Source organism: Rhipicephalus microplus, chromosome 1, assembly GCF_043290135.1.
Source record: "Rhipicephalus microplus isolate Deutch F79 chromosome 1, USDA_Rmic, whole genome shotgun sequence".
NCBI classification, from domain to species: domain Eukaryota; kingdom Metazoa; phylum Arthropoda; class Arachnida; order Ixodida; family Ixodidae; genus Rhipicephalus; species Rhipicephalus microplus.
Window position 1 is genome coordinate 234,038,417 of NC_134700.1, and position 144,179 is coordinate 234,182,595.

General features: G+C 47.3%; 2 protein-coding genes across 2 annotated transcripts; both read left to right on the forward strand.

Annotated features, from left to right (window-relative positions):
* The first annotated feature begins 3,025 nt into the window (after window positions 1-3,025).
* Window positions 3,026-65,453, forward strand: LOC119159521 (ADAMTS-like protein 4). Its single transcript, XM_037412314.2, has 15 exons — window positions 3,026-3,370; window positions 30,168-30,234; window positions 38,133-38,335; window positions 40,985-41,063; window positions 43,070-43,172; window positions 46,097-46,230; window positions 52,136-52,331; window positions 52,910-53,076; window positions 54,387-54,585; window positions 55,157-55,304; window positions 57,221-57,461; window positions 60,048-60,206; window positions 61,824-61,973; window positions 64,050-64,229; window positions 64,795-65,453. Exons 1-15 carry the CDS (start codon window positions 3,348-3,350, stop codon window positions 65,098-65,100), a joined length of 2,355 nt encoding a protein of 784 aa, XP_037268211.2. The 5' UTR covers window positions 3,026-3,347; the 3' UTR covers window positions 65,101-65,453.
* A 34,246-nt stretch (window positions 65,454-99,699) lies between these two features.
* Window positions 99,700-135,428, forward strand: LOC119166365 (BMP and activin membrane-bound inhibitor homolog). Its single transcript, XM_037417939.2, has 3 exons — window positions 99,700-99,939; window positions 132,975-133,292; window positions 134,656-135,428. The coding sequence occupies exons 1-3, from the start codon at window positions 99,834-99,836 to the stop codon at window positions 134,964-134,966; spliced, it is 735 nt and encodes a 244-aa protein (XP_037273836.2). The 5' UTR covers window positions 99,700-99,833; the 3' UTR covers window positions 134,967-135,428.
* Window positions 135,429-144,179: the final 8,751 nt, after the last annotated feature.

Here is a 144,179-nt window from a genome sequence, read left to right on the forward strand (position 1 = left end):
TCCGCAGATGGTTCTCAGTCGTTTGGCTCCGTAGCACTCCGACGAAGAGACGTATGATTAACACCCCTTTTAAGCCGTTTCGACTGTAAATAACCTTTCATAGGTCGCCAGTCGGTCGGGTAAGTTCAAAGGTTTCTACGAGGAAAGACGACTGCACCGCCAAATTCCAAGTACGGCTTCTGTGACGTTGTCGCTTGTGGTTCACCTCTGGAGGCGCTGTCGCGCAACCATCTCACGTCCAAGCGGTGCCATATCAGGGGAGCTGAATCATAACAATGCCTCATGAACGTCGTGTCTGCCAAAGCGTTGGCAGCGTTGTTGAAGGATCGCGTAGAAAAAAAAAAGGCTGTACGGTGAAGCACAAACCACAGTAGCGTAGATTGTAATACTAAAATTGTGTGTTAGGTTTCGAATATTGAGAAGTCGTGGGGTGAGTGGATATTAGATTAAAGACGCCCTATAACAAAATAAAGAATAACGAGACAACTAACTTGGGACAACACTGACGCATGTGCGGCTGCATGTCAGAATATGGCAGCGCTAACACTACCTTGAGACATAGAGAGCACGTTTTTCGCTTCATCACATGCCACATAACCCAATTGAATTAGCCAACCATCAATCACTCACTATAACAGAAAAACACATTGTAAGAGAAAAGGCGTTGACTTCTGCGCAAAAAGGAGGTCCATCATATGCAACGGGAAGGATTGCCTGATGTTCTTGGTATGTTCAATGAGTTCCTTCGATAATGTGTCGCTGCATAGGTTTCCCTTTCAATCAAAATTCTGTCGACAGTCAACGCTTGTGCTTCGTACATTTGTTCTTCCCACTGTCCGCGTTTGATTTTGCGTTGTTTGGATTTAAATCATGTCACCATCGGTTGTCAATTAATTACCCTTCGGGCTGTGACCTGCCCGCTCACTAGTGCAGTCCTTTTCCGGCAATAACCGTAGCGCCTAAGCGAGTAAAACCAGTCTGAAGTCATTATAATTGCGTTTACTAGAATTTGTTACCTTGGTTGATTTCTTGTTTGCGAATTTATGTGTCTCTCCCATCTCTCATGCTCGTCTATTCATAATAGCCTCCGGGGAAGATGCCAGCTCCGCGCTTGAAGAAGAGATATGGCCCGAGAAGCAGTGAAGAGACTTTGGTCTTTCTGTTCAAACAATGCAGCGGCCAGCAACATGTTGGAGCGCGTTCCGAGACCATAATAAGGCGTTTCCATCTTTGAGCTGTATAAAGCGCTGCGGCAGTGCCTTACTGTCTCGTCGTGGGAGTGGCCCGCTCTGTACTAGGAAATACGCCTCAAGACTTTTGTTAACAAAGTTTTTCCAAACCAAACCAATCTACCCATGCAACCGAGGAGCATCGCACACACGGTATAGACACTGTATATCTTCAATTACGAAAAAAATTCGCTTACAATGTCACGCCTATACTATGGCGTCTGCCGACCTCTGCTGCAGGACGCGTTCGTTATCGCCTCGATTCTGCGACGCGGAAGCCGGAGGAGCGCATGACACTCAAGCTATATAGCATCACGTAAGCTATACAAATGGAAAACAAGAGATGTGCTCGGCCTGCTCACAAACGACGACAGCCGCGCTCAGACGCCGATGCATCTAAGAAACGTCGCGAACGCACACAGCAAATATATACACACACACACACGTGTGTGTGTGTGTGTGTCACCGAAAGAGCATTGGACGAGGAAGGGGTTGCTCGAGAAGAAACGGAGAGAGAGCGCGGGCAAGGAGTCCTTTCATGCACTCCCCTTCCCCGCTACTCCTCCCCCCCCCCCCTTGACACGATGTACTTGGGGGAAGCCTTGGCGTCCCCAGCGTGGCAGTGAAGCGCTCGGCGTTTTCTTCTCGAGAGCAGCGGGAGCAAGGCGGAGGAGCGACGGACCCTTGGCGCCCCTCTCTCGGCGAGGTTTGTGAAAGCGAGCTGGTGGTTCTCGCTAGGCACGCAAACGTCGTCGACGACGTCGCAAGCGCCCTCCCGCGATCGCCGCGAAGGGTGCACGCATCTGCCCCGGCAGCCAGCAGCCCTTTCTGTTTGTAAGTCGTGCGCCTCCACAGGTGGCCCGGTGCGTGTGAGTGAGCAGCGCAGCGCGCGCGCCCAGGCACGCCGCCGCTACCGCTGCTGTTTGGCCGATGGATTCGTCAGCGGCCGCACGGAAGAAAAAAGGTTGGCGCGGCGCCTGCCGGACCACGGCGACTACTACGACCGCGGCGACGACTACTAAGCGCTTAGCGCCGTGGGAGGGCACGCACCGACCCGACGGAGAATAGGCTCGGCCCCCGTGCGGCGTCCGCTGGGTGGTCCGTGACGAACGGTGTTGCTTGCGCCTGCTGCGTTAAGACACCTCCGACGTACAACTTGGCTCGCTTACCCTTCTTTCGCCATCGCCTCCCCCACACCCGACTGACTCGCCGCCCCCTAGCTAGACAGCGGCGATCGACACGTCTTGCGAATCGTTCCGCGCACCGCCTTCTTCAGACTCCTCCCGTGGATTGTGCCTTTATTCGGTTGTTCGCTTCTGTTTTCCACTGGCACCCGAGCTCTTATAGCTTATACATCCGTATCCCTCCTCCAAAGCTTCTTCTTTCGCGACCACAGAGAAGCGGTGTGCACACTTGAGCGCAGGTCGCGCCACGAGTTCGGCACGGTGGCTCACGGGAGCGGATGCTCAGTAAGACCGCTACACGATACCCGAGGAGCGTCACTCTCTCTTCTTTTCCTCTCCTGCTCATTTTCATTGACGACATCGGCCGCGACGCATTGCCTCGTCGTCTTGCTTTTTTTTTCCCACACGAAGCGATCACGGACTGTTTCCTAAACGTCGCGTTGGAGTGTAGAGTTCCTGCACCACCACACAGTCCCTCCAGCGTCACCATTAACGATACCCCCCTCCCCCCACCCCCCTGTTCGTTCTTCATTTCGCGTGCCTGCGTGCTACGTGCTCGATGCCCGAGCGGGGCATTATTTTTCGTCCCAGCTTTTGTCTTCGCGCGAGAGGATGGCACCGCTCCGCGTCGTGAGTTGTGAGCGGCGGCAAATTTAGCGTCGACCACAAAAACGTCCGCCCGCCCGTCCGTTGACGACGTCGTCTTCTGTCGCCCGGGACTCGGACGCGCTCTGAACAGGAAGCGGTGGTTGCGCGGCGCCTCGACAGACCGACCGACTGTCGTAAAAAGCGACGCAAGTGGTGGACCGCGGCGAGCTTCTGCGAGCTAGTGTACGTTGCGAAAGGACTTGTCGCCGGCTGACGTCATCGAACGCTCGAAGAGCTCCTCCGGGCTCTCCCCATCATAGCGGCGCGAACTTGAAGAACGGGAGCCATGGGCGGAGCCACGTGTTTGAGGTAGGACGAGTTTCTCTTATCTTTCTTTTCTTTTTCGGGGCGTGAATATCATATTCATTTTCATCGAATTACGTTTGCACGTGAGGACTTCGTTTTCTGATTTTTAATAACTAGATCATGACTTTTCGATTTGGAGACGGGCTGAGTTCACAAAAATTTCCTTTAGTAAGTGCATTTTTCCCGTCGGTAAGCCAGCTTCGCTAATGATGTGTCCCGCATCTTGATTGGCTGAAGTATGCTAATACGAAAAAAATTTGGCGTAAGGCATTTTTGTGAATACGGGCGCAGATCGCTTCCCATGGACAGTGCACATATTTTGTTCAGTAACCACAACGTTTTCCTAAGTGCCACTTTACGTTCGAACTTGCCATTTCACAGACGCACGGAATATGCTTTATAATGCGAACAGCTAAAGTGAGACAGAATGACACCCGTAATGATAAATTTTTCTTGTAATCATTTTTTTTTTGCAACCACCGATGTCATTCAAGTTTGGGGCCACATTCAAGAAATAACTGTTAGTACGTGAATACTTTTTGCCATTGGCGGGTTGCCGTCGTCGATGATCTAAAGCTATAGAGTTACCTAAAAGCTTATGCGCTCGTAAAAAAAAAAGGAACTCTTGCGTAAGAGACAATTATGAACCCGGGCCCCGACAGTGAAACCAACCGGCCTAAAAACAGCAGCGTCTGTATGAACGAAGATGTTGGTGAACTCGGCTCCTGTTATAGATATGAAAGCTGACTTAAAACTTCGTGCTCTTGCCACTTGTTAACGCATATTTCACATTTGTGTTCAAGTGCGTGTGCGGCTGTGCTGTGTGTTCGGTTCCTGTCACATTCATGATCTACTTTTTTTGTCTTTGACAGACGAGCAGATGAGGAAAAATGGTGTTGTACGTAACGCGAGCTAGGTGGTATATAGTGCGCTTATATCTTACTATAATATTTACGAGCGGGTACTGTGGCGTTGCGATCGTTTATCCATCATGAGAATTATGGGCAATACATTGATGGTTAATGATCGATAATATTGAGAGCTGAATCAGTTGGTGACTGATCATTATACAATATACTTCACAATACGGCGTAATAATGGGTAATGATCCCTTCCCATCTCCTCACGTTCTTCCTACTTAGTCGTAGTGCTTGCGCAGCTTGGAACGCTTTTGCGCCTTTGTCTGCTGTTGTGTTTTAGATGATTCGGATCGTTGTGAAACTCTCTTGTGAAACTCGCAACAGCTAGTTGTGAAACTCGCGAGCCAATTTGAATTGGTGACACCACATGGGTGAATGTGGCGTCGTGGAACCGTTGAGCTTTAGATGTATACTGCTTCTTGCTACAAAGTGATTGCAGGCCGCACAGGGCCGAAAGAGCAGCTTAGGCAGTTTCATACACTACCCATAATTCTGATCCTGGCTGAAGCATCAGGCGATGCAGATCCCATAGACACTAGCGCCACATTTCTCTCAGGGGTACCATTATGAAACTGTTGATTGATTGATTGATTGATTTGTGGGGTTTAACGTCCCGAAACCACCATATGATTATGAGAGACGCCGTAGTGGAGGGCTCCGGAACCATTATGAAACTGTAATGTAGGGCGCATACTTTTGGGTTACGCGATGAACGCGCGAGACTAAGAAGGAAGGTGTTGACAAGACGAACGGGAAAGTTATTTTGCCGGCTAAGCGATGTCGTCATTTACTACTCGTGTAGGTTATGAAAAAAACTCAAATATCAGTTGGTGTTGTCACGTCAACATCCCAACGTCGAAGATCGCGGTAGAACCGTTTTGATAGCGCTGCACTTCCAATTTTCTTTTGCAACTCGTTGAGTACATTATCACCAACAGTTTTCCATCGGTCTTCAAGAAGGTTTGCGCTTCCTCAAATATTTAGCAATTAAGCCCAATCTGTTCTTTAAACAGTTAATATAGTGCTTAAACACCTAATAGCCGAAGAAGAGACCTGATTGCACAGCTAGTAGTTGCATTGTCTGTTTGTTGTTTTTTATTTTGTTTTCTATCAGCTATTTGTTCTAGTCACCCATTTTCTGAATATTTTCTCGACTTGGCTCCCATTCGTCGTTTTTAATTGATGAGGTCCGCTTTTTATTTCATGTTCACTCAGTGGCATTTGAAACTTCGACATGCACAGTGGTGAGGCCTCCTTTTTAGAATAGATACATTGTACCGAAATCAATGGAAATGCTCAACGCGAACAGCCCTCCATGTATTACCCAGTATGTAATCACTGAAACAAGGACACTGCACATTCCTGGAACACTGTTTTCTATTCCCGATCCACAAACCGCGCGTGTAACGCATTCGCTTAATCGTAACGAAACGTTCAGGAATTCGGTGGAGCGAAACAAACAGAAATGTGGGTAATTATTCAATATGAATTTTTTTTCACCGCTTAAACTGATGGATAATGGCAATGATGGCATTACGCTTGCAGCCTGCCGAACCTGTACGCCTCGCCGCGAACAGCATATACCAAGGAGGTGGTATTTCCTGCTAGTAAATGTGTTTCACGTCACAGTTGGTGAATCAATCCGACACGTCCGCGCGAGTAGAAGCGTTTTCATTTTCGCGGCTACAGCACGTGCACATTTTTCGCTGCGTGTGGTTTGGTTGCACAATGTCCTATAAAGCACTGAAAGCCTACGTGTGCACTTAGGCTAGCTTACTACTTCTTTAGTTTTCGTGACCGTCCAAGAACTATGTTGCTCTTGTTTCTTTCTCATCTTCCTTCTCTTGTATTCGCAGGGCGGGGAGCAATTAGTCAGGGTCATGAATTACGGTTAATAACGGCTATTTATCCGGACTTAAACGCCGTGCGAGGGGGCGTGGGCGAAACCGGTCCGCGACGCGATCAAGCTCGTTTCGTGAGCGCCGTTACACAAGACGATTTATGCAGATTACACCAGCATCGTCACTGCTGCTTTGGGTTGTTTCTTTCTTTTCTTTCTTAAGGACTGCGGAGTCTTAGGTAGTCCACGCAAGCATGTACCGCGCTTTAAGACACAGCGCAGCATGACAAAAGAGAGAGAAAAAAATAATTCTTGGTATGCTACGAGCTGCCCTCAATGTGCCTAAACAATGACATTCAATAGATCAAGGAATCGCGTCTTGGACATGTTGATAACGAATAGTACCACCCGATGAAAGGAAAGCTGCTATGAACTAGAACAGTTGTGAATTCACAGCGCATACGCCACTCCCGCCAAATTGCCTACGTCGAAACTGCAGTGTGTCAAAGAACACATTTAAGCTAATAGCGAAGCTCTACTTATTATTAGGGAAGCCGGTGGACCAACAGAAAACACCATTAACGAACGAATAGCTTCTAAAGTGGTTGCTTGGGCGTGTTGGTACGACATAATGAAAAAGAAACAGCGCGAAAAACGAGAGAACAGACAAAAGAATAGCTCCATTGTCGGGCCACGAATATAAAGCTTAACTAAATGTAGCCGGCGTAATTCAAGGAACATTTCACTGACATAAAATAAGATATTAAGGCCGAAGTATGAACGTATACGTTCAGATGTAAAGACGTGCACTTGTAGACGCGGAAGTAACAAAGAAGTGGCGTCGTCCGACGAAAACCAGTGGAAGGTATTTGTTGCATTCTAACCAAACTACTGCCAAGTGAAGCCATGTGTGCTTAGGCGTCCGAACCTATATCCCAGTTTCCTAATATTACGCGTGTGTAGTACGAGTCCATGGATATATGATTTATTTTGTAGGCAAACAATTACTACTGCGTAGATTTGTCATTCCTCCTTTCTCAACCTCCCGTGGTGCAGACCTCCGGAAAAAGAACGCCGCTATTTACACCATGGTGTACGTGCTCTAAGAAAAAAAAAACAATAATTTTGGTGGGTATTGAGGAGTCAGGGCTGCCGCTAGTCTCGACACTGCCACTCCCTTTGCATCGGTGACCTAGTTACCTGCGGCCAGAACTGCTCTATTAACCTTGAAAATAAATGGGCTTCGGAACGCAAAGCTGATGGAGCTGAAAACGTACGGCACGGAATAATAACGACCTTTACCCGTAGCATGCTTAAACGAATTCCGGTTTCCCAGAAATGGCTAAGATCGCTCAATAATGACGTATGTGATGCCGTCATTGGTATCAGCAGTATACATGTATGCTGACAAGTGGAAAAGAGGGCGTATTTCTGGGCAGCAGCCGAGCAGCGCAACTGTTGCCACGTACGGCTGAGGCACTGCGGCGGCTACGACGAATATTTTAGATGCGGAAGCATCTTATACTCGCGCCTTGTAGTGCGCCGTCCGCGCCGTCCGCACCGCTTCTCGAACATTCGACAGCTGACGCGCGCGCATGCGCCGTCGCGCCGTCGCCCACCATCTGTGCCGCGCGCGCTTCTCCTTCGAGAACATTCGACAGCTGACAGCGCATGCGCCGTCGCGCTGTATATATACTCAAGGTCGGCGCTCGCTCGCTCAGTTGCCGCTCGTCGGTTGGTTTGTACGGCGCGTCGACGTCCAAGGTCGCGGTGAAATGAATTCTAACGAATCCACAAACACAATGATCGACGTCCCTTCGACCAGCGCCGTCCTTTCGCATACGTGTGTACGTGTTCACTCATTTAACACCCCCTCCTACAACCACGTTAACCAATTTAGCCATCGACCCAAGTAAGTCGCAATTTAACACCCCATTTCACAACCACGTTAACCAATTTAGCCATCGACCCAAGTAAGTCGCACTTTAACACCCCGTTAACCAATTATATGCTCCGCATCCTCCTCAGTGTTCCCCCGAGGGAAGCTGCGGGCAATTTTTTTTATGTGTGGGGTTTAACGTCCCAAAACCACCATATCTACATGAGAAACGCCGTAGTGGAGGCCTTCGGAAATTTCGACCACCTGGAGTTCTTTAACGTGCACCCAAATCTGAGCACACGGACCTACAACATTTCCGCCTCCATCGGAAACACCGCCGGCCGCCGCAGACGGGATTCGATCCCGCGACCTGCGAGTCAGCAGCCGAGTATCTTAGCCACGGTGGAGCGACGAAGATTTTGGTCTGGATGGCCTAACACTGCCACGCGAAACACCTGTCAAAACGTCTAAGCATGAAAGAAAAGATATACATGACCGCGCTACATGCCGCCTATGTTCCAAACTGTCAGGCAACTAAGTACCGCATTTACTCATATTTGAGCTTTCTTCATTTGTTCGCGCAAAAGTTGGGTGTACCCTCTGCGTCATCTTTTGCGTGAAATCAGCTTTGTAATAGATTGGGATATGAGCTTTGCTTATGCTTCGCCCTGCACCAATGAGTCCTCATATTCCCTCCCAAGAATACATAGGTATAGATAGAGGCTTGAATCTATGAGAAGTCATTGAACAAGGAATGTAGCTGGAGCCGTCATGTGGACAAAAGGTACTTATGTGGACTTCTATAATCCAGACCACAGCCTCCTAGATTTCCCTTGCCTGCCGGATCATCAGCGGTCACTTGGGAAGCGGCCGTCGTCGGAACTGCGGTGGTGGCGCCACTTAAGTAAGGTTGTCTTCAAATAAGTTTTTACGTTTTTGGAGCTTATATGCTGCAAAAATAACGTGAGAAAGTTTTAAAAAGGCGTAGACGTATTTATAATTAACCATACGTAAGTGAAGTGATAGATGACGGGTGTTTTGCGTTCATTCAGCAGGCAACCCCTTCAATACAAGGCATAGCCTGTGAAATTAGCAAACGTCAAAGTTGCTGATCTCAAAGGCTAAGTACAAAGACACTTAGCCCTACGTAGGTGGCGCCGCCATGAATGACGGGCGTTTCGCGCTCATACGCCAGGCAAAAAAAATAGACAGACAGACAGACAGACAGACAGACAGACAGACAGACAGACAGACAGACAGACAGACAGACAGACAGATAGACAGATAGACAGATAGACAGATAGATAGATAGATAGATAGATAGATAGATAGATAGATAGATAGATAGATAGATAGATAGATAGATAGATAGATAGATAGATAGATAGATAGATAGATACTGTGCCGCTCTCCTTTCTCTTTAGAGAACTGTGTAGCGTCCGGGCCGTCTAGCCGCACGTCTTCAAGCGGCACGCGCTCTGCACGCGCTGCGACGCTTCCCCGTACTCTCCAGGGCCACTTGGAGGGTCGATAATGAGGCGCTTCCCTGCTTCGCCGCCATCGCCGAGTCGTGAGAGAAGCGTGTCCCAAAGGCCGAGCGTGCGTTGCAGCTCGTCGCATGCGTGCACAGCGCGCTTCTGCGTGCGGCGACGTGCAGCTTCCGCAGAACGAGCTCACTCGCGGCTGTCACTCAATTAGCTCGCGCATTCATCAGCGAGGACTTGGCTGCAGTTCGCCCGCTCCAGAGCGCGCACGGCTCTCGATTGTCGGGCCAACTGAAAAAGGGGCAAGGGGAAGAGGAGGGGGTAACCTATCTGTCATCGCCGCCGGCCCCGGGCGCGGAGATTTACGGCCGACCACACGTGGAGATCCGTGCACGACGATCGTGCTCACCACTTTAATATTCTCTTCTCTTACTCTCCCTTACTCGCTCTCGAGTTTCTTGCCTTCTTATTTCCATGTGATTCTATATTCATTCTACATACCGCATTTGTGCTGCTACTACCAGAATCACTTACACACATATCAGTGATCAAGTTTATACGAAAATAGTCGCTTTTATTTTCGTACCGAACGCACGAAATGGTTATGAGAGACGCCTTTGTAGAGTGCTTCGAAAATTCCCACACCTTCACGTGCACCCATGCAAATCTATAGGCACGCAGGTCTCTAGGCTTTTGCCTCCTTTGAAACGCCGTGGCCGCGGGAGGCATTCGACCTCGTGACCTTCGTGTCAGCATTGAAACACCATATAACCATTGGACCAGCGCTCCAGATGAGAACGCTTAAATGTTCGCTCATGGAACCATCCTCGTGGTGACATTTTTCTTTCTTTTTTTATGTCACTATTCGCTGTCGTAACTGCGTCTGAATATATTGTTAGTGGGCCCCATGCAAAAGCCAGGGAATTCGAATCGTCAGGCGTACAAAATAATGCAAACGTACAAAAGAAAGTCTTCCTACATAATATAATTGTTGTGGTTGTACGTCCTAGAAACCATGATATCATTACGAAGAACACCGTATGGTAGGACTGTGAAAATTTAGACCACCTGCTGTTTTTCTTTAACGCGCACCTAACTCTAAACACATGGACCTCCATATTTTGCCTCGCCTCCATAGATCACGGTCACCGATGCCGGGATTCGAACTCGTGACCTTCGAGGCAGCAATTCCAGTACGATAAACCACAACATATGCACCATGGTGACGGGTGCGAAATCATCTTACAGCTATTTGAATCTCGTAACTTGGGCTTAAATGAGCAGTACTAGAATGTCGTAGTGTTTACCGAGTGCTTGCTTTGCATACTGCGGAATTCCAGAGTATGCAAACTGAAGTTATTTTACGAAAATGTTTTTATCTCAATAATTATAGGAAACTAACTGTATATGTAAAAAGTTTATGTAATGTATGTGTTTTCATCGAGTTTGTTTCTTCTCATATACCTTACAATTACTTATAAAAACGTCCCCTATACTTTCTCTGGCATTATTGTCTGTTATTGCATTGCTATTATTACATGAGTTGTACTTAGACCGAACGCAGATATACACTGATGGGTCCGTCTCATCCAGCAGCTCATCAGGTGCCGCTGTAATTCCGGCTGCAGAAATGACAATCAAGTTTAAGTTGTCGCATATGACTACATCTACGGCATCAGAGCTTGCTGCTATAAGGGCTGCTTTACAATATCTCGTTCAAGAACGTCCAGGAAAATGGGTCATATTCTGTGATTCGAAGGCAGCGCTTCAGAGTTTGCAGTCTGCCATGCGTAGGAGGAGTCATGACCAACTGGTACAAGAAATAAGACATTGCCATCATGAAGCTCTAGCACGAGGGCATGATATTATATATCAATGGCTGCCTGGACATATGGGTATTACTGGAAATCAATTAGCCGATGATGCAGCCCGCTTAGCCCATGAAGGAACCCGTGTAGTCCCGATTCCTATATCAAGGAATGATGCAGCAAGACAACTTTACCTGCTGGCTCGAGATCTCACATGCACGTTCTGGTCGTCTACCAGCTTTAAAAGGTGTCAATTTTATTGTCTGATTAACCTCCCTGCCTTTCCTTGCATCTTTATCTCTCTCTCTCTCTCTCTATTGTCTGTTATTCCTCAATAATGTTGTGTCTGACAGAGAAAGCGAGGCCTTAAATTTCCGTCATTCATAGGGAGGGTCTCGTTCTGGCAGATTTGATGCCTTCAGGTGGTACGCGAGGGATTATTGGTCAATTTCCATCTCATAACAAGATCACGTTCTGTGCATGACGTCAAACAGGCAAGAAAAGCGTTCCACACTTGTCTCCATGCCATCAGGTGGGGCTGATTGACGCTCTAACGTTTAAATGCACATATTGTGTAAACTGAATGTGGGGATAACCGACGCCGTGCACATGGCTTTCAGGTAGAACATCGAACGCGTTATTCGGCAGGTTAGCATCCTGACAGTTGCAAATTATCTCTTCATCGACTTGGTTTCTTTTTATATACGTTAACATCCTCTGTACTTTCTCTGGCGTTATGGTCTGGTAGTTCTCAATAAATATTGTGTCTAACAAATACAAAGAGCCTTTATATTTACAGTTTCCTTCATCTCTGTAAGTAACCCGGTGGTATGTACTTAAAGTGAATTATTCGTTGTGGCTCCTCTTCCTCGATGATTCTGCTTCGTTTCCTTTGCGGAGACGGTCAACGTGCGAAAAGATACGGCACTTCCACTTGCATGGCGACGCCTTTCGCGCCGTCTCTTTTTCATGGAAAGCAGCGCGTGTTCGTTTTATGCACGCGTGCAAGTGCTACCACGTGATCGCTTTCCCGTTTATGGCCCTGCGTTCGAGCGTGGAAACAACCGCGCCGCATTTACGAATTTCGAGACGTTCGGCACAGCGCATATACCCCCCTTGTGGCGTACACACACGCGCGTACACAAATTATATATATATATATATATATATATATATATATATATATATATATGCACACGCGGGGTTCACGCCACGCGCAAAAAAATAGTTGTGGTGTTCGTGACTATTTTTTCTTGTGTGTAAAGAAAAGGGCAACAGATGGCAAGGAGCTTAAATATTCTTTTCATATGTTAAAACCTCCCGGGGGCTGGTTTTCCGGCTTCGTATATTTTGCTTGTGCTTTATTTTTTTCTTATTTGAAGTCGCCTTCAATCCGAAGGTGTGCAGCGCACCTCATTCGTTATGTACTCCGGCACTCTCTCTGAGGTATATAGAGAAGAAGTTGTGTGGTCGGAACAACCTGTTGGCGGTATAATCTATACCCGCCTCTTTAAAAAGCTTCAAAATGCGCTACAAGGGCGTGCACAATATTTCACGCGAAAGTGCGCTTGTAGCTATCCTAAAAGTGGGTGCAAACATTATAAGAACTCTCTGGAGATATTTTTGCCATATATACGTCCAAAAAAAAAAGGATAGAAAGAACTAAAGGATGGGGATGGCTGAAAGCACCTTATTTGCGCCAGCTGAATACTAACCTCTATAAATAGATGCGCCGAACGCGTGTTGCGTTAAATCACACCATCATGAAGGAGTTATGCGTTGTCGTGGAGGGGTATTTCGCACGCACAGGCCACCGCTTAACGTTCTGCGCTTGCTTCGTAAGTAAACAAGTGCATCCAAAAAGAAGGCGAGATGACTTTGGGAAGAAGTGTTTCTTTGTTCGGGTAAGAATAAACAGAATAGTTTTTTAATGAAGTGCAAGTGAAGCAAATAAGGCCGCGTGTGTGCTAAAGCATGCTGGTCATCAAACGGGGAAGACTTTCGCGCCGGCTCTGCATATGTCATTATCATCATCATCATCATCATCATCCTGACTGCGTCCACTGCAGGACAAAGGCCTCTCCCATATTCTGCCAGTCAACTCGGTCCTGTGCTTGCTGCGGCCAATTTATACCCGCAGACTTCTAAATCTCATCTGCACACCTAACCTTCTGTCTCCCCCTAACCAGTTACTGGGAATCCAGTAACTGGGTATCCAGTTAGTTACCCTTAATGACCAGCGATTATCCTGTCTACGCGCTACATGCCCGGTCCATGTCCATTTCCTCTTCTCGATTTCAACTATATATGTTATCCTTAACCCCCAGTTTGTTCCCTAATCCACTCTGCTGTCTTCTTGTCTCTTAAGGTTACACCTACCATTTTTCTTTCCATTGCTCGCTGCGTCGTCCTCAATTTAAGCTGAACCAACTTTGTAAGTCTCCAGGTTTCTGCTCCGTAGCTAAGTGCCGGCAAGGTACAGCTGTTACATATCTTCCTCTTGAGGGATAGTGGCAATCTACATGTCATGATTTGAGAGTGCTTGCTAAATGTGCTCCACCCCATTCTCATTCTTCTAGTTACTTCAATCTCGTGATTCAGCTCCGCGGTTATTACCTGCCCTAAGTAATCTGCATATATACTTCCTTGCAATCATGTAAGAGTGCCTGGCGATATCGTTGTATAAACAACAACGATACTGCGAAGTATTAATGTTAGTAGTCGATTGAAGAAAGCCGCATAGTTTGACGATAAATTTGTTTTTCTGTACACGTAAGATGGTGTCTATACGAGTAAAGGTGAGCGAATTTGTGAGCCTCGGTCACCCCAAAAAGGCTAAGAAAAAAGGAACACCCTGATTAAAAAAGGGCACTTGTCATGTCACAGAAGTGCTAACCTGAGTGATATGAAGTGTCACACTGAAATTGCCTTCGAAAGGCTATAGTGGCTAAACGTGCTTGGCCAAGCACAAAGATGATCGACGAGCGATGGGTTCAAGCGGGAGAGTATACCACTTGCTAATCGATACGTCAGATAACTATCCGCACAGCGTGCATGATCATCGCCTAAACACGAACTCGGGGTTCTTTTTCGTCTCACCGACTAATGTATACTTACGCGTCTTGGGTATCTAGCGAAATATTATTTCGTGCACGGTTACTGTGCAAAACATCACACATGCGGGAATATCTGGCAGAAATAGGCGTTCCTTTTGACAGGAATCAATGGGCGAAATGCAGAATACCGAAAGTAGAGAGATAGAGAGAAGAAAAAATATCAGAAAGGTAGGGAGGTTAACTGCAATAAGTTCACTTTGCTACCCTACGCGGGGGAGAGGGTAATGAAGGTGAAGAGAGAAAGAGAAAAACAATACACATTGCACATAACACGCACAACGCACACACAATTCAGGTTTCACAGGCGGTCGCACGGTGACGTTGCGCTCAAGAATTTTAGAAGGGCTGGTTTGGCTTTCTGGGCTGAAGTGCATGAAGGCCACGCTCCCAAGATCTTCTCCAGAGTAAAAGGTCGATCATCCAGCCTCCTTAAGGCACACTGGAGAGTCCAGCCAGCAGGCTTTACAGCATCGTTATGGGCTGCTCTACGAAATTTCACATGGCCACCGGTACATACATACATACATACATACATACATACATACATACATACATACATACATACATACATACATACATACATACATACATACATACATACATACATACATACATACATACATACATGCATACATACATACATACATACATACATACATACATACATACATACATACATACATACATACATACATACATACATACATACATACATACATACATACATACATACATACATACATACATACATACATACATACATACATACATGCATGCATGCATGCATGCATGCATTAGCGTGTGCTTGTTGCCTCGGAGCTTCGCGTCAAGGTGAAAAGTGTCTCGCTGACAAGTGTGCAAAATGCGTCCGGCTTGTGGCCTCAGTCAGCTACAAAAGGGTGGCAGTCAGCAGCTTCGCGTCAAGCCCGCGTGGCGTGTGGCGGGGGGGGGGGGATAAAGAATGACTGGTGGGGCCCTCTCGGACACGTATCGTGGGCTGCCGCCATTGAGCCGGCAGCAGCGCCGACCACAGCGGATCGAGCCTTCCGAAAGGGGCTGGGTCACGCGCCTGACGTGCTGTAATTGCCTCACGACGCCCACGTAAATAGCGTGACGGTATTGGCCCCCTTGTTCCGGCTCGGGGAAGTGAGCCGCCGCTAGCGCAGCTGCGCCGTGGGCTTTTTGGAGTTTGCCGAGCGTTGGCGTCTTCATTCTCGATATCGCATTGCCCGCGCGAGCACTTCGACGTGGCGCGTATTTGGCCAAAAGCCTCGAGCCGTAGTCGTGCGAACACGGCGGGGGCCACGCCGGATCACTTTTTGGGCGCGAAGGACTTCCGTTATTGAACAAAAAGCCGCGGGGAGGTTCGGACACGCTGACAGAACTGCCAAATCCTGCAGTCGGCGCATTAGTCTCGTCCATGAAAGCCGCGTTTCTCCAGGAGACAGCGACTGACGACTCCTTGGGACTATACCGAATGCCTGTATACGGTTCTATCTTTCTTAGAGAACTGCCAAACGGCACTGTGCCTGCGTCATTTTATTAGCAAAATATTGCCTCCAAGGGAGCGCGACCTTTGCACTGTCCGCCCGAGGATCATGCATGGGAGCGGGATCGTCTGGCGTGTACCGCGGAGATGCAGGCTTCATCATCCACTCGAAGTGTGGTTAAACGCAACACGAAAAATAAAACAATGACAAAGGGTATTTTATCTATCGGAGAATCGAGAGAGCAGGAAGGAGGGTTCATTGAACAGGAAAGTTTTTTTTATTTATTATGTTTGAGCGTCGACAGCCTGATTTAGTTCGACTTCCTTGTGGGAGGAAATTATTATACTTTTTTGTATCATCATAATCATTTTCACACCACAACCATGCACCATTACAATCATCACCATTTTCATAGACAAGTGCGTTTGGGAGGTCTAGCGCTGGCCCTCAGTGGTTGTCATATATTCTTTCAAACAAACTGCTTCGCGATTATAGCCCTGTGACTTGAAAACTTTCTTTTCAGTAATGCAGATGACACACATTATATTCAAACATGTTGATTGGTCAACACTGCATGCATTCTACCAACTCTCAGGCAAGGAGATGATTGGAAGATTGGTTGTCACTTAGGCGTCATGTGACTTGTTACATATGTGTGTTTCATTGATGCACATATATATCGCAGTAAATTGGGGTTTCTGGAGCTGTCAGCCCCAATTGACTAATATTTTTATATTGTTACGGGGAATAAAGTATACACTGGCGAGCAAATGCGTACTGGCGAATATACTGGCGAGCTAATGCGTACAACGATGCTGCAGTCCGAGCACGTTCACGCTCAGCACTTCGTCGTCGTCATCTCAGGCATCTACTCAGCCCGCGACATTACCCGCCGGTGGCAGAAGCACCGTCCCGGTGCGATCAATTCTCGGGGCGTGAGTAGTATGGTTTAAGCCGCGAGACGTGCACTATATCGGTCGGGACTGAAGCTTGTACTGACGTGGTATGGAGTGGAGCTATCTCATAGGTCACGCTGGTGACCTTGCGTATGACGCGGTAGGGGCCAACGTAACGGGACATTAGTTTTTCGCAGAGACCAACACGACGTGATGGTAACCACAGCAAGACGAGTGACCCCGGAGAGTACTGTACGTCGCGGCGCCGGCGATCGTAAGCACTCTTTTGGTTAAGCTGCGAGGCACATAAACGATCCCGGGCGACTTGGCGGGCGATGTCAGCTCGGGCCAGGGCATCACGAGCATAAGCAGTAGATGAGGGGGCGTCAGATTGGAGCATGGTGTCCATGGGCAAAGGCGGGTCATAACCAAACAGTAGGTAAAAAAGAGAAAATTCGGCTGTATCATGGCGTGAACTGTTGTATGCGAAGGTAACGAAGGGTAAGTAGATGTCCCAATCTTTGTGATCCTTGAAGACGTACATCGCTAACATATTCGTCAGGGTACGGTTGAGGCGTTCCGTGAGGCCGTTGGTTTGCGGATGGTACGCTGTAGTGAACTTGTGGTGGGTAGAGCAGGATCGCAGGAGCTCGTCGACTACTTTAGATAGAAAACAGCGGCCGCGGTCGGTGATCAACTGACGAGGAGCGCCATGACGCAGAATGATGTCATGAAGAAGGAAATCGGCTACATCAGTAGCGCAGCTGGTGGGGAGGGCGCATGTAACGGCATACCGCGTTGCGTAGTCGGTAGCAATAGCAATCCACTTATTACCGGTGGCCGACACGGGAAAAGGTCCTAGAAGATCGAGGCCGACTCGGAAAAATGGCTCATCTGGTACTTCAATAAGCTGGAGGGTACCAGCAGGTCTCAGAGCAGGTGTCTTGCGGCGCTGGCAGAGGTCACACGCCGCAACGTACTGTCGCACAGAACGGTAAAGGCCAGGCTAAAAGAATCGGCGGCGAATGCGGTCATACGTGCGTGACACCCCTAGGTGTCCAGCGGAGGAGCATCATGCAGCTGGGCCAAAACGTCTGAGCGAAGATGCACAGGAACAACCAGTAAAAGCTCAGCACCATCAGGGCGGGCGTTGTAGCGGTGCAAGATGTCGTTGTGAAGAACGAACAGTTGTGAGGAGTTGTCAGGGTGGGGAGAGTGCAGACCATTGATAATAGCACGCAAAGATGGGTCGCGGCGTTGTTCAGCAGCTATGTCGTTGAAGTCGGTAATTGAAAGAACGAGGACCTCTTGCTCATCTTCCCTCGTGTCAGGGGGATCGACTGGGTAACGGGACAAGCAGGCGGCATCCTTGTGAAGTTGTCCAGATTTATAGGATACGGAAAAAGTGTACTCATGTAAGCGCAGCGCCCAGCGACCAAGGCGTCCCGTAGGGTCCTTCAGTGAGGAGAGCCAGCAAAGCGCATGGTGGTCCGTAATAACTGAGAATGGTCGGCCATACAGGTACGGTCGGAATTTCGCAATGGCGAGAGCTAAGCACTCGTGTTCTGTGATGGAATAATTTTGTTCCGAGCGCGACAACAGTCGGCTTGCATACGCGACGACGCGCTGCATGCCTTGTTGCCGCTGCGCCAGCACTGCGCCTATGCCGTGGCCACTGGCGTCAGTACGAAGCTCCGGGGCGGCAGATGGGTCGAAGTGTGCTAGGACTGGTGGATTGGTGAGAATGTCAACGAGCGACGAGAAGGCGTTTGCTTGCTGTTGGCCCCAGGTGAATGCGACATCCGTTTTGAGGAGGCAGGTTAGAGGACGGGCTACTTCAGCAAACTTCTCGACAAAACGACGGAAATAGGAGCACAGTCCCAGAAAACTTCGGACGTCCTTGGCTGAGCGGGGTGTGGGGAAGTCACGAACAGCTCAGACTTTCGCAGGGTCTGGTTGAACGCCCGCAGCGTTAACAAGATGGCCGAGTACGCAGATTTGGCGTTGCCCAAAGCGGCATTTGGACTAGTTAAGTTGCAAGTTGGCACGTCGGAAAATATCAAGCACTGTGGACAGACGGGTAAGATGGCCGTCGAAAGTAGTCGAAAAAAATAACGTCGTCAAGATAGCAGAGGCAGATGGTCCACTTTATTCCTCGAAGGAGAGAGTCCATCATGCGCTCAAATGTCGCGGGGGCATTGCATAATCCAAAAGGCATCATCTTGAACTGATAAAGTCCATCAGGAGTCACGAAGGCCGTCTTCTCTCTGTCTTTGTCGTCCACAGCGATCTGCCAGTAGCCTGAGCGAAGGTCTATTGAAGAGAAATATTTGGCACCGTGCAAGCAATCGAGTGCATCATCTATGCGCGGTAGGGAATAGACATCTTTCTTGGTAATATGGTTGAGATGGCGGTAATCAACACAGAGTCTCCAGCTATTGTCCTTCTTTTTAACAAGTACAACGGGTGAGGACCAGGGACTAGATGAGGGTTCGATTATGCCCTTATCAAGCATTTTATCGACTTCTCGCTGTATAATAGCACGCTCCGGGGCTGACACACGGTAGGGTCGTCGGCGAATGGGTCGAGCGTCACCGGTGTCGATGCGATGGGTTACCACGGATGTCTGGCCCAAATTACGGTCGCCGAAGTCAAAGATGTCCTGATAAGAAGCAAGCACGCGGCAGAAAGCAGAGACTTGTTCAGAGGTGAGCTTGTCAGATAGTATTGGCTTAAAAAGGTCGGAACAGGAACGTGACGAGAATGACGTTGATGAAAAATCGGGTGGCAAATCGGTGGTTAGGGCGGAAACTGTGTGGTCGACCAGTGGTGTCAGAAGCGCAAGTGACATGCCGCGAGGAATAACTTGCGCTGAGAGGCCGAAATTGAGGACGAGAAATGAAGTTCGGTTGTCCTTAACGGTAACCACCGTGTTGGGGAGTGCAACATTGCGTGTCATGGCGACGTCAGAAATTGGGGCAGCAACATAATCACTATCGGGTACTGCAGGATATGGCGAGAGTTGGACTTGGACTGCGGCTTGCGGCGGAAGTCTGAGGAAATCGACAGAGCGTAGACGAGGTGGGCTGGTAGAGGCGGTCTCCGAAAAGGATGGTAGTTCGAGCCGAAGAAGACCTTTGGAACAGTCAATGAGCGCAGCGTGTGAAGTCAGAAAGTCGAGTCCAAGGATGAGGTCATGAGGGCAATTTTCCAGTACAGCGAACAGAACTGAAGTTTGATGCTCAGAAATTGTTAATCGCGCAGTGCACATTCCAAGAACAGCAGGAGTACTCCCATCCGCTGTACGAACGGTAGGTGCAATCGCAGGCGTCAGAACTTTTTGGAGGCGGCGGTGGAGGTCTGAGCTCATCACAGATATTTGTGCACCGGTATCAATAAGAGCAGTTATAGGTAAACCGTTAACGAGAATCGTAAGAAGGTTGCACCGCTGGTCGGGAGTAATCAGAGGATTTGCCGTCCGAGTCGTGTATGCAGCGTCACCTCCGGGAGCTGCACCGGCTATTTTTCCGAGCGACGGTCGTAGGGAGACCGAGAACGGCGGGGTTGGGGCGAGCGGGACTGACGACGCACGGGCGATGGCGAGCGGCTGGTCCGACGTTCTGGATTATGCTCTGCACCTGTCTCAGCACGGTAGGACGGGACATAAGGTGCACGTTCTGAGCGAGGCCGCCAATCATAGAAGCTTTGTCGAGGTGATGAGGTCCAACGGCTGCGGCAATGGCGAGCGATGTGTCCTATCCGATGGCACGTGAAAGATATGGGCCGATCATCATCAGTGCGCCATTCAGCTGGGTTTCATCTTGGCGCGAACGTGTGGTTCGGAGTGGCAGCCGCAACGACTGGAGCCGAGCTGGAAGTAGCAGGGACATTTTGATGAGGTGGCGAAATGCCCATATTTGCGATCTCTTGGTGAACCACGGCCTGTATCATTGAAACAGCATCGGGGTTGTGTCCTGGCGCGCTGACGCTAGACATAGCGGGAGCCATAGCCTCGAGTTCCCGACGGACTATTCTGATGACGTTTTCTGGCGCTGGTGGTTGGTGTAGTGCGGGCAAATCTTCGCAAGAGGACGTAGCCGCCGTGTTGGGAAGGCGGTCAAATCGGTGAACTATGCGCCTACTTTTTGCCTGTTCGAAGCGACGACATGCTTCGATGACCGACTCCACCGTCGAGCAGTGCTTGCACAGGAGAAAATTGAAGGCGTCATCCGCAATTCCTTTCAGGATGTGTCCGACTTTGTTCTCGTCGAGCATGTCCTTGTCGACCTTGCGGCACAAAGCCAACACGTCCTGGATGTACGCGATGTACGGCTCTGTGGATGTCTGAGCACGAGTCGCAAGCTCTTTCTTTGCGGCCACTTGACGTCCGATGGGTTTCCCAAATAGATAGCGCAATTTCTGCTTACAGACGTCCCAGCTAGTCAACTCTTCTTGATGTGTTTCGTACCAAAGTTTTGCCGTGCCATGCAAGTAGAAGATGATGTTCGCCAACATAAGCGTCAGATCCCAATGGTTGCTGCTGCTGACGCGCTCATATTGAACCAGTCAGTCATCGACGTCTATGCCACTTGTGCCGTTGAATGGGCCTGGGTCACGAGGTTACACCACAACGATCGGCTGCGGGGCTGACGGATCTTGTTGACATTGAGTAGCCTGGTCAGTCATCGTGGTAGCTGTAATGCGCCGTCCGCTGCGAAGATCCAGCTCGTTGGGCTGTATAGCGAGTGGTACCCCGCACCTTCCACCAATGATGTTACGGGGAATGAAGTATACACTGGCGTGCAAATGCGTACTGGCGAATATACTGGCGAGCTAATGCGTACAACGATGCTGCAGTCCGAGCACGTTCACGCTCAGCACTTCGTCGTCGTCATCTCAGGCATCTACTTAAACCGTGACAATATTATCCTCTTCAAGGGCGAATTATGCCAGCCTGGTTGTAACTCTGTCAACATAAACTTTATCCCGTGGCAATCAATATTCTCTTGAAAAAAATGGAAAGGAGCGGGGAGGGGGAGGAGAAATAACGTATTGCTTTCGGCATTTTTCAAGGATCAAGCGTAACGTAATTAGAACAATATACATTTACTTATGCAAAAGTCGTGTTTTACTTTTGCGCCAAGGGTATAAAATCTCGGGCTTTGAACAGATGTACAGCTTGCAATCGTTAATTATAGCATTCATTGTGCGCATTCACGAGCCGCTAGATGTGCGCGGCACATCGAGTGGCTCGTCCAACGAGGTAGTACTTTCAGAAGTGTGATCGTCTACGTGATGGCGCAACACATCAAAGTCAAATGAAGGCGCATAGAATATGCACGAGGATCTATTTGTGCGAAACCCGATGCATCTTTCTTGGCCACTAGTAGAGGCAACTGGCAAACAGAAGTCGCGTCAACGAATGTGGGCACAGCGTCTGAAAAGGCTGCGAGAGGTTTAAGTATTGCCAAGGTCACTCAGTGCAGAAAACTGCCAGCATTCTACACATGATTGGCATCCAAATGTCGTGGCATTCGCCCTGGTGCACGTTTAGTTCTGCTTAGTCTGCTATTCTAATTATATCAATAGTGACCCTGTGTTTAACCCCCTCTATCGTACCCAGCAGTCAGCTATATGAACACACTCGGAAACTCTTTCTGAAGCGCCTCCCCACCGACCTATCACAAAACAATATTGCGCTACGCAGCTCAGCCGCTATATTTTGGAGATAGGCTTTTTGACAAACGCTACGATGGTGCTCCAGCAGCTTCCGAGCTGGAGGTCACGTCTAACTCCTTGTAAAGATGTCATCAATTCCGACATAATAAAATACAAAGAAACGACTGCTTGTTAGATTACCGGCGCCTGGTTACACGGCTGCGATTGGTTTGGGATATTTTCCTTTAACTCTATAGCTTTGCACGCTGCTTATATTAAAAAGTAATTTCCTATTTCCTTAAGGTTGTCCCTACCTTCCTACACCAAAGAACAAAGATCATGTAAGTTTACGCTCATTTATATGGTCTACTGCACATCGGTTTTCTCTTCAACAACATCGTTACGCGTCCTTAAGAAAATGAAGAAAAACTTGTACCATCCTTCCTACGTTAGTTCTCTTTCCAAACGCCCGCCGGTTCTTTCTTTCTCTTGAATGGATCAGTCTTGTCTCGTAACCCGTTGGAGGTTGAAGCAGCAGGCAAGCGCTGCGCTTGACTCTCATCCAAGGCAATGCATGCAGAGTCGTCGACAAGGTGACAGTGTAACCATCGCGAGTCGCCTAGCTGGCTGTGCTCGGTCGAGCGTGAGCGGTTGAGACGCGGCGCGTGCCTTAACGACGTGACAGGCATGTAGTTATCGGTGGCTCGAAGCGCCTGTCGAAACGGCCAGTGCTTAACGAAAAGTTGCTCCTCGGAACACGCTGGTTTAAAGTGAGCCTTCCTATGATTGCTGGGCCTTTTTCTTAGATTGGGTTCACGTTAAAGAACCCCAGGTGCTCAAAATTTCCGGATCCATACACTGCGGCGTCTCTCATAATCATGTGGTGGTTTTGGGACGTGAAACCCCAACAATCAATCATCAACCTTCTTCTTCTTCATCGTCTTTTTTCTTGCACCACTTGTTGCTGTATGACTGTTGTATGATGTCCTTTCCCTTCTGTGGGAAAGGACATCATTGCAGCAGCTCTATTAATCGCTGCTATCGCACTCCAAGCGGTAGACGGCGGAGAAACACCGTTGGTGCATGTGGAAGCTGAACTATTTTGGCGACGATACGGACACGACGCGCAAAGACAGAGCACGACTCTGCGCCATCCCCGAACCGTACCAATACGCACGCCGCATTGTTCTGAACATATAGACTTGCCTGCAATATTCCGCAGAAAGTCTCTACTGCTATCAAACTACCAAAGGGCTTCCTTTCGGCGCTCGTTAGTGCCGTGATGGAGTGCTTTACTTTACCGCTGCCAGATGGCGACACCACGCCGCCAATTAGGAGCACTGTGAGAGGTAGAATATGTGTAATATAAGGCGCGCATGCGAAGTATTTGCATAGGTAGTGTATTGGGTAGAGCGCCCGGCACATTTCGTCAGTAGTTGCGGCCCTTCCACATCGACGGAATTTTTTTTTCTGCCAGTTCTTCTTTGTCGCCTGTTAACTGCTTCAGCTACCACAATAGTTAAATCATGATCGTGGATGTTAGCCATCAGTATGGAGATGTACAACGAGGCGTCAACGTGGGCGCATCCATGTACAATATGTGCTATTGCTACCAAACATCAATAGAGATTGTGCAACCTATCATACACATTATTGACGTCATGCGCGTGGCGGAAATGACGTAAGTGGACTTTTCGTGGTCCCGGGCTTTTAACACACGTGTTAAAGACTTGCGTGGCCGTAACCCTGCTTATTTAACAATGATGTGACAGGCCCGGATGAATAAAGGTATGGGGCAAAATTGGCGCCTCCTCTTAGTTGACTGACTAGGGGCGGCCACCCCCTCTCGTGTGGGCTCGCCACTGATTCAGCATACTGCATGATGTGAATCCGTGTTGAAGAACAGCAGATTGTTGAAACCACTCATTATATATGTTGGTCTTTTTGCTTCTGTGTGCGTATGACTGCATGCGAAGTTGAAAATTTTTATTAGTGACCGAGGGAGGAGGGATGGAAGCTTACACCCACTCTTAGGTTCCGCCAATGCCTCCTTGGCCTACATTCTTAGAAGAAAGGTGGTAGTACTTGCTAACTTTGGGGTAGTAATGGTTTGTCACATATGTTACAACGCTGTTAGTAAGTGCCGTCAGTATCGGCGAGGATGGTAACAGTTACTACTTTGCTTCTACTACCAGCATGTAGTAACTGTTACTATACCTAGCCGTTATCACCCATGGGTAGTAAGTTTTAAAGGTTTCAAGAAAAAAACAGTAACCGAAACTACCTTGTTCATTCATTTTGGCTTACCACTCATGGGTAGTAACTTTTAAAGGTTTCAAGAAAAAAGCAGTACCCGAAACTACCTTGTTCATTCATTTCGGCGTATTATTTCTCCACTGATAATCAGGGTCAGTTAATATCTTTTACTAGACAATTTCGGATAACGAAGCATGGTGTGCCGTGAACGCGAATAATGCATTTGTTTAGAAAAAGTAATTAACGATTTAGAGCACTAGGTGCTCTACTATGGGAGGGCTGTGTGCCGTCTCTGCAATAGTTAGGGGGGGGGGTAGAAAAAGGGGGTAACGATTTAGAACACAGGGTACTCTACTATGTGAGAGCTGAAAGCCGTCCCTTGTGCGTTGTGCACTCTATGACAAGAGAGTAATCTATGGGTTTAGAAAAATTGTTTAACGATTTAGAGTACTTAGTACTCTACTATAGGAGAGCAGAAAGTCGTCCCGCGGACCAGTTCACGGCCCTTGAACGCCACGGTAAGAGTAATCTATGGAAGCAACCCGAAGTGAACATTGGTACTTTACGCATAGATGGAGTATGGAGTGAAGATCTAGTATGCTCCTACTTTGCAGGGACATGTCTGGCACAAGGAAACGCTTGTGTTTCAGAATGAGTTATAACAAATTCGAATCTATAGCACTATATTTTAGTACCTGGTTACGTGTGTTTTGGGGCATAGCACAAGACTTTTAAGTAGCCTTACTTATAAAAAATTATATATCATATTGATTTCTTTTAAAACGGCCACAAAGAAGCATTATATACAGCTGCCAAAACAAGATACTAATCTCATTCTCAGTGCATTTGAATGCTTCAAAGGGCTAATATATCAGCGTTTAAAAGGTAATAATCGTTTTTGGGCTTTTGACGTTCCGAAACAATGATAATATTTGGAGACCCACCGCAGCGGATTAATTGTGACCATCCTTGAGGGTAATTGTGACCGTCTGGTTATTTTGATCTGCCGGTATTGTTAATATGTGCTGTTTTTACTAAGTTTGTCGTGATTGTCTATTACAAAGCATGTAGCACTTGCTTATGGTTCGTTAACTTGTAATTCTCTACTTCGACAATATGAAAATGACGTTTACATATCTCGGTGGCGTAATTTAAAACAAAAAGAAATTTTCTTGATCTATGTATATCTTCTGCGTCATTTTTCCGTTTAATGATAATACGTCGAGATGATTCCTCTCATAAATTGTCAGAATCGAAATTCCACACCATTTTGGATTAGTCAACAGCCCGGGTAGTAAAAAGGTAATAACAGGGCATTAAAGGTTGTAACGGCTGCAGTTACTACCGCTTTCATTCCAGTTACTATCTGTTCACTAACGTAGGTAGTAAACAGGTCGCAAAAAGTTAGTAACGGTTGAAAGTAGTAACTGTTTACTGACGTAGGTAAAAAAGGTAGCAAAAGGGTAGTGACGATCCAAGAAAAGTAGTAACTACTGCAGTTACTACCTATTTGCTTGCAGTTGCTACCTTTTTACTGACTTTTCTTAAGAGTGTTGCAGGTACTGTAATGGCGTGTAGAAAAGAAGGAGTTCTTGCATTACACAGTGAGGAGGAGGATATATAATGTTTGTGAGGCGTTGCCATTACTAAAGTGTAGGCTCTCTTCGCGAACAATAAGAGGATTAAAGCCCCTCGGTCCGCTACGCTTACTATACATATACTGAACTCGATTTACTTGTGATGCAGTCTTCATCTTGCTTCTTCTAGCGAGCACATGACGTACAAAGAAGCGTCACTAAGCGGGGTAAAAAGCAGACGAGAAAAGGTTCCCAAATGCGTCGGTGGCCTGATGCTCCGGCGTGGCTTGTTAAAGGAGGCAGCCGAAGTGGTTCAGCTGATGGATGGACGGACAGGCGCAAAAACACGGCGCCTTCATGCAACGCGGCCGCACAACCAGCCAACAGGCCTTCGGGAGCGCGCACCTTTCGCCTCCTCGTGCGGAGCTATGCGGTGGCGTGTGTAGACACACAAACACGCCGTGTTTGATACGGACCCAGGGTGCACGGGGGCGCCTACGTGGTTCCCGAAATAGAACGACGCCTCAATGAGGCTCACACATCTGTAGGTACACGCCCACCATCCTTTATCACTTTTTTATTACATCGTTAAAACACTGCGGCATGATTAATGTTTTAAGCTGATCCTTATGGCTAACTATCCCCTTCAAGGCCAGCTTCACGCAATAGACGCTAAAACTAAAAGCGGGATTTTTTTTTTTTACCGCGAAACTGTTATGAGATCACAACCAGGGTCACGTGAAGTTGTCCACCACCAGTGTCCATAACGACATCGCGCGATATTAGAAAAAAAAAATCTAGCACCCAAAACACAGTGGGCATTGAAACTTGGGTCTGCTGGATGCCAGCCCAGTATTCAACCACTGAGCTACACTGCAGTGCTTGTGACTTGTTGGCAAACGGGCCTAAGGTAGGCTTGATGTCGGGAAAGCAATCGCGTTAATACAACTTATAAAGCGTTTTTAAACAGCGAAAGAACAACCAGTCGTCGCACAATGCGAATAGCGTAACTAGTGGGCCGTCCAGTGCTCCAATCCATTACAAAAGCTTGTTCTTGTTCCCCTTTCAACTGTGGCGCATACCCACTTCAGTTATAATTCCTCATCGTCGTGAGCCACTACATAAACAATTGGCATGAAATTCCTTGCAAGTGTTTGGTGGATATCATGCTTCTACGAAGAATGACGAAAAATAGCATAGCGAATGTGGTCCTACAACCCAATAGTTTACTATTAATGCCCTGGGTATCAAGCAAGTGTGCTTACAGTAGTTAACCAATGATTGTTTTGAAAAAGCTCTGAAACGCCACTGTTCTGGCTTTCGCTATGACTGTGCTGCGCCTTCCGCGCAGGCCTGGCGTTTTTTTACAGCTGAGCTAAATGAAGTAGATGCCATCGAACATCTTTCGAAGCCCTGCCAACATTCACATATAGCCAAGCGAGGGTTCAACTGCCCCCTCCCGAAGTTTTCAATTATGCATGTATATATACACGCACACATACAAACGGGTGCGTTCAGGATAACGAGGTGCTCTGCGAAAACTTGCTCGTCGGGTGTCTCAGAAACCCTCACATTTTGTGTTGCTTCGCAGCGACGCCAGCTGTGTGGTTTCGTCCTTATTTATAGCGACATGGGGAGCCAGTGTCTATAGGAAAGAAAAATAGGCGCGCTTATGCACCATCTGCCCTGTGGGTCGTGTCTCTCGAGAGCGCCAGCATGCGATGTCCTTCGGAATTTCCGCTCCTTCGTCAGCTCGGACGGGAGTTGCTGTTTTTGATGCGGCGTGCTGCTCACGCCGCCGCGCTGTATACGATGACGGGCACCGATATAGAGCGGCCCGTCATCTACAGATAGGGACCACGTCTAGCGAGTCCGAGGCGCAGCAATTCGCGCGGGGGCGCCACCGACGGAGGGTACTGCTCACGGAGCTCATTAAAAAGGCTTTCACTGCGACGAACGCACGCTAGACCTTTAGAAAAATCTATGGAAAAAGAAAGGAAAAGGTTCACGCGGATGTTCTCAAAATAAGCGGCTTCTTTCACACTGTCCGTAAACACGCGGCCGATATACCACGCCACCCGTTTCGAAGTTGCCAGCGATGAGTGCGTGCGTCGGGCGGCCTTGCTCGTTCGAACCGACCACGTTCGGACTAAAGGAGAAGGCGCCGCGCAGTATCGGCTGCCGAACGCAAGCCAAACCCGAAAATCGCCCACGCAACATTTAAGGGTTGTCCCCGTAACTTCCAGACCGTGGTTATCAACAAGACCCAATGGGTGGCAGGCCTATCGACCAGTACAACTTATAGAACTCGCCGATGGGAATTCAGTGTACACTCCTTCTCCGTTGAAGACAAATGCAGATCTCCTGTGAGTCGACGAGTTGCAAGGCGCGCCAGGCCAGACCACCCGAATCTGTAGCTGCAACTACTATAGCTCTAGACACACGGAGACTCGAACGACGCGAGGCATCGCTTTTATGTTGTCTGTGTAGATATAATATTTATAGGACTTTCTAAAAGTGGTCAAGTGACATGCGGGTATCTACAATTCTCAGTGACCCACAGGTTGCAACAGCGTAAACGCAGCATAACATAATGTAATGGACTTAAGTAAAAAAAAACGGTGCTGAAAAAGAAAAAAGGAGAAGAAGATTAGGGGAGCGTATGCGAAGAATAACTCTTAATCACAGCCACAACGGCAAAGTTTTACTGTTCGAAACACAAGAAGAGATCAGCACATGTGACTACCATCTGACCTGACCTTTGAATACTGCTGAATACAGCGGGCACCTCTGTCTGCGTGGAAACCGAAAGTTTCGACTCAACGCCTTCTTCTTCGCTGCAAGACTAGGCGACACATAGCTTTCGAAATATCTTGAACGTAAACGTAGGTCGACCTGAAAAATCGTAGCTTCTCACGCGGTTGAATGCTACGGAGCAGCTGCTTGCAGTTTTTGCTTGAGTTTTTTTGTAGGCCAAGGACCAGCTCCTTCACCGCCGTTTGTGGGAAGCATGCACCGACGACCCCACAATGTTTTTTTTTTCTTCCTTATCTTAATATATGTACCATTTTCACTCCGGTCGCTAAGCATGCAAATGTTTAAGGTGTGCAAGAGCCTTATTTTGATGACAAAGCTTATACTGTTACCCAAGTGTAGCTTCATTGCAACGTGCGTTGAGTGACATAATTCAAATTTCGGTGCCTGCAGCACCATGGAGACGTTAAGGTGTAATGTCTTCGAGCCTTTAGGGTAATTAAATAAATAATATAATATAATATAATTAATTAATTAATTAAAAGCGCGCATGCTTCCGAAGTAATGTGCTTGATATCTATAGAGCGGAACACAAGCGAATGCTTATATCGCGTTGGCTTTCACGCAACTTCTGTGGTTCATCACCATCATCATGAGCAGCAGCAGCCAGACTACACACACTGGACGGTAAACACCTCCCCCATGGATGTCAAATCAGCCTCGTTCTTGGCTTGCTGCGACCACGATATCCCCGCCAACCTCGTAATCAATTCGGCCAGCTGACTTTTCGCCTCCCTCTCGAGCACTTACCTTCTTTTCGAATCGGTTGCTTTTAACGACCAGCGCTTGTCCTACCTTCTGGCTGCATGTCCATGCCTTCCTCTTGAGCACTCACCTTCGATTCGAATTGGTTACTTTTAAGGACCAGCGGTTGTCCTGCCTTCTGGCTGCATGTCCATGCAATTTCTTTTTGATTTCGACAAATAGTTTGTTTAAATTCACTTGTTCCCTGACCCACTCCTCTGTGGTTATAAGCATGTATAAAATGTTTTTACGTTTATTCGGGCTGGTTACCGATGTTGTTGGGTAACGAGGCTTATAGCCTTCCTCCCCGACTCGCAGGTGGTTGATCCTCCTCGGCCTCTGCTGGATGGCTTTGACGGTGTACCCCGAAGTTGGGCAAACTCCGGTAAGCATATTTGCATTCGCCTGCGCACGCTAACAGTGACACGTGTGGGGTCCCGGCCTTCAAAGCGGGTGCCGACTCGCGTACGTGACCTGAAACGTGCGCAAATCGAAGACACTGCGTTGTGTGCAAATATATTGCACTTTTCTGTTGCTTTTGTTTCCATGTACTCTTTATTATTTCTTTTACCCTTGCGCATTTTTTTAAAGAAACAAGGGCGCCCACTCGATAAACAGCTACTGTTTTCTTTTTTCTCTTTTTTTAGCTTGGTCTTCTTGGGTGTCCTGAGTTCGTAAAGAATTGTGTTCCATCTTCAACAGCCCTGAGTAAACTGATTGCTCTGCAAGGGCGTGCCGTTTTTCTTCGCGAATTGTAGGCAATCGAGATCGCAGAGTTCAAATACAAAGTGGAGTGCAGATACCGTGTACCTAGGTGCTGACAACATTCAGAGAGTATGTTTACAAACGAAATATGGCAAAAACATAACTTGCGGTGTGTTAGGGCCTGCTTATACTCGAGCAGCATGGCCACAACACACATGACGGATGGCTTTTCGCCCTTCTCTCACTGTAACTTAGAAGTGTGGCAGTTTGGGCTATAGCTGGTATGACATGTCGCTATAACTATCGTCGTCGTTCTCTCACTGGCTATACTTGCACTGAGAGACAGGCAAGAAGCCAATTGCAGGCCGGTGAAGGGTTGTCCGTCTGAGGCACCGTGCAGTGCGGCTTGAGAGTAATTAGGCGTTTGATGACTGCAACACGTGCCAAAACTTTGCCGCCACGGGGGAGGGGGGGTACCCTAAGGGGCCCGAGCCTACCGCGCAATTTGGACGCATGTTTTACCGATAATAAATGTTGAAAATGTTGGTTTTTCAAGGCCTTAAAAATGTGGGCCCCTCAAAAAAGAATCCTGGGTACGGGCCTGGCAGGTGCTATAAGATTGTTAATTTCCAGTAACACCTCGGAGAGGTCTTTCGTTGTAACACTGTGAATGGTTATTTCTGCGTGGCTCGTCTCCTTTTGTGAAGATTAGCGCGAATGATAACACGTGTGTTTTAATCGTAGCCTGGCGCAGCTTATATATAAATTCTCCGGTAGTAATTGTTCACTTATAGTTGTGCCAGCACGTGTCAACGTGATTGTCGATTTAGAAGTGTGGCAGTTTGGGCTAGTTGGTATGACATCACCATCGTTTTAGCGCGAAAACAGAACGACGACAAAGAGTTCTGTTCTCGTCCTTCTTGTGTCCTTCTTGTCTCTTTGTCGTCGTTCGGTTCTAGCGCTATAACTATCGAGGTGATTGTCGAGCTATGATTCGATAACGACAGAAAACATGAGGGTTCCGCGAGAGCCACCCGACGGCTGCAGCGAATATTAAAGCTCGTCGTACGGTGTCGCAAGAGATGGCAGCCGAATGTCGTTCAAGAACTCTTACTGGCCACCACAATCCTCGCTTGGCGTCGTCATGCGTTTAGTTACGCCTTCTCGAGTTTGCCGCTCTCGAAGTGCATGCAAGGACAAGAGAGATTCTCCGCATGTGGCCACATGGGAGTGCGACGAATTTCCCGTAGCGACGACTCGGGCCCTCACGGTCTCGTGTTTTTGGCTGTTGGAGGTCTCGTTCCGAGGCCTGCAGATGTCGGCCTCCCGTCGCATACACCGCAGTCACGCACGCATCTGGTTCGCCTAAATACGTGGGGTCGTTAACGGGACACCACGTTGACGTTTACCTCGCCTTTTTTTTTCATCGTAACTCGCGTTTAGCTCGGTCCGCATCTATATGCATATGGTGTTCCTTGTTTGCTCCGCCTCGTGCCTATGCCTTTCACTAGCAGATCTACTTAAGTTGACTGTTAGTCCGTGGAGAACGAACAGAAAAATATCATTCCAATGAACCCGCAGGTGTTCTCTTTGTCTTCTTCGTTCTCTTCTTCACCTTCTGCTCCCAGAACACGGGCGCCGGTCTGTCCGGCGTCGGATGAAATCACTCTAGTGGGTGAGAGAACGAGTACAGACAGGGCGAGATAAATAAAGCGATAAAAAGGTGAAAGGGAAACATCTTTGGTGAAAGAGGATTCGGACCAGCATACCCACGATTTGAAAGCGAGCATCGTAAGCTCTCGGCTATCCAGGCACGCTAAGGGAGGACAGAACAGCGTTGTATAGTATATATAGCGTCGTATAATACCGCAAGGAGGTGTGAAATGGAAGTGAGGATGAGGATGAGGTAAAGGAAGGGGGATATCTTGTAAAGCGTAGCATAGAAAAAAAGAGAAAGTGAGAAAGAAAGGGAAGAACGACAGAACGAGAAATAGAACGAGAAAGGGAGATAGAAAGAAATAATGTGCGACAAATAGAGAGAAAAATGAAAGGAAGACAGAAAGAGCGAGAAAGAGAAAACTAATACTAGTGTACAAGTCCGATGAGTACCCTCTCTTAATGTGCTGCACTGCATTACAATCAACTCCCTCGCTTGAACATTTTTTTTTGTTTTACGCTCAGTGCATGAATGCCGAATCTGTTTTGTGCCAGTATCGTATAGGGGGTTGGTTCTCGGCAAAGGGGAGCCGGAAGACAGCGAGATGAGGGCGTCAGTAGAGGGGGAAGACAACAGTTGCATTTGTTCCCTGTCGCTCACTGCGACCGCACGGCTCTTCGCCGGACGTCCTCAATGAAATGAATGAAGTGCGCCGGTCGCCTTCTGGCAGCCGCTGAGACTCGCCGAATCAGTCCGCTCTTCCAACATCCGACTCCCATCCCTTCCCGTCCTCTTCTTATATTTGAGAAGAACGCGGGACTTGCCGCCTCGTGCACTTTTCCCCACTTTATTCTAATTCGTACACGGCGCGAATTCGCGAGAACGCATTGTAATAAAGAAAGGCGTACTAGGAAAATTAAGCGAATCATTAAATGTTGCTTGAACGCTGACTTGCAATTTCGATGACATATGGTTTCGGTCCGGATATCACTTGTGATTCGTACAGTAAAGAAAAAAGTAAAAGTTACACACTCCAACTGTCATCTCCCAGTTTCCATAGACTTCAGGCGCAGGGCAGACGAGTTCTGAAAACTTCCAGTTGCGATCCTGCCGTAAACGGAAGTGGTGTACGGTCTAAAGATGCTATAGCCACGGCCCATTAATTGCGGCCCCAATCACCGCCCGATGCATCATACGAGTCACGGTGTAGCTTGCACGCATCATAGGCGCCAGAAGGTCAGATCTTACGTTTCACTCTGGTAGGGCGAGATTGGCGTGAGACGGCCTGGGCTGTGTAATATACTGCGTGACCGTCGACTGGACTGGAATGCGGATGCTACGCCTTCGAAACGGCTCCGAACTCGCTCGTAGTATACACGCGCGGGCATCGGGGGAAAGAGCCCGCAAAAGGAGAGCTGGAAAACAGTAAGACAGGATGAAGACGGATGACGTCCTGCGGCGAAATGCGGCTACGCTTTGCCTCTCCGCTCCGTACGCTGTCGTAGCTTGTGGCGGCGAGCTAGCGGGGCGATGAAAAAAGAGAGCTCAGCTTTCACGTCGCTCTATCAAACGATGGGCCTTGTAATTCAAGCGGCAGTCGTGAGGCCGACCCCCTTTTTTCACTCTCAAGATCAGACTCTCCAACCTTGTCCGCGGGCACCTTTTATTTGTGCATTTCTCGGTGGGCTTTTCTTCTTAAATTCGTTCGGTCGCGCGGTGTATGCACGCTATGGTCAAGTTCGAGCTAGTTTCTTTTCAGTCAAGGCCACTGGCTGCGCTTGTTTCGGTCACGTAAATCTAAACTTGACTACTTGGCTTAAGCGACGGATTGCTCCAGTCACTGTGTCAGCCGTCGTGCTCACTGCTGAAGAGCATATACGCGTACCAAACATCATGAGGACGTAGAAGGCAGCGTGTACAAAGGGTGAAGGCGAATTTATGTCCATCGTGATAATGTTCTCAGGAGGACAACCGTGGCTTATGTATACAAGACTGCTGCTGTTGCGGTGAGTTCCGAGTGATGGGAATGTCGCTGATGCCCGCTGATTTACCGCTTCAGTAGGCTATGTCTGAAAAACTTACTCGACAAAGTGTTTCGATGTTGTTGCGGCGGCAAGATAAGATATCTTTGATAACTGTAAAATGAAGAAAATTGGCATTACAACGGAAGGCCAGAGAAAGTGGATAGTTGCCTGTACTCCTGCTATCGAATCGCACTTGTACATCAAGTAGTGTACTATATCACTCTCATTTTTTTTTCTTTGGGAATAAATTTTGTAGTGACTGTTTGTTCAACTGCCCCCCCCCTCTCTATTGTTATTGTAGCTTACGCTCACTGTGGCGTCGCACTCTCAGCTTGAGGTTTAAGGAGGTTCGATTGAAGCAGCGAGAAACGGCCGCACAAATCCGGGGAAATATAAAAAAAAAACGCTCAGGTAGGCTAACGTTAAACGGAGGCACAGGGGATTAAATTTGATCCGGAGTTCTCCACTACAGTTGACCGCAACAGTAGACTCTGTACCTGGTACCGGAAACGTCATATATATATATATATATATATATATATATATATATATATATATATATATATATATATATATATATATATATATATGTATATATATATATTAGTTAGCTCCATGCTACTTTACTTTTTCTTAAGAATGAAGCTTCGCCAAAACTGTAGAATAATGACCGTTCAATTTACCTGCACACTTCACTAACACCCACTTCCTTAAGGCTAAGTACTATTACGAATCAAAATATCTGCCCGTCACTTTTCCAAGGCGATCAGTTCTCATTACCTTACATGCGCTCATAATCTTGGCATTTAAGGGCCCATAAGCAGATTAGTAAAATACAAATAACGAGTGCGTGATTCTCACGAGTCATCGGGTGTAAATGAGCAAGAGGAAATATGGGAGTGGTATGAGTTGAAAATTTTATTCTATAGTTTGCTTTGGGAAGTGTAGCCATCGCGCACTATCAAATGCTTTCACTTCATTTCAAGTGTTTCCGGATGCTCAAGCTGAGATACCAGCGTGCAGTAGAGTCGACGCTCATTCCTGACATCGTAAGCGTGTTTTATGACGGAATAAATGTTGAGGAGGAGATAGCACCTGTATAGGAAGGGCTAGAAAGACAACCTTGTCAGGTGTTTGAACAGGGAGTGGTTTAGAGGCCCTGTAAAAGTGTATATAAATTTATGAGAAATTGTGTCTCGTAGCAAGTCAGAACACCTTTTCTTTCCCTCGCGTATTTCGTGAAACGCACATGTGCGATGGTCTCTGTCGAGGCGACGAATTCGTAGTCGGCCGCCCGCGGCAGAAAGAGAGCCTCCACGCGTCGTATAGCGGCGTCGGCGCGCGTCGTGCATTATGTATACAGAGACGCGAGCACAAAGGGCCTTCGCCGGAGCCACGGGGAGAGTGATGGCCGTTTGCATGCACGATGGCTGTTCCTCCTCCGACGTGGCCAGCCGCAGCACGCGCCGTCGGCTTGAAAGAGAAGCGCCGCGTTTACTCGGAACACGCGTCCGTCGACTCCGCTGCCGACAACCGTCGCAGCGGCGGCGGCGGCAGCAGCCTGCGCGTACAGCGGCCTCTAGCATTAGCGTCACGGCCAGGGCCCGCGGTCCGACGCACCTTCGGTCATAGGACGCCGGTCTTGCTCATGAGCTTACTGGCACAAACTCACTCAGACAGAGATCTAGCCATGAGTCTGAGTGAGTCCGTGAGGTTGAGGTTGAGAGAGAGAGAGAGATAAAGATGCAAGGAAAGGCAGGGAGGTTAACCAGACGCACATTCGGTTTGCTACCCTGCACTGGGGAAGGGATAAAGGGGAGAAAAGAGGTTGCAGAAGGATGAGAAGGTACACATAATCACGAGCACACTCGGGGAGCACACACAGTCTACAGGTGGTCGCTCAGGTTTGTTGACTTGAGGTAAAGTAGCAGTGCTTTAGTCGCTTTATGCGCAACTGAGGCAGATGCCCAAGGTCCTAGTATCTTCTGCATACAAAATGGTCCGGGGTCAAGTTGATTCAAAACCATCCGGAGCTGGAATCGCTGTGTGTCGTAGCAAGCGCAGCTGCACAGGACGTGTTCGATGGTCTCTTCAGCTCCGCAGTAGTCGCATGTAGGAGTGTCTGCCATACCAATGCGAAAGGAGTACACCTTTGTAACTGCAACACCCAACCAAAGGCGGCATAACAGTGTCGCATCGGAGCGGGAAAGTTGTGATGGTAGCTTTAGCTTGAGCGAATTATCCAGTTGAGGATGTTGTATGTAGCCGGCGGAGTGAGTCCGTGTATAAGTAATATCTTGGCGAGTTTCAATCCGAGCGAGTCCAGTTTCGAAAAATTTTAGTGTGTCCGAGTCTGAGTGAGACCCAAACCCAAACGATATTTCTTGAGTCAGTTTCAGTTAGCTCCACCTCTTTTTGCCGACCTTACGCCTATGTGAACGCCTTTGAATTTTGTGTAGTACCACCGCCGCATACGCGTCAGCCTATTGACTGACATTTTTTTTCTCTTTCTCTTCTCTTTCCTCTCTCTCTCTCATCTTTTTACTCCCCGTTCCCATTCTCCCAGTGTAGGGTATCAAACCAGACATGTATCTGGTTAGCCTCCCTATTCTATACCTAGCTGTTTTTGTCCCTCCTCCTACGCCTATGGCATTGCTGTGCAGTCACCAGAACCCGTATTCGCGAAGACATTTTACGGTAGGAATCTTTGTGAGGCAAAATTTTGGCAAATTCTATCACGAGGTGTTGGTAGAGGCGTTCAGCTAATGAAAAAAACGGCTATACAAAACATGTATTTCGTGAACTTTGGTCCACATTTTCGAAAGAACGCGGAAAAAAAGACGTGCTGGCACCTGAAGTTCGTCCCACAAAATTTATCCGCGCTCAATCTACACGCCCAGAGAGGTGTCGCTGGCTGCACCGTCCTTGATAAGGCTGATGTCTTTTGTTTTTGAAGAAAGGGGTGCACGTTACGAGGATCTGTTGCATAACTTTCTCTTATATACATATGACAGAAGTAAAAGAAAACTGAAGAATGATATGATATGTGATTTGATATGCGGGGTTCAAAATCCCAAAACTACCATTTTGATTATGAGAGACGGCGTAGTGGAGGACTCCGGAAATTTCTACCACCTGGGGTTCTTTAACGTGTACCCAAATATGAGTACACGGGCCTACAGCATTTCCGCCTCCATCGGAAATGCAGCCGCCACAGCCGGATTTGATCCCGCGACCTGTGGGTCAGCAGCCAAGTACCTTAGCCACTGGACCACGGCTGCGGGACAACTGAAGAACTCATACATTTATTTTAGCAAACGGGAATCCTTTGCCTTAGTGACTTGCGCGTTCAAAGCTCTCAACCTTTTGACAATAGAAGAAGGAAGTCGTTTGCAACGGACACTTGGCGCAGTATTCGGGCACAGCGGTTTGTCTTAAAACGTAAGTTGCACAACAAACATTTGGAAGTGTTCTTTATCTAGTGGTAATATAACGGTGAACATTTCGGCTGCTGACCTGAACGTCACCGATTGTATCTCTGCCGCGGCGCTCGCAAAATTCTAGAGGCCCATGTGCTGTGCGATGCCGGTGCAGGCTAAAGAACACCACATGGTCGAAATTTCCGGAGCCCTCCACTGGGACGTGTCCATTAATCTTATCGTAGTTCTGCCACGTAAAACCTCGTATATTATTACTACTTAACGTTGCAGATTGAACACTGACGCGCTGTTGTCGTTGCATTGCGCGCCTTGCTTCGACCCTGCGAAACTATTGCTCGCGCTTCGTGCTCCAGTCATGACCTATCGCTTTCCGTTGATGACAGAGTTGCCCGTGTAAATGGTCAGGGGAGTGCATACGTCACGCTTAACGAGTTCGCTTTTACGACGCTCGCTGCAGCCGTCTGGGCCGTCCCGACGCAGCCGCAGCGGTACAGAAGGCAGTCTCCACTCTTCGGCTTCAGTGGTTGCCGAGGCAGATGCCGCAGGAAGTGTGCCTTCGGGCCGGAGCTGGACGAGCTGGAGCCCGTGGTCACCGTGCTCGAGAACGTGCGGTGGCGGACTGGCCTACCAGACGCGGCGCTGCCTACGAAGGCCTCCAAGGTGAGTAAGTGGAGCGCCTACAGTTGTGAACACGCTGAGCGGCGGTGTTATCAGAGACACCTATTTATTCCAACTCGAGGCTTGGCGTGGCATGCGCGGTGAGTTAGTAGTGGAACTATTTAACCATCACGCGCACCACGTCATTTGAGCGCACCTCCAGCGAGGGCGCTCACCGTTCAAGTGATGCGCATGACAGTAAAATAACCATGCCACAAATGACCTGCGCATGTGCGGAGCTTCGCGTTCGTATAAGCAGGAGTCAGTAATAACCCCGCGCGACGCATTCCCGTAGCGAGATCGTACTGTATGGTTGACGATCTGCTTTGGGAAAATGAGATGTGTGAACAAAAGAAACAGGCAAAAAAGGTAAAAAATAATCTAACCCTGCAGTGTCAACGAGTCCGGTAACAAGCTCTACTTAGGCAGCTCACCACACAAATGCCCTTAATTTGTGGGCTCAAACTGTCTGAATCGATGCTTTGAGCCAATAAGTTGTGCTGGCCCGCCACGGTGGTCTAGTGGCTAAGGTGCTCGGCTGCTTTCCCGCAGGTCGCGGGATCAAATCCCGGCTGTGGCGGCTGCATTTCCAATGGAGGCGGAAATGTTGTAGGCCCGTGTACTCAGATTTGGGTGCACGTTTAAGAACCCCAGGTGGGCGAAATTTCCGGAGTCCTCCACTACGGCGTCTCTCATAATCATATGGTGGTTTCGGGACGTTAAACCCCACAAATCGAATCAATAAGTTGTGCTGCATGCGGCGACACGGGCAGCCCGAGATTTTGTACGATGAATTGGCGAGACCCCTCTAACGGCGTTCTTTCATCCATCTCTTGACCGTGTTCCTGACAGCGTAAAAATTGTTGAAGGGTTATATGGGAAGCTTCTGTAGACGCAAAGTTTGTAGTTATCTATACGGAATTAAAACTCGCTCACAATGACTACCAATAATTTAGAATGAAACACTTGTCGACGGGTGAGCATGCAAGTTTGTCTTTATAATGCAAGAGCCAGGATACTTACTTGAATCATTCATTAATCTGTTTAGCTGGGCCAGTTGGAACTGACTTAGTGAATCCTAATACTAGCGAAACTTCACTATACAGACCACACAGAAGACAGAAAGAAAGAATAAAGTCCCATGGGCTGTATATACACCAGAGACCGAGATGGAGAAGCAAGCAAGCGCGAAGAACCGTCTTTCCATCCGCTTGCACAGGCTTCCTCGAGGATGCACTGCGCGTCGCATACTCGGAGCCACGAAGTGCAAAGCTCTGCTCCACCAGAAAAGAAAAGTCCTCGCGATTACCAGCGGCATTAGTAATCATGACGCCACGCTTATTTAATCAAGGCTATAACGCGCAACGAAGCCAGTTCGTGATTGCGAATGTAAAATAGCAAAACGCGACGGTCGTCCCCGACTTCCGCCTGCGCCAAGTAACAGATGTAGTTATTAGGGTCGACCCTTCCACTTTTTTTTCCCTTTTGCCTCAGTGCAATGGAACGCTTAACCACTTCTCTAGCGTTTATAAAAAAACGAGCGGCGTTTATGGCGCCCGTCTAGCAACGCTGAAAGTGAAAGAACGTCGTCGGTTCCGCACGATCCGGGCCTGCGCGAGCGACTCGAGTGTGTCCAAAGGGTTGCCCCTTTGGCCCGCTGCTCGTGGTTCACGGGCATCCTTCTTCATCAAGGGGCGCGGCGCCCGTTGCCGGCTGCCTTCCTCGAGAAGAAAACCCTCGCCCACAACGAGACTCGGCGAGAAACTTCTCGTGTCGTCGACCCGCCTATAACGCATAGGTTGGCAAAAGGCGCAAGTCACGGCCTCGATTCCTCACCCCAACGCAATTAGGTCCCGTGAGCGGGTTATGCGTGCTGGAATGCTGGAAACTGAACGCCGCGGAAAGAACATCACGTTCTCGACAAAGGAGTAGCCGGTGTTTCGCGGAGCTGCTTTAACGGCAAAAGCTCTTGAAAGTGCGCACAAAACTTCCGTCTCGCAGCGAAGCGTTGGAGTCTTGCATAACACAGCATAGCTAGGAGGAGGAGGAGGAAGAGCGAGAATAAATCATAGCGTAGGCTGTATCGGAAAATTGTGGTATAGTTGCGAGCGCCCATTTCGTTCCTCTTGCTTTGAAGTGCCGATGTACGTCATCCTTTTATTATACAGTTTCGCTGCTAAAGCGACGCAACGCAACCGAGACGAGGCGTGGCAGGATAAAATGTATACGCGTGATGTTGTTCTATAGCTGCGTGGGACACTTGTCCCTCAGATCAGAAGAAAAGAAAAAGTGATGACTCTTCATCCTCACACTGATAAGTTCGTGACCATCGGCTCACGAGAAATGTGCAGCCACTCATATACCAGCAGTATATGACAAGAGCTATAGCACGCAGTGAAATAACTTGTAGGAAGGAATGACGTCCTCGCTGTCGTGCCACGTTCGTTATTTACGAGTCGGGACGTATAGAGTCGTCTATAACTTGCATTCTCCATAGAGTTATAGAGGAGGCCGTGATCAGGCATTCTCGCAGTCCTTATGCGCTGCACATACAGGTATACATACCTGCTGCATGCTTTTGGTGTCTTGTATAACATCGAAAGAAGGCTAGCGCTTTTTTTTTCAGCCATGGCTCTCGCATTGCATTCGCAGGCATCGACGCGTCCGAAACAGCAAGAAGGCTGGCCGCTGTCGGGGTCCAACCCAGCGCTACCGAATCTGCGGCGTTGAGGTACGTCCGAAGATTTTTTACGAGCAAAATTTTTGACTGACTTCTGAGCGGGGCATTCCAGCGCATTACGGCAGTTTTAACGCGATAGCGATAAAGAGCTCGTGTCGCAGAAAACCCTCCGCCGGTGTCGGCCCCGTTGGTTGTGAGCGAAAAATCGCCTGTGACCGAAAAATCAAGTTACCGAGATATCCGCGGGAGGCCGCTACTTGTCCACGCGTGCGCGTGGGATCACACTGACAAAGTCGCGCATTCGAAGAAAAAAAAGTGCTCAAGTTCACGAGGCGTGGTAGCTTGTTTGCCCTGCCACCCCTCCCTGCTTAGCTTCCAGCGCTTTCGTCGGGACGAGAGAAGAGATAATGCGATTGCAGCATGCAACAAACCTTTGTAACTCCATTCGCACTGGACGGATTTTTAAAATTTTTGCGGTGTTGAATTCGTGAGGAAATAAGCTCTTCTAGTGAATTCATTCTATGGTTACTTGAAAAAGCGTTTCAGGGCCCCTTTAACGCATTTTGTTCGAAAGCTGTCACGACGTAAACGAGCTTATTTGGTGATAATAGCGCGCGCTAGTCCAATCTACTGTGTGCGTGTCATATGTTTTGTATGTAACAAAACATATGAATAAGTATGCACTTAGAGGTTGAAGGGTGCACTAGGGGCCGGATTTTGCTATCGCGTTCAACTCTTAAAGATGAAGCTTAAGGGTCCCCTCAATTTTTTTTCTCTTCTCTTTGGTGCATTTTAGATAAAGAGGTAAGACTTCTAAGGTCGTTCACAATAGCGTTGGTCTATGCATTGCACTGTCCGTAAGCGGCGACATTTGAAAGTGTGCTGCTGTTAATCTGGTCATGTGCGGTGGCGTGCGGTCTTCTCTTCACGCTAAAAATGGAGATATTGACGATATCACCCTTCTATTTAACTATAGTTGAATCTGAATGTCTGAAATATCTGAATCTCTAGCCTATAGGCTAGAGATTCAGACATTTAAGAAAGAGCAGGAGCGTTCAACAGGTAGTTTAGTTTTAGTGAAGGGAAGAAACTCGCATCTTTACGTCGTATATGTAGTGTCAATTCGTCATAACATATCGAAGTATTTTCTCTTCTACACAACGGTAACCAAGTTCTAATAATTACTCGTAAACAGTCATTAATAGCATTCTCATGTCGTATTCACCACTTGTCTGTGCACGTTACCCTGATATATTGCATCATTAATGATGGCAGTATTAGCTTTCTGATAGCGTGGAAACCGTTTCTGCTATGATGCGTCCAGTTATTGACATCGCGAGATGTCCATCCGTATAGAAACAACAGTGAATAACAAATTCCATCTGCGTCGTGATCATCATTCTAATTTGCTAGTATAATGCTATGCAACGACAAGGTTTTCAACGCTGTGTGCTAGCATGTTCCTGTTAATTAAATGTGTTTGACTTCCTTAAGCGGAAGAATAGTTGTGTTCTAGTGTATTAGCAGCAGTAATTTTGGCTAACTGTTGCTTCGCGTAGGTTAATATTGGCCCCATTTCTATACGCTCCACCCGCTATCGCTGGTGTCGACACAGTTGTGACTGACTAATAAAATGTTCGTATAGACAGACAGCGGTCAGTGCCGCTGTCTGTCTCCTTCTTTTTCTTGTCTCTCGTTTTTGGCGCTGTTTTTTATGTGAATCATGTCGTACCAACTCGCCCAAGCAACCACGTTAGCTACGTTCGTATATAAAGCCGTTTTCCTTAAAATTTTTTTGGTAAATCCGTACTTCTAATTTGTTTACGTCCTTACATTTAAGATGATGCCCACATTAACATATATCCTTAGTACTCCGCTCACCGCCATGTCAAAATATAATTAGGTAAATAATTGTTTTGGTTGCATAGATCGCATATAAACTTTTTTTATAATTTGAACAGCGTGTATTGTTTATGTCTCGCATTCATTAATTTATTCTTTTTAGTCTTACATATTCATTATCTGTTTTGGATTGTCTTTTTTCTGGACCACCGTAGCCGTGTAACACAAACGATATCGACTCGAGACAAGAGCAGTGCTCTGCCTTCGACAACACGAGTTTCGGAGGAAAGAAGTACGTCTGGAAGAAGTTCCTCAAGGGTGAGTAGTTACTCCTATAACGTAGTCGCAGTTGTAAGCGCGCATGTTGGTTGCGTTCAACAAGTCTCGGGTAAACAACTGTTCCCACAGTTTCCGGCAATGTTCGAAAATGTCTGACGTATTTTGTTTGTTGCGGAGTGAGTAGAGAAGTTTTAAGTGTCTGCGAAAGCTACTGTGCATACGCTCGGAAACATTTCCACTTTGGCATAGCAGCCTAAACAAATTGCTAATGCTGTTTTGGAAAGCCTATTTCACAGCTCTCACGGAATGGAATGGAATGAAAAAACTTTATTTTAGTCCTGCAGAACGCGCTTAGCGCGTAGCGGGCGTCTCCCGCGTAGTGGCCGATAGGGAGTACCTGGCGGGAAAAAAAATAAAACTCCTTCTGTGAGTTGACCAGAGGATTAGATTACCGAAATTTTGGAAAGAGGAGATTAATTTGTGAGAATAATTTGCAGGTACTTACGTATATAAGAGGAAGATATCTGTTTCAACATCTATGCACTCACTCTCACATTCTCACGCAAGCATAAAATCGGCATGAAACACGTTCGAGTTTTAAAATAAAAGGAAACATAAAACACAAAATAGCGACGCCTAGCAGCTTGTAACACACGGTAGGGAAATGTCACATACTTCACCTAGCATAGACCATGAATGCAGTGACAGCTTCATGTACTTATACGGGGGTCCAGATTCACGAAGCTTATCTTTCCTAAATTGTCGTCGCCGATATCCACTCAGCTTTACTAGTAATGCGTTCAGAAAACGGATGAACTGAAGTTTTTTTTTTTATAACGAACAATTCGTGCATACGATGATAGTGTGAATAAAGGCGTAGGATGTCAGTACCAGTTCCGGAACAGTAGGGCTGAGCTAACGAATGTTTTTGTTGGTAAAAACTGCCTGCCACTGACAGGTCGTCTTCGCCACTATCTCCAGTCTCTTGGCTTGTTGCTCTTTGCTCTTACGTGCAATAGGTGCATAAAAAATTACGCGCAACGCGGATATCCTGTTCTGAAGAGGTATGCTGTTCTCCGTTAATTAATAGCTAGCGCTTCGAAGATGGTTTTCAGTTTCTGGCATATCTTTTCGATACTGGGGCTGAACGTTACGTAACTTGACATATTTCGATAACAACGTCAAATGGGGGCCACAGAGGTTATGAACATATCCTTTCGATACCTGAGCTGAGCGTCACGTAGCACGACATGATTTCAGACCAACATTAAGCGGGGCCACGTAGGTTATGAGCATGTCTTTTCGATACTGAAGGTGAGGGTTACGTAACGTGACACCTTTCTAGAGCAACGTTAGATTGCGTCACGTAGGTTAGGAGTCTCAAGGCAAGTCGACAAGACAGCCTCCTGCCATCGCGGAAATGCGCCTACCACGCTCTCAACAAGTTTCAGGCAGGAAAGCATGTGGAGCAATGCGCGTGTAAGGAACAATGGAGCAGCCAGCGGGGAAAGCATGTTAGTCAGTGCGCGGTGGCCTTGCTTTAGGTCTCGCAACCCTGGCCGCCTCATGCCGAGCGTTCGGAGAATCGTAAATTGACTCGGAGCACCCCCTCTACTTTGCTCGTTTATGCTCTCCGTGGCGTCCTCTATCGGTCAGAGAGGGTGCGAGCGCTGGTTCCGGTCGACGACTCGCTCTTATCAGCTTGAGAGCGCGCCGGGCTCGAAGCCATCTTGGCAACACGCCACTCGCTTGTTTCGGCATTGCGCCTCAATTGGTCCATGCACTTTCTTTCTTTTTTATATTTATGAACTATGTGCGGCGTCTCGTGTGCATGCTGAGAGTACAACGCACACCCACACGGGATGAGCAATTCATCTGAGCTATTCAAGTCCACCCACTTGCGACACGCGTTGCAAACCGGTGCCAACACCGTCGATCGATTATTCCCCTTCTATACGCACGAAATGCCTGACCCTGACTTCCCCCCCCCCCTTATTGCGAGCGGAGAACATCCCAGCTGTGTCATGGCCAGCGCCCCTAAAGCAGTATTTGTGTTTAAAATGCCAAGCTTAACACGTGGTACCAAGCATCAAACGCAGAAACTCTCATATGAGGTCCAGATTACGCCAGTCATTTTGTTTCAGCCATGGCTGCGTTTTTGCTATACTGTGGAAATACAAATAAATGTACATATATAGTTCGAACGTTAAGCCTTCAAGGAACTATTCATTTGACACACAGACAGGGTACATTTTAACATGCGGTGTAGTAGCGCGAATTCGACGGGGACACAAGGGACAAGAAAACACGACACACGACGCTTGCGCTACTACACCGTGTGTTAAAATGATATCTCCCCAACTAGCACAGCTTTCAACCCTATACTGAGTTTAGGTACACCACACTATAAACCTTGTTTCGACATCATAAAACAAATTGAATCTCCAACATCGCGCAGCTGAGCCAATTTGCGTGTCTCTTTCGGCCGGCGTGCCTAACCATTTAGGCGTCCTGTCACACGCGTGGTCTGCGCTGGATCCGTCGTTTACGAACACGTCAGCCGACTGCGAACCACGACGAAGACGCAAGCGCGCAAGGGCAAACGTCGCGTCGCTTTTGGTCAACGAGACGAGACGATGCGCAGCGCGCCGACATCTTCCCGGTCGAGACCGGGCCGCGAAAGTATGCGACCCTCGTGCCAAAACAAACGAGACCCCTTTAACTATAGACACATGCCCGTACTTGGAAATCGCCTCAACAAGCGTCGATCGTTGTCACGAAATACGCGTGCCAAAGGAATGTCAGAGACACACGCACTGCCGGCCAATCATTTAGGCAATATCGTCGTCGGTAACACCCTTCTATATTTGCAATGCTAGACGTCTGTGGTCTCGTTTAGAAGCCGACTCGCTGGACATATTCCTTCGTCGGTAACACCACGTGGGGTTTGGCTTTGCCTACAGAACCCGTCGACTGCCAGTTGCATTGTCAGCCGATGGGTCATCGCGTCTTCAGCACGCTGGCCAAGCTGATTAGAGACGGAACCCCCTGTTCGACTGGCCTGGATGATCGCGTCTGCGTCGCTGGCAGCTGCCTGGTAAGTGTATATGTAGTTAGCGTCATGTCATACTGAACACGGGTGTTTTACCCTCTTTAACTAAGAGCTCGTCTCTCTCTCTTGCGCAACTGCTCGGAGTATCCCGTGAAGGCGTATGCGGTTTCAGTTATTTCTCGGCGTTCGAAAACATCCATACGTCAACTTGACCGTCACTTGACGTGTGGCGCGCGGGGGCCATCTGCTGATCTCGGGAACGCTCGCAGCGAGCGGTTAATTTGGAAAGCGAGAGGCTGCCAATAAACGCCACCCGAGGCGCTCAGTGTTGAGCAAAGGTACGTGACGTGGACGGTACTGAAGCACGTGCGCTAATTATGAGTGATGATAGCTTGATTAGCCGGCGTCTGCCGCTGGCGAAGAAAGTGGAGCTTTATGTTCGATGCTTGAGTAGGGGGCCTTCTTCCGGAACAGCCTGACGTGTATGCCTCATTTGGCTGGCAGACGCCATTTGTATAATACAAGGTCGGAGACCACACGCCGAGCATTCCGAAATATATCTTCCGGGTTCTTTAATTACGAATATACCAGAAGTAGCACGGGACATCAGATCCGAGCCTACTGAATTGCTTGGCGTCTCATAAAAAAAAGGCGTCATTATAAATAGGTAACCATGCTTGCTTTTGATTTGTGAATGTTTATCAGTATATAGCCGAAAATAGCGCTTACAAATCTGAAGCGGATATCATTATTTCCTTTCGTCAATACAGCTTTTATACTTCACGTTAATCCACACAAATATTGACGTCGTCTGGTCTATATGCTTTGAAGTTGACATGCCGCCTCAGCTATCGATCACTTTTCTCCCCTCGGCATTAGCTCGCACGAATGCTAGAACACGCATTCAAATCAGCCAATCACAGTGGTAATCGAGGCAACTGCCAAAATGCCTAGCAAAAGCAGGCCTTGGGCGCTGGAACGTAACATAAACTAGACATGTTATCGCATTATAGAACCTGCTTCGTGGTCTGTTGGTTTCAAAGAAAGCGATAATTTGATTCATTACCGCTGTGACGTTCATTTATAGCACCTGCATGAAGCAGCAACGGGTTGGAAAAGAAGTTGGAGCTCATTGAGTCTCACTCAAGAAATAAATTTGCTCTATGAGCTTACTCGGCTTACACTCACTAAAGTTTTCTTCAACCGGACTGACTCGGACTCAAAACTCACCAACATTATTACTCAACCGGACTCACCCGGGCCCAGACTTATGGCTTGACCGGAGTTTGAGTGAGCCTTAGTAAGCCTGAATCAGTCGACTCGCGAGTTCGTTATCGTATAATTTCGATCGTGTTGTCAACGTTCTTCAACGCTTATATATTGCATAATCGGTGCTATACCCTATACTTATTGATCTTCGCCTTCAAATACCTCGTACCTTCAATTGTACCTTCAAATATTGTCACAAAGACACAGGCACACAGGTACAAAATAGGCCGTTTACTTTCGCAACCCAAGGGCCAGAAACGCGAACACCAGAGCACGCGCACACAGAACTACTTCGTTGTCCTCTTCAGAGGCTGGCTACTATAGTTGCCAGCCTACCTTGCGTCAATTCCCCCCTTTCAAGAGAGACCGTCCCGGTCGATTGACTGAGATGCTAGAGGTGGCCGTGAAAGAAAAAAAATGATCACGTCAATGAAAAAAAAGCCCACGCTGTTGTGGATAATAAGGAAAAAGTTCGAAGTGTTCATAACTCGCGGGCGTGGTACGGTTTCATCCGTACCACATGGACTACTTCTGGACGTGGACGTCTTTGGTTTAAACTGGTGTCGGAGCTTTGGGGAACTACCTCGTAATTCACGTCACTGAGGCTGCGCACAACTTCGTAAGGGCCGAAGTAGCGCCGCAATAGCTTCTCCGAAAGCCCACGATGTCGAACTGGTGTCCACACCCATACATAGTCACCTGGTTGATAGTGGACGCTCCTTCGGCCTTGGTTGTAACGGCGAGCGTCGATATCTTGCTGCGCGCGAATGCGGTTCCTTGCAAGCTGGCGGGCTCCCTCGGCTTTCTCTACGAAGTCGTCAACGCTGTCATTTCCGCTGTTGTCCTGGTCTACGGGGAGCATAGCGTCTAACGGTGTTGTGACGCGACGGCCATAAACAAGCTCGAATGGTGTTAGGTCTGTGGTCTCTTGCACAGCGGTGTTATAAGCAAACGTGACGTACGGCAAAATTTCATCCCACGTTTTGTGCTCTACATCAACATACATAGATAGCATGTCGGCCAATGTACATCTGGCCGTGTAAGTCTTGTAAGAGGTTCCGCAATTTTCGAAAATCCTTCGACAAAACGGCGGTAGTACGCACAGAGTCCGAGGAATCGCTGAACAGCCTTTTTGTCTCCAGGACGAGGGAAATCGGCAACAGCAGCCAACTTCTCCGGATCTGGTCGAACACCCCCCGGGCTAACCACGTGGCCGAGAAACTTGAGTTCCTGATAGCCGAAGTAGCACTTTTCGGGCTTGATGGTAAGGTTCGCTCTCCTTATTGCAGTGAGGACACTTTTAAGCCTTGAAAGATGCTCGTCAAATGTGGTTGAAAACACAACGACATCATCCAAGTATACAAGACACGTCTGCCACTTTAGTCCAGCTAGTACAGTATCCATCATGCGTTGAAACGTGGCGGGAGCGGAACAGAGACCGAAAGGCAGCACTTTGAATTCGTAGAGCCCGTCAGGCGTCACGAACGCGGTTTTCTCACGGTCGCCCTCGTCAACTTCAATTTGCCAGTACCCTGACTTGAGATCTAGTGATGTGAAGTACTGGGCGTGGCGTAGACGGTCTAAGGCGTCATAAATCCGTGGCAGGGGGTAAACGTCGCGTTTCGTGACTTTGTTAAGCCGTCGATAGTCGACGCAGAAGCGTAGTGTGTTGTCTTTTTTCTTTACTAAGACAACAGGTGACGCCCACGGACTTGTCGAGGGTTGGATGACGTCATCATTCAGCATTTCTTGAACTTGACGCTTAATCACCTCTCTTTCCTTCGGGGACACACGGTATGGATGTTGGCGAAGAGGCCGCGCCGACTCCTCGGTAACAATGCGGTGTTTTGTAACGGTGGTACGCTGAACTTTCGATGCTGTGGAGAAGCAGTCCGAGAATTCCCTCACAAGGTTTAGCAGGCGCTCTTTTCGTGAATCTGACAAGTCTGGATTAACGTGAATGCGGCTTCCCAGTCAGCACAAGCTTTTGCATGCGGTGAAGTCGTATCCAATGTGCCGATATCAAAAAAGTCGGCGATTTCACTGAGGAAAGCGACAGTAGTCCCTCTAGGAACGTGCTGAAACTCATTGCTGAAGTTGGTCAGCAGAACTCGAGAGCGTTTATTCTCTAACCGAACAAGGCATCGGGCTATGCATATGTTTCGTTTGAGAAGCAGCGGGATATTTGCCTCAGCAATACCTTCATAGTCGTTGAATTCGTCAAAAACGTCGCAGGCTACCAAGGTGAACACGCTACTCTTCGGCGGTAACGTGACGTCATCGTCAACAATTCTCAAAGCATTGACGTAACTGCCGTGAGGGTTGCACGCTAAAGCGTGTGCCGTAGAAAACGTCACTTGTGACTGTTGCAAATCAATCACGGCTCCATTATCACGCAGAAAGTCCAGTCCGAGAATTAGGTCCCTCGAGCAACTCGGCAGTATTACAAAATCTCCGAAATACGTAAATCCGTGAATACTGACTCGCGCTGTGCACCGCCCCACCGGAGTAAGAAGATGACCTCCTGCCGTACGTATCTGCGACCCAGCCCACTGGGTAGAAACCTTCTTAAGCCTGCAGGCAAGACCCATGCTCATAACGGAAGTGTCTGCTCCAGTGTCAATTAGCGCCATTACTTCTTCGTCGTCCACAGTTACCGCAATGTTTGATGTCACCACCCTTCGCATCACGTTTGACTGCGTCTGTACATCTTTTTGCTGCTGTCGCTGTCGTCGTAGTGGAGGATCTTCCGTAGAGTCAGCGTCAGCGGCCTCACCTCCGGAGGTCGCTGAACTCAGTTTTCCCGACTTGCAGGACTCGGTGAACGGCGTCTTGGGGAGCCGCGTGAATAGGCTGGGCTCGGTGACCTGTAGCGAGCAGGCGACGACGAGCGAGGCTCTTGTGACCGATGTTCAATACTGCGACGATTCGAGATGAAACTCTCTATTTCTTGTGGTCGCTCGCCAGGTCGTGGACAAGGGGCATTAGGCGAAAATCCACGGAGACCCACACGACGGTATGGACATGTTCGGTAGACATGTCCGGCTTCCCCGCAGTGGAAACAAAGGGGCCTGTGGTCGGGTGTACGCCAGATGTCACTCTTTCTCGGTCTTGCTTCGGCGATAAACGGTGAGCTGCGAGGGCGGAAGCCTACCTCCATTTGCTGAGCGTGTCGCTCATTGGGGTAAAATACTCTGGTTGAACTGCACGATGGAGGACGTCGCACTGCTTCCGCGTAGCTCATCTCGACGCAGTGCCTCTGTTGTGGCACCTCGGATGGTTGGGGAGCGTGAACGGCTTGCCGTAGCTCGGCGCGTACCATCTCCGCAATGGAGAGCTGCTCTGCAGGTGAAGCAGTCACCTGCATCTTTTGTAGCTCTTCCTTAATGAGAGCTCTGATAAGCTCTCGCAACGCGCTGATGTCATTGCCGAGAGTGACAGAAGTGACCTCACTTGCGTTTACACCACGGTTATACTGCCTGGCACGCTGTTGAAGGGCCCTCTCCATGGCAGCGGCTTCTTCATGGAACTCCGCAAGTGTCGCAGGCGGGTTTCGAATAAGGCCGGCGAAAATCTCTTCTTTAACACCACGCATTAGGTGGCGAACTTTCTTGGATTCGGACATAGAGGGCTCCGCACGCTTGAAAAGCCGATCCATGTCCTCTACGTAGGTCGTCACCCTTTCGTTAGGGCCTTGAACCCTTGCCTCTATAGCACGCTCCGCTGTCTCTTTCCTGTCCTCTCGGGCGAATGCCTTGAGGAACTGCCGTTGAAACTCATCCCATGACGTAAGCGCTGCTTCATGGTTCTCATACCACGTTTTCGCGGAGTCCTCCAGGAAGCAGTACACATAGCGTAGCTTACGCTCTGGGGTCCAATCGTTGATGACGGCGACCCGGTTGAAATGCTCGAGCCAGTCGTCGGCATCTTCAAAAGCAGCTCCGTGAAATGTCTTCGGCGTCTTGGGCTGGTTGATAACCAGGTGCGCTGGTGCTGGCGCGGTGACGTTAGGCGGTGTTTGATTCATAATCCTCTGACGTTCTGGCAGCAAACCGTGCTGTGGCTCGAGTCCCTGGAGACGACGGCTGGAACGTACGTGCACAGGGGTAAGCTCGGCTGAGATACTCGATGGACTTGCGTCAGGGGTGCTCTCAGGGGACCGTATCATCTACCGTACCCCGCACTTCCACCAGAAAATGTCACAAAGACACAGGCACACAGGTACAAAATAGGGTGTTTACTTTCGCAACCCAAGGGCCAGAAACGCGAACACCAGAGCACGCGCACACAGAACTACTTCGTTGTCCTCTTCAGAGGCTGGCTACTATAGTTGCCAGCCTACCTTGCGTCAATATGATTTATCTTCGGTTTCAATCGAGTAAGGACATAAGGACGTTTTTATGAAATACGTGACTCACGTGAGACATTTTTTTTATTAAGAACTTCCCGCGAAATAATTTTACTGAGGACGTCATGGTACCCTTTTCTCCTGCCTTTTTTGTTTCATTTGTCTGAAACCTTACATGCAAAGTGTGCATATAGAAGGCGACTGATTGCAGCCACTGGGGCGCTCGTTGTGCACGAGGGTGACGCTACTCCCCAGGGCAGTCCCTGGCAACCATGGTAGCATACTGGACAAAACATAGGTAATGTCGCTGCTCTTAATTCATCCCTCTCGCAGCCCGTAGGCTGCGATGGCGTGGTGAGTTCGCGGCGCATCGCCGACCTGTGCGGTGTGTGCGGCGGCGACAACTCCACGTGCCGGACCTTCTCTGGCCTACTGACGCTGCGCAGCCTGTCCAAGGACTACGAGGTGATCGCGGTCGTGCCCCGGGGCGCGGCCAACCTAGTGGCCACGGCAGAGGGAAACAGGCTCGGTGAGGGGCAAGCGTTGCGCTTACGAACAGAACGTTGATTAATATTGTTGATAACATTTCTGTATAGGTCGTCACACTTTGAAAACCAAGCATAATTCTATATCAAATGAGTTTGATTACGCTTTCTTTATATTTATCATTTTTAGAAGAAGGTTAAACATGAACGTTGCCCATCATTGGCATAACATATCAAAATTTGTAACTGGCTAATTATCTTAAAATTTACTGCTAAACTTTTAACTCTGTTTTTGTAGAGCGTAATTTTACAATTTGTGACTCTGCTAAGTGCGCTATACAGTCTAAATCGCTTAAATTGACTTCTCAGGATGGCGCCTATCAACATGTGCGATCTGAAAACGCATGGCATATCGGTTGTTCTCATTGTTTTAGTCTTCGTTACGATAACACCACAAATATTTCTCAGCTTCTATTTACTTAGTGTATACCTGGTCATTATTTGTAATACATATTTCTTAGCCTCTATAAAGTTACTATATACAGAGTCATTACTCGTAAACGAGAGAGGTGGTCATGATTGATTGATTGATTGATTGATTGATTGATTGATTGATTGGCAGCCGTAAAGGACGCCGAGACAAGCCGTTTCATACTGAACGGCAACGCCAGTGTGTGGGAGCCTGCAGGTGTATACGTAGGCGCCGGCACCCGATTCCACTACCGAAACCGCACAGGCTCACAGACCCTGGAAGCCAGAGGACCCCTCGCCAGACCCGTCCACCTCATGGTACTGACAGCACGTGCATGTCGCTGTTCTACATGCTACCAACGCGCATAGAACAAAAATCTAAATTATGGTCCCAAGTTTCTCCGTACTGACGTAAGAATTAAGACTAACGTGAACGGTCTCCTAAAAATGAGAACTCGCAAAACAAAGAAAGAAAAGAAAATGAACCCTGAGATGACGCTACAGTGCATAGCAGTTCTGCATTTTTTAGTTTGCTTACGTTTGAGTTTTCACCGTCCCTGTTGTCTCAAAACATCAAACGAGTACGGTGCAAGACTTTCACTGGATGATGAAGGCATGCTTTTTTTTTCAAATAAAATAAAAGCAAAAAAAACAACGATGAAATGGTGGTTACTCTTTAAAATACAGGTTGTGGATAACTTCAAGCTGCCGCTTCTCGCAGTGCCAAACATGAAGCATAACATGACTCTTGGCGAGGCTGCCATTAAATTATATACGTATGCCTAAGCAGCGAGTGTCGTGTTGACTTTAGGGAAGTGTTCATATGTTGGGCAAGTAGACTTTTGACATCGAATTAAAATCATCGCACAACATTCATATTTTCACCTCGCGTAGGAAAAAAAATATTTTCTTTGAGAATTAATAAAATTGTTTGATTTGTGTATTTAGCTGTTGGTAGTTTTCAACAGTTCAGTGTTAGTTTTATATTAGCATTTGCCTTTCTACAACTTACGCAACTGATAGAAATGTAGTTACATTTGTCATGTGCAGTTCTTTAATTTTGCTTTGTTCTAGTTTTATATACTGCTATCGATAACTTTATGTTTAGTTTTATTAGTAGTATTGCCATCGTGTTATGTAATAATTGTATTGTTACGGTTAATTAAGATCATTAGTCTTTGCTCACAAATTCGCACCTTTTGCTGTACCTTTTTTGTAATTACCCATTCATGGCGCCATAGGAGGTCCCCGTCCGTTTCTATGAAACTTTGGGACCTCCTCCTGTACTATTCCGACCATGTAACCAAATGTGAAATATGTGATAAACTTGACTTGATATGATATGATATGATATGATATGTATAATGTGACGGAACTAGACAAGAGAAAGGAACACAAACACAGCTGCAAATCAGTTCAACCAGTCAATCTAATTTGACGCATGTGTGCTCCTTTTCTAGTGCCGCATTCCGTCGCGCTACACACGATGAATATCATGTCGACATCAGGGCAACAACATGACCTACTCACAGCAAGTTTTACCATATGCATGGTTGTACTATGCCTCCTTACCCTACCTCTTCTTCTGCTGTCTGCCTGCGTGGTTTAATGGCTGCAGTTTTGTGCAGTTGGTGTTTCGCAGCCCCAACTTGGGTGTCAAGTTCCAGTACAGCGTGAGCAGCCGCGTGGCCAACAAAGGCGCACCCCCGTCGGCGCCGATGGACGAGTCCGCACTCGGCGGACAGTTCCTGCGGTCACGCGCAGTGCTTGAAACGGGCCCGTTCCGCTGGCAGGTGGACTTCACTTGCAGCAAGTCCTGTGGCACAGGTGACGTCAGCAAGCTGACCACCAACACAATCTCTACAAATAATTGCTTCATTCATTCATTCATTCATTCATTCATTCATTCATTCATTCATGCTCCTTTCCGTGATGGATTTGTTAATAATATAATATCTTGCATGCAGTCGTATGTCAGCGCAAATTGCGCTACAAGCAGTCAATATCTAACAGCAAAAACTGCCCGCAAGAGGCAGCTTGAAGGGTGAGGGGTTGCAATCTTGCCGTTCTATATCAGCAACGAATGGTTGTTTTGCTCGCCACTAGATGACACGAAAATGGGCTTTGGTTGCTCTCGCTCCCGCTTGAACGCGCTGTGTGCAGACCGCGCACTCGCTTGTTCCCTTTCATAAAAATTGACCGTATACATTAGCCTCGCCTTCTATACCGATAGAGGAAGCAGATTTGACCTGAGGATCACTAACCTTTTAAACTGGAACGAGAGAGTTTGATGTGGCAATCTGTTTAACGTGAGGATTTATAAGTGCTAAACAAGTTACTGTAACCTTTGACGAAGCCGTTCCAAAGCAGTGAATCCAGATACTCCACAAATTCACAGGGATCAAGCAGGCTGTGGTCAATTGCGTGATTTCGGCCACCGGAGCGCCAGTGCCTGATGAGTACTGCTCCAGCCTTCCCCATCCCCGGACTCCGCCGAGCCAGCCGCAACAACTGCCGTGCAATACGCAGCCCTGCCCAGCTGACCGGTGGGTGCCACTCAGTTTCCGGCTTCCGTTTCGGTGCCTGGTTTATAGAGAGTCACAGAGAGTGGGGCTCTCAGAGCACGGGGTTCAATCCATGGCGGAAAGAAAAAGAGAAGAGGGAGCATTATGTCGCGGATACAGCCTTGGCAAGCCCACCCTCTTTGAAGCCAGTAGTGCTTCAAGATCAAGCTAGCGATGAGATTTGCCGAGACTTCGGGGTATGGTACCCGGTAGCTTTTACTCGAAGCACGCTTTTTGGGCGCACACCAGCTGCCTCATGGAGGAGGTTCAAAACTGGTATGCCACCTACCGCACGCTCTGACGCTTTGTTCACGTGTAGGGCGGACACAGAGGGCTTCAGTCGTGTGACGTAATGCTCCATCCTTTTTTTTTTGCATTTCCCCGTGGTTCAACAAACCTTTACGTGTGCTAGTGCATGGGTCTGTATGCGTACATGTGTATGCACACGTGCATTTTTTTTAATTTCAGTAGGGAAGGGGGGATGGGGAGGGTCACTCCCATGTGTCACAGGGATTGTCACCGACACAAGAGGATTGCCACTACATGCGATGTACTCAAACCTTATATCTTCACTGGGTCCCATTGACTCGGAAGGCACCATTGAACCTTCTCTCGCTGGCCCAAATTACATGAGAGAGTATCATCACTTTAGGGTACCAGGCACATTCTGCTTCTTATTAACCTCTTGTGATAAATTTCAACATTTCCAATTCAAAATGGAGAAAAATAATAATATGCTGCCATTCCGTTGTACAGACGCTTTTACTAGCTGTTATTCACACAGTGGGAGGATGCAGTGACTGCTTAATTCCAATTTCTTAATTCTACAAAAGCGTTGTAACTAGCAAGGTTGACTGCATAAGCTAGTCTATGAACGAATAAACAGACGGCCCCAAACATTCAAGAAATTACTTTGACCATGACCTGAAATGCATCTTTAGAAAAAGGCGAACATCTTCGTGACAGACTTCTTAGTGGAGACAGGACTGGATAAGCGCTTGTGATATACAGGTAGGAGTTGACATATGTGAAATGATGTGTTAGTGCATATACTGTCAGTAAAAATAGAAAGGTGTGCGTGTGAACATTTTATAAAAGTGTGAACTGCTGCAAGCATACTGTACAATTACATGTTGTTTCTACTGGTTTCAATGTGCTATTACGTTTGTTTGTTTTTCGCTTAATGTTCATTTTGGGTGCCATTTAGTTGTTTTTTTTTGTGCAGAGCCTATTGATATGGAGTAGCCGAGGTAATAATGGCTTACCTCTCCACAGCAAAACAGATAGAACAGACCAGACCAGCACCTCCTCGACGGACAGATATACTGAAAGCTGGCTTCACTGCGTACAAAGGCTTAATGCAAAAAAGCTAACCTAAAAAAGAAGGTGTAAGGTACTTTGAGGGGAATTACGCCAGCAGGACCTGGAAACACCACGATCGAAGAGAAACCCAATGAAAACTTATGGTTCATTAAGCTCAGCACAGCGATAATTTAAAAAAAACATATGTTTAGGTAGAAACCATTGTTCTTGGCACTGTACTGAACACCCGCAGGTTTAAGTTTTATTAGCTTCCCCTGTCACATATTACTTACAAGTTCTGTATAATTTTATGTTTCTCACCCCGCCGCGGTGGTCTAGTGGCTAAGGTACTCGGCTGCTGACCCGCAGGTCGCGGGTTCGAATCCCGGCTGCGGCGGCTGCATTTCCGATGGAGGCGGAAATGTTGTAGGCCCGTGTGCTCAGATTTGGGTGCACGTTAAAGAACCCCAGGTGGTCGAAATTTCCGGAGCCCTCCACTACGGCGTCTCTCATAATCATATAGTGGTTTTGGGACGTTAAACCCCACATATCAATCAATTTTATGTTTCTCCGTGACGGACTCTTTCACCCATCAGGGACCGCAGTGGCGCCGGAGGTGACCTGGACGGCACTCCACGGTGGCAGGTGACGTCTGATTGGTCCGCCTGCTCGGTCACGTGCGGCGAAGGTCTTCAGCGGCGCACCGTTGTCTGCGTGGGGCTGAGAGGCGGTGCACTGCGGGACTCTGCCTGCAAGCAGAGCGGCGAGAAGCCACCCTCAGTGAAACCCTGTAAATCAAAGCCCTGCGCTACCTGGCAAGCCGGCCCTTGGGGGAAGGTACAGCGTTTGCACTGTGTTTGGTTACAACGTAAAAATATAGTAATGGTAATAAGCTCCACTCACTGAGCTGTGACACACCTGCCATTTCGTTATGTGAACCAGGTGTGCTTGCTCGTTCTCGTTCGAAGTCTTCTTTCTCTGCTAATGTAAATATTACGAGTATCTTCAATTAGAGGTTCGTCGTTCCTCTCTAAAATATTAGGCTTGACAGAATGAGAATGATTTCCGAGTACCTCGTGATATTTATCAGGACTTCAAAATTTCTTAGCTCAAGCCAGTGACACGAACCTGTCTGTGAAGTGGTCAGTCACTTGAAACACGCTATAACGCAGGATAAGAGGTTGATGTTGTTAGTATAGTAAGCGCTATTTGATGGATCATGCATGCAAATTACCAGTGGGGAAGATAGAGATGGCTATGGGCTGCTCTTGTACTTTCTTTAATTGATACTTTCTTTAATTGATAACCTACTATCGTGGCATCTAGAACCGGTGTCCTGCGTACAGTTATGCCTCCGTGAACAATGCATTCACAGTTGATTGTTTGACGCTCTGTTCTGAAAATAACGGCCTTAGTAGCACAACAGTAAAGTTAATACGCGGATGAGCTTGAGGGCATAGGTTTGATTACCATCTAAGGGGGAGGCGAAATCACAGTGTGGTGCAGGGGAAATCCATGCACGTGCATGGGCTTGCACTTGGGTGTGCTTACAGAGCCCCAGGTAATAAAAAGTGATTCGCCTTACAATATCGTGGTTTTAACGAGTGAAACAACAGATTTACTTATTTTGTCGAACATCCCGATAGTAAGTTTTTCGTTTTTAATATAATTCAAATTCCAGAGTGGTTATTGGATGTGATGAGCAGTGCAGTTGAAGGTCAACGCACACGCATGTGTCTACAATAGTGTAACCAGAGCGATTATTCTGATGGCTATTTTTGCGTATGATCGTTCAGGAGCAAATAATCTAGTCGATCCTGATGCTAGACATACTATTAGAAAAAGATGCCGATCAATCACAAAGAACAGTTTCGAATGAAATGTTTTGAACGTTATCTTCGGTCTGTAGTCGAAGTTGCAACACAATTCTTCCTCCAATCAAAGTAAAATAGTTTCTAGGGCAGTTGTAGTTGTGAGCAGCTTTTTTAAATACGGACAAGCGATTACATCAACTGAACAGCACGCTATAAGTGAAATACCGTTGAATTCGCCAGTCAGGAATGAACGGCAAGGCAAAAAAGGAGTACATTGCACGGTAGAGCATTATACACTTTACTATGGGAGAGTTGCATGCAACTGGCCACACACTTCTGGGAGCAAAAACACAACAAGGGCGTCCGCAGAACTTCTTCCGGGGGGGGGGGGGGGCAACGAGGGTCATCCAGAACAGCTAGCTTCTCTTCCACTGTCGTCAAATTTGGCTCCTAAAAGTGGTGAAGGGCGCTTCACACGAATATGAGGGACCCGAATGTGGTAGTAATGCGGTCTAACGTATCCTACGCAGAAAAATATTATCGGAAATCACGGAGTGGGGCAACAGCCCCACTCCCCTAATTGTTGTTGCTGCTTCGAACGCCAATGCCACAAGCCGACGTTAGCGAGTCGTTACTAGAGGTTTATACTGCATTAACTTTTTGTTAATAAATGTTACATTTTTATTGTACCAGCTGCATTGATACTTCTTTATTTTCTATCTGTTTTCGCTTTACTTTTCTCTTTTCCACTATAGTGTGAGATCTTGTGGGGCAAAAGAAGTTTCCTCTGGAAAAGAAATTGTCAAGCATGTCGCTACCAGGGAGCCCTTACAAGCTTCTTTAAGTGCTAAAGAACACCCCACCCTTCTTATTTGCAAACATTTTTCATTCGGTTCACGCTACATTCACGTTCAATAAATAAAAAGCAAGGATACATAAAAAATTATTCACTGACATGTCATTGAACTTACTTCCCTTGCAAAAACAAATCCATGGAGGCTTAGCAGTGTTCCCTGGTACCAACATGCTTGATAATCTCTGTCAAGAGGAAACTTTCTTCACCGTGCGAAATCTCGCACTATAGTGGAAAAGCGAAGAGTAAAGCGAAAACAAGGAAAATAAAGAAGCCTGAATCAGTGACTCTCGGGGCCGGCCTCAAGCCAGCGGCTGGATTCAGCCGATTCATGTGCTTATTTTTCAGACAGGCTAGTGTCGAAAATGCCTGCTCGCGAGTGTTGTTGTTGCAAATGGCCCCATTGACTTATCTTCGGAGAGTCCTCCGAGATTTAAGTGCAACATCTTGACCACTCGGCCAGTTTCCGGAGTCTGTCTAGCTAGAAGCTGCTTCTGGGATTTATTGCGCAGCTCACGCGTTTTTCTTATCCACTGAGATGTGCGTATTGACACTCGGGTGTGAGTAATGTAAATTCCTTATATAGATCACCAGCCGGGTTCGCCATTTGAGTGCTTTGGGAGTGCAGAACTAGGAAAATGTCTTCATTGGCTCGCGGAACCCGGAGGAGGGACCTGTGTAACCCACTTTGAGAAACTATACCCTAGACACTCACTTGTAAGCAGCTAGTCGCAATCGTCTTATCTGTGCCCGCAGTGCAGCAGTGAGTGCGGGAAAGGCATGCGCAAGCGAGAGGTAAGCTGTGGTCCAGGCCTCAAGGAGTCTGCCTGCAAGGCCTCCGAGAAACCCGCCACCGAACAGGTGTGCGAGATGCCTCCGTGCTCGAGCACATGGTTCTTCTCCGCCTGGTCTGAGGTACGTCGTCCCCGCTGCAGTTGTCTTGTTTTTACTTGCCGTTCTCTCGGGGCCTCAGAAACAAGGTTAGTCAGAGAGCTGTACAAATGCTTGTCAGTAAGTGTCTATGTTGACGTAGAGTATATGCGTCTTAGTTTCGCCTAACATGGTGTACAAAACACTGCCAAGCATGGAGTAATTTTCAGGGCGTGTTAAGAATCATTACACAGCTCGAAAGGTTTTCGGAAAACTTTTTTTTCGATTTTCTTTGTGAAACCGAAAATGTTTTTAAACAATATCGACAGTCTCCTAGATTGCACAGTTTTCAAGCAAAGGATCAGGCTGGTACTGATTGAAAACAGCATTGAATTTTCTTGACTATCATTTTGTTTCCTCTTTGCCTATGTATACTAATATTTTTTTCCTGCGTTCTTTTTCCTTAGACATCCCTGTGTATTTTGTTATTTTTGTATTTTTGCAATAGCGATGAAAAATTCTCACTAAAGTCTAATTGATATCTATAAAATTATGATGGTTGTGTATGTATTTGCATACTAGAAATAATACTTTATTATTGCTGTATGTGTTACAGTATTTGCACATGTATCTTTTGCGTTTTCTGTTTTGTTTTTGTATATTTTTGTATTTTTTATTTGTATCCTGCAAAATGCTTATGGCGACCTGCCTGCCTCACTGCATCTGGAGCAAAGGCCCTTTGTCAGGCTTTTAGCCTTATGCCTTCGCTTCATTTTCTGTATTGGCACAGAAAGAAAGAAAGAAAGAAAGGGAAAGAAAGAGAGAAAGAAAGAAAGGGAAAGAAAGAGAGAAAGAAAGAAGGAAGGAAGGAAGGAAGGAAGGAAGGAAGGAAAGGAAGAAAGAAAAAAAGAAAGAAAGAAAGAAAGAAAGAAAGAAAGAAAGAAAGGCTTTTGTTGGTATTGTTGTTGGTGCTGTTTTGTTTTGTTCTTTGGTGAAAATGGGGTTAAGCGTATTTGCAGCGCTACAAAACAAACAGCGCGTCCGTTTTTTTTTTCGTTGAGCTTATAAAATGTCCGGCTATTCCAAACAAACGATTCCTTTAACTCTGTCCCATCTTTGGTCAAGAGTACAGTCACGTCTGTGTAGAGCACGCGAACAACTGGTTCTTGCTCTGCGGGGCGAAACCTGGGGACAGTATCAGGCTCTGGCGTGGTCAGCATGACAACTAGGACGTTCGTGCTCCTGATACACCACTTTTGAGCCCAAAACTGCCTCAAGGTTTCGGCCGGCCGAGCAAAAACCGGCTGCTCGAGTGCTATACGCAGACTTGGCCACGGTTGTACCTCTTAGACAAATATGTACACATCACCCAGTGGCCTAACTGCGAATTATTTAAAAGAATGCCCTGGATTATCACGTGTTCATCAAACATGCGCTGTGGAGCATGTGCGAAAATGTCACGAGCAAGTTTTTCAATACGCTTACTGACTCTATGCATCCAGTGGCACAGCACAAACAAGTCTAAGCAAATTGACTGTATAGTACGGTACTTCAGCTGACAAGAAGGAACGTGCTTATACTGTACTGGTTGCCGGAACTTTGAGTACATGAACAGCTCATCATGCGTATGTGAACAAGTTCATCTCACCTTTTATAATGCAGTGTTCCGTCAAGTGCGTTCCGGGCGTTCAGAGGAGACGGGTCTTCTGTGTCCCTGGACAGAATGAGTGTGACATGCTTGAAAAGCCTTCGTCCCAGCAACCGTGCCTGGAGCTGTGCACGGGAACCTGGTTCGTGGGACCCTGGTCAAAGGTGCGTTATAAATAGCATAACTTTCTTTACAACTGCGCAGTTACTTTAGAAGACAACTACAAAAGTCCCCTGCAAGGTGCGGGTGCTGCGAACAAACAAGTCATGCGCGTAGCTGATGCGATCGCTGTTGTTATAAAAATGTGCCGCCTGTTGTGTGACGCCACAGCAACTATATATATGCTTAGCTTGACTGAAGATTCTGCCCCATTATTTCCAGAGCTGGCTCTGAGGATGTTACAGATCTGATGGGCTGCCTAACACATTACTTTTTCAGCGTACAAATAGATAGTGACGCTGTGAACAAGTTGAATATCCTCGTGAAAGGCAGTGCGTAGGAAACCGTGTCACGTCCAGCGCGTTCGCCGCACGTGACAAGGGAAGGTAAAAGGATAAGATGGAAAACCTGAAATGCCACACCAATAAAAAAAATGCTGGCTAGTATATACACGCACACATTAGCTTAAGCGCAGGTGTTCAGGAACAAGTGCGATGGTGCCAGCATAAATTCATATAACATTTTCTAACTTGGTCAACTTGCGCACTCCTGTCTAAACGCTGGCAACGCACCATTACAACGGCTGTTAAAATAGACTGAATAGAGACGTCGCACAAGGCTTGAAGTTACGGTTAATCTGTTTTTATTTCCTGCACGTTTTCGACATTATCAAGCATTATTACCTGGCGCGAACTAGGGGCATAATTAACTCTTCCATCTATACGCCTGCTGGCAAGTCATTCCTTTTCGCAAAGCTGGTTGCAAGTTTAATATTTCAGAACCACTGCATTGAATCAACCTTTTCTTTATTACGACATAGACTTTGCTTTAAAACATATTTTTTTACGTTTATGTGTATTAAACGTGTGCCATGAGGCCAGCGTTGTGTATGAAATGAAGTAGTGTCTTGTTGAATGTGTTATCATGTATCCAGTGGTCGTGACTGATTGTGTCGCTGTAGCGAAGGTCGGATCGCAAGAGGTAACAGGAGTGTTCCGACTGGTACTATTGACATGCTCATGTAACGTGGTATGCATCTGCTTGCATCGCTGAAGTGGTACGGACACGTATCACCGACCAAAATGCGACCAGTTCCACGATGATATAACAGCCGGTGTAAAGGCCACCCCTGCTTTATAAGCCTCCTAATCACGACTTCCTCCGCCCTATTAAGGTATATGGGCGAGAGAGCAGACACACATTGGGATATGAGCACATGTATCCTACCGGAGAACAGTTTTTACGGGCGCAAAGCGAGTTTCTAGGTTGAGGTGGAAGGGGAACAGTTGTATGGTTTGTAGTTGGAGGGCAATGTACCTGCTGGTCAGCACCAATATTGTGTTCACAGCATGCATGGCCTTGAATCTAATGTACTTTCACGCAAGTAGCTGTATTACTGTTCATTTTATGAATTGTATCACCGATTTCCATCGCCTTGTGAACTTTTCGAGCTCCTAGATAGCTCCTAAGGAATCGGTGAATATGTCACTTTGCTTAATTGTAAGCAGCTTAAAGGTCACATCCTGAACTGCGTCATGAAAGGCTCGAAGTTCCATCACAAGAGGACTGGCTTCCGTAGATAGATAATGCTGGTGACCATTAGCAAATGTATGCGTAGTACTCGGAAATGATGTTTTTTCACCATCTTGAATAGTGGCAGCATCTCTATATACTTTGCAGGTATCAGCACATGGCACTTCGATGCTGCAGCGTTCGTCAATTGTAGCTGATGTATTGCTGCGCCGTAACTTCGTTGTCTTATCAGATGTGATGATGGCAAATTCCCAGGGAGACATATATAATGGAGCTGTTTGTCAATGTGAGAGCCGCGTTTAAGGTGAGCACGAAGAACCTCAAATTTGCGTTGAATGGATCGCAACCCCTCCTTCTCCATTCTTTTATCTGCTACCTGTCTATTCTCTCATCGTTTTGGCGCCTTCTGATGGAGTCACGCTCAAGGTTTTCGGTGTCTTTCACATGATCACTGTTGTCTTATCGTTGTATTGAAAACTTTTTCGGTCAGTTCACACATTAGAACTGAGGACTTAAGGTTATCTTCGTGCGTGCTGATGCATTCACAGTGCCTTCCCGCTTGCGGCAACGGGACGCGCGAGCGCCAGGTGCTGTGCGTCGGCCAGCAGGGAGGCCGATGGACGACGGTGCTCCCCGATGGCCACTGCGGATACACCGAACGGCCACTCGCCTCAGAACCATGCGACACACCGTGTGCGCCAGAGTGGCACACGTCTACGTGGAGTGCAGTGAGTACCACCTAACGAAGCATAATAGTTCATGTCGTATGGGATAAGACCGTCAAGTATGAATGCCTTATAGAAATCTTAGAAATCTTTCTGGTTGGAAGTCAATAGAGCCCCATGAAAACGCATGAAAAAAAAAGCCCCTTTGAGTAAAGAGACATAGAAGTAGCTTGAAAGTGTACAGAATGCCTCAATAAGCTGGCAGATTATCAGCTTACCGGTGCAGTACAGAATAAGGGGTGGGGGGGGGGGGGCTCGAATTATTTATCTCTGTGAATTCCAAACGAGAGAGAGAGAGGTCACAAGTCGAGTGAGGTTAGATAAAAAACAATCATAGCAAGTCGGGTCGCACAGGTAAACAAGGTACTTATATAGCTACTTGGATGTTAGGTGTTACGTAGATAATGGAAACTACCAATCTATCAAGTCACATAGTACTAAGGCAGTATTACTATACGGATTGTCCCTGCTGTCGCAATTTACGCAGCATTTCGAAGGAAAACAAGTATAACGTCGCTCACGGGAAGATTTAAGAATGTTTCAAAACTTCTTTTATCTGTTGGCGCAGTGTTCGACATCGTGCGGCGGCCGGGGCAGCCAGACGCGCCAATCGCTGTGCTTGGACGTTAACGGGAGGGTGTCCAGCGTCGAGACATGCTTGGAGTCTTCGAGACCTTCGGCCAGGCGTCCGTGCGGCCTATCCGCGTGCCCCGCGGAGACGGCCGAGGAGCGCGGCTGTCGGGACACCCGAAATCGCTGCGCGCTGGTGGTGCAAGCGCGGCTCTGCAGTTATCCCTACTTCCGCCAGGGGTGCTGCGCGTCGTGTCGCCGCGCCGGCGCCAGCCACGCTCCGACCGATGAAAACACAGCTTGAGTCAGGGTTCTAATCCATGAGTTGGAGCTTTTTCACGAGGTCCTCGATACGCGTGTCTGCTGAGAAACGTATCCAGCAGACAAGACTCCCTGGGCAAGAAGAGTACCGTCATTTTGCCAGCAGGCACCCTGCAACGATGCGTTACTCAGGCACTCGAACTTTTAACCCAATTCCCGACCACCCTGTACATAGAGGCGCTCCTATACCGTGATTTGTGAGAGGATCCTTCTTCTAAATGGTTTTGTTCGTCTTAGAAATGCTACAGCACACACGGATGGGTAAATTCACACCGTATGAACGGTGATGTCTGTTTTTTTTTTTCTTCTTCTAACCCCGTCTGTGTGCGCTGTTACGTTTCTGAGATGTGATACGAACAAGCCCCACCAAGCCATCCTCTGCAGTGCTGTCATCAGATAAGAGGAAACCGTTAAACGCAGAGAATTCGATGGTGGCAAGCATCGAGTCTGCAGTCGCCGAATGGGGATATGTGTTCATTCACTCGAGCCGCGTCATCGATGCTTTGGCTTATTTCACTGTCACGTGATCAGCCAGAATTGACTCGTCTTGGCACTTACTGGCCAGCGAACGTAGAATAGGATATGTGTATAACAGTGGCTTCGTTGGCACTGGTTGTTTCTTGCCTTGCCGATACGTAGACACAAAGCAGTTTTGTTTATGTATCTAGGTTGCGTAAAAGTATACGCAAAAAAGTACGCTCAGTTGGTGTTGTAGGCACGGGAGAGTTGCTTTTGTCATGCTTCTCTGGTGCTCAGACTACGCAATCGACTTTTGACAGCGACGGGCTGCTGAGTCTGGTACATATGCTGCATAACTCGGAATGGAAACGAGCTAATTGCAGTGCAGAGTGCTTTTCTTTGTATATGAGTATACAGGTACTAGATATTAGTGGAAACACCCTCGTAATCACAGATTTCGTTCATGTTACGTGCATGTGTGGTGCATTTAAAAGAAAATAGGCACGTTCCCTCCAGCATATCTAAAAGAATCATTTTGTTACTCGTTCCCTTGTTCACCACCACTTTATGACAATATTGCCAAGGGGAAAAGAAATGGTCGACTTTCATTTTCGTTCTTCTTCCGAATTCAGCACCACCGCTGGATTAACCGCCTCATGTTGTGCGGATGTTACTACCTGCGTGTAGTGTTATGTAACGTTAAATCGCGCAAAACAGCTTGCGTCCTTCGAGGCAATAAGATACCGATGTACTTCTATAGGGGACCGCTGCAGTGAAAAAAAAGAAACTCGATACAGCATGAAACAGGGAAACGAACAAACACATGCAGCGGCGTTTCTGAAGGCAAGGTGAAATGCAACACGACGAGTATCTATTCACTTGTATTGAACGAATGAAATCAATTTATATATGCGTTAATATAGGTAGAAAGCGTGTCGAATGTTTCTAATCGCGATGCTTAATGCCGCATCATGGGAATACAAATTAAAAAAAAAGTGTGGTAACGTTTTCGTGAGTGTCAAGCAATTTTATCTAATAGCAGCCAACAGGCGCTTCACCTTTTTTTTCTATTTGGCTGCGTTAATGACACACAATACTTTCTATAAAACTCAATGTTTTTTTTAACCTTTTGCGACGCGAGAAACCACTGTTGTTACCAAGCCCATAACTAATGGTTTTTCTTGACGGAGCTCATGTTCTAAATGTACCTCTCTGCTTTGAAAGCGTTCACCTATTACCACAAAAAACAGTGATCAAAACAGGCTTTTCGTAACCGATCTACAACGCCGTTACCTCGTGAGTGACTAACTGCCATAATCGAAGCTAATACCCGCTGCCACTTTGCAAACGTTCTGAGACCACCGTATACATGAGCGAACACTGCCAACAAATCATTGCTTTGTAAATTATTTTACGGGTATAGGTTTCAGTGCCACTATTTTATGCTAACCTTGCAGTTTGGTAGCTCTAAAAAATAAACGTAAACTAACGGTGTTGCAGTATACGCAAGCGCTTATAAATGGCTGGGTTGGCACATTCGACGTTTTATGACCTTATTGATTTACTTCGCGATAAGCAAATATATTAAAACATTCGTTTAACAGGCCCAGGCGGCGCCCATGGGTCTTACGAACAATCACGGTGCATGATCTCTCACTGCACCAACGATGCTTCCCCGTCTAACATAGCATATATCTATAGGATATTCAGAAGCATTGATTAAAGGGCCAGTTGGTGCATCGTTGTGAATTCATTGAGTGAAACGAAACAGGGCACAGGAAAACAACGCTGTGGACAGCGTAGGCACTCTATCTTGTCCACAACGTTACTTGCTGTGCTGTGCTTGTCTGTAGGGTAGTGTGGCATCAGCTATATGCATTTCTCTCGACGCCCGCGCCTACAGAACTGCCAGAACTATCAATATACAGTCAACACACTAGTTTATTGGATGATGTCATCGGCGAGAAAATGTAACATTTCTATATTTAGTACTCTTCTTAGCGTTTTGACGATGATCTGTCAGCATTACATCACCAGTGACCGGTGATGAGAGGTGAACGGTCAGAAGATATTTAAGTAGATTTTAGAGAAACAATAATATATAACCCAGTTTTCTTGATCCATTTTTTTATTTTTATTGGGCTAGTACTATGTAAAATAACATTCACTGTACGGCTATCATCAAAAGTTTACGGGATATGGTCTCCACTGCTAATATCAATCAACCAATCAAATGAAATTTTATTTTCCCTGAAGACAATAGAGTGCATTATCCCCGCAAAAATAGGTTAACAAAGAAAAGTGCTTCACTTGCTCAGCTTGAATTAGCTCTGGTAACCCGTACAGTGGCGACAGAACGACACATCCAAGCAAAATTAGCCGCACCATATACGATGCTATCACCAAAAGAAGTGTGTGAGTTTCCACTCTGTAATAATGCCCTTCGCGTCTGGTTTAACCGATAAATCCGTAGGTTGAAAATGTTACTATAGGGGCTGCAAATGCTATGTTCCCAGGCCAGGTGCATCTCGTGTACTGGAAACTTTTGTGCTACTCGACGTACTTGCACGTGATTCAAGTGTACATCGCCTTGTTAGCCTCCCTCTTACATTTACGAAGCTTTCGGTCAACTTCGTCGGCAGAGTGCACGGAGTGCTACAATGTCGGTAGGGACCTTCGCCAGCTCACCCAGTGTATTTCCGCACAGCCACTGCCAAGACTTGCACCTCTCGCATTATCAATCCACTGCCATAAAGCCTTAAATCACGATGAAGTGCCGGGTTTTGTGTATGTGCCAAAGATACAAATCCACCGTGTGTACAATTGTCTACCCTTCCGTTGCAATTACACTTTGAAGAGCGAAGTGCAAAGTGTGTACGTGTGGTCATGAGAATGCCTGATTGGAATGTTTAGGACATACCGTGGTTTTGTTCTTTTTTTTGTAATGCATGTATGCTTACGTGTATGGATGTGCATATCTATACCCAGCGGTGGTAGCGCGCTTCCTTATCGATCTAGAAGCGCCCATCAGTGCGTACACCTTACCTTCTTCTCTTTCTGACCTATAGCAAGCACCATGGGCATCACGCAGATGTTTCACCATATTTGCGCCTTTAATACACTCGATGAGTTTGTCTTCCAAAAGCACTGCGTTTATATATTAAACGATAGAAAGCACCTTTTTGGGTAGAAATTTGATCTAAATTGTAAACCTTGTGTCGGCGACAAGGTTAGCATAAGTTATACATGGCTTCTAAGGAAGTACTCTTAGTGCATAGCGCGTACTAGGTACCGATGCTTGTTATTTCACAAACTGTTATCTTTTTTACATTAAATAACTAGATGCAAAATGACCAGGTACAGCATCAGTATACAGCATCAGTATTACTTCACCTTTCTGTTGTACAAATGTGCAACTAATACACAGGAATGAGCAATATTGTCCGAAGCACGATTCTATAGCTCTCGATTTCGAAATTCCCTGCTATTGAGACGCTACGTTAGCGAAAATGAATCCGTGAATGACGCGGGGCCGTTTAGGATCAAAGAAAGCAGCTTTAGCACCATTAGTCTATTATATAACAGGTGGTTGAAGAGTAGCTTTCGTTTTGCCGGCAAACGTACGAGATTTAGCTTCGATGTCTTTTAAGCGGAGGGCTCTTTCAGAATTGTTTTTTTTTTTCAGGACGGGACCTGGTAAGCAGCGAATGCATGTTTTCAAATGCCAGCAGGTCTATCGCACGTATTCAGCCATTGTAAGTGTCACAACGACTCGCAAATATTCCGACGTCACTTCACTCTTTTGCACATACAGGAATAGCAAATGCAAGATATCATGTCGAACGCATGTTTCTATTCTCCACGAACGAATCTCTTCTTTCTGATTTATATGTGCGTGTTTTATTCAACTAGTTCTTGACTCAAAGTGTAATTTATGTGATGACGAAAACGAAGGCGCACGAGTGTTTTGCAAGTGTTTATTCGCCTCTGCGAGAGAGTGAGTGAGAATTTATTAGAAGGCAGAAAGGTCGGCTTGAGCCTCTGAAGTGTATGTTTTGCAAGCACAAGCTAATTTCAAAAGCGTGTAAGATGCTTTCTTTTTCTTCTTTTAGAGGTTCCGCGCTGGAGAAATATACATTTAACACTGATGTCATAAGGCGCCGTTATATCAGTCAGTATGGCCAAAACTGCAGCATTCTAAGCTGTAAAACCCAGGCCAGATACCTTTATACGTGCACATGTGCTTGTTATGATGTATATTTATTAGAAATGTACTAGACGAAAGAAATAAATGCTTGATGTATCGGCGAGTTCTTGCAGCACTCTCCTGTCTCACACTTGAACGTTGTCAAAGCCGCAATGCAATAATGTGTAATTGTTGACACATTCATGTCTGGAAATGTACACACCGGTACCTTCGTATTACTCAAAGACAGATGCACGCATTCTGAATGCGCTTTGTGAAGATCCATGGCAAATGCCTTGCCTCCATAGCTTCGATGTACGTAAAACTACGCAAGCCAAAAGTGATGAACTTCTGTGAAATGCATTTTTTTTTTTGCTTCGTAGAATAAAAAGAGCTTCCGAGCTCTCGTAGTTATTTGTACGTCTGTGTTGCATCTTGTCTCTGCATTGCCTGAAATTATTTACAGGCACAACGTAATGAAAGCTAGGTACAACGAAGTCAAAAAAAAAGGTAAAAGGCAGTGGTTCTCCACCATGGACGTTTCGGTGACCTCTTGTGGACAAGTTGAAGTGTTGACTGATTCCTGACAGTAAGAGAAAAAAAATGTCACAGCATATCCACTAAGGGAATGATGATGAGTGGCCGAAGCAGTGGGATCGTTTGGTGTTGCTCGGTGTTACCTTAAATCCCCTGTGACATTAACCATTCACTCACCTAAATGAGTGCCCAGTGGTGTATTCAATGTTCATTGGTTCTAACTGGTGTGCTGTGCTGAGTTGTAAATTTTGTTTTGCCTTCATTATTACTGCTTTGTGGTGTCGGATCTAGCCTGAAGTTGGCAAATACGAGGTCTGGTCACGTTCTCCTGGTGGTTGTTGGCTGTTTCCGTTCATACGAAATACATCGTAGAGACGTCACGTATTCTGTACAAGCCAGTCGTTGTCCGTGATCATCATTTAAATCATCTTCGTCATTATCTTCATCGTAATCAACGTCATCGTCATGGATTATAGTGGTTACGTTGCATCTGATGTGCCGTAATCGCAGAAAGATAATGGGCTGGCTGGAATGTGCGTGCTATTCATCGTCACCAGCGTCATCATCAGCGGAGGCTACGGCGTGCAACGCCACCAACGGTCGAAAAGCCTCGACCTTAAGGACATTCTCCCCTGAAAAGTGGAGGAGGGTCATAACACAACATGCAGCGTGAAATTGGTGTCTTCTGTTTCTCCCTGGCAAAGAATGTTGACACTAAAAGCCGACACCAATTGGATCTCGACAACGTGTGAATAAGTGGAGGGAGGGGGGGGGGGGACTGCAGCCACATTAAAATTTTTCTAGCTATGTTTGCTCTTTGAGTGTGCAGGGCTAGAAAAAGTACCCTTACGTACATATGTGGTAGAAAACTGCAACGTAAACTACAATCGTATTTAAAATAAAAAGGGGGTGTTCTAGATTAGCTCCACTGCAATGCAGAAATTTTATGCGGCGAAGCTTACCAAAAGTTAAAAGGGAACTTCGTTTGAGATTAATTGAATAAGGTATACTTGTTCCAGGTAAGATACGCCACGTTAAAGTTTCAAACTAGCCTTCGATGGTAAAATACTACTGTTTATGCAAGAAGGACTGGAAGCTTCTAACAGCAGCCACCGTGCCCACGCACAACGTAACAAGTTATTCATCACTCACTCAGTGAGAACGAGTACTAGGAAGAGCATGGTTGGAATTTCTTAATCTTTCGTTCACTTGCGCAGGCAGGCACTTGACTAGAAGGCGGTGCTCTACTGTAGTATAATATTTTGTTCCCCAAATGCTTTATCTGCCAGATCTCTCTGCCTTAAAGTAGCCATGCAGTCCTAGGTAAGTATACCCTGATACATACTTCCGAAAAAGTTGATATACGACGGTTACATCATTACTTCTTTGTTGGAACTGAGATTTGCGTAGCTTCTTTCGAATATTTTTCACATTATCGGATAGATGAATGATGGCAATGATGGTTTGTAATGACACCAGCACTTCAGTTAGCGCGCTTCGCATGAGGCAGTATTGTTTCTGGCATGCATCGCTGCATCGTCATTCGTCGCGTCTGCCAACACTTTACGAAACATCGTAAAACCACGATTTAGGGGCATGTCGCATTATTGGGTCGGAATCAACGCTGGGAGAGTGTAAAATTGAAGGGACACTGTTTACAAAATAAGGACCGTTACAATCGATCAAGCTTCATACCGAGCATATTCGCTGTCTCAGTGTATCTTGAGCTAAACGTCACGTTAATCTATCCAATCAGGGACAGTGCTTCGTCATGCTACGCACGTTAATTTTTTTAATATCGTTATTGTAAGCAGAATGACGAAAAGCATATGAGCTAGTTCATTCTAAAAAACGGGGTGTCAAACTTGAACCACCGCAATTGTGGTGTTATGACTTTTTTTATTTTGTCCATATTTGCCCATCCGGTCTTTTGGAATGAATACTGTAAACATATAAAGGCACTTCAGTTGAAAAGAAAATAAAAGCCCGAAGAGGTGAAAAATTGTGAACACAAGTATCACTAGAGGTGGCACTTCGGCAAGCGAGCATGTATTCTTAAAGGCTGCAACTGCGTTCTTGAAGAATACACGTCCACTGGTTGAAACTTCGTCTCCTGTGTCATCCGCTGTGTTCATGATTTTTTTAATCTCTCTAAACAAATAAATTACACGCGCCAAGTTTGGCTTCACCGCAATAAAAACTCTTCTACAAAAAGCCCGCTTTACATCATAGCCCTCGCGAGTTAATAATGCGTACGATTACACATCGATAATAACGGTGACAACAGTCAGCGACGTTGCAGATAAATCATGAAGAGTTGGATCTCGCTTTCTCAGAATTTATTGACTCAAATTACAAGCTTATATTTAATTCACACGGGTAGTGACAGCGGTGGTGAAAGAACGCCCCCTTACATTTTTATTCTACTTTTTGCAGCTTGACTTAACACGTGTTGCGCCGGCTTCAAAGATTATTGCCCGCACTGATGCCACGAGCATTTATTCATATTGGTGATGCTGACTGTGCTTGTAACGGTGAAGCTGACTCAGCTTACACGGGTGGTGACGGCGGTGGTGGAAGGACGCCCACTTACATCATTATTCTATCCTTTGCTTTGGTCAACTCGGGTTCATTCCTAGCTTAAGAATTGTCTTACCCTTTATCTTTTGCCACCGCCACCCCCGTTTACGCCGTGTTAATACTGATTTTGGTGTCGCGAGCTTTGGCGTTTTGGTACTCCTTGCGCTACATGTGCTCGCGTGAGCATAAGTGTCCAGACCATAGGATCGTGAGGCTGAAGGCATCGACGTGCTATCTGGTGACGAGACGCCTGCTGCGGTTCGCCTCTCATGTCGTTCTATCTGGTGAGCTAGTAGCCAAAACGACACCTTGGTGTCATCGTCTTTGCTCCATCAAATTTCTGCCGTCTTTTTTTTTTTTTAGCACAGAGACTGCGACGGTGCCGGTTTTAGCACCGGTATCACGTAGTTGTTTATGCCGGTTGATTTATAACTAAGCGTAGCCAGCCTCGAGAAACCTGATGATTGATGATTGATATGTGGGGTTTTACCGTCCCAAAACCACCATATGATTATGAGAGACGCCGTAGTGGAGGGCTCCGGAAATTTTAACCACCTGGGGTTCTTTAACGTGCACCCAAATCTGAGCACACGGGCCTACAACATTTCCGCCTCCATCGGAAATGCAGCCGCCGCAGCCGGGATTCGAGCCCGCGACCTGCGGGTCAGCAGCCGAGTACCTTAGCCACTAGACCACCGCGGCGGGGCGAAAACCTGATGAAGCCAAGCACACAAAATTAAATTTTCTCAGCTCAGCTTGCCTTTGTCGCGTTAGGCGAAGGTGAACTTAAATGAGCCTAGTTAAGTGAATGTAAGTGCAGCCGATACTAATTCAGCCTAGTTGAGCGTAATTTATTGATTGATAAGTTGGGTTTAACGTCTTAAAACCACCATATGATAATGAGAGACGCCGTAGGGAAGGGCTCAGGAAATTTCAACCACCTGGGGTTATTTTACGTGCACCCAAGTTGAGCGCGGTATCACCTGATAAATTCGGGCGTAAGTTAGCTTAAGCCCAGTCCAGGTTGCTGTTTTAATGTTAAACTTATTTAAGCTTCCATGCGCCCAGATGGGTCGAGAAAAGTACACGTACACCCAAATCTAATTATGCATACTTCATTATGCTATAACTTCATTTGGCCGAGCAACATTAGCCCAAATAAGGCAAACCTTATCACGGCTAATTAAATCTAGTCGACTTCCCCATGAGCCTTGAGGCACCAAACCTTGGAAGATACTAATTACTCCTTATTGAAACTATACCAATCAAGCTAGTATATGTCCAATAAGTGTTAGTTAAGATGCGTACCAGTTATGGATGAATAATCATTGTGATGTCCAATCACGCATGAAACACACAGGAGTTTTCCGTGGCCTAGTTAGACTAATTATTCACAACTAAGCTAATCAGGCAGCGCCACGGTAAGCATTGAAAAATTTAAGTGTGGTTAATCATGGCATCATCAAACTAGTCTGATTTTGTTTGCTGTAATTAATCAAGTTCAAATAAAACACAGAGAAATTTTAGTTGAATTTGTATGAGCTGGGAGAGTCAAAGCTGAGAAAGATACTAATTACTGATCAGTCTATTCTCATTAGGCTAAATTAAATATAGTTAGCCCTAAAATTAATTTTAATTATGTCTTCGTACTTTATGGGCTTGCTTCATCTTAACTAGGCTCATTTAAATTCAAATAGGCCTAACGCAACAAAGGGTAGCCGAGCTGAAAAAACTTGATTTTGTGTGCTTGGCTTCATCAGCTTTTGGGAGGTTGACTACGCTTAGTTATGCTAATTAACCGGTGTAAATCACGACGCGAGCTCGGTGCTAGAACCGGCGCCGTCGCAGCCGCTACGTAAAAAAAAAGATTGAGGGAGAGAGAGAGAGAGAGAGAAGAAAAACAACGGCACAAATTTGTTGGAGCAAGGACAGTGACCCCCAGTTGTCGTTTTGGCTACGAGCGCGTTGAAGACAGTGACATGATAGGCCAACTGATACGACGGGACGCGCATGCGCACCGCAGCAGCCGTCCTGTCACCAGATAGCGAGCGCATCGATACTTTCGGCCACTAGATCGGCCAGTGAAGACGCAGTGCCTGTCCTGCACCGACTCTCGTCCCGTGGACGTATGCTTCATGAATTTATCTGAATGTGAGTACGGCTACCATATGGGCGATTGTTCTAGCTGCAGTGAAGCAACATATAAAAGTAAAGGCCAGAGCGAGCGTAGGATGCGGTGGTGTGTGGTATGCGGAACGCCAAAAGCTAATACAGCGAAAGGACAGGCGATGTATACCGACCTTTCGTTCGTCTTGGCAGAGATAACTTACAAGTTAGACATGCTTACTAACTTGCCCGAGCAGGTTGAAGAAGTAAAGGCATCAATCCAGCTAATGTCTCGAAACTACGATGACATGCTGAGTCATCAAACATTGTCCCGAAAAAAGAACTAATTAACTTGACGAAAAAGTAACCAGGCTTGAATAAAATGCAAACCCAAGCGCTATTCAGCAACTCAAATCATCTGTAAACAGCCTTTAATGACACAGCAGGAAGCTTAACGTTGAGGTGCGTGGATTACCAGTTACTGATAACGTAAACCTCATCGCAAGGCTTACAGAAGTAGCGAAATTGGGGATCCAGTCAGAGCTGACGGCTTTTGATATAAGGTGGTACATAGGTTGCCTTCGTGACGAGGCAAAGTATTAGCTAGAATCATGATCATCTGATTGGCACAGCTCTCTCTGTTAAACCTTTCAATTGAAAAGTTTAAGTTTTACGAAACAAGTGTGCTGGCTTTTCAATCTGAAAAAAAAAATACCGTACAGAACCAAAAACTGGCTGCGTGACGTCAGAGAATGGGCAAATACAAACGATTATCGCTTCGCGTGGCATGCGAACAGAAAAATCATGTTCTAAAGAGAGAGAACAAACATGTGGTTGTAATCCGCTGCACGACTGACCTTGATAAGCTGCCCAGCACTTGAATTCCGATAGACAACGGTTCTTCTTATCTATGTTGTTTATCATGAATTGAAGAAATTTCTCGCACTTGGATTCTATATGCGAAGCCATGGTTCGAATCGCTACAGTCGTATGTATTTTAACCTTAGATCTGATAGAAACGGCTTTTTTGGCGGAACTCAATTTCGATTTCGTGTTGTCATGTTTTCGGAAACATGGTTTGCTTTACAAGACGTGTAAAACGTTTCCGGTTACAAACCATTTTACACGAACCATCGGGATAGACGCCGGGGAGGTATTTCAATGCTGGCTTCAAGTTTATTTAACTCTGAGCTTCCTTCTAGATTCTGTTGCACTAATCAGCAATATAAAACTGTTGTAGTTAAATGTAGCGTTCCTCTTCACTACAGTAGCAATATTATTTTCTGTTTGCTATAAGCCACCACCGGGAATCTATTTGCTGTTAGAATTTGTTAACAACAGCAAATGTAATATAGTTCTTGTAGTTGACCTGAACATAAATTTGATTACCCAGAATAAGTTGTAATAAAACTACAATTTTTCCTAAATATTCATCTCTGTCAAATTGTTACAACGTTGCCTGCGAGAGTTACGACAACGTACGAAACTGCATTGGGCTTGTTTATAACTAACTTCGACGTGTCCTCTGTAAAACCTATGTTTCGGTTTACGCAATGAGTGACCACTTCCCTGTGTTTATGTTCATTGCTACCGCAGTCGAAAAACAGAAAAAAATTGACAGATCCCACGTACAGTGGGAATCGATGATATGCAAAGAACGAATGAGAAATGTTGATATGCCACTTTAAAATCGGCACAAAGTTATGAGTTGGAGGTAAATGATGCCGTACATTACTTCCGTATCCGCTTCCTTTCGTGAGCATCCGTCTTTCACCATTTGTCTCAGAATGCTCCTCTCCTTCTTGAGTACTGGACGTACTCAAGAAGGAGAGGAGCATTTGGATGAGGTTTCATGGTTTCCGTTGCAGTTGCTGAATTTTAAGAGTTGCTTGAGCCCAGTCTACTAACACGCCGGATACAAAATAAAGTTTGTTCCATCCATCCATTCACTTTAAAAACAGCACAGCGTTACGAGGTGGGGGCAAATCATGTCGCACATGACTTCCGTGTCATGATTATCATGCTTGGATGTGTCGTTTATTTTCGGGATCTATTCACGTCACTTGGTACCAAATTTCGTATATCTGGAGCTAGCGAAACGGCAGCGAGCACGCTATGAGCGTGGCATGTTGTCATGTTCTTACATGACACGCGTTCAGGATTGTCATGTTCGCACCAGTCATATATTTCGTCATCCTTTGACGTCACGTAACACCAAACTTGGTATATGTGGAGCTAGCAAAACGGCCGCGAGCGCATCATGAAGGGCCCAATTATATACCCCAATGTAGCGTTGACGCACGCGCACGCTGGGCACAGCGCCGCTACGTTAGCAAAACGCGAGCTCTCCATAGTGTTGCGCGTCGGAAGGAAGGTCGCTGATGGCATCCCACCGCTGCCACCAGTTGTTGCGCATCGTGGCGACCGCAGTCTGCGGGTAGCGGGGCCGGTCGCCGTCGCTCCGTCGAGCCAAGGACTAGGGGAGAGCTTTGAGCAAACTTAACGGATTTATTTACATCTTTACAGTGAGTTGTCGAGACGAAGACAGAAGAGAAGAGAGTTGGGCGAGGCGCTGCACGCCCTTTTTGTTGACCCCCGTTCCTTAAGTCCCTAGGTTAAGGATCACTACACAAAACAAAGCGGACCAATGGTGATGTGGAAGTTCCTCTCAATGAAGTACCGCCCGTCATGTATGTTCATAGAGGCACAGCACTGGCTTGCACATACACACACACCCTTGCCACTAGTCGCAGCGCTGCCGTAGAACAGGGAGGGGGAGAGCGGAAGACGCACGGGCGCCTCGACCCCTTTGGTGCCAGCCGCTGCGTTCCCACGGGAAGATCTTAGCGCGCCATTTCGAGAGGTGCCAGGTTCGTGGAATCCTCTGGGGAGAGCCCTTTGACCAGCGCCGTCGTCGTCTGCTGGTTAACGCGCTAACGATGCGTGGCCCAGGCGGGAGATAGAGCGGCGGCTCCAAAACCCTCTGTTTGAGTGGCCAACGAGTGAAACATAGAAGACTTACAATTCAGAATAACCAAGAAATCATCCACGTATCTAAATATTTTGACGACATGCGAGCCTTCTAACTTTTCCTGCAGTTTTTTGCCCATTTTTGCCAATAGAAGATCACTGATTAGAGGTGCTATGCATGAACCAATTGAAACACCCTTTTTCTGCAGATAAATGCAATCATTCCATTGAACGAAAGTAGACGTAAGATACAGCAAAACGAGGTCAAGAAAATCCCGCGAACTAATGCCAGTTTTTAATGGGAAGTTCAATTCCCCCAAAATTTCTATGTTATCCCTTATACATTCTAGTACCTCATCGTGAGGCAGAGAGTAGTATAGGTCATTTATGTCAATTGAAAAACCGAAAAGATTAGATTGATTTGACTGTTTGAAAAATTCTATCAGAGCCTGCGAGTTTTTTATCACAAATGGGTCGTCAATCTTTAGACACTTTAGATGGGTCTGAATAAACAAGCCGAGTTGCTTTTGCCACGTACCACTTTCTGTCACAATGACACAGAAGGGCATGTCAACCTATGATCTTACGTCTACTTTCGTTCAATGGAATAATCGCATTTATCTGCAGAAAAAGGGTGTTTCAATCGGCTCATGCATAGCACCTCTACTCAGTGATCTTCTATTGGCAAAAATGGGCAAAAAACTGCAGGAAAAGTTAGAAGGCTCGCATGTCGTCAAAATATTTAGATACGTGGATGATTTCTTGGTTATCCCAAAACCCTCTTTTGCAACATTCCACACAGTTGGCGCCGCTGTCAATCAGTGGGCGCCGTCTCGTGTAGTCGGCCCCTGTTGCTTCCTCCGTCCAGCCGTGGCGAGACTGTCCTTTTGGCACTAATCCGGCGTGGCGAATGACCCGCTGGGTCAAGGCATAGCTTGATCGCTACAATAGTCAGGCGCGACCAGCGTCCGGCAATCGGCGCGAAATTCGCGCCGATGCGTTAACCAGACAACACTGCGTCCTCTTTATGTGACGGAGGAACGCCGGATGCGCTGAAGCGCGCATGCGTCAAAGTATCACGGCACGCGCCAGCGAGTATATTGCAGGACCGGTGTCTGGCGTGGCAACGCCGGCGTGACGCGACAAAATGAACGCCGGTGAGCACGCGCACCGCATCACGTCTAAATGTATTGGCAGCGAGGGTTGGGCCGCAGTGCCATGAATATAGTGAACTGGTGATGGCTCAGTGCTCTCCCATAGTAGAGTACCGAGTACTCTAAATCGTTAACCATTTCTTCTAAACACAAATGTATTGGCGCCTTGACTGAGGCATGTTGTCATGTTTTCACATGACACGCATCTCATGCTTATCATGTTTGCACCAGTCACGTACCTTCGTCATCCGTTGACGTCACGTAATACCAAATGTGGCATATCTGAAGCTAGCGAAATAGCCGCGAGCGCATCATGAGTGTGGCATGTAGTCATGTTGCTAAGTGGCACGCATGTCGTGATTATCATGTTTGGGTATGTTTACTTTTGTCGTCCGTTCGCGTCGCGTAATACCAAATTTGGTATATGTGACGCTAGCGAAACGGCCGCGAGCGCATAATGAGCGTGTCATGTAGTGATGTTGTTACATGACACGATTGTCATGATTTTTATGTTAGGGTCTGTCGCTTGGATTCGCCATGCAATCATGTCATACCATACCACTTTTGCAATATGCCATGTGAACGAAACCACCGCACGAGCTGCAAGACCATGACATGTAAACCATGACATTCATGACATACATGTCATGATTTCCACGTCATGACTAGTCAAATATGCTCTTCGTACAGTCATGTTATGCCATACCAAGTTTGGTATCGATACAATTATTGAAACGGCCACGAGAGCTAAATGTCGTAGGCGGCTAGATAGATACACACGCTCAAAGTCGCCGAAGTTCGCTAAGAAATGCCTCGCATTTAAAAGAGAATTTGGTTGGCTTACTGCCACCGTCGCCTAACGTCAGATATTAACATGGGTACGACAGTGACTCTACAAATTTCTCCTGAAAGTGGTAGCTTCAAAACTACTAGCGTGGGAAACAAGAAATTATTTTTATGTAGTGACATCTATCCGGGTAAGAACTGAACAAAACTCGCAAAAGGTTACGCTTATATGTGCTAGATGGCAGCACTTATTTATTCTCCAGCAAGGAAGGCAGACGTTACGTTTCTACTTTTGTTTTTATTACTTCAAATACATGTGTTGAAGGAAATATGACATTCTTATTTACAGTTCGAGTATTCATGTTTCAATACTTAATTATTTTAACGGCAGCCAGCCGTTATGGTGATTCATCATGACTTTTTCATGACCCTTTTATTCGTACAAGAGGAAGATTGCCGGAAAGAACATTATACCACGAAATAAAAACCTAATTATGTTTTCGAAGTTTATAAGGGAGCAGGAAAATCGAGGGTAATTCCAAGTTTTCTAGCTCGGCAATGCTCGGAACTGGAAAACTAAAATATAATTTCGGATATTATTTTAAGAAATACAAGCTTTTAAACTGAAAACATGTCAACTTCAAGTTATATAACTGCACATTATTTCACTTCAATACGCGTGTATAATTGTTTTTTTAACGTGCTAATCAAAAACAGTACTTCTCATATTTTTTTATTATCACTCATCTACAGAAAGCGATATCTCCAACAATAACCGATAACAGTCACAAAAAAACTGGAAGAATATGGCGCGCAATTACTTTCAGTACTTTTTTTTTGCTCGTTCTTTAACATTGTTTCCATTCCTCGCCGCTTCAACCTACCCCCTTTTCTTTTTATGGCGCTTAGCTGCATGGCTACAGTGTTGTGTAAGAAACCACGCTAACGGCATGAGCTCTCGACGTTCGTTTGCATCTCGTAACTGATGTAATGTACAGAATTCTATCAAATCTGTGAAATCGCAAGCTACATTTATGCACTGCGGTAAGGCAGTCACTTTAAAAGTAATCGGTTCCCTCTTTAGTGGATCTTCCATTATAAAAACAGTCTTGTTATGCAGGCAACGTTCGTTTCCACAGAAATGAATCTTGGGAACTGGTCAGCAGGATCCTGCTAATAAATATATTACAGCCATTTCATTTCCACCTCAGCCCCGCAACTAACTCTGAGCCCTTAAAAATTGCACCCGCTGACTCGCGCGGGCTCATATGCCACCGTGTGTATGCCCTCTTCCCCTCGCCAGAGAGGAGGCAGTGGTGCTTAGGAGGTTTCAGGTAAGTGAGGCTCTTAGATCACCTGTCATCTCAACACGCCCTGTTCCAGTAAGACGAGCATGTGCATACCATCCTATATAAAAGTGCCGAAATGTACAATGGGAACGCTCCCGTATGTACTACATCACGGCGCCACGCCGTGCTCCCAACCGGGCTGCAGAAATTAAGCGCCTTCTTCTTCTAACCACTACCACCAACTACTATCAAGCCGGCCTTCGCACCATTGACACGACCAACGTTGGCAACTGGATATATGTTAGCAGGAAGTTCCTCGTGATGCTGCTTCATCCGGAACACAAAACCCTGCAGCTTTACGGCACACATCTAATACACATATGAACACAAAGTATTGAGGGAAAGTACACAGTATAGTAAAGGAGATAGAAAGCGCTTGCGACAGATTTCCAACTCTGTTCGGCGAGCATGCGACAATTTTCCAACTATGAACAAATCCTAAAAAAACCTTGGACCAGCTCCCGCTAAAGAGAACCATGTGTAAATGAGAAGCAGCGGACACTAACGCTTACACTGGCGGTGACATTGACGCTGGCGCTCACCACGCGAAAGCCATGCAGTAAAGACGCCCATAACTGAATTCCGAACACGTGATTCAATGCCAACATGTGGGGGATGGCCAGTGAATGGTTGTGCAGCGCGAACAGTCGGTATTTCACTAGCAAACGCTACCTGCCTCGGCCTTGCTAGGTGTGAAAAGGGGAGGGGAGCGACATTTTTGCGGGTGTCCTCCTGTGCCCGCTCGAGATGCGAGTATGCGCAGTGGGGTGTACGGAGGGAAAGCATGACAACAGCTAGTCATATAGCTTCTTGGCATCTAAAAAATTTGGCACAGTCTCTTCGTAAGACAATAAGCTCATTTAATGAAGCCACTCGATGACTACTTAGGAAAATGTTATTAGGTATTTAAGATAATTTCATCCACCACCAACTTGCAGCATTGAATTTTCGGGATAAGCCCTTGATCGTCATCACGCCCGATCATACATACCTAGACTCAGAAAATTGGCAGAAACATACTGAAAAGGTCTCTTCAAATAAAAAAAATGTTCACATTTCCCCGGAGTGAATGATGATGAGTGGGGCGAAGCATCCATTCGTCCTTCCGTGCATCTGTACTTCTGTCCGTCCGTCACTCACACTAGCGCCACCTGCTGAGTACAACTAGGTCGTTACGAACCAGTCACAGACATGCATGGATAAACCCCCGGCTTTAGGAGCTTCGACCGTAAAATGCCCCTGTCACACCACTCCTGTAATGACATTTGCTGCGAATCACACTACGTGTTAATCTTATTTTTTTTTGTGCAACATGGACATAGTGAATGACATTCACACCTGATTAGTAGTCATTCGCGCGTTGAATGTGTTCACTGAGCTCATGGTAGCGCGACATGACTAATCTCGTCAACAGGCACTAGAAAAAAGTTTACAAAACCGACATCTTAAAGCAAGTGTAAACGATGTTCACATGTTTATCGAAGGTTGATGCTAAATTTCTGGTAAATTTTTAACGTACAGTGCGATAGTGGAAGCACCTTTTGCGGCAATGTTCTGTTTCCCAGACTCCGACTTGACGAATATCGCCTACTTTCAGCCATGTTTAGAAACGCTCGCTGTTGTTTTGGTGCAGCGTCGCCGCGTTATACCCATGTCACACGACATGTGTAATGCCAATCACAGCGAATGACATTACACATGCCATGTGACATGGGTATAAGCCAGATTCACGAAGTGAATGCTCATGGGGCGAGGCAGTGGGCATAGGATCGTGAATCGTGCCCATCTATTTGGTTCTGGTTAAGTCTTTAATTGGTTCTTGTTGAGAGATCGCAAGGATATACGAAAGGTAGGGAGGTTAACTAGACCAAGTTCCGTTTGCATTACCTACACAATCGCCAGATTTGCGCCGTTGAGGACGCGAGACCGTACACGTCGACCGTCTCAAGTCCTACGACGACCCCCTCATCGTGCCTTCTCCCTGGGTCACCAGGATGGCTATGCTTCACCTAGGGTGTATTGTAGTGGAGCATATGCACCAATGCGTATGCACCTTTAGAAGAGGACGAAAAGCCCCGCGTTCTGTGCCACCGTTGTGCCACCGTTGCCAGCCGTTGCCATCTGTTGCCAACCGTTGCCATCTGTGCCACCGTTGCCAGCCTTTCCGTACAGCCCTTTCCCGCCGCGACCTCGTTGCGGCTTCTCTGGTTCAATAAACGTCATCACATTTGGTTCTTGTTAACATTTTGCTCTATCATATGATTTGATTTATTGGTTGTTTAATGTCGGTGGTTTTACAGTGTTGCGGTCTTTTATTTCTTAAACCATGTGCAAGCTGTGTATACGCTTTGTAGGCGGTATTTGGGCTCAGATGTTTCGCACCTGCGTTTCGACTAGAGACCACGGCGAGGCGCGTCTCGACGACAACGGCCCTGAGGTATCTCGCCCCTAAAGCTACCCCAACTCCCGCCCTTCATTATGCACGCGGATATAAACGATGCGGCGTTGACCGTCAGCGCATCGGTGATAGGTCCATCTTGGTAGGAAGCGCAGCCACTCTTACACAGAACACACAACACAAGCGCTTAAGCGCTTGTGTTGTGTGTTCTGTGTAAGAGTGGCTGCGCTTCCTACCAAGATGGATTCATTCCAACTGGCCCGATACAATTGTTTATTGGGGATAGGTCATTGCTCGCTTAACGCTAAAATGAAACACAGACGACACACGAAAATATCTTGAATTCGCTTGACATTCATTTTTATTCCCTGCTCAAGACGCCGCAGGCGGGATGTTCTCTCGAGTTGCACTCATGCGATATTATTATTATTATTATTATTATTATTGTTGTTGTTGTTGTTGTTGTTGTTGTTGTTGTTGTTGTTGTTGTTGTTGTTGTTGTTGTTGTTTGATTTGCATGCACAGATACACAATTAGAGGAAAGAGGGAGAGAGCAAGCTGGCAACTGCCACCTGGAGGGGCACAACGCCTGCTCACTCTTTCGGGAGGAGGGAGGAAGCAAAGGAAACAGGCAGGCACCACGAAAAAGCCAGTCGGGAGACACGGAAGTGCGAAGAGTCTCGCACACCATACACGATCGCGTCTGTTCGCGAGGCGCCGCAACGAGTCACCGCGCAGCTGCGCTTTCCCGCGCTTTCCGGTTAACTATATATATATACGAACGACTGAGTCAGAAACACAGCGACCGCGATCTGTCGGAAGGATTGCACGAGATGGTGCTGTTGGAGTCGATGGACATGCGCATATGCCAACTATTCGTGATCATTTAGCGTATGGTTTATATACCACATTTAAAAAGTATGTGTTACTCGTTTCGCCGAGTACTGACTCAATTTAAAAAGACACGATAATTCTATTTTGGATCCCACAAAGCTCGAAAAATAATACAATGCCCTTCCAAGAAAAGTTCGAGTTGCTCTAAAAGTGTAACGTAAGTGACAAGTCGGGACACAAAAGAGAAATATGGACCTCCTCCTCCTCCTCCTCCTCCTCCTTCTCCTCCTTCTCCTCCTCCTCCTCCTTCTTCTTCTTCTTCTTCTTCTTCTTCTTCTTCTTGTTCTTGTTCTTTTTTCTTCTTCTTCTTGTTCTTGTTCTTTTTTCTTCTTCTTCTTGTTCTTCTTTTTTCTTCTTCTTGTTCTTCTTCTTCTTGTTGTTGTTGTTTTTCCTCTTGTTCGTCTTCTTCTTTTCCTTTTTCTTCTTATTTTCTTCTTCTTCTTCTTCTTCTTCTTCTTCTTCTTCTTCTTCTTTTTCTTCTTTTTTTTCTTCTAGGGCATCGCAGGTAATGCTCATATTGTGCTGGAGTTGCTTGATTCAAAACGCTTGAGTTCTCTTTTTTCTTTTTCGTGTGCGTCCGAAGAACAGGACACAGCGCTTCTGCATTGACAACTTCATACAAAAAAATGCCCGCAGCTTCCCTCGGGGGAACACTGAGGAGGATGCGGAGCATATAATTGGTTAACGGTGTGTTAAAGTGCGACTTACTTGGGTCGATGGCTAAATTTGTTAACGTGGTTGTGAAATGGGGTGTTAAATTGCGACTTACTTGGGTCGATGGCTAAATTGGTTAACGTGGTTGTAGGAGGGGGTGTTAAATGAGTGAACACGTACACACGTATGCGAAAGGGCGGCGCTGGTCGAAGGGACGTCGATCATTGTGTTTGTGGATTCGTTAAAAATTCATTTTACCGCGACCTTGGACGTCGACGCGCCGTACAAACCAACCGACGAGCGGCAACTGAGCGAGCGAGCGCCGACCTTGAGTATATATACAGCGCGACGGCGCATGCACTGTCAGCTGTCGAATGTTCGAGAAGGGGGAGAAGCGCAACGGCGCATGCGCGCGCGTCAGCTGCCGATGTTCTCGAAGCGCGACGGCGCATGCGCGCGCGTCAGCTGCCGATGTTCTCGAAGCGTGACGGCGCATGCGCGCTACATTATACAGCTAGCGAATGTTCGTGAAGAGGAGAAGCGCACGCGGTGTGTAGAGGAGGAAGGGTGCACAGATGGTGGAGGAGTGAAGCGCACGCGGTGTGTAGAGGAGGAAGGGATGCACAGATGGTGGAAGAAGGAGGAGGAAGCTTGCGGACGGCGCCGCACTACAAGCCTCGAGTATTAGATGCTCCGCATCTAAAAGAGGCAGCGTAACGCGGACGGTGGGGATTGGACACGCGGCCTCTTACTTCACGACCGCTTGGCCACCACGTACTGGTTTAATTTCATGACACTCCCTCAAGTTCTGGGTGAATGAGAAATGCAAACTCTTTTGAGCTATGTCAGAACACTGTGCGCTTGGGAGAGGCCTCGCAAACCCCACTAAGCCCATCGAGGCGAAATCCAGTTTCGAAGGCAAACCTAGCCTGCGAAGGTGGTTCTTGTAACGTGGTCTCCACGGGGATGACTTTCGAGTCGGTTCAAACCAAGAGTACATGCGTTCGCAACCGTGTGATGTCAAACACAGAGTTCTCACCTGAACACTTTAACGGAAACCCTCGAGCGTTTGGACAAGAGCAATTGTTTTCAGCGGAGCAGTTTTACGGAGACCTGTACAGTAGTCGGGACAACCCCAACCTTAATACTATAAAAACTAGCAGTAACCCAGATGACACCCCAGCAGTAATGATAGAAGAAGTCAGAAAAGCCTTGGAGGGCATGCAAAGATGTAAAGCTGCTGGTGAGGGCCAGGTAAGATCAGATCTGCTGAAAGATGGAGGACAGATTGTGTTAGAAAAACTAGCCATCCTGTTTACGAGGTGCCTCCTGACGGGAAGGGTACCAGAGTCCTGGAAGAATGCTAACATCATCTTCATACATAAAAAAGGAGATGACAAGGACTTGAAGAATTACAGACCAATCAGCTTGCTCTCCGTACTATATAAGCTATTTACAAAGGTAATTGCTAACAGAGTTAAGAAAACATTAGAATTCAATCAACGAAAAGAACAAGCAGGATTTCGAACAGTCTACTCAACAATCGACCACATCCATACTATCAATCAGGTAATAGAGAAATGCTCATAATATAGCCAAACACTATACATAGCCTTAAAAGATTACGAGAAGGCGTTTGATTCAGTAGAAATATCAGCAGTAATGCAGACACTGCAGAATCAGAGCGTCGATGAAGTGTATATAAACATCCTGGAAGAAATCTACAGGGGATCAACTGCTACGATATTGCTTCGTAAAGAAAGCACCAGAATACCAAGTCAAGAAGGGTGTAAGGCAGAGGGATACAATCTCCCCAATGCTATTTACCGCGTGCTTACAGGAGGTTTTCAGAGGCCTAGAATGGGAACAGTTAGGGATAAGAGTTTATGGAGAGTACCTTAGTAACCTGCGCTTCGCCGATGACATTGCATTGCTGAGTAACTCAGGGGACGAATCGCAACTCATGATTACGGAGTTACACAAGGAGAACAGAACGGAGGATCTTAAAATTAATGTGCAGAAAACGAAAGTAATGTACAACAACCTCGGAAAAGAGCAGCGCTTTGAGATAGGTAATAGTGCACTTCAAGTTGTAAAAGACTATGTCTACTTAGGGCAGGTAATAACCGCGGAGCCGAACCATGAGATTCAAGTAACTAAAAGAATAAGAATGGGGTGGAGCACATTTGGCAAGCACTCTCAGATCATGACAGGTAGATTGCCACTATCTCTCAAGAAGAAGGTATATAACAACTGTATCTTGCCGGTACGTATCTACGGAGCAGAAACTTGGAGACTTACAAAGAGGGTTCAGCTTAAATTGAGGACGACGCAGCGAGCAATTGAAAGAAAAATGGTAGGTGTAACCTTAAGAGACAAGAGTGGATTAGGGAACAAACGGGGGTTAAGGATATCATAGTTGAAATCAAGAAGAGGAAATGGACATGGGCGGGGCGTGTAGTGCGTAGACAGGATAATCGCTGGTCATTAAGGGTAACTAACTGGATTCCCAGAGAAGGCAAGCGGGTTAGGGGGAGACAGAAGGTTAGGTGGGCAGATGAGATTAAGAAGTTTGCGGGTATAAATTGGCCGCAGCAAGCACAGGACCGAGTTGACTGGCGGAACATGGGAGAGGCCTTTGTCCTGTAGTGGACGTAGTCAGGATGATGATGATGATGATGATTTGTCTTCATGAGAGAATACCCTGGATTACGTTTCCCCGGGACTGGACCATGCCAATGAGCTGAATGAAATAAGCTGCCGGACTGATGCATTTGCAACGTCATTGTTTTTTCTAGGACATTAAGTCAGTGGAATAGGTTGTCTTCCGAAGTAGCGGAAATTGCTTCGCGTGAAGTATCTTTAAGTTCACTGCAGTAGTGTGTTCGTCCCCTCAATAGTAATAACATTGGGTGCTGTGGGTACTGTGATAAATAAATAAATAAATAAATAAATATTATTGTACAGATCTGGGGCCCTATATCTCTTTAACAATAGTTTCATTCCGTCAAGCCTGTCTTATTCTGAAGTTGTCTTGGCACCAAGAAATCGTTGACAGTTTCCTTGAAAGTGCGTAAATCATCTGTGACCCACTGGAACTTTGAGGGTTAAACTAAAAAAAATCTAAGCATGATTTCATCGCTTTTCGTTTGCTTCCCCCACATTTGTTTTGTTTTGTTGTGCGTCCAGCTGACATTTTACCACGAACGTATTATGCGACCTCATGCGGATTTTGCCTTCCGTTTTCTCTTTCTGCGGCGCGCAGCTGTGACAAAGAACTAAAATGAAAAGGAAGAGCGTATCACAAAAATATGGCTTTGAAACAATCAGACCAACCTTTGTTCTAATTCCGAAGAACACGCGCGTGAAAAGCTCGTCATCACTATAACATTTTCGAGAAATCGACCGTCCGCATACTGATTGCTTCAGAATGATACACGCGCGTATTCCACGTGCTCTATACGTTACTGAAACAAACAAGAAATGCAGGCTGCAAAAGTTCCGACATCAGCGAGTTCTTGTCCGTCGTGATTTTGGACATAGTTTCAAGGCGCCAGTCGCGTCACTCTGGCGCTAACCTTTCGCACGAAATTAACGATGAAAGACGGGAGGGGGTTCTAAATGCGACGTCTTTCAGGATCGTCTTTCAGGAACGTTTCAGGATGCGTCTTTGGGATCGTGGCACCAAGCAATCAATAAATGCAACGAAAGTCTAGCGCATTGTGCATCTCTAAGTGATATAGCAGCTTTACTCGTATTCTTTAATTAACGGTTCGTGCAGCCTTCTTCTCTGTTTCGCTATCACTTGCACGATTCTCAATTGTGTCTACAAAGCGCATGTGGGCCCCTATGCAGGCACCGATATGTTCGAAGGGAAATTCAATTACACGCCCTATACGAGAGGCTACACCACACTCGAATCTGAACAACGGCTGAAAGAAGTCGTGAGGTATCTAAAAACGGCCTCTGAAGCATGAAGACGGTGCTCATCAACGCTATGAGTGAGCGCATAGCGTTAGTCGGGTCGTCACACACTGTTTCACAGACGGGAAGGATCGCAAGAAAGCGACGGGCTGACAGTGAATGAAGAGGATGCCGGACGCACACACGCTGCTTCGCGAGGGCAACATCTGCGCCTGTCATTGACTGAGATTGAAAGGGAGCCTCGCTTAAGGCGCACTCGGCACTCACTCGTCAAAAAGGGAGGCCAAATTTAAACGCCGTCATTAAAAGCGGCGCGAGAAGTATACGACGTGCGAAACTCGAAGGAGGACTGAATAGGTTCTTGCTGAAGCACTATAGAATTTGCTCGCCGGACGCACGAGACGGCCCAGCGAATCGGCACAGCGGCAACTTGGCGTGACAGCGTCGCGCGTCCAACTGAATGCTTTATCTTCGCTGAAGAAAAAAAAAAGGGGGATACTAGGAAGATCAAAATATGGAAATGTACAAAACGAGCAACAAAAAAGGTTTAAAATCTCGCGCGACAAAGAACATCTTCTTTTATGGACGTGTTTCTATATGGCTTAAACGTTTTCCCGAGGACAGGCCGGCAGAGTTGCTGGATTTCCAGCCGTTGGATAGGAAATACGAGGGAGGAAATAAAAGTGCGCCTTTTTTCTTGCACATGCAGTATCTGCCATATTGGGAATACTTACTCAAAGATACGGAGGCGAAAACTAAAACCCTAACCATACGTACGCGCTACAACGCGTCAGTGCGGGGCGTCTGGTTCGGCGCTGTGTCGCGTTCCTATGGGGACGCGAGTCACGCAGCACAACGGGGACGGCATGCCACGTGCTGACGCGTTGTAAAGCGCACGTGTAGTTAGGGCTTAGGGAAAGGCGAGGAAGTTAACCGAATGCGCGTCCAGTTTTCTGCGCTGCACTGTAAGGGAGAAAGGATGCGAGTGGAGGCCCTTGTATTGTCTGTTATTAAGAGCATATGCCACAAAGGGGAGACCCTTACTCGCTTGCTGACAACACGTGCTGGGATCGCGCTTCTCACTCTTACCGCCAGCCTTCGAGACCTCTGCAATGGAACGCACAATCATAAAGTGTGTGCTAGGGTTGAGTGAGCTCATGTGGAGGAATGGATGTGCCTTTTTATGGCGGTCTTTCTTGAATACTGTCACGAATTATGGTATCAACCCGCTGGCACATAATTCTTTAGCACGGGCCCATAAGGCAGGTGTCGAAATACCATGGTTTCCAAAAAGAAACCAAACTTTTCTTATAACACCTTTACTGCTTGTGGTACAACCCTTTAAGCATTTCCTTCTTCAAACTACTCCACTCTTCGACCAATACACTGTTCACATAGTTTCTTCCATTTTTAAAAAGCTTCCTGTAACGCCATATCTAGAATGGTCCACAAGTATCTTCTCGCATTGTCCTGAATCTCCTCTATGGTTTAAAAATTGCGTTCTTTCAGTGTGGTTTTACGTTCAGGATAGAGGAAATAGTAAAAATTTTCATGTTATTAACCTACGCTATAACACCCACTTCCTCAGCAACCTTTGGAACAGTCTAACGAAGATTTCCTCAAATGACAGCATGAATTCTCGACGTGGTCAACATCTGTTGTTGTGGAAGGTCGTCCAGGCTTTGGGACTGTCACCGACCGACATTCTACCGTGTTTTAAACGCTTGGACCACTCAGTACTGCGTGAAGGAAATAAGTGTAGACCTAAGGGCTCGCTTCATTTCTTAGACCCAATATTAATGAGATAGAACAGAGAATTATGCCAAGGAAAATATAGGGGACGTTATTAGAAATAATTTGTAATGTACTTGTAAAGAAATAAAAGTGGATGAAAAGATGACTTGCCATGGGCAGGGTCCGAACCTGCGACAAACCGAATAACTCGTCCGATGTTTTACCAACTGATCTACCGCGACGGCTATCCCCTCACCCACTTTATTGTGTATATATGTCCATTACTCGTGGTAGCGGCAGTCAGCCCCACCACTATAACCATAGCGGCGAGTGTGAAACCCTCTTTTTCTGCCTGTTTGGCGTCACGTAGTACGTGATCTTATAACGAGCTGGCAGCTGACCAATTGTTCCCCATTTTTTTGTTAGACACAATATTAATGAGACCTAACAGACAATCATGTTGAGGAAAGTATAGGGGAGGCAGAAGTCATTGTAATGTATATTTGAAAAAATAAATATGCTGCGCGTGACTCCCCGTACACTTGGCTACGCAGCTGAAATGTCCCTTTGAAAGTTTTTCTAAGCCTGTATAGCAGAACGGCCAGTGTGGGGAGGCTAGTTGGTTGTACGTGGTTGGCACTCGCGACGCGCTACATTGCACTCGGAAAAAGGACACACGGAGGCACAGGTATAGGACGTACACGAGCGCGAACCGTTGATTCGATGGAAACGTGAACAAATATGTACAGAGTGAGAGGGAAAAGATAATAAAGAGAGCGTAAAACTGCGCACTGCCCACCACAAGAAAGCAACCACCTGCGTGACATCAAATCTGGTCTTGTCAACTATCTAAAATTTCCATGTAAAAAAGCAAATTCACCGTTGGACGTATGCATAGATGGCGCACCATTACACCTGTCTTCTCATTTCTCACAACAGCACTTAGGCTAGCCTAGCCCAGTGCATGACCGTATCGAGACTGTTTACCTTACTTTATCGATTAGCTTGAATGCGCTAGCTTGAGTTCTTTGTGTTCATTTGTAGCTCCCGTATCATTTCGAGTGTTCTGCCTGCAGGCTTAGAGGTCAACAGGCTACTAAAAAAAGAGAAGGAAAAAAAGGTGGGGAAGGCAGGTAGGTAGACCTTAGTTCATTTCCACATTCATAATTGGTCTTAAATTAACACCTCCACAAGGAAAGACTCACGGGACAGAGTTCCACTGACTGGTTTATTTGTAGAAATACGCTTACACATATGGGCTTGTCAGCGCGAGTACTGAAAAAAAATTTTCACATCAATGGTGGTCACATAACGTATTTTCAAACTTTTTCCCGGATTTATACGGCACTAAGGAAGTGTCACTAACCCACATGTCATCTTTCTTTGCTAATGCAAAACGCATCCATTAATACTCTGGCTGTTCTACCTTTACATCTGGTGATAACAAATAGAGAATAAATTCGAAGCGTTTTACATCGGGAGAAAAGGTGAGCTGAATTAGTGACATTTCCGTACTGTATAAATGCGGGTAAAAGTTTATTGAGCCCGCGAAATAAATTATTTGTTAGTGGCACTCGGAGTCCTCCCTTGTGGTTGTGTGTTTTCGGGCCTTGAAATCGATTGCGTTCCATTCAAGAGTGACGATGGGCGGGGGGGGGGGGGGGTTCTGTACAGACTATACACATTAAACACCTTGTACCTTTGAATTGCAATCAAGCTATACACGCTGGTTATTGAAATGCGCTAACCCTTACTTACCGTTGACTTCATGGCTTCCCATCGTCAAAAAAAAAAGGGGGGGGGGGAAGCTTTCTTGCTCGGCACGTGCTTGAATGCATGAATAAGTCTTTTCTATTTGTGGTATATCGTTTCGCAACTGCACACCTGCACTCCTGGCTCAAAAACAGGTATCAGCACTTGTACACGTCACAGTGAGGTCTCTGGCAAAAAATTAAAAAAAAAAGAAAAGAGACAGGCATGGAGACCGTTACCTATTGTAATGTTTTAACGTGCATCTATGTGTACGGGCAAGACGCATCGAGCCTCAATGCACGAGACGCCGTGCAAAACGAGACCAACAAGGTCTCAACACGCATACATAGCCGTTTCAACATGCCGCTATACGAGCACAGCTGGGTTTCTTCGTTGTCCCTCATTTATCACGCTTGCCTCAAACAAGAGAGGGAAACCACCGTGCTTTCGCCGTGCGCCATCTCCAACGGCGGCGCCGAAAACACGTGCCACACACACAGCGGCGCCAGTGTTATGCGCCAAACAACAACAGTTTCTCGATGGCGCGTTTATGTGTCACGTTTTATCAAAACTCGGCGGCGAGGTGGAAACTCGAGAGCAGGCTCCGCAGCGCTATCCTGGTTCCAAAAGATGCGCGCAAGAAAGAGACGATCCGTCACTCAAATCTCGGCGTCGATCGACCACCGCGGTTGGCCATCGCAACGGCGCCGACCGAGTGGGTAGGGTACATAAAAAAAATTCTGAGAGTTATATCGATAGAACAAGTTCAGAGCGTTTGCTTTCTCATAACACGCGATCTATGTCGCTTATGACATTAACGAACGCTTATTTCTGTGGATGGCTAGTATGCAATTACTTAAACATTATTATTACTATTATTATTATTATTATTATTATTATTATTATTATTATTATTATTATTATTATTATTATTATTATTATTATTATTATTATTATTATTATTATTATTATTATTATTACTACTACTACTACTACTACTACAGAAAACAATGACCATAACGAGAGCAAGGCACCACGATCCCGCGAGGATATTAAGTGGCACTCAGCGCACAATAATGCGAATTTTTCATTTCCTCACGGCCCGTACGGCCAGCGTTCCGCACTAATGTGCTCGAGTATATAGATAAATAAGGCGTTGAAGTGTGACAAACTTCATTTTTCATAACCGTAGATTCTATCTATTAAGTTCTAATACTTATTTTTTTCTTTAATCACTCTCATCATTATAACACACGTAAGCTATCAAAATTGAAGTTTTTCTCTCTTTTTTTTACTGGTTATTGGTCAATCCCCCAGCGTGGGAGTGTGCCACAGAAGCTCTACGCCACTCTACCCGCCACGGGTATTTTGATCACAACCTTGTGATTGTAAACAAGGCTCTTGTAGTGGTCCCGAAACGTCGATGTATGTTTGTTTTACTATCAACAAGGTGAGTGCCTGTACTACTTCTTCATTAAACCACCCTCGCCCGATCAGCTTTCGTCGAACCTTGGGCTAAGCTGTGGTGTATATATTTATACCCGTGACAATGACGCAACAAGGCGTAATAGGCACACCTTGAACTGGTCATTTTTCGATCTCTGCTCCACCGGAAAATATTCGAGAGGGGGAAGATGGCACGGCCCCGGTGTACCACCTCATGGCTACACCCCTGCCTCGAACGAAAATGTCGCTCCGCTGGATGCAAACCGTCTACACGCTTCATTTTTATCCGGCAGCTGTGCTGCTTGGCATATTATTATTGTTCCACCACGTCTCTCTCCCGATATGATGAATTACATCGGAGACAATACAAGTGGCAAAATATTTGTTCCACGTTGCTCTCGCATCTTACTTCGAAGCGAAAATGCCGTTCACAGAACTGTTTTTGAAACTCATTCAGAACATTATTAGTGTCTCCAAAGCTTATACGCTGTCAGTAGTGGTGCAGAAAAAAAAAAAGAAAGACAAAGTACATGACACTCACAGGTATACATGGGCACTCCATTCAAGCTTTCTGATGCGAGAAATTTCAAACGCACTGCTCTTTGTCAGCATCCTTGTAGTGCCCGCGTGCAAAACATCTCATCGACTCGCGTAATGAAGAGCTTGTGACGTGCCTCAAGCCGGTCGATAACTTCTTATTTCGTAATGACGCCCCGCATAACCAATGCAGATATAGGGTTAGTGCCTCCGTAACATAACAGATGTATACGATCATGCATATATCGTCATGCCGTATGACTGCATGGTGATGCACCGGTTTCCACGATAGTAACTTCTTTCTTACTGCTCTCTGATTTTTGCCTGGCACTTCCGTGTGTGCTTCGTACGTCTGGGTCGCCATCCGAGATGTTCCTGTGTCTTAATATCCACACGCTGTATCGCGGCCCTTGTGTACCGTGACTCTAGAGACAACACTGGTGCGTCTCTACATACAAACGGTGCGAAGTAGCCGAAAAAGCATGTTTCCGGCACCGCTATCTCATGCTTCTGTCCCTAACCCTACCTCATCACAACATCTGTGTCTAGTGTAACGTACTAAACAGTTGTCTGCACAAAATACCTCGAAAGAATAAAGGCAACAAACTATGCCTCGCTGCTCGATTCAACGCGAATCACGTGCGCCCTCCGAGAAGTTCAAGTCACTTTCATTTCACCCACAAACCTCTGTATTCGCGAGAGAAGCTCGCCGTAACCACTTGAACTTTGAGTATCGGCTTCTGTATAGCTCAAAAGAGTACACTCCTGTTTTTATCTGTTTATTTTTTTTTCTCTCTGATTCGTTCCTTTTTTGCGCACTTGAAGTACTGTACTGGAAGGGGGCGAGCGTATAGCACCGGAGTCTATCTTCTCGCTTTCAAAAGGAAACCCCGCACAGCGGGAGGCTGTGCTTGTTGCAAGCTAGCGGCACCGCAAAGGCAAGCCCGAGCCGCGCCATGTACTACTTTGCCATGCGCGGAAGGGTGTGCACATTGTACAATGGACGACGGGTGGTGGTTCAGCGTGGCTGCACCGCAAGAGAAGCGTTTCAACGAGTGTATACGTGAAGGCACTCCCAGAAAAGCCAGCCTCCATCTCCACGTACCGACGCTACGCGAACGAGAGAGAGAAAAAAAAAGGCTTTACTGGACTTCGATTGACAAGACCAACAACAAGCAGCACGCGGAGTTCATGTGCAGTTGTGGCAGATGGGGAGAGGCGCGGTGAGAAGAGGGGGAGCAGATAAAGCCCACCTGTTTGCTGTTTGCTCACCCCTTTTCAGCTCCGCGGGGTTTTTGTCGTCTGTGGGGATCGGCGAGTACTACACCCAAACCCATTCGACGCAGCCACTCACACAGGCTGCGGCGGCGGGAAGTGGCACTCAGCCACGCAATAACACGAATTTTCAATTTCCCCGCGGCCCGTATGACGTGGTATACGGCCGGCGTTCCACGCGTATGTCGAGCTCGAGTGGAAAAAAAAAAATGAAGCCTTGAAGTGTGACACGTACATGGCTTGCTTGTTCTGCGTTCCTGTCTGATAATGCACCAGCCGCACTTAGCGTGTTTTACTTCGCCAACATCCTCACCCCTTCATCCTCCCAACGCTTTCAGTTTTGTTTTACTTTTTTCTCCTCTTAGCAAGCTAAACGGGAAATTACTGACGAGCTCTGTTTAATAAGTATTTCCAGTCAACTGAAATGACTCTCTCTCTATCTCTCTCGTTTTTCTCTCCCCGTTTCCTGCATGGTCGCCATAGTTTGTTATTACATCGCTTTGAGGTAACAGTTCTTGAATAAATATCACATAAAGGCAGTTGAAAAGGTTGCTCTTAAATTCGCCCTCTGAAGTAAGAAGTGAAAACGTCCATTCATGTGAGGATGCCACGCTTTCATTGTCTTCATCGGTTCAAGAAGCCCTAGGGGACCACGGGTAAATTAAGAGCTAAACCACTGCACGCCACACGTGTATCTTATTTCCCATAATAATAATAATAATCCATCATTCTGGCTTCTGTGTCAACATTCTCTTACGTACCGAACAACCCTTTTCTAGCTGACAAGCGCTCTAGCCCCAAACAGTGATCAGAGCCACCGATGCAATAAGAACACGGAGGCACTATGGTGAGATATTTTTTCTAAGTACGCGGCCCGATCGTGTTCCTTAGGCGCTGGGCACCTACAGAACAACAACAATACAGAACACAAACATTGTTCGTTCCCTCCCACCAAGTCACAGAACAGCACATGCACACCACTTTGAAGACGCCGGAGCAATGACAATTATAATGAGTGAGAAGCCAACCAACTTACAGATCACTCAGCGCTACAAGAAACGAGCTCTGTGAAGAGGCAAAAAGAAAAAAAAAAGTACCCCAATGTTACAAAAAGTGAAGAGAGCACTCCATTTGCTGCGACAAGCATGTTTGCACGTGTTGGCAAAGCGGAGCGCTCGTACAAGTTAAACCTAACAAGCGGACCAGGAAGAAAAGGGGACGGTCCGAAAAACGATTCCGAGAAGTTGTCCGTCCGGCCACCGTTTCGGAAAGAGGGAAGATACAAAATGTTGCCGCCCTTCGCGGAGCATTCAAGCGGAGAAAACTAAGGAGAAAAGAGAGGCAAATGAAGAAACAAATAAATTCAAAAGCGCGAGGAAAGGGGGGGGGGTTGTGACGACGAGCAATGCGGAGGGGATGACGACTCTGGAAAAGTGAGCAAACAAGCAATCGCAGCGCGAAAACCCAAACGCAGTGAAACCGGAATACGTTCGGAGCCACTCGAAGAGAGGAAGGGGGGGGGGAAAGGGGGTGCTCACACTGGTGCCTGGGCATCTTATCCTCCTTCGCTTTCCCGCTGGCACCCCCCCCCCCCCCCCCCCCGCTGGTTTGTTGTCCGCTAGCCGCACAGTTTGGCGCTGAAGCACCGCTTGTCGTCGTTATCGGGAAAAAGTTTTCGCCTCGTTCCTTTTTCTCCCTCTGTTCGATCTCTTGCGGAAATCGTGCGCCCTAGCAGCGAGCTCTTATAATCTCCCTTTCCGGGATCTCTCCCCAGCCCCACTCACCCGCGAAAGTGCATTCCTTCTTTTTTCTTTCTCCTTCTAACTTCTTTGTCCCACCACTGTTCGCAGTCACACGCAGCTTTTGAAAAGGAAAAAAAGGTGGGGGTGGGAACATACAGAAGAGATAAGCTCGGAGCCTGTGGTCCTCCTTTGGATATGCTGTACCCGTCCCGCTTTTTCCTCCCCGTTTTTCTTGCACATTGGAAAAGCGGTCACAACAACAACGCGCAAAGGAGCAGTAGTGAATACAAAATGAAGAAAAGAGAAATAGGGAAGCCAACCATCCATCGTGTTCGTCTCCGTGGCAGGGATGCATGCTCTTGCCCGAAAGGAGCGGAAGCACGACCGTTCCAGCGGAGTGCGCTTCAGTGCTACAAACTTTCTCTTTGTTTCACCCTCGTTCTCCTGTTTGCTTGTGTGCTTTTCTTTTCCGTTCAGGACCTCAATAAAGTTTTTGATCCATCCATCATGCCAGAACTATCAGGTACGGTGGTTACGTAGCGATTATAACTATATATTTATACTAGACAGCTGGGTAGTTGTTTTTTTCGTCTATACTGCGGTGACACAGCGCCGGATGGAAACCCTTGAAACCCTGAAAAACTGAGCAAACATTCGGGGGATTGTGAAATTCGACGTTGTTCTGCCCCCATGTGACGTGCACATACATCACGCTCGTCACCCCCCCCCCCCCCCCGAAGTAGCGCGGCTTCATCGCCGTTGCCTTTTCTCCGCATGCTCTGCAGGGGAGCCGATCCAGCGGTCCAAAAACGGCGCGTGTTTTTGTGTTCCTCGAAAGCCGGTCGCGCTGTGCGGACGCAGCCGAGGAGCCGCCGCCACGGCGCGGGAGAGCGAGGTCTCTCCTCAGCTCGACCTCCCAAAGCCGAAACAGCCGAAGCTGTCGCACGCGCACTACTACTCCGCGCTGAAACGAGCGGCCGCGTGCCGCACTCCTTCGGCCCGCTGGGGTTCGGCGCGAGCCCTCCCTCTTCTCTGCATCCATTCCCAGACGGGACGCCGCCGGCAGCAGCATCGGAGAACCCAGGCGTCGTGGTGTCGCGCCCGGGCCCTCCCCCCCCCCCCCCCCGCCCGCTTCCTTGGAGCTTCGACCCATCGTCGTCGTCACAGAGTCGTCAACCCTGACGCCACGGTGCCCTGACGAGACGTATATTGCCATTTGCATGCCCGTCTTGCTTCAACGCCACCGGCCGGGTTCGCCTGTGCCCGATGACAGCGCCGAGGAGGAGGCGATGACGCCGGAGAGGAAGGAAGGCTCTCATCAACTGACAGTCGCCAATGCGACGATGACGCTCCTTCCCTTCACCTGTCCGTTCCGTGCGGCGCATCAGGGAGCAAGTCGCGTGTTCCCTCGTGGCCCCTGCTTCTGCTGCTGATGGCACGGAAGCAGATTTTCGGCTTCCAGGCAGCTGACAGGGAGCGCACTTGAGAGACACACCGGCGGATGAACGGGGACGCACTTCGGAAGATTAAGGATATCCACTTCTTTGTGCGTGTTTGTGCGCTGGTGATCTATAGCTACTTGTGCGGTTTCGTATCCGCGACACCGAAATTGGTGCGGCGACAGTTGCCTGAGAGTGGAACAATAACGATCTGTCATCGCTCCCCCATTTTCGTACTCTCGCGGCGCGAAGAAACGGGACCAGTTTTTTCATCCGAGCTCCCCGGCAAGCGCATCACTGTTTCCCTGCAGACCGCGGGGAAAAGGGGATAAAAAGGAAGGAGTACGGGAGAGACCAGCGGCGACGACAAGCCGGATCAGCGAAAGCAATCAAAAAAGAAACCGCAGAGCCGTGCGGGGGCGTCGGCGAGCACCATACATCAAGCGAATTTTCGACTGGGTGGTGTTGTTGGCGGATACTAGCGAGCAAGCAAAGCAGCCTCCGAAGGGCCAGCGAACCGGAGCGCGCGCGGAAGTAAGCCAAGCAAGCTCGGAAGGAAGCGAAAGGGGAGGGGGCGCTCCCGGCGCCGGACACAGCGGCGGCGCTGGTGGTGAAGCGAAGACGCCTGTTCGGCGCGAGGCGCCGCTTGTTGTCGGGGAGTGGAGACCGACAGCGCGGCGCGGCACTTCGGCGTCGCGGCGTCGGGCGAGCGCCGGCGCTGGCGTGTGCGCCGGCTCACGGCGCTCACCACGACGGCAACGCGCCGCTGGAAGGAGTCGCGGTGGCTGGCGGACATGCTCGGCCTTGGCACCGCGGGCAGCGTCGTGCCGGCCCCGATTGCCAGCTGGCCGCTCCTGGTGCTGCTGCTCTGTCTTCTCGGCCAGTGGCCCGTCGCGGAAGGTGAGCGGAGCTTTCAACTCTCCATGGCGGAAATAATCGGTTGTTTGTGGGACGCGGTTACGAACGAGAGTGGCGCGCCGGGCCAAGCAAGCCTGGTTAGATACGAATGTTGTGTGAATTTCCAATACATCCGTGGCTACACCTTATTCCGCTGTCATTCTTTTCTGGATAAATATTATGCTTTATTCCTGACGGCGTCGTAGACATCTCCGAATGGCTGCTGAGCTTTTCGAAAAGCCGCGTGGATGGTGACTCATCCATGTGGCCCCGATACTTTCACAAAGTTTGCTACTCGATCACGCGCGAGGTGGTGATTGATTATTAAGACGCGGGTCGTTCGCAAGTTGTTTGCGACTCAAAAACACATGAACAGTAATTGTTTTCGTGATATAAGTGCGTGCGAGAACGAAGAAATCAAATTGGGTACTGCCGCCACATTTTCTTCCATTATTACTCTGGACTTGCGTTCGCTGTAAACTAATATATGTGCTATCGCAGTTTCTCCAAGTTACCATTTCACAAGGTTTATTTTTTATTTCTGGGAGCGTTCTATCTTGCCTTGAGAGTTCATCCATTATTGCGGGGAACTTGCCATCACATAAACAAAAAAAGAAAAAACTCCGTACTGAAAGCCGATACGGATATCGAACTCGGCTCTACTGCCCATCTGCTAGGCTGTAATATTGAGCCGACGCCTTACTTTGGCGATCAGGAAATGTAGCGATGATTGATGGTGGCTTTCTATGAATGAGAAGGAATAAAGCAGGGTAGATGAAGATGGTGGTGGTGGAGTAGGAGAAGGTAGCACGAGGCAGGCATCCCGCTGCTCCTCACGGAGCGCGCCCGACCGAATGACCAACCACTGAACACTGCTGCCCTTCTGGCATCACTTGCCTGTTTTATGCTTCAACGCACGAAAGCGGGTGCTTGGAAGATCCGCTAAACGCACGTGTGCATTTTAACGAGGATGTTTGCCTTGAACGAGTGAAGTATTGATCGTAAGCGTTCGTTAAATCATCACCCCTCCTGCCGCAAGAAAGCTGAATCTGTGACTGCGAAATGGTAAACACTGTGAGAGCTGCAGATAAGACTACTAATTCAGTTACAAATACCTGTTATTTCCGCATTTTATCGCGTGTAACACGCCACCACATCAAAGGATCACCTCCAGCTGGTGGTCAAACTAAAAAGAAAGAGATCCCCGCGTATTACCTGCACATTTTGGTCATATTAACTGAGAAATGTTATCCCACACCTTGACAGAAGTTTCTTCATAAATGATGCTCCAATACTGAAAAAAAAAAACTTATTTTCTCACTCTGTTTACGTCACCAGCGTCCTCATCAACAATTAGTTTCAGCCGTCCCCTTCTCTGTCACCTACCTTCCATTGCAGCAAAGTATTGCCGTAAAACCACCTTGCACATAAAAATTCTAGATTGGGTCGCACCCCGACTTCAGTTCCTTTAGAGCACAGCTCTTTGCTGTCCGTTTCTGGACTAAGCGGCGTAACCCTTGGCGTAACCGATAGAGCGAACTGGTTTTGAGCGGAGTCTCTATATGACGAGCCACTCGCTTTCTTGATCCGTCACGCGCGCTCGGTCTTCAGCCGGAGCTCGTGTTCATGAAGGGTTGGCACGTGCACTACGGCTGGCTTCGTTTGTCGAAACGGGCTGTCGGCGTTCCGCTTGGTTCGCGACGCCTGCAATGCACAGTGTGGTGGGCGCAGCACTCGAGCGCTGACAGTTTCTGTCACACTATGTAACGAATGTTGCTCTGCTAGAACTTCAGGCACAGTTGGCTTTGCCCCAACACGAAGATACGCTCAGAACTCCCATTCGGCAATATTGCAATCGTCGGTGATATTTTTTAGGGGCGAAGCTCCTTAGGGTGTTGGTCGTTCTCTCGTAGTAGTAGTATGTTGTAGTAGTAGCCACTTCTAGTTAGTTTAAAGAATTGCTCACTAGATGGCGTTGCGTGTATGTCCTTAGAAATATCACTAGATGGCGTTAGTGGCTTTATTCACACAGCATATCCACGAAGTGAATGATGAGCGTGGGCGAAGCGTCCGTCCGTCTGTCCGTCACAGAAAGACAGAAGGACGGACAGGTGTGAGAGTTATTGCATCCCATGCCGGACCAATCGGTGCTCGTGTTCTGGGAGCGAAACCGATGAGGAGGAGGGAGCGTGCCGGTTCATGGCGATGATAGTTTTGGTGCCTTCTGCACTGACTAACGGTCGGCTTAGACAGCTCAGTTGTTAATAAAAAAGAATAAAAAATATTACCTGTAACTAATTGGGGTGAGTACAGACTTGTCTCTTTCTAAGGATAAATGTCAACTCTCGTTCGCGAAATCGTGCTTCCCGCGACTCTCCGAACAGAGCGTAATTAGCGATCTCCAAAATGGAGTTATCAAGCGTTTTGAAAAGGGGTTATGTATACACCAAGTCAGGACTTACCGAAAGAGTCATTGGCAATGTTTCATTTTTTTTTCCTTTTGAGTGCAGTGTGTTCGAGAGATTTATATCTGACTGTTTTGTGTGGTCGTCGCTCGGACTATCGGAGAGCTCTTCACATTTCATTTCAGTTGACATTCATTCTTCTGTGCTGCAATATCGATGAACTAATGAGTAGCTAACGCTCCGCTCAGCAATCTGAGCCTTTTATGTGGTACATTCCGCGCCGTTTTATTCTCGCTTTTCGTTTCTTGTTTTCTTTTTTTCGTATCTTACCACATTTAGTTATTCTCTCTGACAACCCCTCACTTTCTTTCTTTCTTTTTTCTTTCTTTCTTTCTTTCTTTCTTTCTTTCTTTCATTACGGCCACTGTACCGCTGTTTGCATCACAGTGCACTTCTGGGTCTGCCAACAGACGTTTTGCTTTTAGTTTTTCGAGATATGAAACCAGTGGATCTATGGAGTGCTGTGCTCTTTTTTATTGTCGCACTTAACCCCGTTTTGAACCTTCCGTATGGTCGCATCAACTGGAAACGTCCTTTCATAACATATAACGGTACATTTCCTAAACAGTGAAGCACATGTTGACCGGCTTCCTCAAGTATCAGCGCACCGAAGTAACCGTCATATTTGCTGCTAACGCGTATGAAACGCCCCATGACTGTATTGAGTGAGTGAGTGAGTGGGCAAATAAACTTTTATTCGGTACAGTGAAACGCGATAAAACGCGCACCTGGCTAATCCCACGACGGGATTGGCAAGTCTAGCCTGCCGGCGCGGTCACAAGCGGGCACGCTGGACGGCCTGAATTTGGTCTTCATGGGCGGGACTTCGAGGGAGCGCGTCCCACTGTTCCTTGGTGAACCTATAGGGCCCAACGACCTGCACTCCCAGAGCATGTGAGACAAAGTAGCAGGCTCGTCGCAGGCTGCGCACGAGCTATTTGGGTAAATGCCTGGATATACGCTGTTGAGGCTCACCGGATTGGGGTATGAGTTAGTTTGCAGGAGTGTGAGCATGACCTCCTGCGCCCTGCTGAGCTTGAATGAAATGACGTGAAGACTCTTTTTTCAAGTAAAAAAAAATCGTAATTCTATTGTGAGTGTTAGGTGCATTCCTGTATCCGGGTGTAAAGTCGTCTGCTCCAAGGATAGCGCCTTCAGTAAAGCTACGCGCAGACTCGTGGGCCGGCTCGTTGAGGTTAAGAGGAGCACCCCTGATTGCCCCGACGTGGGCAGGGAACCAAAATATAGTGTGTGTGTGAAGCGGCCACTGTTTTTGGCGCCTTTCAGAACTATACCTGCCGGGCTACTCGGCCTCTCTAGAATGACCTAGCGGCCACTTTTGAGTTGTTATACACCCTGTCTCTCCGACCATCTTGTATGGCGAGTGCAATGGCCTCTTGCTCGGTCACCTCGGGATCTGTCGTCCGAATCGAGGCGCAGTTGATGGCTTGGCCCAGCGAATCTATGACGGAAACCGCAAAAGCCTTGCCGTCGCTGTACGTGGGGGCGTCCACAAAGCTTGCGTCTCTTTTATCCTCAGTGATGTAATTTAGTAGCTTCGAAGTCCTTACCTTGCGACTGCCGGTGTTCTGTACAGGATGCACGTTGCGTGGCAGCGGAGTGACGACGAGCTTCTCCCCTTTTTCTGTGAAGATTTGGGTGTTGCTAACGAAGTCCTTGGTTGGAGCGGGTCCGGTGTCTTCTAGAATCCGCCTACCAGCCGATGTGGTGTAAAGCCGAGTTAGCTGGGCCCGTTCCTGAGCCTCGGTAATCTGCTCCATGATGTTGCGTTTGCCAAGCCGGAGGAGGTCTTCGGTGTGTGTTTTTACTGGTAGCCTCAGTGCTCGCTTGATTATTTTTCTAATGAGGGCAATGAGTTTGTCCATCTCTGCTTTGAGCCTGCTGTGCATGACCACCGTGTAGGTGAAGTGACATAGCACAAAGGCGTTGATCAACCGAAGCAGGCTGACCTCCTTGAGGCCTCTGCGTTGGTTCGTGACCCTTCACGCGAGGCGAAGAGATTTCTCAGTTGTTGCAATTATTTTGCGCAGTGCAGTGCCATTTCCGGCACGCGATTCTATTAACATATCGTCCCGATATGTTAATCTGATGGTGGAACTGGGTATAGGGTCGCCACTCCAAATGAACAGGTGAATGCCGCCCTCGGAGACCCGCTTCCAGCTATTAGGTGTGCCTCCTTTTTCTTTTCGATAAGGCAGCAGTTCAGATTTGGTCGGGAAACACCTGAATTCGGTGGGTACCAGGTTTGGTCGTTAACTTTGGTTGATTTGATTGCATGCTTCGGTTGTTAACTCAAAGACAGAAACGAGAAAAAAGGAAGGCAGGAGGTTAACCAGATGCTAGTATCCGGTATGCTACCCTACACTGGGGTTGGGGATTAGGGTGTTGAAAGGTACGATCTATTTATAGCGTGGCAATGTGCATTGTAGTCACCGGATGCTCTCTTCCACGGTATTTTTTTTTCAGCGAATGAGGAATATCTATTTCTGAGTGCACCACGGGGAACGCTATTCTAAGTACCTCAATAGATCATCTGTTGTACTCCAGGTTAAATTATGCGTAGTTATTTAAATGCAAGCGTCACAAAAAAATAGTACCATACAATAGTCGAACACTCTCAAATTCTCCGCAATACGCTGAAGCCAGCTCCCGTAGTTTGTTTGTTTACTGCCACGATCCCTATAAAATTGACGCACTGCACGGAAGTGCAAAGACGGAGTGCGTGCGAAGGGTGACGACATTTCCGGTGTCCACAACGTAAGCAGTTGCAGGTGACTGTTCGAGCGGCGACTGCTTATTGACACGTTCGGTTGATTTTCCACGAAATGAATAGTCTCTTACCTCAGCGCTTGCCACTCGGCGTGCCAGCTGGAAGGCAGTTAATTCTCACTTCGCCATAAATATTCTCGCCTCCGAAGCTTTTTCTCGCGCGTCTTCGATCGCTAACGAACGCTGACAGCCACCGCACCGCGTTACGAACGCCCCCAGTCGCATAGGTCATTCCTATAGCGAGGAATTGCTTCTATTGTTGAAGCGGCCGCCGGAGAGTGCTTAAATTTTCTGTTACCGTCGGATGGGGTGCTTAGTTGCTAAATCCGTCTGCATTTCTCTTTTGTCTGCACTTCTTTTCTTCCTCCTGGCCACTTTGAATGCTTTCTAGAGTGGCATCTAGTGAATCAAACCTGAGAGAAAGAAATACAAACACTATAGTACGACGTCGTTAATCTCTCTGGCGGCGGCGTCTCGCCAGTCAAAGTGGCTGCTCTCGGGAGCAGCTCGCGAACAAGTCACGTTGTGGACGATAAACATTTCACAGAGCCGCGCGCGGCAACTCAGTCATCATCGCCGGACGTGAATCAACACAACACGGCGAGCGTGCTGCGCGCATCAAACGCTCGTGGTGCCCGCCTCTCGACTCTTCATTTTCGTTCTAAAACACAAATGGTGCGGTGGCGTGATTCATTGATTCTCTCTGCTCAGTGAGGCCAGATTCGTCGGGTGTTTTATGTACGTACGGTCTGTCATAACACATGTTGCACAATTCTATCTTGAAGGTTGCCTCTTTTGTTAATACTCCCCAAATCAGTCATTCAGGCGCAAAGCCCAATAGCGCCATATGAGGCATGCGGGGCAACCCAACAATGCCGATGGGTCCTACTCAGCCTCACAAACTGCGTGCACTGTGTAGTGAAAGTTGCTCGAGAAGCGTCAACCAATAAAGATAGAGAACCATAACAATTGTTTCTACACTGCAAATAGCATACTGCCCTAAGTGAACAGCATACTGCCCTAATGTTAACAAAGCTTGGCTCAGTAGGCTACCCTTCACTTGCGGTGGGGGAAAAGGGAATAATAGAAAGCAAAGAGATAGAGAGGAAAGAGACGGAAGGGTCCGAAACACTCAATGAGCGAACCGTTCAAATATTAAAAACTACCAATCAAGATGTACAAAGTAATGTAATACCTTCCCCGAAAGATGGAGCCGTAACACCGTTATAGAGCTGAGAACGGTTATAGGGCTGAGAAGAGGGTTCCTAGTAGTACATCAACAGGCCCTGTTGGTATTCCAATTATGCTGATAAAGACATTAGGTCCGAAGTCTAAGCAGGCTTTGAGAGAGGCAGTGAGCAAAATAATAATCGATGGTGAAGTCCCCGATGGATGGAATCTTAGCAGGATGAGCATGATCTATAAAGGAAAGGGGGACAAAGCTGACATAAACAGCTACCGTCCCGTAACAGTGACATCGGTGGTCTACAGGCTGGCGATGCAGATTATAAAGGAAAGACTGCAGGCATGGATAGAGGATGAGGGGGTGCTGGGGGAACTGCAGAATGGGTTTCGGAAACACAGGAGGTTGGAAGACAATCTGTTCTCACTGACGCAGTGCATCGAAATAGCAGAAAAAGAACTCAGGTCCCTGTGGCTAGCATTTTTGGATATCAAGGGAGCGTATGATAGCGTGGTTCAAGAGGACTTGTGGGGAATACTGGACACACTAGGTGTGGAAGATGGAGTCACTAATCTTTTAAAGGATATCTATAAAAGTAACAAGGTAGTTATAAAGTGGGAAAAACAGGTATCCAAGCCCACAGAGGTAAAACGGGGCTTAGGCAGGGGTGTCCTCTGTCACCCTTGTTATTCATGATTTACCTACAAGGATTAGAGACCAAATTAGAGGGAAGTGGGCTGGGCTTCAACCTCTTTTTTGTCAAACAAGGAAAACTCATTGAACAGGCACTACCAGCATTGATGTACGCAGATAATATAGTGCTAATGGCCGACAACAAGGAATATTTGCAGAGATTGATGGACATCTGCGGTAATGACGGAGAAAGTTTAGATTTCAGATTCAGTAAGGAAAAATCTCCAGTCATGATTTTAAATAATAATGAAGGTAGTGAGCTTAGAATACAGGAGGTCACGCTAGAGATAACAGAAAAATACAAATATCTGGGTGTATGGATAAGCAATGGAGCCGACTACCTAAGGAAAAACGAATTATACGTGACGACTAAAGGTAACAAGAATGAAGCGGTTATGAAAAACAGGGCACTGTGGAATTACAATAGGTATGAGGTTGTGAGAGGAATATGGAAAGGGGTTATGGTTTATGGTCTGACGTTCGGCAACGCGTTCTTGTGCATGAGATCAGAAGTTCAAGCAAGATTAGAAACTAAGTAACGTGGAATAGACAGTCTTGCCTTAGGAGCTCACGGGAATACACCAAATCAAGAGTACAAGGTGATATGGGATGGACATCATTTCAGGGCAGGGAAGCTAGCAGCAAGATAAAATTTGAGAATCGATTGAGAGAAACGGGGGAGGAGCGTTGGGCTAGGAAGGTTTTCAGCTACTTGTACATGAAGAATGTCGATACGAAATGGAGGAAGCGAACCAGAAAATTGACTGGTAAATACTTTGAAAACAGCAGGGGGTCAAACCAAACAGAATTATCGGTTAAGAAGAAGGTGAAGGAAGCTGAGACCGATGTGGAGAATCGGCATGATTAAGAAGTTCGAACTATAGAGATCTATAGAACTTTTAAGCAGGAAATTGCCAAGGAAAGACTCTATGATAATACTCGGGGTAGTTCTGTACTGTTTGAGGCGAGGCCGGGAGTATTGCGAACCAAGACATATCAGGGCAAATACGAAGCGGTAGACACGGTATGCAGTGCTTGTGGAGAGGAGGAGAAAACTTCCGAACACTTGATAATGTTCTGTAAAGGGCTTCACCCTAAAGTTCAGGATGATGGCGCAGAGTTTTTCAAAGCACTGGGGTTCAGGGACAGGGAGGGCGAAATAGACTTTAAGCGGGTAGAATTAACAAGAAGGAGGTTATCTGATTGGTGGCTAAAATCGATGCACGAGGGAAAATTAAACCTTTCACTGCAAAGTACGAGTCCTCAACCTCACTATTTAAAGCGGAAAAATAAATGTAGTTTTTGGTTCACTAAGTATTACGGCTTGGTGGCGCTAGCCACTGCCCGATCTAAAGGGTACAGCCATAAATCCATCCATTTAGAGCGCATTTTTATAGCCGTGGCGCGGAAGTACCAAGGCAGGGGCCGAAGCTCTTGCAGTGCATTCGAGACGATGAGGGAAAGAGAGAGAGAAAGAGGGGGGGGGGGGGTGCTCGCGCGTGTTTACGTGACTTCGGCGAGCCTTGCGAGCTTGCCAACCAAAACACATACATGTATACAACTGAATGAAAGACGAAACACGCATGTGCACCGTTTTATGGAAGTCACGACCGCAAGAGCAGCGCACTTACGAGCCCCTCTAGCGATGGACTGCGAATAACTTTCCAGGGAGAACAGCGCAACAAACACAGCGCTGAACCCTGGTGGGGTAGTAGCTGTATAAACTTAAGTCTTCATAGGTTACCGACAGGGGCGCCACTTGTTCGCGTGTAGTTCCAGCTGGGAATACAATACCTTCAAGTTTTATGAGTCATTTGCGATAACTTCCGCTTTTCATGTCGTCTGTATGTTCTGCCGAATTCAGCAAATGAATTATGCGGAAGAACATGCTCACAAAAGGGACCAACACTCTACATATATTTTTTTCTTCCTCCTTCTTTCACTTTTTTCTTTAGTGATAAGAATACTTGAGCTCTGATGAGGGACACTGGCATACTTTGTAGCCTTGGACTATCACAACCCCAAGGTTCCAGCGAAGCCGAGTTGCAGACTAGAAAACGGTTTTCTCAGTAAATATCCCTCTCTAGTTTCTGCGCATCTCCTCCACGAAGCTTTAGCGCCTTCCTTATCGCCTCCGCGGGCAGCGCTGAGCCGCGCCTCGGCTGTAACGCCGGCGATAAATCTACGGCCGCTTGCAGTCAACAAGCTGGAATTAATAGCTGTACAACTCCAGAGACACGTTTAATCGTTTACGCCAAGTGTCGCTGTGTGCTCTTAATTCTTCCGTATGCGCATACAAGGCATCAAGCAGAATATTCGGCAGTTCGCGCGTAGATGAATGAATGAATGAATAGTGGACCATTCGATGAAGCTTCTGAAAGGCGCCAATGGCCATCTGGAAATTTTCTACGGTGTTTTCAGTTAGCCTACAACTCCGAAACTTTGTTGTCGCGTTTCCTTGTTAAGAAGCTCTACCAGTTGTACATTTTTTTTAAAGATTCCGTGGGTTTATTCGTGAAATCAGCGTATGTATGTAATTATGGGGCAGGTGGAGCTTTTGTATATTGAAATATAGGGCGCTAATGCAGCCTAGCTTCACGTTTGTGTGCAAAATTTTAAGGATATACTCCTTGATGTTGCCTTTTCTCTGTCGCTTTTTTTTATTTTCTCTCTCTCTCTCTTTGCAACATTTCTTTTTATCATCAATTATTTCCCTCACCCCTTTCCCTAGCACAGGGTAGCCAGCCGGTCTAAGAACTGGCTAACCTCCCTGTCCTTCCGCTTAAACTTTTCTCCTTTAAGAAACATTATCGTGATACACTCTCGTAGTTCGCTAAGGTGCCCCACTTGTCATTACTCCGTCAAGCACTGAGCATTCCAGTTAGAATAAACATTTAAAATCACGTGTTTCGTGGTGCGAGATAACTCGTAAAACATGCCGCATTCTGTATAGCAAGTTTAATCTCGGTAAGTGTGGTAGTTCTCAAACGAAGAAGGGTTGAATGCTTCCTATTCGTTTCGCATATTCGTTCATATTCACTCTGTTCATCTCAATTGAATCGGCCAATATTGCGGTATTTTCAGATCGTCCTGTCTAGTTCAAACGACTATCAAAACACGTGCCTTTCAAAACAACGTATTCCAGTATGTGCTATACTTGCGATAATGCTCCAAGCGGGTGCTGAATCGGCAAGACCTTCCTGTGTTTCGTTTTTTTTTTTCTAAGTATGCGGGAACACTTTGTCATTGGTCGACAGTCTGGCGCATATATATGTGACCAATCTAGCCAGAAAAACTTTTGGTGCGTCGGTTTCGATTTGATTTCTCCAGCTAGATTAGGCTCATTGCATCGCTCCGCGGTGATTACCAGTGGCCGCTTTTGCAAAATTTCAATGTGGCTATGGACTATTCGTATACGAAGGGTTTGAATGCGCCCATTTGACTCGACGGGCTGTTGCCACTGGTTAAAAAGTTACTTGTATTAATTTCTATATTTGCTTCCTTAATTAATGTTTGTACGCATCTGAAGATGCCTTCTGCCACAGGAAACGTAACGCCACAAGTAGCGCGCAGAGGCCTCTTTCTGTGATTTTTAAAGAATATTGGACACATTTTCTTGAACCACTCTGTATTTTATTTCTCAAATTTCTCGCAATTCTCTCTTCGTTCTAGAGTCGGTCTGATGTCGGTGATTTCACAGATATTCAGTTTAGAATCGCACAAATTTTCAGTGGGCTATGAGGAACGTCACTGACAAATTTGCTTTAATTTTCACGAGGATTTGTTAACTTCAGCCTAATGCACGACACGTGTTTTTTTTCTTCCCCCCCCCCCCCCCACGCCATTGATCTTCGATCAAAATTTCGCTCAGTGAGTGAGAAAATTGTCCGTGGCCTCTCGTGCACGGCAGCTCAATATCGGGCTGCCGTGAACGCTATTATTACTCGTTTACAATGGCAGTGCGCATGCCTAGACGAAAATTGAAAGCATGCGTTACCGACAACATGCAGAACGTTCGCTTTCGAAGAAGAGATTTTTTTTAATGACTGCTATCTACGAACAGCAAATCGCCGCTTGTTAACCTAACATAATCGTGCATTATATAGGCAGTGACCTTTCATTTTAGTGGCCTTAGAAAGCAACAATTAGCCGAAATTTCTGTGGAATGCAGACACACGTAGCCCTGCTATTCAGAAATATCACGTCGGCACACCTTTCTTGCCAACCAGCCCTTGCGCCGAGGAAAGTAACGGTGTGCGTGGTGTTCGCAGTGACGTTACACTGTTTGCAAACAGGCAGATGCTTACTGAACGACCAACGGGTGTCTTGAACCGGGATACCTTTAGTGTTCAGTGCAGCTCACCATGAGCAGTTGCGGTGCATTCTTTGAAAATCTCATACAAGCCCGCTCAAGCAGTCTAGATTGTTTCGCGCTTTTGGTGGTATTCGCATTTCTTAGAATGACTTTCGTGTGTACGCTTGCTCCTTTATTTCGAAATTTTCTCGCGACTCTCTTTTCGTTCTAGAGTCGGTCTGATGTCGGTGGTTTCACAGCCTGAACTCAGGCTAATCTGTTCAGCTTCTGTCGAAACAACCAACACAGCTGCAAGATTGCATATGACTGAGCTTGTTGGTACAATCATAGGACGGGGAGGAGCAGCGCTGGGCCCAGGATGGTGAATGACAAGGCGCTGATCAGCGCTTTCTCTCTCTTCCGCCTCAACGCAGCTTCTCTTTCAAGAAGATGTGAGAGGCAGTACCGTGCGTGATATTTCAAGGATCCTTGCATCTTTTCTTTTCTGAAATTGATTGAGAAACAATGCCGCAATCGAGCGAGGAATTGTAGCGTACCCGGATCACGTCTTCGTGGTGCTGATAAAGTATACGGCTGCTCCAAACAGCAGCACCGCCGTTTGCTTTAAAATTTACGACTCTGAATTCCTGTGAATGCGGACGAATCGTTGCACTCGGAAACCTCGGAGAGGCGCCCCATCATTAAACTTGCTTTTGGTACTTTTTTTCTCCTCAGTCTTATAATTTCCTCAGCGACTCGTTCGCGAAGGGACTAACTGTGTCACTGCCGTAAATACACCGCGTCTTGACAGCTCCTAACACAAATTGAATTTTGTTTCTCTTGTTTCTTTTTTTACGGGACGTCTACGCCTAAAGCAATTTCCTGGCGGCCTTTGTGGTTTCGTAGCGTGTTTATGTACAGCTCGAGTGTGAATTCGGTGATATAGACGGCTGACACTTGAATGCACACGAAAATCAAGGCGCGGGCAATCACGCCACGTCACGTGCTCCGCAAAAAATAAAGAAAGGCTGCATTCCCTTCGCATGAATGGAAGAAAAAACTCGGACTATAACCCAGGAGTGGGCTCACATTGAAAAGCAGCAGCACTTCTTTTTTTTTTTTTTGGCTAACGATACGTGGCACAGAGAAAGTGGAACGGTATACCTAAGCGGCAGTCCTGCTTGCTCCGTGGGCGTCGTTTTGCTGTTGCCTAGTCTAATCATTTAAAAAAGCTGTTCTTTTTATCATTATTTACCTGTACGTGCCGCGAAACCCGGATTCATTCAGTTTTTTCGCAGTATATATGGCGGCGTTGGGCCCTTATCGTCAAACATCTTTAGTTTATGTGCAACCACCCTTACAGAAGTTCTAATTGAAAAAAAACAGCAACAGAAAAGTTATTGAACAATAACAACAGATGGCATCGAAAATACATGACGGTTCAATTAAAATACCGTTGAGGAAATTGTTGACTAGGATTGAAAATTGGCTCACGACTTTCAATTGAAAGCCATTAATGAACTCGATATAGATTTATCACTGAAAGAAAAATCAAATGGCGATAGAAAATTCGTTGTGGATCAATTGAAATATCACTAAAGCAATTGTTGGCAAGGATTGAAAATTGGCCCATGACTTTCAATTGAAAGCCATCAATGGTTCATCAATGCGGAAAAATTGTTATTTTCACACTTGAGTGTGGTTTCTCGCCGATAATGCGGTCGATATTATGGCTATAGGGAATTACAAAACCGTTGGAATCACAATTATCTACATCTGCGAACCTCATTCAGCACTGGAGTCGAACTCGGGATCTCATGCACGGGAAGCAGATGTATTATCCATTGCACCACAGTGCCACCGCGTGAAGTCGTGTCTTTTTGCGGGGTATATCTCTACAAAAAGGTTTTTTTGCAAACCTTTGGCGGAATTTTGATCGTTTTTTCGTGCCATATACATTTCTTTGCACATGCATTTGATCACCGAATGGTTTGTAGAGCTTCGTGAACTCGAGACAACCACGGTGAGCGCTTTAGGCTGCGACTTCGGTTTGTGGTGCGCCGTTCCGCAAGAACGATTAACGTGTGTTCGTGCGTCGTTTTAGTGTTTCCCCGTGAACTGCGGGTGTTAGGATTTGTGGGGTTTAACGTCCCAAAACCACCATATGATTATGAGAGACGCCGTAGTGGAGGGCTCCGGAAATTTTGACCACCTGGGGTTCTTTAACGTGCACCCAAATCTGAGCACACGGGCCTACAACATTTCCGCCTCCATCGGAAATGCAGCCGTCGCAGTCGGGATTCGAACCCGCGACCTGCGGGTCAGCAGCCGAGTACCTTAGCTACTAGACCACCGCGGCGGGGCTAAAACTGCGGGTGTTTCGCTCACTGAAATTCGCGGATACCAGTGCAACGAGGCTGTGTTCGGCTGTCGAAACCTACGTATGTTCGACGTACGTCGAAGCAGGCAAAAAATATTCGACCCTAAGATATGTCGCACATATCATCTCTGAGCGCTACTCTGGGTTCATTAGCTGCCTTTGGCTTATTGGTTTTGCTTTTAGACGATTCGCTGGAAATGTGGAGACAATTGAGGTGAAAGATATGTGAGAGTGCAGGATAGTTTCAGCCGCACTATCAGGGCGCTGGCCGCACTCTGCAGCGCTATGGGCCTCGGAAAGTGTTCAACTCAGTTTCACACAGGCCGCTGGCTTGTAACACGGGTCATGACATGTTTAGAGCTCGAGCTAATCTCGTTTGCAGTGTAGTCTGGCGCTTGTCACTCGCGTCATGATTTCCGTCTGATGAGTCTGACGACTTTGGGCAACATTAAAGGGAATAGGTGAGAAGGAGAGAGAAAGTGCTGAAGAGGCAGTGATCTTAACTTGTCTGCATCGCACTCTAGTGAAGGGGAATGACGCATTTGAAAGGGAAGTGGGACGGGGGAGTGTGGTCTATTTACGATACACGTGCGCAGCTCTGCGAGCGTATTTATCACCTTCAAACACTGCAGAATGGCCTGTTCGGCTTTCTGGGCTGACGAGAAAGCTAACAGCGCGCTATAGCAGTCGGCATCAACATTTAAGTTTACCGGATCATCTTGTAGCGTGCGCCAACGAAAGTGTCATTGTTTTTCTTTTTTCGCATCTGTATTAGTTGTCGTCTACTTCACTTAAAGTCGGGAAGTAAATACGCTTCTGACACATTTTAATAGGGACCTCCAGCAGGAGTGTCGAGCCACTATTACGCCATCTGCAGCTGCACGTGCGTATACATTTCACGTCAACGTGTACGTGTACACATGTGTGCGTCTCATCACAGTCGGGAAGGAGTGGAAATTCGAGAAGCCTAAATTTCTCTCGGTGAGAACTGTGTGGAGCAGAGTGCTCTGCGTCGTCGTTTTATTTATTTTTTAACAGTTCACTTTGCCTCGTCATTTCTATTCGTCTTCTTTCTTTCCTTTTATGCGCCCTTCCCTCGACGGCAATACGTTCTTCTCAACTCCTCGGAAGAAAAGCGAAGTGTCTCGTTGCGCCAGGGTCGGATAAAATGTAGCGCACGCGGCCATGTCTTAGCGAACTTCATGCGAATCGTGAGAGTTCGTTCTTGTTGAGCGCGAAAGAAGCGCTAACTGGCTGCTAGCGCCTTTGAGAACTAGAAACCGTAAACTCTAGTTCTCTCGCCATCTCTGTCTTAGTGAGAAGTATTCGGCGTTTCACGCGATCTCGACCTTTTTATGACTTTTATCATGACTGTGGAGATTGCAACTCATTTTTGTTGAAGCTTCCTTTTTCTTACCTTCCTTGTTTTGCGGCTATCACCGTACGCATCATATTTTAACTGGCAACCGGTCATTAACAACGAAAGTTCATTTCGTGTATGCAGTTTTCGTCATAATTTTTTTTTTTGCTTTTGAATATATCTGTCTGTGCAATGATCCCGGCTTCCTTTTCGAACTGTGAGCAGTTACGAGAGGCGATAGTGAGAATAAATGGATGCTAAAGTTGCCATATGTGTGTTTTTTTAACGCATGAACGTGGGCAAAGTGTCGTCGCTGATCTTGAGAAATAGAGAAACAAACAAAGAAGTATGACCTTCCGGATGGTTTCTTTTCTAATGCAGTCCGCTTTCCATTTCTGCATTTACAGTGGACATGGGGCTTTAACGTGCCCAGAAATATCGCTTTGTTTAGCGTTTGCTTGTAAATGGCTTGTTTCTGAGTTGGGACCTTGCATGTGGTATGTCTAATCTCCATCTGCTCATTTTTTGTTGTATATGATCCAACAATTAAATAAGTAGCTGTTGGGTTATGTGGTACGCATTATATGTGGTATGAGCTATGAAAAAGAAAGCATTATGTGGTAGTCGCTATATCACGAAAATCATGGGGCAGCGTATAACGAACGTGTAAGAACACTTATATCAGCAACTACGATGCACAGTATAGCATGGTTAAGGTCACGTGATGCTCTCTAACGTGTGGTTGAAGTCCAGCATATCAGTTCGGCTAACCTTTCAACGTAATATTAGGTAAAGTGCCACATGAACGCCTCGTATGATACCCATTAATTCAACGCTAAAACTTAGAGGAAGACAGAGGAGTAACAAGTCATCAATTTAGACAGATTTTTTTTTTCACTTCATCCACAATTGTTATGCGTTACCACATCGATAATTAATGTATAAAAATGTGAATCTGACTTTTTTCATTCGCTAATGTTCTGCACAAAGCCGCCACGGTTACTAAGACACTCGGTTGCTGACCCGCATGTCGCGGAATCAAATCTCGGCTGCGGCGGCTGCATTTTCGATGCAGGCGAAAACGCTGTAGGCTCGTGTGCTCAGATTTGGGTGCACGTTAAATAACCCCAGGTGGTCGAAATTTCTGAGGCCGTTAACTGCGGCGTCTCTCATAATTGTATGATGATTTTGAGACGTTAAACCCCAACAATTATCATATTTTTCCCATGCCGACGTGTTTCTGCATAATGTGTTGTGACGTCACAGATGTCAATGTGTCATTGTTTATTTGTGCCGTTTTAATGCACAAGTTACCCGACAACGCTAGGTCGAAGCTCGTTTTGTTAATGATGCTATGTTCTACTTCGGTATTGATAGACGATAGTAGACGCTATTAATGAAAGACGAGAAACGTCGTGGCGTCGTCGAGTGGCTAAAACTTCGATATAGTGTCGTCACCAGTTATTTTTTTTCTTGCGTCATTTTGGCTTACGAAGCGTCTACATGGTGAAACCAATCTCATAATTACTATATACGAAAACACTTTAGTGAACTGTGAAAACTGAAGACATAAAAGCGATGTGAAAACATTTAATACGTAATCGTTCGACCAACGTTTTAGGTAAACGTGTTGCAGCAGCATCCGACGCATAAGTTGTCACTTCTAGCTCTTTTTTTTTCGAAGTCTCGTAATCCGGATTTAGATATTTTTTTAGATATTTTTTGTGTGTGTGCGTGTGTGTGGCAGTCAACGCGCTGACGTCTGGAATACAATGCGTTCAGGCTAATCCGACTATGTGGTGCGTGACTTCCGTCTAGGCCGATTTACCCTGTCAGATTTTAAGTGCAGGAATCCTTAAAACGTCGAGCCTGTGCTTTTCTCAGCCCAACACGAGCTGCCTGTTGTCGCGGAAGCCGCAGTCAGGCCGGTGGCCTTCAGCGATTGCAGCAACGCTGTCTTTGCTTTTCAATATACAAGAAAAAAATATAAAAGAAAATTATATCAGTGCAAGAAAGACGAAAATATATCTGTAATTGGTCTCGTTGTTTTTCCACTGGAACCTCCGCTTCGCGCGCGCCCAAGACTTCTGTGAGACGGTCGCACCACCATTGATGAATTAGGATATCTACAGTAATTTCACTCATAGTCATTCCAGAAGGTCGCCAGGACTCCGTGGCGTTTCTTGAATGGGGCACGAACGGCTCCGTCCCTCCCAGTACGTTTTACTGCCGCTATAGTACATAAAATGTGTGCTTAGCGCTATACTAAAACGATTTGTGAAGTGGCGCTGTCGTTCAAAGAACCACAAACACGGTTCAGGGGCCCCACGGGACAACGGATGGCTAACCTATGAGAAAGAGACAAATTAGACAAGAAACTAGCGAGTTGGGACAGATGTTCCCGTCAGACCACAGAAATAAGTTGGGCCGTGGCCTGAAATGCATGTTCAGAAAAAGGTCAGCTTCCTTGAAATCTTCTTAGTGAACAGTGGTATGTAGAGAAGTGCTTGTATAGAGTAGCTGTGTGTTGTTATATACGGAATGATGGGCTAACCGATACACTGTGGGCAGAACTGTAGAGATGTTTGCGTGTGGATGCTTTGGAACAAGCGAACTGTACATTACCGTGTCTTCGCTGTAATTACCGTGCCTTCGGCCAACCGTGTCTTCGTACATGACCGTGTCTTCGGCCAACCTCCAGCTGTAACGCTGGAGGTTGGCCGCATGTCATAGATCATGATGGACCGGCGCACACTCAATCACCGCCCTAGCACTATGAACAGATGCTTATCTAGAAACGCTGACACGTGTGGCCTCTAATAGTCCTTCATAGTTTATTATAGTATAGTGTTGTGGACTATAGAATAGTATATAGATAGGAAGAGGGAAATAGAAGTGAGAGGGCAGAAGCCTAGTCAAGCCAGGAGCAGCTATAGGTGCTCCCTATCTTTGCTGTGACCCACCCTTGTGTGACTCAGTGCAGGTTGCGCTCATTTTCTTTCTTTAGTAGCTCGCTCGTTATTTTGGGTAACCACACTTTTTTTGTTGCCCCAGAACTGATTGAAATGGTGTAGCTGAGGTAACATAAGCACCAACCTCTCCATAGCAAGCTAGTTAAAACAGAGATGACCGTCCGCCTCGGTGTGTAATTAGCTTTAATTTCTTCCGATAACATGATCGAACCATGTCAAAGAAAAAAAGTGACCCAATTGCAGTGGGCATGCATCAGTTCCCATCAACTTTGGTAACAACAAAAGGCGCATCTAAGAAACCTGCGCCATCGTAAAAGCGTTGCGTCTTTGGGATTTAATAGGAATGTCTATTCACGTCGTATTTTTATGAAGGCTCGTCCATCTAATGTGTACTATATACTGCCCGTGTTTCACCGGGTCGTGTTGCGTAATAGACATTTAGAGTTTTATAGATGTGTGCTCCCGAATAGCACGAACGATTGACACGTGCGACAGCATGCTGCAGTAACTGGCACAAAGGACATACCTCGCTTCGCACACTATACGTGCAGTATATTCAAAGAAGAAGGGAAAAAAAAAGGCGCGCGCCTTGTGTGGTTCAAGGAGAATTAAAAAAGTGGACGGCAATTTTCCAATTAGCCGGGCGGGTATCTTAATTAACATGATTGGTACCCTTGACGGAACATCAAACGCGACCTCCGGCGATTAAAGCTGGCGTTCGCGCGCGCTCTTTCTTCTTTCGCCCTTTCCACCCACTCTACTCAGGGAGACGACATCTCGGTCACGAGCTTATCCGAGGTGACATTCAAAAGTGCGGCGCTTAATTCAAGCTCGTAAATTTTGGACTCTTCATTGCCATTACATAGACACGTACCAGAGATCGCTTCAAGCCAGTGCCGCTGATCGAACGCCGAAAGAGCGTACACATAAAACTCGAGTTGACAAAGTGATGAACCCGCTCGAATTCTTTCGTCAAATTCGGAAGCTTGTAAAATCGGGGATCTTTTGATTAAAGGGTAAACTTATGTAAACCCAGATATGGAAGAAAAGAGAAAACTGCAGATAACGAGAAGAGGTAAGTAAAATGAAAGAGGCAGTGACAAGGACTGAGTCGTAGTTACAGCTCTGCAGAGAAGGTTGAGAGGAGGAGGAGGAGGGGGGGAAGCAAAAAGTGATATGAGACACTACATGGTCAAAAATCTGAAACAATAATCGCCAGTGCAGTGCCCCCAAGGAAGCCGCAACGCTAAGTTCGTCGTCGTATAAGCGCATGCGTAGTAAAGTTGTTTAGGGTGGCACTGCAAGATGATTTATTTGATAAGCTTTCCTCTGCGTTTTCAATGCGAGTGCGTAGTTGCTCGTACATTCGGACGACCTTAACCAAAGCCAAGTTGATGTCGTTGTTGTGCAAATCTTAGGATGGAATCATTTGATGCGTTACTCCTTATTCCCGCGTGTGTTAGGCGCGATGTTTCCCCCGGTGACACATTTCGATGCGGAAGGGTTGTAGCGGCGCCTATGACCCATTTCCACCATCGTGGTGTCGGTCGACCATCATCCATCAACTGGCCGTGTAATGGATCGGCAAGAGGCAGGGCAAGTCCTTGTCCCGGCGAGCGGCCACCGCGGATGGGCCGGACGAGCCATCCAGAACCCTTTGTCGTTCGGCCGGAGGCCTCTTTGATGCTTTAGTTATTTCATAACGTCGCGTGGGCGGCCTCGAGAAAGGCAAGAAAGATTGGGATTGTGAGTGTTTGCCTGGACGCGTTTAATAACGAATGGTGCCCGCAATGTCCATTCTTATTTATAATGCGAGAGCGATGAGTAACGATGAAAACACGTCATTTGGACAGCTGGAAAAAAATTGTTCGTGTTGGTCAACTTAAGTTCTGCTCCTGCTTCCTATACGCCACTGCGTGCGTGCGTGCGTGCGTGCGTGCGTGCGTGTGTGTGTGTGTGTGTGTGTGTGTGTGTGTGTGTGTTTCGTGGGCCTCCGAAACTCGTTGCTTTACTTTGCTCGAGTACGCACTCAGACTGAGAAAGAGATATCGCCCCTTAGGCCAGCCTTTATATCCTTTGCCGCTGTCCGGACGGCGGGTGCACAAGCCGCGCCGATGGAAACTCGAGATGCGACTGGAAAGCCGCGGTCCACGGAAATCCTGCGTAGATTGGCATCGCCCTTATCTAGACGGCGGCTGGACGGGCGCACCAGTCACGCCACGCCTTTCTCTCTACAGTGTATTCACCCACTTTTTCTTTGGAGACGACACTTTTACTTTTCATTTTTTGTTTTCCTTCCAACCCTGACGCGCGTTCCCGATAGCATCGCCGCGCTGTGCCATCCCCGGACAAAAAAGCGGGAAGGGGCTTGCCGTGCCCCCCTGCTGTCGTATTCGTCAAGGTGCGCTATATACTCGCGACCCGCTGCGATGCGCGGCCACGAATAGACCCGAAACGGGCGCGCCGCTTGGGCGACTTGCGACAACGAAGCGACCGCCGCTTCGCTTCGGCGTCAGCACAGCGCGGCGAATATGAAAAGCACGGCCCACAGGGTCGGGAGGGAAGTTCAAGGCACTCTCTCGGGACCCCGCGTGCGTGCACCTGAGGAGGGTTCGCCCGCGTGGCACGACACCGTTGCCGGCTCAGTTCTTTTCTGGACGCAGGTCTTCGTCCTCTCCGTTCTTTCAAGCCCCGTGTCGCGGCGCAGACAGTCGGTCGGAGAGAATCTGCGGAGCGCTTTCTACCTTGGCAGCAGACATTTCGCGGGGGTCGGGGAACCTAGATATGCATCGTACGTGGAAAGGCACGCCGCGATGAGTTCACTGCGCGTCGTCCTGTGTAGTGTAGAAAGCGTGGGGTCTGTGTATTCGCTGTCTGAAGATGAACTCGCTGGAAGAAACGTCGCGCAAGTGAACAGGCATGCGACCAGCACTTAGCAGTGCGTTCAACTTGAAGCACGACAATGAGACGCTGAAGCTGTGTACTTTTGCGCAAGCTCGTTCAATCTCTTAAGAGCCGTCGTGGCGGAGGAGATTTCGCTTTTGTGATAGGCCGTCACTTGGCTCCTAGTGTAAGCGCTACTGTCAACTTTGAAATAAATCTTCAACTCTGCCTGTTTATCTGGCTAGGAGAATCAGACTGGTGACTTCTTGCTGCTTGCTGACTTTGTCTGTGAGACACTGGCGGCTGTCGACTGCATAGTCGTCGCAAAAACTCGAAAGTTATTTAGAGGTGTTGTGGAGACATTCTCGGCGCAGGCTAATCGTAAAATGCGTTGGGCATCCGTCATTCGCTTGCACTCGAAAAGATTGCTTGAGCCCACTTCGAGTTCTGGCTGCCAGTCGTGCATTGTTGTGGTCTGGGTCCTGTGGGTCTCGTCGTTGGTAGCTGGCTCCCATCGGACTCGTCCCTTATAGCGAGAAGCAATGCTTATATGGGAAAACAGAGAACAGACGTTTATTTACATTAGAGAGAGGTCAATAAGAAAGTTTAGATATATAGTGGCGTTCTTCGTACATGGCGAGCTCTCCACTCGAAAAAGCACCGAATGAGCCGTGGGGGCTCATTATAAAGGGTCTGTCCTCCCCAGATCCCTAGATCGGGGACCGCGTACAGATGGCACCGTCCAATCACGGACCACACATTACCCGCGAGGGTGACGAGCACGCACGGTCCACGCGAACGTTCAAAACTGAAGCGTGGTCACCGCACGGCCATGTGGCACGAACGCGGCTCCCCCCCCCGTCAAGGTGTGTCGCTGGGCGAGGGGTCTGGAGTTGATGACTGCATCCATCGAAAGGGCCGCCGTAAACAAGCTTCAAAGGGTGCCGAACGACTCGTTCAATTAGCGGGACGATTCCCGGCCGCCGCCGCCGCCGTCATCTTCCAAAGAAGAAGCTGCACCGGTGGTCTCCCGAACTGCTCACGGCGCCGCGGCGGCAGGACGCCGCACCCTCCGGCCAGGTGGGAACAATACATGGCGGACACCGGCCGCCCACCCGTTTGGCGACTCAAAAGGAACATCAAAAGGAACGCCGATCCATTGTCAGACCTGGCGCCGGTCCTAACAGCCTCTCCGCCGGGGAAAGAAGATCCCGAGGTGCAGTGGCCAGCAGGTACTGTGCAGCGGGATCTGTATTGCAGCTTGTCGGCTCTTCCTCTATTATTTTTGTCCCGAACACTGGATCCGATGATCATTGACCAAGAGGGCGTTGCTCGCAGGGATGAGGTGACCCCTCTCCACCATATTTTCCGCCCACCACCAATGAGGAACTGCGGAAACTGCGCCGAAAGCACACCCACACACGAGCAAGCACACGGCAATTCCCTACTCAGAATCACCAGACTTAGATTCACCTGTGGAAGGCATTTCCTTCTACCTCAACTTTATTCCTGTGGCCCCCGCCGAGTCGCAACACCACATCAGCCACTTTTGAAGACATTAAACAAAACACTTGACACATGTTTGGATAAATACAGAAAACTAGTGGGCCTCAAATCGAGGATAGAAAGCAGAAAATCGTTTTGAAGCCCTCGGGGTACTAGGGACAACGACTCAGACCATCTGCGTTGCTGTTGAGTTTACCCTTCTTGTAATGGATATTAAAGGTGTATTGTTGAAGAGCTAAGCTCCAGCGCAAAAGACGGCCGTTTTTCGATGACATGGACTGTAGCCATGTGAGGGGACAGTGGTCAGTCTCTATTGTGAACCTAGAACCGGCGATGTAGCAAGCTAGCTTCTGCACAGCCCAAACAACGCAGGCACATTCCTTTTCTGAGGCACTGTATGCTTCCTCACGAACAGAAAGCTTTCTACTGGCATACAGTACAGGGTGTTCCTGGTCGTTCTCTCCCCTCTGACAAAGCACGACACCCATACCCCGGTCGCTGGCGTCACACTGAAGAATGAACGGCTTAGAGTAGTCAGGCGCGCTCAACACTGGCTGACTTTTTAGTGCCTTCTTTAGCGTAGAAAATGCATGTTCCTTGGCCCCATCCCATTTTACGGTCTGGGGTTCAGTCTTTCTAAGAGCGTCTGTCAAGGAACTTGCAATGTCAGAGTAACGCGGGATATACCTTTGATAATAACCGGCCAATCCAAGAAACGACCGAATGTCTTTCTTGGTTCGTGGTTGGGGAAAGTTGTCTATTGCGGCCAGCTTTACTTCTGACGGCCGGCGGTAGCCTTGGCCTATTACATGCCCTAGATAAGCTACCTCAGCGCGCCCCAATTGGCATTTCGCAACCTTCACTGTTAAGCCGGCCTCACGCAGACGACATAGCACAGCTCGCAAGTGTTTCATGTGGTCTATCCAGGAAGAAGAAAAAATAGCAATATCATCTAGGTACGGGAGGGCAAAGTCCTCCATACCCTGTAACACTTTGTCCATTAGGCCAGAAAAGCAATAAGGGGCATTCTTTAATCCAAAACTAAGGACCTTCGGCCGAAATGTTCCCATCGGGGAAATAAACGCCGCAAGCCTACTAGCCCTTTCAGTTAGAGGCACCTGCCAGTATCCCCTGACTAAATCCAAAGTCGAGATGAAATTGGCACTGCTGACTTGCTCAAGCCTTTCCTCAATATGCGGAATTGGATAAGTTTGGTCCTTTGTAATCGAGTTGAGCCTCCGATAGTCAATACACGGTCGCGGCTCTTTCCCTGGGACCTCAACCAAGATCAGAGGCGAGGTGTAATCACTCTCTCCTGGCTCGATCACTCCTAGCTCGAGCATTCGGTTTATCTCCGCGGCCATTATTTCCCGTTGCCTCGGGGAAACGCGGTAAGCTTTAGAATGAATTGGTTCCGAAGATGTCAGCTCAATATCATGAACTAGGGCTTTGGTTCTGCCAGGTGTGTCTGAAAATGTTTCTTTAAAGTCAAACAATAGTTCCTTCAGTTCCGCTTTCTGATCTGGCTCCAACTCCGCCTGCTCTACCAGGTTACTAATAGTCTCGCCAATGTCTTTGTTTTCTGTTGTTAACTCCGGGAAATCAATAGGCATTTCTTCCGGTTGATTGAGCGACATGTTTACAACGGCATGCCTCTGCTGGTACGGTTTGAGCAGATTAGTGTGGTACACCTGTTGCGTTTTACGCCTTCCCAGTCCAGTAACCAAGTAATTTGTGTCTGACAATTTCTGAACTACCTCAACAGGTCCCTCCCACTGGACCTGAAGTTTATTCTTCAGTGAGGGTTTCAGTATCATCACTTTTTCCCCTACTCGAAAGCTTCGCGTCCGGGCTGTCTTGTCATAATAGCGCTTAGCGTTGTTTTGAGCTCTGCGCATTTCCTGCTCCGCTAGTTCTTGAGCTGCGTGAAGTCGGTCTAACAGCTCAAGCACGTATGCTACTACCGAAGGGTCGTCCGCCCGGCCCTCCCAAGATTCTCGAACAATGCGAAGTGGGGAGCGAAGAGCACGTCCGTAAACAAGCTCCGCAGGCGAAAACCCTGTTGATTCGTGAGGAGCGATCCGAAGCGCGAACATAGCTGCGGGCAAGCAAGCCTCCCAATCCTCTTTTTGCTCATAACAAAGGGCGCGTAGCAGCCGTTTCATGACTGAATGTACCTTTTCTACAGCATTTGACTGAGGGTGGTACACTGAACTGTGGATGATTTTAACGCCACACTTTTCTAGAAATGTCGAGGTTAGTGCACTTGTAAAAACAGATCCCTGGTCGGACTGAATTTCTGCGGGGAAGCCTACACGTGCAAAGATAGATAAAAGCGCTTTAACTACCTCCTCCGAGCTGAGCTCCTTTAACGGTACTGCTTCCGGGAATTTCGTGGCCGGGCAGAGCACTGTGAGTATGTGCCGGTACCCGGACTGCGTTACAGGAAGTGGACCCACTGTGTCTATAACTAGCCTGCGAAACGGTTCTGTGATAATGGGGACCAGCTTCATAGGTGCTTTAGCCTTATCCCCTGGCTTGCCAACGCGTTGGCACGTGTCGCAGCTTCTTACAAATGCCTCCACCTCCCGAAAGCAGCCGGGCCAGTAAAACTCCCGTAACAAACATTCTTTTGTTTTTTTGATGCCGAGATGCCCTGACCACAAACCTCCGTGGACCAGGTGCAGCAGCTCCTTGCGGAAAGGATACGGTACGACTAGCTGATTAAACCGAACTCCTTTTCGACTCGTGTACTTTCTGTACAAGACGCCCCCCTTCTTGGTGAACTGAATGTTTTGCTTAGCCACCCCTTCCTTCGCGTCTGGCGTTAAGTTACGGAGAGTGGAGTCATTTTCCTGTTCCACTATCAGTTCTGTAGGACTTACATTTAACAGCTTTATAGTGCATTCTACTTCTCGAGATGCCTCGGATTCATCCGGTTTCTTACATCTTTCTTTAGATATTGTGTTTTGAGGCTCCATTATAGGGCGGTCCAGTTTCGTGCCAGGTAAAGAAGGCTCTGCCGCTGAAGCTGTTTCGTCTGCCACCGGATCTTTACAAACTGTCTGAGCGGCGAGCCCCCTTGCTTTGGATCGAGTTAAGGCCTGTACGATACCCTCACTGAACCCAATTCCTTTTTGTCGCAGCAAGTACTCTGATTTATTTGAGAACAAATACGGGTATTGCACTGGGAGATGTGCCGAAACGGCAGCTTCAGTGTCTAGAACACCGAAAGGGCCTTCGATGCGGACTCTTGCTACTGGGAGACATGCACTGTTTGTCTCTACTGCTTGTCTTATCCACGCGCATTCTCCTGTAAACTGACTCTCCTCGACATAGGACGGGTGCACTACATCCATAGTGGCGGCCGAATCGCGGAGCACGCGGCACGGTTGGCCATTCACGACTAGGTCTCGGATGTATGGTTCTAGCAATTTCATGTTTTCGTCATTACTACAGAGTGACATTAACACAACTTTCGGGTTCTTACAACCCAAAGAAATATGCCCCGTCTGTTGGCAGTTATAGCAAACTATCGGCTTCTTGGCCTCGAACGCCTTTTTCTGTTGCCCTTCCGCCCTTTTCTCGGGTGCTTCTTCCTTTCTCTTGTTTTTCTCATCACCGCTTCCTTTGGAGTCTAAACCCTCCTTCGGCATATACCGACCCGACTTTGTCCATCGCGGAGGCTTGTCGGCCCGATATTTACTAATCTCCCTCCTAGGGACATCCTTGCCTTCGAGGGCACGGCGATTTACGTACTCCTCTGCGAGCTCTGCCGCTCTCGTGATAGTATCTACTCCTTGTCTATCCTGAACCCAGTACCTAATGTTTTCAGGTAGACGCCGAAAGAATTGTTCCAACGCAAAACACTGCAGAGTCTTTTCCGCGTCGCCAAGCGCACCCTCCTCTCTAAGCCATTCCTCCAGATTTACCTTTAAGGTGTACGCAAACTCTGGGTATGACTCGTCTTTGGCTTTCTCGATCTCACGAAATTTTCGCCTGAACGCCTCCGCTGACAGTCTGTACTTTTTGAGCAGACTCGCTTTGACTCTGTCATAGTCGTCTGCGTCTTCTTTACCCATACGGGCTATAATGTCAGCTACTTCACACGGCAGCAGCGTAAGCAAGCGCTGGGGCCACGTGTTTTTAGCAAAATTTTCCCTCTCGCACGTGCGCTCAAAGTGCACCAGAAAAAGACCCATGTCCCCTCCTACCGCGTAGGATGGCATCAAATCTGTCATTCGGCGCTCTCTTTCTCGTGCCACTGCGCTAGCTCCGTTCATTGATTGAGCCTTTGCTAGTTCAATTTCTAGGCGTTTCATTTCCATACGATCGATACGTTCTCTTTCCTCTTTCTCCTCACGACGTCTCTGTTCCTCTTTTTCCTCCCGGAGCCTCTGCTCCTCTTTTTCCTCACGGAGCCTCTGCTCCTCTTTCCTTTGCGTAATAGCCTCCAAGCATTCGCTCAGCTCATCGTCATCTGCCCCGATCTTCTCGATGGCGTCAATGATCTCCTGCTTTCTTTTCGTCTCGGCAATTACCTGGCCCAGCTCTCGGGCCAACTCTAACAACTCTGGCTTTTTTAGTCCCTTCAAATTCATGGCGGTCCTTGGTGCTGCTAACTCTTTTAACTAAACAACTTTGACGTACTATCAATACTTCCGTCAACCGTTACCAAATCACTGCTTTGTTTACAATCCCACGCAAAGCCTGGTGATATCTCAGCAAACTTTGACGTACTATCAATACTTCCGTCAACCGTTACCAAATCACTGCTTTGTTTACAATCCTACGCAAAGCCTGGTGATATCTCAGCAAAGAAAAGCAGTGCACTCACCCTATGCAGTCATGAATTCGGACGCGTTCCTTCCCGTGTTGTCAGAGATGCCACGAAGCAGTTTTGTCCGACTCTAGGTCCTCCAGACAGCAGGTCTCAGCATTGCCTCCTGGTCGATGAGCTCGATCCCACCGCTGCCATCCAGTTGTTGTGGTCTGGGTCCTGTGGGTCTCGTCGTTGGTAGCTGGCTCCCATCGGACTCGTCCCTTATAGCGAGAAGCAATGCTTATATGGGAAAACAGAGAACAGACGTTTATTTACATTAGAGAGAGGTCAATAAGAAAGTTTAGATATATAGTGGCGTTCTTCGTACATGGCGAGCTCTCCACTCGAAAAAGCACCGAATGAGCCGTGGGGGCTCATTATAAAGGGTCTGTCCTCCCCAGATCCCTAGATCGGGGACCGCGTACAGATGGCACCGTCCAATCACGGACCACACATTACCCGCGAGGGTGACGAGCACGCACGGTCCACGCGAACGTTCAAAACTGAAGCGTGGTCACCGCACGGCCATGTGGCACGAACGCGGCTCCCCCCCCCCGTCAAGGTGTGTCGCTGGGCGAGGGGTCTGGAGTTGATGACTGCATCCATCGAAAGGGCCGCCGTAAACAAGCTTCAAAGGGTGCCGAACGACTCGTTCAATTAGCGGGACGATTCCCGGCCGCCGCCGCCGCCGTCATCTTCCAAAGAAGAAGCTGCACCGGTGGTCTCCCGAACTGCTCACGGCGCCGCGGCGGCAGGACGCCGCACCCTCCGGCCAGGTGGGAACAATACATGGCGGACACCGGCCGCCCACCCGTTTGGCGACTCAAAAGGAACATCAAAAGGAACGCCGATCCATTGTCAGACCTGGCGCCGGTCCTAACAGCATGTGGCGAAATGGGGGTGCAGGTTGTCTTCAGGCGGCCTATAGTTCTTCTCCTAAGGGTTTCTGAGACGGGGCATTCTCTGGTCTGTTGGCTTGTGCGAATATTCGAAAATTTCGAATAGCAGTGTATTCAATTGGGTGCTGGAATCGAATACTTTTCGAATAATTCGCCTCGACGTGAAAACTTCAAAGCAACTACACCTCGGAAGAGCGAAGAATCATTGTCTTCACTTTTTTTATTGAGTGAATAGTAAAAACTCCACGCAGTTCAGGCTTTTAGTGGTGTATCGAAGCTTTACTGTTCGCTAAATGAAATAATTTTCGCCTAAGCAAAAACTGCAGTGTCACCAAAGCGAATGTGCCCTCAGTCTATGATCATGAGATTCTTGATGTTCTTTCACGAAAGACTATTAAATGAACTTGGCAATATTCGAAAGCTGGTGACGAAGTACCACCTCAAACACTACTGAAATAATTGCTATATGCATCAAACATTTTTCGTGGGCTGTAGTCAGTACTGTATATGAGATCACCTCACTTTACATAATTGATGTATATTTTGTCGGTAATTAAGTGTAATGGTTCTGTTGCTTCGTTAAAGTTTTGTTCGAAATAAAGAAAATCATAGTACTCAAGGCCTGCCTTGAAAGAGGTTGCCTGCTATTAGAATATATTTGATTCGTATGTGCGTTCAATACGGCTAAATGTTACCACTCGCTCAGCCCTACTGTAGTCTGTTATAGTAAAATATTTCTGTATGGAAGGCGCCAGTGCGTGCCCATTACTATTTCGTTCTGTGAGGGACCTGAAATCCTTTAGCTGCATCTTCGCTATTACGATCGTAGTATAATCATGAAGCTCGCGTGTATGAAACCCAAGCAGTCAGCAGCGAGCCCGTCCTGATGCGGGCTGTACAGAAATTTCTGATGATTGATTTACTGAAATCTCGTTACGTTCTGGAGAAGTTTACGACAAAGGCGGCCTGCATTGCAGAAGTCATGCGTATACATTAATCAACCAAAATATGCAAACACAAAAATGACCGGGAGAAGCGGGTAGCTACCCTTTAACATGTGTATACCAACTTATATGCGCAGCAGTTGGGCTGAAAATGAAAGTATGAATGTACTAGTCTGCGCTAGTTCTGATCCTCGCATCGGTGAAGTACGCGTCCGGTTCTCATAGAGAACCTCGAGGCTCGCAAGGTGGAAGGCATTCCTTGAAACATCAACTTGCAGTGCAAGTTTTAGCAATAGGGCAGACAGTTGGCCGCCGGAGCTGCAACGTTACTACTGACCAAGCAATTATTATGACGCGTATATATTAAGATGATCATTAGAGGATCAACTGAGCGTGACTTTTATTAGATGCCATGTAACGGTATTTTATCTTATCTTTGCCAGAAACCTCATTGGGTCTAGTGTAAGTTCAGTCTCTTATCCTGTTTATGGATATTCCAGTGGAGTATAGCTAGGACGGTGACTGAAGCAGACTACTGATGTGCTTTGTTAACTCGCGTACCATGTCGACTCGTAGGTATGTCGCACATTTTTAGTCTCAGCGAAACGATTTGAGTTAAGAACACTGTGACTTGTAGCCAATACAGCGTTATCTGATTTCTTTACTCCTTTTGTAAGTGGCACAAAAATTTTGTGGGTAACCGTTGTTTCGCGAAATAACCGAAGGACGTGGGCGTCGAATGGTTTCGTCGTTCATTACGATCATCTTTAGCCGAACACTCCTCTATTGTGATCCTAGTTCATTTTTTTGTCAGTGCAATTTGTTCGAAGGACGAGTTATTGAATGCTACCTCACCTAACAAAGATATGTTCTTGTAGGCTAGAATCGTTGAGCATAGTGCATTAGGAGCAAATTATATCGAATTCCGTAGCTCCACTCGCCGTGTGAGAATTGTGAAGTGGTTCGTAAAAGCCGCATTTTAAAAATAAGCAATGAGGTTCTATTCGCTATTTGGAGGCTTGTAGAATTTTGTACGCAAAGTAAGACCATTCGACGCAGCAGTTTCGGATAATTGGCGGTAACTGAACCTGCCCACCCCGACAAGCGCGCAGGAACAAACATAAGATGAAGAGACACCTAAACAGGACGGGTGTGAATAAACAGCAACTGCACCCGTCTTGTTTACGTGTGTCATCATTTTGTGATCGTTGCTGTGCGCTTGTTAAGAGGCACAAATGCAAAAGAAGTTCGTTATATTAGTAGCCCTGCGTATACCTTCTAGCTTCGCAACTTCTGAGAACGAAGCTGGCTTGCCCGTGGAAGCAAACAAGATGAAGTAGCCCGAGAGAAACTTGCAAGGTTTGGAGGGCGAGGGTGAGGTCGAGCAACAATATCCGTAATGCGCGCAGGCGCAGCGAGCCTTAATCAGGGCGAACGCGCCCCGCCCCCGCGAGGCCGAGTGAATTAAGCCCCGTCGGTCGCTATCGCAATTACTCGGAAACGGGGCTAAATACCCGCGGCCAGATCGAATCTGTTGCGGCTGCTTCTCCCTCCCTCCCTCCCTCCCTCTCTTTTCTCTTTTTTTTTTATTTTCGTATCGCTAGCTTGCACACGCTTTCCATCACTCATCAGGCAAGGGTCAGAACCAGCCTATCCCCCTTACACCCAAGTAAAAATGAGAAGTGAGAGGAGGTGGGGGGGATGGTCTCGTGAGTTTGTTTTGGCACTGGACCACCGATACTCGCTCACCGACGCCCGCCCCGCTCGCCTCTCATTAAGATTAGAAAAAAAAAGTTTTGCAAAGTAAAGCAAAGTGAGCGACAAGACGAGACGGGCGAACCAAAATATAAGGAAGCGATACGTAGAAAATAAACAAGGACGGAGCAGAAAGTTGAAGGGTGGGGTGGGGATCGAGGCGCCAGGACTCGCCAAGAAGGAAAAGAGAAATATGGAGAGAGAGAAAGGGAGGAGCGCATCGGCGCCGTCGGCAGTACGCCAAGTGCGCGCCGTCGTCGCTGAAGACGCCCAAGAAGGGAAAAAGGAGGAAGGGTGTCACAAGGAGAGCGCGATGGGCCGCGTTGAGTGAGCGCCGGGGAGGCGGTGACGACGACGCCGCTGAGTCGGGCCTTCACGCATCCATGCACACACCGCCGCGGATTCGGGCCAGCGTCGTCGACGTTGGCGGCGGCGCGTCTGATGGCCGACGTCATTATTCCAACCCGGGGCACACACACACATGTCCAAAACCTCGGGACGTAGGCCTGGGGGTTGCAGAAGGCGACCCCCCTTCCTCCTTTCTGGAACGCTCTGGACAGTAGGAACTCCGGTCCCCGCGCCTCCGGTTCGGAAGCTGTAGCAGTAGATACATCGGGTGGGGAGTGAAGGAGGGGTTTCATAAGGGACGGAGAGATCCGCGACGATATCGGCGACTGAAAACGAGCCGGGACCCCCCCGGTTTCATCCGGGACCCCTACGGTGCCCGCAGTCCTTGGTATAGACGGAGATGCAGTTGGATTCGCATTGCCCTCGTTTGCTGAGCAGATAAAAGATTAAGGATAATCTTACGTCGTTTCCACATCATTCGCTCGCCATCAAACGAAGAGACATTACTTGTTCCTATTAGGTAAAAGAAAAAAAATCTGAGAGCGGCATCTCGCATTAGTGTTTCGAAATAATCGTGGGGAGCTTGTAGTTTCGAAGTTAATGAAGCATCTTTGCGACTTCGAATGGAATTCGTGTGTTGGAATGTTGTATTATTGTATTGGTGTGGTGTGATGTCACTATAGAGTGCGCCGCCTGCATTCTTATTGTACGATACAGCCTTTTTTTTTTTTCGAAATACTATCATTTTTTGTGTGTAAATAACGACTGAATGAACAAACGTCTGAGATTTCTGACGGCGTGAAAGACAAGTCTGCATTCTCTGTTCAACAAGACATTGCAGACGGCAGTGCCTCACTGAATAACAGCGATTTCAATACGTAGTTGCGTCTAGCTATATTTCCATAAAACATGGTCTTGGGAAGAAAGAGTGCCAGATATTTGGCATACTATAGCTATACGTTTGTTAATCCAATAAGCCTAAATTCGCATTGATTCTTCTGACGATTCTTGGAGTATATTTATAATTTTCCTGAGTGCTCTAAACTAGCGGGGACACACAAATTCATATACCCATGCAATTTGTAAGCGCGCCTATCCTCACAATAACCGTGGTGGTCGGACGCTAGAAGTATATTCGTCATTCAGCAAAAAATTAAACAACAAAACAATCACCACATGCTACTACTTCTGTCTTAATTCTGAATTTGCGACCGCGTGTCCAGAGTGAGCCGAAGTGCTTTTCTGCACACAGAGCGCATGGTAAACCCATTTACGCCATAATACACGCAAAGGTGAAAAAAAAACGGGGGTTGTGACATCTTAGTCGAAATCAAGAAGAAATGGGGGACACGGGCAGCGTACACGAAGTCAAGATAACCGCTGGTCATGAAGAGTACAGACTGGATTCCAAAAGAATACGAGCGAGTGAGGCACAAAGTTAGGTGTCCAGATGAGATTAAGAAGTTTGAGGAGATAACGTGGCCCCCAGATAGCACAGCACCGAGTTGATCGGCGAAATATGATAGTGGCCTAAATTTGCTCTATAGTGGGATTAGTCAGGCTGATGATGATGATGATGACATGGAAAGCCAGGAGCTAGAACTTGATGATTGCCGCAAGAGTAATGCTGGGCTGCTACGCGAGTTCGATGGCTTGTTACGAAACCAAAGAACAGTGTCTGCTGTGAACTGTATACCTGGCGCGCACGTCCACTGACATCCCCGGCTTGTCCACTCTTTCGCAGCTGACATCCGCTGCCACTGCAACCTGGCGCCGTGCGTGTCTACGGGCTACATGTGTAAGTCCGAGCTGGGGCTCTGCTTCTCGGAGAACGTCAAGATGACGTCGTCGGTCTTAACTGTTGCCGCGACGACGGCACCGCGTCACGGCTGCGTCGATCTCGTGGCCGACGTCGCAGACGACGCCGCCAACTACGGCTGCAAGGAACCCGACGGCGCGCCTTCGACGATCTCGGAGACTCGGTTGTCTCCTGAAGGTCGGCAGTGCTGCAGCGATGACATGTGCAACTTCCAGAGGGATTTCCAGGAGCCTGGTGCTTCCGGTAAGGGATGCAAAGTCACAGAGCGTGCGTTTTGTGTTTTCCAACAGACCTTTGGGGGTAATATTGTCACGACGTCAAAACAGAGGTCTTGCCCTAGAGATTGAGACACCAGAAGCAGGTCGATCTTTTTAATTAGAACGCGGAAGCGAGTTCTTCTTCTTCGTCCATTTCGTAGTCCTTCGTGGCACATGCACAACTGCCATCGTCTTTCTTGAGCAAGCACGTGACAATATGATAATCATGGCAAATTAATAATGGTAAAGCTAGCTTCCCTGTGATGTGATTAGTCCAACTAATGACAGTTACTTCAAAAAGCGTGTTCAAGCACAGTTTGCCTGCGTTGTGATGCGGAAAATGTAGACTTCGTTGTCTTGCTATACGCGAGCATAATCACTTGGACGCGTATTAGCATGTGCAAATGGGACCTCGTGTACGCCTAAAAAGGGAACAAACACGAGCGTTGCCCTTTTCGATTGGCATTCGATTATGTTATTGAAGTTTGCTGTCGTTACGAGAACGTACCTGCAATGCCTCGTCAGTACCAATACCATGGTCCTCCAGTACCAATGCAGTACCAATACAATCGTCCTCTAATACCAATACCTCTTCAGCAAAGTACATGTCCGGACCCCGTTCTCCACTTCTCTTTTGTCGTAGTCTTAATGTGTAATGAAGGGGTCGCTACAGTATCCCCACTTTGTGATTATCACAGGACACAAGAGCTTAGTGTAAATTGTGACGCGGGAAAAATCGCTCCCTTACTTGTACATTGCGACAAATTTTTCACTAAGGTTATTATAACGCTGTTTCAATCGTATACACGTGTTGCGTCTTCGAACTTTCCTTTACCGTAAAATTCACCGCAGAATCGTTTACGTTTCTCATGTTTCTCGTGGTCAAGCTCTAATATATTCGTGCCCGTACGCGCTCTCTTCGCGATAATACAACATTGGCCACATCTCCCGACTATTTCAGTTAAGGCGTCAGTGCTGAAGGTTTGCATTTTTCTATGGCTGCTGTGATTGGCAGCTGCCAGGGAGCCTTAATGTCGTTTCTATCTCTCCCTCTTTCCCATAGCTGCTGACCGGTTGTCGCCAAATATTACTGTACGCCACAACTACATTCCCCCAATTCAAGTGCGATTAGAATACAGTCGCAGTCGCAATTGAACGTCCACCATACGTGTAAACGGCACTGTCTCGTGTATCGCCTTCCGTCTTCCGCGGTACTGGAGGAACACACTCTTTGCTAGATTGCTGGACATTGACTCGCTCGCTCTTCACGGCGGCTAACTTTGTTGCATCGGGACAACGCTTTCAGCATACCTTCCTACAAGAACGTTGCGTCCTTTCTTCGCGCGCAGAATCGCGGACCAGGGGAGGCGTCGAGCAGCACTCCCCCTCACTGACGCGCCTGGTGTGGTTTCGGGCGGCGGTGATCGCGGTGCCCATAGCGGGCGGCTCGGTGCTCGTGCTGCTCGTGCTGCTAGCCGCCCGTCTGCTGCGCAAGGACAGCGAGCTTCCGTCCACGGCCTCCGCTAACTTCCACGAGGCGCTGCACAAGGGCCGGCACCGAGGTCTGCTGCACGCTTGTCTACTGCGCCGATGCTGCTGCTGCCTAAGTTGTGACGGCGCCGCCAACGCCATGGACAAGGGTGCTGTCGTGCTCGTCTAGCGTGCAGTTCCGTGCAGCATTCGAGAAGAATGCGCGCGCGGTCAGCAGGAGGGCTTCCAGCATCGTTACCACACCACCTTCGTCACTAGTGCTTTTTTATCGCGCCTCTTCTTTTATTTATTCCTTAGTTGTGCCTTCTATACGTTGCTGAAAGACGTTTCCGCCCCGTGGTGCCAAAGTGGGCTTGCTTTAAAGAGAGATGTTGCTTGTTAGCTCGTACTGGAGTCTGGCACTGAACTGCCGCTGAAGCCGCCGTGTTAGGTGAACAGCCACTCACGTTTGTAGTTCACAATTTTGCAGTATGTCTACGACCATCTTGTTGTCCGACGTTGTTGTGTACGTCAGGACAGCTTTTTACAAACTTGTATTGAAATGTAGGAATGTTTCGCGTATAGGATCAAAAGTTTAGGCCGAATTCCTCCGCAAAAAAATTACTATAATAGATGCACTTTTTATCTAAAAACCCAGTGACACCACGCAGTGCCGAACTCGTCTCTTTTACTTCTTTCGAAACTTATCCATGCGTGCTAGTTTTCGGACTAGCGTGAGCACGGCCTTCGACGACAGTTCAGAGATGCCTTTTTGGGGAATAGGCGGGAACCTAGTCATTGTGTTAGTGAGGTTTTTTTTTGCTTTGTGTATTGTTGTCATCGTGTCCTTGCTGTCCCAGTGTTCATCATCTTGCTCGTTCTTTTCTTGTGCCGGGAGTTGTCCCTCCACAATGCATTTTTGAGATGTTGCGGGCTATCTGTGAGGTTCAGCCACACACTATACGAGATGTTTTTCACGAAATCTTCACACAAACGACGTTTTATTGGTTGCATCGCTGATTTTGTAATAGCCTTCGACTGAAGGTGTTCAGCTATGCTTCAGACCTTCTTGTCGTACTCACCTGGCCATGGAAAAGAGGAGGTGCATTTATTAGCTTCGAGTGCGGTGCCTGTTTAGTTAACCACAGTACTGCGCGTCGTTACTGTTGACTTTTAATACGTCCTCTGCCGTGTCTTGCATTTGAACGCCCCGAACCGCAAAGAAAAAGCATTGTGTTCCCGGGTGCCTGCGGTATCGAGCGACGCCAACTATGGGCATCGGTTTGTCGCCTACGTGCGGTTACTTTAGAGACCGTGCATTCTAACAAAAAAAAGAGAGATTCATATAATTATAGTATGAGACTCTTACGTGGATAACTTACCTTACAAAGGCCCGTTGTCCATCTTTAGGAAAGGCATAGCATTTGATAATAGTTTCGTACATCATACAACTTTCCGAAATGGCGGTATACACGAGAGAGTCCCATATGTAGCGAAAACAATAGTAGCTCGGTCACACCCGACGCTCTTACCGCGAAGTATGGCGCCATATTTTGCTGGCAAAACCGATTGCCTGCCGTGCTTACACTGAGTACCTAAATTACTTGCATGTACCGCATTACAGGTACGCTTGCTTGAATACTACGTAACGAGTAGAAAAAGCGCCAGGGTAGCTTTTTTTCATAAATAGCAAGCCACGCCGCCAGTTCGATATAGACGCTTGTCTACAGATCTCTGTTCCAGCATTGCCTTCCTGCCACTATGCCCACAAACATTTAGCGTTGTATAGCACTCTATTTATATAAGAGCGCCGCTTGCCTCCGATGTTTCTTGTACACTAAACGCGTGCGGGGAAGAGCGTATTACTATAGCCACCACACTTGAAGCCTTGTCCTTTGCGGACTTCGGAACTGCGGTTCCATTTGCCCTTGAAGTATGTACGTCCGCTTCCATGCAGTTTAGAGAGACTTGTATCAGCTCACTTGTAGATGTAGTGTCAAAGGGTTCCCTCTTTTTCGGAATGTGCCAAGCAGGACGTGCTAGCACCTGCTGTAGTGTAGGACATGCTAGTGCGGTAGCAGCTTTATTTTTTATTGAAAGAGTGTTCGCTTAGCCCAAAGTGAGCCAGAACTTTTACTAGCTTAAGAGGAGCCTTTCATTCATTGTATCGTTGTACGTGGTGTACGAAAGAATTTTAAAAAGTGTATATGTAGGAAGTCACTCAGTCACAAGAGAGCTAGTCAACAGGTGCCTTCAGATCACGCGGATCGTAAATGTCGGACAGAATCATTGCATTGACTTTTTCTATTTTTTTGTTTTTCGTGATTGTAATGGTTTACCCGGATCAGGAGTATGATTGAACCACTGTTATGTTAGTTAAGCGTTTGAGTTTGTTCGCCCAGGAAATAGTCTAAGACGAGGCGCATACACTGCAGAAAATAAAAATTGGGAGTAGATGTGATGACAAAGCCGTATGTCAAACTGATATTAGACTTAACGCTCGTCACAAGATTTTTGAGTGCGAAGAAAAACATGGGATGTCCGAAAGGTACTAATCGAATGAGTTTCCGTTTACTATCACTTTGTCGGGGAGATAACTTCGTCTGACGACATCGGTCTACAGTTCAAATGTGTGCAAGGCGTCCACGTGAATTCAATAGGAGCGTGTCGAGTCCAGATTTGCCTGCCGTGCTCGTGGAAATACAAGCCGATTCAATTGAGCTAATGTTGAATTGAAGACCCGTGCCAGATCATCAGAACTGATTCTGTTCGCCACGTTTACGCTAATTCTCAGAAGCCTCTGGTTCGAAGTCAGTCGTATATAATGAGGCACGCTGGATTTGCGTTTTATTATCTGGCACCGTAACAGTGAGTTGATGTCGAAATGACGTCTGGTCAGGCATGCTCAGCCTAACTTGTGACTCGAATATTTTGCGCTTGGTTCGTGCAAACGAAAGCTTAGCAAACATTCTAATTTCGTTATTTTCTTCTGCCTATGCCGATAAAACGAGTGAACTTCTAGAAATCAGACGAGATAACATTTCCCAACGACGAGCTCACGTCAAACAAAGCAAAAAAGAAACAAAAGGTCCAGATTCTATATGTGTATCTGTTTCTGGAGTACCCCCTCCTACAATTCATGTAATTATTAACTCCAGTCATGCCGACTGCTCCGCGCTGTCTCATCGACAACGAATGATGCCCACCAAAGGCTGCCTCGTGAAAGCTTGCCGCACGTAACTTACACGCACAATGCACCAAAGATCGCTTCGTAGAGCTAAGTAGGGCGACAATCACGGCAGCGCCGCACATTGCACATTTGCCTCTTATAGCCTTATATCACGTAACGTCGCTTCTAGCGGGAGCGGCTTCGCACGGTTTATGCAAGCACACTCATATTTTATACTCACACACTATGCCTCTCTTTGTCGCATCAAGGCTGAGCACGTAGTGAGTAGAAGTATATGTAATGTTTCGGGTGCCCTCCACACGAGTACATATAATATATACGAGATATATAACGCACGGGTGCGCGCGCGCTTTCAAGCTCAACCGTCTCTTACCTGATTGCTTTTCTGCCTTACATGTAAAAGAGCAATGGCTGAGTAGTGGCCGTATAGCCGAGAATGTAGGAGCCGAGTGCACGGCAAGCCCCATGGTCACGTTGGTGTCTGAAGAATGGGGGGCACCCCGTCCTTGCACGACAGCCCACTCTCACGCACTGCTTTTGGCGGCAACAACAACAAAATGGATACTGGTGCAGACTGGCAGTGGTATAGTTATGATCTGGACACTGTACACGTAACCGTTTAATAAGCGTAGCCGTACGAATAAGCGCATTTGACCGTCTTTAGCGAGTTTAACAGGGAACTGTTAGGTTTTTTTTCTCAGCTCTTATTGTGCGAAGGAATTGTTTGTTTCGATAGACAAGCCGGTCTGCGCAAGCGCCAGTTAATACGGTAATGAGCAGTGTGCTTGCTTCAGTCTGGAACTCGCGTGCCACGCACTGCGTAAGGGCCGGTCCACGCGCTTCCCGCACTGCCGCAACGCACGTGCTGCGACCCCTACCACACGCAAGCGGGGGACAAATAAGCCGATTGGCGACACTCTTTTACCCTCCGCAGCGTCGCCAGTTGGCCTATTTGTCCCCCGTTTGCGTGTGGTAGGGGTCCCGGCACGTGCGTTGTGGCTGTGCGGGAAGCGCGTGGAACAGCCCTAAGCCCAACAACCGCTGCCGCAAACCTCCGTGCACGTGCCGTAATCGCATTCCGCACAAGCGCAAACGTCTAGCGAGGGACGTTGCCAACTTACAGCTGGGTGTTAACGCCGAGTGCTAAAAATTCAAACTGATCGCGCGGCCCACTAATACTGTGTATGTGTTTCCAACCTTGGTAAGCTCTGTCGATGCCAAACGTTGATGATATCACCGGTGTAAATGTGTTATAATGAAATTGAAAACGCACGATGAAAAGCTTTTGCGAACCGAAAGTCGCATTCTTTTGCGTTTGAGCATCCGCCGAGTTAGTTGCATTAGTTTTGGTTACAGCGCATGCTTGCGTAATCTCATAGGCATCCGCGCACTTTATACTTATGATCAGATTGGGGAGCGTTTAGAATATTTTCTATTGCGGAATTCTGGAAGGTATTAGCGATTTGTCTTTTTTTTCCTTTTCAACTCCAATGTTGCGTGTTTCTTTTAAAAACAGAGATCTTTTTGGATATCCGCGGGTTCTTGGTCGTCTTATATGGTTATCGACCGCAGAAGGAAAACGCTTCAGCATGCCTTGGCAAGCAAGACGGCGACATATGCTTTCGCGTTCGCGCTGAAAACGAGGGCAGTTGGATGAATAGGAACAAAAAAAAAAGCACGCCGTGCCAGTGCAAACTACATCCGCCGCACAGTTCCTCGTTGTCCCGCGCGCCAAGAAAAGAGGCTCCGCGTGGCGCTGCCACCAGAGATGGTGGTGGCGCAGCTGTTCGTTTCACGCGCTGTGCGCAACACGTTCGAAACTCCCTTGATTCGTGCGGCCGCGCTAAAGATAGAACCAGCGATGGTGCAATTGGTCGAGCTGTACCCGAAGTGTCCCGCCTAAAAAACAAATGCACACTAATGGAATGCGAAGCGCTTCCGGACGACAAAACCGTTAGAATGTCGTTTGCATGTTGACATCGCGCGTCTGTGTGCCTCGCCACAGTTCGTGGCGGGGAGGCGGCGTTATTTTCGACTTCATAGTGCCAGAGCCGTGGAAAAACATCCCATGTTTGCTTGTAGGGCGTGTGGAAATCGGTTTTACCCGAGATTGCATCCGAATGTCCGCTTACGCGTTGCATTATGCGTGATAATCTGCTATTCTGTAAATCAGGCTCAGAATGGACAAGCACATTTTACCATCGTTTCTGTGTGCTGTGGTGCCGCATATTTCTGCGGACGTCGCCTTGAATTCACTATTCGTTCCTTCCTATTATCAGTGTTTACTTGTCTACAATTTTCTGCCTTTCTTCCATCTTTAGTGTCTCTCTCTCTCTCTCGCCTGCAATACAAGCTTATGGCGACGTTTTCAGCGACCAAAGCACCACAGGTCTAATACATGCAGGTCAGCTGCGTTTGTCAGTCCTTCTCCATAGAAATTAGCTAAAGTGACTCGGCTTCCAAATAGAGGCTGTAAATGCCTCTCCCTCGTCGTCCTGCGTTGAAACTGAATGCGCATCAATGTTAGCCGAGCAGAAGTCTTCCTAAACGCTAGGTCAGAATGTCCAGAGAAGAATTTCAGTGTTTTGTTTTCAGGCAGAAAGTTTCGGCGTCGCTTTTATGCAGAATGAATAACGATTCGCTTCCTTAGCCAAGTGCCGACCTCTCAGACAGGTTGTAAACCATCACGTCCTTGCAAGGTAAACCACCACGTATCATCGTCAGCAATTGGCGGCGCGCATATGTTTTGTATTTACATCCACAAGTGGCTCGACCTCCCTTAAAGGGGCTCTGCAACGTTGTGCCAGGCGACCATCGAATGGCTTCATTAAAGCAGTTTATTGCCTCACGAATCGACCGCCGCAAAAATATTAGAATGCGTCGGGCACGAGCGGAGTTACAAATTTATCGCACGTGGTAATTGCTTTCTCTCTTCTTTTTGCATGACGGGCGCGCTGGAAGCTAAGCAAGCAAGAATGGCAGGGGATAAAGAAGTTACGTCACGCGCGTGTCATGACACATAACCCTTTTTCCCAACATCATTGAACGTGCGCCTTACTTTCGGTGCGATCGCGAGGGCGCGCAGGCACGTGGCGCCGTCCCGCGGCGGCCACGGTGACTATGCAGTCGACGATGCTCGAATCAGCCAATCGCCGTGAACGTTGGTGAATGGCGCGGTTTTTGGTGCTTATGCCATAATTAGTAGAGCTAAGAGTGAATGATTTCTAGCCGACTTTTAGAATTTGTAAATTCAAAGGCCGCGTGCTATGCTATGTCTGACTCCGGTGTTCTCAGGAGCCTCTGCTACCGATCGGCAGCACTTTCTGATTACGCTGAAAAAGCGTTGCCGGGCCCCTTTATGTCTTTGTTTGACAATGTCCCTGTTGAGGAAATGTGTTCGGGTCAATGGGGAGGGTTCTGCAACGTTTAAATTTCAGGGCATATGATAAAACACGGAAGCCTCCGAAAGCAGTGTGTGAAAGGGATGTCGTGCACCCTATGGACGCCCTAGAAAAAAAAAAACGCCAAAGCTGTCCACGTACCTGCCACAGCCATCGTTACATTATGCATCCTGTATACGTGCCAAGCCCGGCGCCTGCATGGCTTCCTGCCCGCTGACAAAAGAAAGAAAAACACAGCCCACGCTGTGCGCCGGGCACAATCGCGTGTCTTGTGCCATAGAGTCGACATTTTTGTACATATTTTTCTTATTGTGCTGTACAGTTTTCTATGCTTGACTTCGCGAATGGCGAAGCTTCCGTCTCTTACGGTGAGACTGCTATCTCGCTTTCGGCCGTGAAAACCGAATCAAGAATTTAAAAAGAAAAAAAACTGCACGCAGTGCCAATGCCGAAACTGTGCACCGACACCGCCCAGTCGCGGTGTTGGTTCGGAGTGCCGTTTGTTTTGTGCCGGCGCGAAAGGCTTCCCTTTTTTAACACATTGTTGTATATACGAATTATTATATATTATTATTATATTTAAAAGCCGTGCAGGCAGACTTATGTATGATTCAAGAGAATAAAAAAAATCTCGCCGCTGATGCAAGCCTGAATTTGTCTCTACGTTTGTCTCTACCTACCTGTTTTACATCTGGCTTTGTGGCGATGACTGCACTGATACCTTCCAGGGTCTGTTTCAAGTGCAGCGGCTCTGCATCTTTCAGGAGCCCAGAGTTACGAATTAAGTGCAAGTATTAAGGTTACCGCCGGGGAAGTGGGTGTCAACACGAGTGGTGAAAGAAAAAAATCACGTGACGGCGTTATTATTCATGCGTAGAATTCTGCAGCGCTCACAAGAAGGGCAAAGGACAGAAGCCATTTTTTTAACAGGGTAGATAGCTGGTTGGCTGAGCGCTTAGAGTGCATGGTATAAGACGTGTGTACCGGTATGCTGATAATTTTGTTGTCTTCTTTAATAGTCAATTTTGCGCAAGAAGCAGCGCATATGAAAAACGGAGCTTTCTTTGTGGAAAAAACTACCACTAAAACAGGGCAACGACGCGTGGCTGGGCCCTTGCTTGCTCTCGCCATCCTTTCGGCCCTCTTGGTGCGCCTCAGTTGATCCCCAGTGGCCGGGCTGGGCAGCATTGCCTCCCACCTCAATGTGCTATCGTCTTCCTGCTCTTCGGTGCGAGCTGTGCATTCCCACGTGATCTGGTCGAGCGTCGGTGTGCTCCCACGCCATCTTGTATGCTGTGACGTATGTAATGAGTGCATGTTTATATACGTGTTCGTTCGTAACCGACGTAACAGACATTCTCAAAACGTCGAAGATTGATTGATTGATTGATGCGTGCGGTTTGACGTCCCAAAACCACCCTATGATTATGAGAATTTGAAATTATGAAATTTTGACCAGCTGCGGTTATTTAACGTGCACCCAAGTCTGAGCACACGGGCCTACAATATTTCCGCCTCCATCGGAAATGCAGCCGCCGCAGCCGGGATTCGATCCCGCGACCTGCGGGTCAGCAGCCGAGTACCTTAGCCACTAGACCATGCACCGCGGCACGCGAAATACGGCACGCGCATACGAAATAAGAATGCCGAAATGCGTATGCGCGTGCGCATTTTAAGATGCATATGCACGTGCGCATGTCAAAATTCATATTTGCGTGCGTGTGCGAAATGCGTGTGCGCGTGCCAAAATGCGTATGCGCGTCATAACAACCAAACATGCATTATTTGACCGAAACACTTGTCATAACCTCTCCTTCCCAGCACGAAAAAGGTGAACGGATTAGGCGGACGCATCCGTGCGGTGCCGCCATGCCCTTTGGTAGAGCGTCCTTCGCATGCGCCTTTTATATGCCACGATGTCAACTTTGCCACCGGGAGCCGTTGATTCCAGCTTCAGTATTGGTTGTCGCTGTCACGAAGCGCGCGGTGCTGGTGACGTCATTCCGTATCAGTGGCTTGGATGACACGAGGAATTCCCTTTCGTCGCGTATCTGCGTGCTGCTACCATGGGTGTCGGATGCTGGTTCATTGTAGCCCGTTGACTCTACTGTAGCGGAACGACCATGAACCGCACGAAAAAGGTGAACAGATTAAGCGGACGCATTCTGGTGGTCCCTTCCGTGCCCTTGGTGAAACAGGAGTCGTCGACGGCTCGTGTAAGGGTACTATCGTGAGTGATTGATTGAAAAACGTTATACGAGAAACATGCGAGACGAGGAAGTGGTAAGTGTGTGCAGGACCCGTTGTTGTACGTTCAGCTTGATCCAAGAGGCTCTTCTGGGTCTCCAAGTCGGCTCGAGCGCGGACGGCCTTTAAAGGCTCCGATGTCAAGGTACGTACTATCGGAGAATTTATGTTTTGCGGCCTATACATGGATTCCACAAGAGAAAAAAGATTCGGCCAATTTTTCCGTTTTCCCCAGTTTTCCACTTGCACAACAATGCCAGCTGGAAATTTGTTTTAGCAACACCAGAAGCTAATATGAAGCGCTGGGGCTCGCGAAGATGCTGGCCCTTGACACTGCTACCTAAATCAATTTCAGCGCATGGCATCTCACCACAATTGACGTTAACTCGATGTGTACGGTTGTATGAAAGGAGTACATATGTAATGTTTATGAAAGTGCCATGGGTAGGCAGCACTGCTACCACTATTGATGTTTCACGAAGATTAGCGTCTATTTGAAAAGTAGTTCCGAGACCTGGCGTAGCTCGGTGGTAGAATGCTTGACTGCCACGCAGAATGCTTGGGT

Bases quoted from the DNA above. Each gene is read 5' to 3' on its own strand.
- LOC119159521 (XM_037412314.2), top strand. From the start codon at position 3,348: ATGGGCGGAGCCACGTGTTTGAG. The intron at 30,235-38,132 runs GTAAGCATATTT...CGCTCGCTGCAG, and splicing joins CCGAAGTTGGGCAAACTCCG to CCGTCTGGGCCGTCCCGACG. The intron at 61,974-64,049 runs GTGCGTTATAAA...ATGCATTCACAG, and splicing joins TCGTGGGACCCTGGTCAAAG to TGCCTTCCCGCTTGCGGCAA.
- LOC119166365 (XM_037417939.2), top strand. From the start codon at position 99,834: ATGCTCGGCCTTGGCACCGCGGGCAGCGTCGTGCCGGCCCCGATTGCC. The intron at 99,940-132,974 runs GTGAGCGGAGCT...ACTCTTTCGCAG, and splicing joins CCAGTGGCCCGTCGCGGAAG to CTGACATCCGCTGCCACTGC. The intron at 133,293-134,655 runs GTAAGGGATGCA...CTTCGCGCGCAG, and splicing joins CCAGGAGCCTGGTGCTTCCG to AATCGCGGACCAGGGGAGGC.